This window comes from Rattus norvegicus, chromosome 11, assembly GCF_036323735.1.
Source record: "Rattus norvegicus strain BN/NHsdMcwi chromosome 11, GRCr8, whole genome shotgun sequence".
Lineage (NCBI taxonomy): Eukaryota > Metazoa > Chordata > Mammalia > Rodentia > Muridae > Rattus > Rattus norvegicus.
The window spans coordinates 97655438-97799616 of NC_086029.1; the positions used below are offsets into that span (position 1 = coordinate 97655438).

Consider the following 144179-nt stretch of genomic DNA (forward strand, 5'->3'; position numbering starts at 1 on the left):
TCCATCCATCCATCCATCCATCCATCCATCCATCCACCCATCCATCCATCCATCCATCCATCCATCCATCCATCCATCCACCCACCCATCCATCCATCCATCCATCCATCCATCCATCCATCCACCCACCCATCCATCCATCCATCCATCCATCCATCCATCCATCCATCCAACCAAAAAACCAACTGACAACACATGCTGGCTTAGGTATAGAAAACGGGGACTCCTAATTCACTGTTAATGAGAATATAAATTGGTGCAGACACTGTAAAAACAAGCATGGAGAGTTCTTTAAAAAAAAACTTATTTGTATATAAGTACACTGCAGCTGTCTTCGGACACACCAGAAGAGGGCATCAGATCTCATTACAGATGGTTGTGAGCCACCATGTGGTTGCTGGGATTTGAACTCAGGACCTTTGGAAGAGCAGTCAGTGCTCTTAACCACTGAGCCATCTCTCCAGCTCTGTATTGGAGAGTTCTTAAAAAGCTAAAAATTAACCTACCAAACGACCCAGCTATTCCTCTTCTTGGAGTATGCCTGAAGTACCCAATACAATGTTCCACAGATATCTGCTTAGGTCCAGCATGCTCAACCATGTTCACTGCCACTCTATTCACAATAGCTGGAAAATGGAAGCCACCTAAATGTCCTCCAAGTGATGCGTGGATAATGAAAATGTGGTGTGTACCCAACGGAATGCTCTTCTGCAGGAAAAGAAAACGAAATTATGAAAATTTCAGGTAAATGGATGGAACTAGAACAAATTACACTGAGTTTGATAGGCCAGACCCAAAAAACACTCCAGCCTGTCTCCCATCTGTGGTTTCTAGGTTCATATCTTCAAATACAAGCATATAACCTGAAGTAACGACAGAAACCAGGAAAGTAAAGAGGGATCATGGTTAGGGGACCCTCTAGAGAAGCGAACAGCAGGATGTGGGTGATATGAAGGAGAAATAGGAAAAAGGGGACGGGCTTTAATTGGGAAAGGGGAAGAAGGGAGAAAAGGGAGGGAAGAGAGATCAGTACAGGAAGGATGCTTAAGACAGACACATGGAATTATTATTAGTTTATACTTGTCTACATTTACAGATAACACTTAAAACCATATGTGTATACATGCACATGTAGTTTAAACAAAGTTATGCCACTTGTTCTGATAATACTTTTCCCAAGAGCCATAGGCTAGCTAACAAAACCCTGGTGTCTTAGTCACACTGCTTTGTTGCTGTGAAGAGATACCGTGATCCAAGGGCCACAGATGTGGGGAGGGGACAAGCATGGGTTTTTGAAAACCTTGAAGTCTACTCCCAGTGACACCCTTCCTCTAACAGCATAACTACCCAACAAGGCCACACATCCTCATCCTTGGAATCATGTCAAACAGTTCTACCCCCTAATGACTAAGCCTTCAAATGTGAATCGATTTGGGCCATCTTCATTCAAACCACCACACCTGGTAGAGGCATGAGATGAGAGAAACTCCCTTTAGACTTCTTGGTTAGGTAAGTCTAAAAGACTCCCTAACCGTATAAGCTTTTGCTGTTGCCCTTAGCTACCTCCCAGAGGTTGAATGTAAGTCCATATTGCTTAAGACACCATGTACTTTGGTCACAGGCCTGGGAAGACTCTAGCTAGCTTCATCTGACTTGAAAATCTCCTTTCTGTGAAGTAGCTTACAGCACTATATAAACTAAGGAGGGCAGTAACCAATAGTCTTACCTCACCTTGCCGCCTATTGATCACAACAATGACCAGCATGTGTAAGATATCCCTAAAAGTGCAGTAGTGGCATCCAGACAGCAGTAAGTAACAGCTGTCTAACAGGAAGGAAAGCTTGCTTGGGACTGGAAATCTACCTAGTGAGCTTATGAATCTTACCGGAGAACCCCTTACCACCACTTTACCAAACTAGCATAATTGCCCACTACATTTTAAATAGTTATTCTTTTATTCACGGACAAGTGAAGCTCTCTCTCCTCATTCTAGAAGTTTATTTGCAGTAGTCAGTGAGTATTAAAGAAAACCACGACTGGTCAAAACTCAGAGAAAAACTAGTCACAAGGTGGCCAAACTCTCAATGGCCACATAAGCAACACAATTTCTGCATCCAAGGCTTGGGAAACATAGTGGGACAGGGGCTGGGAATTCTGCAAGAGTCGGAGGACCAAGAAGTCTTCTGTGAGGTCGTGACTTATAGAAATGAATAGGGAAGCTATCCTATGATGCTTCAAAAACATGGCTGCCTAAACAGGACAAATAATAATACCAGTAATACCAAATAATAATAATAATAATAATAATAATGATAATACCAAATAAAAATAGGAACCCTCCTGGAGTTTTACACCTAGACAAAGAACTACAGGCAACTAAGGACTGTTGAGAGTGTACGGTTCGGGGGTTGGGGATTTAGCTCAGTGGTAGAGCGCTTGCCTAGCAAGCGCAAGGCCCTGGGTTCGGTCCCCAGCTCCGGAAAAAAAAAAGAAAAAAGAGAGTGTAGGGTTCATCTTCTCTAGGGATGAGCCTCATAATTGGTTATACAAATCCAAGTAGTCATCCTTGAAATTATATATGTACGAGCAACACTAATTGGCTCAGATGTTACACATGCATGTAACATTAACAAGAAAAAGTGGCCGTTTATTTGGGAAGGAGTGAGATGGGTGCATGGAAGGAATTGGAAGGAGGAAAAGAAATGGAGGAAATGACGGCAGTATGTAGAGACATTGCAGGTGTGGCTGCTGTGCTACATGTGCGCCAGTAGGTGGCAGACAGGAGACAGGCTATGTCTACATTCAAGCATTCTGGCCTGTGAAGGTCTGAATGCTTAGTAGCCTAACATTCTCGGGGGGGGGGGGGGGGGGAAGTGAGCCTGAGATGACCCCTGCCTGGTGCCATAATGCACAAGCAGAGGCCACTCCTGGGATGACTGCAGACACCAGAGACCTCATGTGCGACTAAGAGGAGCAAGTAAGTGGTGGAGAAATGGAGGAAAAGGAGACACAGAAGGATGTGGGCACATAACAAGAGACAGACCTGGAGACTGTGGGGTAGAGAGGCCAGAGATGCCACCAGGGACGTGTTGGGGTCCTGGCCTGTGCTGACACCAGGGGCCACATCTGGGTCTGTGGCCCTGCAGCAGTAGAGGTCTGATACCAGAAAGGGCAGGATGCCACCTGAGGACAGGATAGCTGAGGGCTGTGCAAAACTGGACTCACCGCTGGACCTCACTTTGGTACTGTGGGAAACCTTATCCTAGGATCATGAGAGCAGGAGAGATGGCCCTGCCCCTTGCCAGCTTTATTCAGCATTTAGGAGAGTGGACGCTACACCTCCCCTAGGCAGTCCATTAGAGCTGACCCTGGTGGCAGGGGCACAGGTAAGCCAGCCCTGAGGGTGTGAGCATGGGACAGCTGGCCCTGCACCTTATCTGCCATGCAGCAGTGTGGGAGAGATGCCCTCCCTCACCCCTTGTCATAGCAGGCAGGAGAGCTGTCCCTGTCCCTGACCTGCGGCAGCATTTGAGAGAGTGGGTCCTGCGCTTTGACTGGTCAGCAGGGTAAAACCGGCCCTAGCTGCATGGGCTGCTGATGAGCTGGCCCCAAGAGTATGAGAGCAGAAGAACAGACAGGAGGTAGAGAGCTTAGGAGGTGGAGGTGGAGTGGTCAGAATCTTGGTCAGTGTGAGTGTGGGAGAAACAGCCTTCTCTGGAGACGGTTTTCATTGAGACAGCTCTCTTTATTGTGGGGGAACAAGGTCTATATAAACCTTGGGGAGTTGGTAGGGGTTTTGGGGGTGGATATATATTATTGGTTGGTACTTAGGTGCTGAGGAACGTTCATTTATATGAAGAGGAATTCCAGGTGTTTGCTGGACATATCCTTATAAGGAGAAAAGTTTAACCTGTAACCTGGCCACCAGGCTATGTGACTACCTGAAAGGTGGCAGAGGTGGGGCTCGCAAGGCTATGTGCACCAGGACATACAGGCCCAGAGCAGGGAGGAAGCATTTCTATTTCTGCTGGTCTCAGGACGAGATTTTTGGGGTCGAACATGTCTTGACCTCACTCTTGCTCCAGACCATCTTTCCCTGCCACATGACTTTCCTGCTCCACAGCCACCTGCCTAGGGATGGCACCACCCACTGTGAACTGGGCTTTTCCCCATCAATCATCAATTTAAAAAATGTTCTACAGACTTCCCTACAGACAACCTGATAGAGGCAATTCCAAAATTAAAATTCTGTTTTCTTACTTGAGAGGCGGAGGCAGAGGCGGAGGCGGATTGATCTCCATGAGTTCCAGGCCAGCTTGATCTATAGAGTGAGTTTCAGGTCAACCAGGGCTACACAGAGAAACCCTGTCTCAACATCCCCCACTCAAAGGTTTTGTTTTCCCAACTTGAATCATGTTGACGAAAACAAAACAAACTTACCATCACAGGAGGGATAGTAACACTAATGAATCAATTTACAAGTTTATTAAATTGAATCCAAATTATATTTATAGAATAAAGTAACACATCAAGATTTACCTGTCCACATATAATGTTAACCTACAAGACTTCTGTTTGTTCCAAGTGTTTTGGAAAATATCTTTGTGGTTTATAATTTTAAAAGGCTTTTTTTCCCCTTATTGAAGTTGGAGAGTTAACGAATGTTACATTTTGACTTTGAGCAGATAAGTTATCTTGTAAGCAGAGGATAGAAGTTCTTTCTATATTCTAGCCCTTTAACTGGCTTCTTGAACAGAGCAGGCGTGCATTACCTAGGGAGGTAGAAGAGACAGCATATTCTTACTCTGACAGGAGAACAGTTCTGCTGACAGGCTGGACCCAGATCCTGTGTCTATAGCACCTATACATACAGCACTTATACATATAGCATTTATACATACAGCATCCATTCACCTAGCACCTATACATATAGCACCTATACATAAGTAACTATACACAAAGCATCCATACACATATTATCCATACAATAACACCTATACACACAGCACCTATACACACAGCACCTATACACGCAGCACCTATACACGCAGCACCTATACATGCAGCACCTATACACACAGCACTTATACACAGCACCTATACACACAGCACCTATACACATAGCACTTATACATAGCACCTACGCACACAGCACCTATACACGCAGCACCTATACATGCAGCACCTATACACACAGCACCTATACACGCAGCACCTATACACGCAGCACCTATACATATAGCAGTAAAAGTTGTCAGATAATAATAAATACTGGACTTTGAAGGGCCAGACCTGAGAGCAGTTTACACTTTGCCTGTTTAGTTCTAATGTCTGTGTTGGATCCATCAAGCAAAATCAAACCAAACCAAATCTCTGACCAAATAGTGAGTTCCTGTCAGTCAGCAAAGGGGATGAGGGAGTCCACATTTGGATGATCTCAGTGTATGAGTCAGGGACCTCTAGAGTAACAGAACTTACATGTATGTATGTGTGTATGTATGTATGTATGTATGTATGTATGTATGTATGTATGTATGTATGTCTGTATGTATGTATGAAGTCGAGGAGCTGTTGGCAGTTAATGGCTGCTGGATATGCGTGTGCCAGTTTTCTTTAGAGGTGCTGCCCTTGGTACATTGCTCATTTAATTGGGGCTGGCTTACAGTTTCAGAGGTTCAGTCCATTATCATCATGGTGGGAAGCATGGCGGCATCCAGGCAGACATGGTGCTGCAGAAGGAGCTGAGAGCTCCACATCTTGATCCACAGACAGCAGAAGGAGACTGTATCTCATCCTGGGTGTAGCTTGAGCATTGAGACCTCAAAGCCTGCCCCAACAGTGACACACTTCCTTCAACAAGGCCACACCCACTCCAACAAGGCCACTCCCTGGAGGACAAGCACTAAAATACGTGAGTCTAGGGGACCATTCCTATTCAAATCACCACCATCACCAGTCATGACTCTCAAATGCTAATGTAATGTTTAAATTTGTTTATTAAAGGACTTCAAATCTATATAAGTGGTTAATTTTTGTTTTGAATATGCTTTTATTACTTAAATAATGTTTCTTATATTTCACCATTCTCTGCTTTACCCCAACCACCTGATCTTTGTTCCCAAAGCACTTAACAAATTTGGAGTGATTACAGTCCTTAAAACAGAAGCAGATACGTCTGTTGAATTCATACCAACTGTACTATATGCTTGCAGAATGAACTCACTCCTCTCACTAGACTTCAGACCCGGGGGAGCACAGGCATATTCTCATTAGCAAAGTTGTTGGCACATAGTGATAGTTATGTTCAGACGGTGCAGCACATTTTAAAAATATGAATGTTAATGTCACATCAGCATATATATATATAGAATATATAACTTTTAAAATATAGTGAAAACTGGAAAAATACATGTATGTTACAATTAGTAAAGGCACGAGTAACATGTAAAACCATGATAATGAAGTTTTCTGGACTCACAAAGGACATTTGAAAAGAGAATGGAACAGGCATTAAACTAGCTTTTGGGTCTGTCATGGTGGTACATCCTGGCACTTGGGAGGCAGAGGCAGGTAGATCTCTGTGAGTTTGAGACCAGCCTGGCTTACACATTGAGTTCCAGAACAGTCAGAGCTATTAAAAAGAGAAAACTTGTCTCAAGAAAGAAAACAAACAACCATAACAAAAGCAAGCTTTTTACAAGGGTGATTCAGTATTAGGACACAAAATCTCTTATATGATTTTATCCTCTTTTTCATTGGATATTTTATGTATTTACATTTCTAATGTTATCCCCTTTCCCAGTTCCCCCCTCTCCCATTCTTCCTCCTCCTGCTTCTATGAGGATGATCCCTTTCCCAGCCACCCACTCCAACCTCTACACCCTGGAATTCCTCTACACTGGAGAAATGAGCCTTCACAGGACCAAGGGCTCCTCCTCCTGACAGTGCCATCCTCTGCTACATATGCGACTGGAGCCATGGGTTGCTCTATATGTACTCATTGGTTGGTGGTTTAGTCCCCAGGAGCTCTGGGGTGTCTGATTGGTTGATATTGTTGCAAACCCTATTCAGCTCCTTCAGTCCTTTCTCTGACTCCTCCATTGGGGTCCCTGTGCTCAGTCTGATGGTTAGCTGCAAGTATCCTTATCAGTAAGGCTCTGACAGAGCCTCTCAGGAGACATCCATATCAGGATCCTGTCAGCAAGTACTTCTTGGCATCAGCAATAGTGACTGGGTTTGGTGGCTGCATATGGGATGGATCCCCAGGTAAGGTAGTCTCTAGATAGCCTTTTCTTAAGTCCATGCTCCACTCTTTGTCCTGTATTTCCTCCCGTGAGTATTTTGTTCCCCTTCTAAGAAGGACTGAAACATTCACACTTTAGTCTTCCTTCTTCTTGAGCTTCATGTGGTCTGTGAATTGTATCCTGGGTATGTTGAGCTTTTGGGCTATGATCCACTTATCAGTGAGTGCATACCGTGTGTGTTCTTTTGTGACTGGGTTACAGCCTGTAACCAAGGATGATATTTTCTAGTTCTATCCATTTGCCTAAGAATTTCATGGAGTCATTGTTTTTAATAGCTGAGTAGACTCCATTGTGTAAATGTATCACATTTTCTGTATCCATCCCTCTGTTGAGGGACATCTGGGTTCTTTCCCGCTTCTGGCAATTGTAAATAAGGCCTCTATGAACACAATGGAGCACGTGTCCTTGTTATATATTGGAGCATCATTTGGGTATAGCTGGAATGGAATAGCTGGGTCCCCAGGGAGTACTATGTCCAATATTCTGAGGAATCACAGGACGAGTGGTTGTACCAGCTCACAATCCCACCAACAGTGGAGGAGTGTTCCTCTTTCTCCACATCCTCAATAGCATCTGCTGTCACCTGAGTCTTTGATCTTACCCATTCTCACTGGTGTGAAGTGGGAACTCAGGGTTGTTTTGATTTGCATTTCCCTGATGACTAAGGATATTGAACACATCTTTAGGTGTTTTTCGGCATTCCTTAGTTGAGAATTCTCTGTTTAGCTCTCAGCCCCATTTTTTTTTTTATTATTAACTTGAGTATTTCTTATATACATTTCGAGTGTTATTCCCTTTCCCGGTTTCTGGGCAAACATCCCCCTAATCCCTCCCCCTCCCCTTCGTTATGGGTGTTCCCCTCCCAACCCTCCCCCCATTGCCGCCCTCCCCCCAACAGTCTAGTTCACTGGGGGTTCAGTCTTAGCAGGACCCAGGGCTTCCCCTTCCACTGGTGCTCTTACTAGGATATTCATTGCTATCTATGAGGTCAGAGTCCAGGGTCAGTCCATGTATAGTCTTTAGGTAGTGGCTTAGTCCCTGGAAGCTCTGGTTGCTTGGCATTGTTGTACATATGGGGTCTCGAGCCCCTTCAAGCTCTTCCAGTTCTTTCTCTGATTCCTTCAACGGGGGTCCTATTCTCAGTTCAGTGGTTTGCTGCTGGCATTCGCCTCTGTATTTGCTGTATTCTGGCTGTGTCTCTCAGGAGCGATCTACATCCGGCTCCTGTCGGTCTGCACTTCTTTGCTTCATCCATCTTGTCTAATTGGGTGGCTGTATATGTATGGGCCACATGTGGGGCAGGCTCTGAATGGTAGTTCCTTCAGTCTCTGTTTTAATCTTTGCCTCTCTCTTCCCTGCCAAGGGTATTCTTGTTCCCCTTTTAGAGAAGGAGTGAAGCATTCACATTTTGATCATCCTTCTTGAGTTTCATTTGTTCTAGGCATCTAGGGTAATTCAAGCATTTGGGCTAATAGCCACTTATCAGTGAGTGCATACCATGTATGTCTTTCTGTGTTTGGGTTAGCTCACTCAGGATGATATTTTCCAATTCCAACCATTTGCCTACGAATTTCATAAAGCCGTTGTTTTTGATAGCTGAGTAATATTCCATTGTGTAGATGTACCACATTTTCTGTATCCATTCCTCTGTTGAAGGGCATCTGGGATCTTTCCAGCTTCTGGCTATTATAAATAAGGCTGCGATGAACATAGTGGAGCACGTGTCTTTTTTATATGTTGGGGCATCTTTTGGGTATATGCCCAAGAGAGGTATAGCTGGATCCTCAGGCAGTTCAATGTCCAATTTTCTGAGGAACCTCCAGACTGATTTCCAGAATGGTTGTACCAGTCTGCAATCCCACCAACAATGGAGGAGTGTTCCTCTTTCTCCGCATCCTCGCCAGCATCTGCTGTCACCTGAGTTTTTGATCTTAGCCATTCTCACTGGTGTGAGGTGAAATCTCAGGGTTGTTTTGATTTGCATTTCCCTTATGACTAAAGATGTTGAACATTTCTTTAGGTGTTTCTCAGCCATTCGGCATTCCTCAGCTGTGAATTCTTTGTTTAGCTCTGAACCCCATTTTTTAATAGGGTTATTTGTCTCCCTGCGGTCTAACTTCTTGAGTACTTTGTATATTTTGGATATAAGGCCTCTATCTGTTGTAGGATTGGTAAAGATCTTTTCCCAATCTGTTGGTTGCCGATTTGTCCTAACCACAGTGTCCTTTGCCTTACAGAAGCTTTGCAGTTTTATGAGATCCCATTTGTCGATTCTTGATCTTAGAGCATAAGCCATTGGTGTTTTGTTCAGGAAATTTTTTCCAGTGCCCATGTGTTCCAGATGCTTCCCTAGTTTTTCTTCTATTAGTTTGAGTGTGTCTGGTTTGATGTGGAGGTCCTTGATCCACTTGGACTTAAGCTTTGTACAGGGTGATAAGCATGGATCGATCTGCATTCTTCTACATATTGACCTCCAGTTGAACCAGCACCATTTGCTGAAAATGCTATCTTTTTTCCATTTGATGGTTTTGGCTCCTTTGTCAAAAATCAAGTGACCATAGGTGTGTGGGTTCATTTCTGGGTCTTCAATTCTATTCCATTGGTCTATCTGTCTGTCTCTGTACCAATACCATGGAGTTTTTATCACTATTGCTCTGTAATACTGCTTGAGTTCAGGGATAGTGATTCCCCCTGAAGTCCTTTTATTGTTGAGGATAGTTTTAGCTATCCTGGGTTTTTGGTTATTCCAGATGAATTTGCAAATTGTTCTGTCTAACTCTCTGAAGAATTGGATTGGTATTTTGATGGGGATTGCATTGAATCTGTAGATCGCTTTTGGTAAAATGGCCATTTTTACTATATTAATCCTGCCAATCCATGAGCATGGGAGATCTTTCCATCTTCTGAGGTCTTCTTCAATTTCTTTCTTCAGAGTCTTGAAGTTCTTATTGTACAGATCTTTTACTTGCTTGGTTAAAGTCACACCGAGGTACTTTATATTATTTGGGTTTATTATGAAGGGTGTCGTTTCCCTAACTTCTTTCTCGGCTTGTTTCTCTTTTGTGTAGAGGAAGGCTACTGATTTATTTGAGTCAATTTTATACCCAGCCACTTTGCTGAAGTTGTTTATCAGCTTTAGTAGTTCTCTGGTGGAACTTTTGGGATCACTTAAATAAACTATCATATCATCTGCAAATAGTGATATTTTGACTTCTTCTTTTCCGATTGTATCCCCTTGACCTCCTTTTGTTGTCTGATTGCTCTGGCTAGAACTTCAAGAACTATATTGAATAAGTAGGGAGAGAGTGGGCAGCCTTGTCTAGTCCCTGATTTTAGTGGGATTGCTTCAAGGTTCTCTCCATTTAGTTTAATGTTAGCAACTGGTTTGCTGTATATGGCTTTTACCATGTTCAGGTATGGGCCTTGAATTCCTATTCTTTCCAGGACTTTTATCATGAAGGGGTGTTGAATTTTGTCAAATGCTTTCTCAGCATCTAATGAAATGATCATGTGGTTTTGTTCTTTCAGTTTGTTTATATAATGGATCACGTTGATGGTTTTCCGTATATTAAACCATCCCTGCATGCCTGGGATGAAGCCTACTTGATCATGGTGGATGATTGTTTTGATGTGCTCTTGGATTCGGTTTGCCAGAATTTTATTGAGTATTTTTGCGTCGATATTCATAAGGGAAATTGGTCTGAAGTTCTCGTTCTTTGTTGGGTCTTTGTGTGGTTTAGGTATAAGAGTAATTGTGGCTTCATAGAAGGAATTCGGGAGTGATCCATCTGTTTCAATTTTGTGGAATAGTTTGGATAATATTGGTATGAGGTCTTCTATGAAGGTTTGATAGAATTCTGCACTAAACCCATCTGGACCTGGGCTCTTTTTGGTTGGGAGACCTTTAATGACTGCTTCTATTTCCTTAGGAGATATGGGGTTGTTTAACTGGTTTATCTGTTCCTGATTTAACTTCGGTACCTGATATTTGTCTAGGAAATTGTCCATTTCCTGTAGATTTTCAAGTTTTGTTGAATATAGGCTTTTATAGTAAGATCTGATGATTTTTTGAATTTCCTCTGAATCTGTAGTTATGTCTCCCTTTTCATTTCTGATTTTGTTAATTTGGACACACTCTCTGGGTCCTCTCGTTAGTCTGGCTAAGGGTTATCTATCATGTTGATTTTCTCAAAGAACCAACTTTTGGTTCTGTTGATTCTTTCTATGGTCCTTTTTGTTTCTACTTGGTTGATTTCAGCTCTGAGTTTGATTATTTCCTCCCTTCTACTCCTCCTGGGTGTATTTGCTTCTTTTTGTTCTAGAGCTTTTAGGTGTGCTGTCAAGCTGCGGACATATGCTCTTTCCTGTTTCTTTCTGCAGGCACTCAGCGCTATGAGTTTTCCTCTTAGCACAGCTTTCATTGTGTCCCATAAGTTTGGGTATGTTGTACCTTCATTTTCATTAAATTCTAAAAAGTTTTTAATTTCTTTCTTTATTTCTTCCTTGACTAGGTTATCATTGAGTAGAGCATTGTTCAATTTCCACGTATATGTGGGCATTCTTCCCTTATTGTTATTGAAGACCAGTTTTAGGCCGCGGTGGTCTGATAGCACGCATGGGATTATTTCTATCTTTCTGTACCTGTTGAGGCCCATTTTTTGACCAACTATATGGTCAATTTTGGAGAAAGTACCATGAGGAGCTGAGAAGAAGGTATATTCTTTTGCTTTAGGATAGAATGTTCTATAAATATCTGCTAAGTCCATTTGGCTCATGACTTCTCTTAGTCTGTCTACGTCTCTGTGTAATTTCTGTTTCCATGATCTGTCCATTGATGAGAGTGGGGTGTTGAAATCTCCCACTATTATTGTGTGAGGTGCAATGTGTGTTTTGAGCTTTAGTAAGGTTTCTTTTACGTATGTAGGTGCCCTTGTATTTGGGGCATAGATATTTAGGATTGAGAGTTCATCTTGGTGGATTTTTCCTTTGATGAATATGAAGTGTCCTTCCTTAATTTTTTTGTTGACTTTTAATTGAAAATTGATTTTATTTGATATTAGAATGGCTACTCCAGCTTGCTTCTTCTGACCATTTGCTTGGAAAGTTGTTTTCCAGCCTTTCACTCTGAGGTAGTGTCTGTCTTTGTCTCTGAGGTGTGTTTCCTGTAGGCAGCAGAATGCAGGGTCCTCGTTGCGTATCCAGTTTGTTAATCTATGTCTTTTTATTGGGGAGTTGAGGCCATTGATGTTGAGAGATATTAAGGAATAGTGATTATTGCTTCCTGTTATATTCATATTTGGATGTGGTTATGTTTGTGTGCTTTTCTTCTCTTTGTTTTGTAGCCAACACGATTAGTTTCTTGCTTCTTCTAGGGTATAGCGTGCCTCCTTATGTTGGGCTTTACCCTTTATTATCCTTTGTAGTGCTGGATTTGTAGAAAGATATTGTGTAAATTTGGTTTTGTCACTGAATATCTTGGTTTCTCCATCTATGTTAATTGAGAGTTTTGCAGGATACAGTAACCTAGGCTGGCACTTGTGTTCTCTTAGGGTCTGTATGACATCTGTCCAGGATCTTCTGGCCTTCATAGTTTCTGGCGAAAAGTCTGGTGTGATTCTGATAGGTCTGCCTTTATATGTTACTTGACCTTTTTCCCTTACTGCTTTTAATATTCTTTCTTTATTTTGTGTGTTTGGTGTTTTGACTATTATGTGACAGGAGGTGTTTCTTTTCTGGTCCAATCTATTTGGAGTTCTGTAGGCTTCTTGTATGCCTATGGGTATCTCTTTTTTTTAGGTTAGGGAAGTTTTCTCCTATGATTTTGTTGAAGATATTTACTGGTCCTTTGAGCTGGTAGTCTTCAGTCTCTTCTATACCTATTATCCTTAGGTTTGATCTTCTCATTGAGACCTGGATTTTCTGTATGTTTTGGACCAGTAGCTTTTTCTGCTTTACATTATCTTTGACAGTTGAGTCAATGATTTCTATGGAATCTTCTGCTCCCAAGATTCTCTCTTCCATCTCTTTTATTCTGTTTGTGAGGCTTCTATCTACAGCTCCTTGTCTCTTCTTTTGATTTTCTATATCCAGGGTTGTTTCCATGTGTTCTTTCTTGATTGCTTCTATTTCCATTTTTAATTCCTTCAACTGTTTGATTGTGTTTTCCTGGAATTCTTTCAGGCATTTTTGCGATTCCTTTCTGTAGGCTTCTACTTGTTCTCTAAGGGAGTTCTTCACGTCTTTCTTGAAGTCCTCCAGCATCATGATCAAATATGATTTTGGAACTAGATCTTGCTTTTCTGGTGTGTTTGGATATTCCATGTTTATTTTGGTGGGAGAATTGGGCTCCCATGATGCCATGTAGTCTTGGTTTCTGTTGCTTGGGTTCCTGGGCTTGCCTCCCGCCATCAGATTTTCTCTAGTGTTACTTTGTTCTGCTATTTCTGACAGTGGCTAGACTGTCCTATAAGCCTGTGTGTCAGGAGTGATTTAGACCTGTTTTCCTGTTTTCTTTCAGCCAGTTATGGGGACAGAGTGTTCTGCTTTCGGGCGTGTAGTTTTTCCTCTCTACAGGTCTTCAGCTGTTCCTGTGGGCCTGTGTCTTGAGTTCACCAGGCAGGTCACTTGCAGGGGAAAAGTTGGTCCTACCTGAGGTTCCGAGGCTCAAGTGTGCTCGTGGGGTACTGCCTAAGTCCTCTCCGCGGCGGCAGCAACCGAGGAGATCTGCGCCGCTCTTTCTGGGAGCCTCAGTGCACCAGGGTTCCAGATGGCGTTTGGTGTTTTCCTCTGGCGTCTGGATGTGCGCAGAGTGCAGTCTCTTCTGGTTTCCCAGGTGTGTCTGCCTCTCTGTAGTTTTAGCTCTCCCTCCCACGGGATTTGGGTGCAGAGAACTGTTTATCCGGTCTGTTTCCTTCAGGTTCCGGCGGTGTCTCAGGTGCAGGGGTCCTGCCGCTCCTGGGCCCTCCCCTACGGGAATCCAGAGGCCTTAAACAGTTTCCTCTTGGGCCAGGGATGTGGGCAGGGGTGGGCAGTGTTGGTGGTCTCCTCCGCTCTGCAGCCTCAGGAGTGCCCACCTGACCAGGCGGTGAGGTCTCTCTCCCACAGGGATTGGGAGCAGAGAGCTGCTGCTTTCCCTAATTTCTTTCTCGGCTTGTTTGTCTTTTGTGTAGAGGAAAGCTACTGATTTATTTGAGTTAATTTTATACCCAGCCACTTTGCTGAAGGTGTTTATCAGGTTTAGTAGTTCTCTGGTAGAACTTTTGGGATCACTTAAATATACTATCATATCATCTGCAAATAGTGATATTTTGACTTCTTTTCCAATCTGTATCACCTTGATCTCCTTTTGTTGTCTGATTGCTCTGGCTAGAACTTCAAGAAGTATATTGAATAAGTAGGGAGAGAGTGGGCAGCCTTGTCTAGTCCCTGATTTTAGTGGGATTTCTTCGAGTTTCCCTCCATTTAGTTTAATGTTAGCGAATGGTTTGCTGTATATGGTTTTTACTATGTTTAGGTATGGGCCTTGAATTCCTATTCTTTCCAGGACTTTTATCATGAAGGGGTGTTGAATTTTGTCAAATGCTTTCTCAGCATCTAATGAAATGATCATGTGGTTTTGTTCTATCAGTTTGTTTACATAATGGATCACGTTGATGGTTTTCCGTATATTAAACCATCCGTGCATGCCTGGGATGAAGCCTACTTGATCATGGTGGATGATTGTTTTGATGTGCTCTTGGATTCGGTTTGCCAGAATTTTATTGAGTATTTTTGCGTCGATATTCATAAGGGAAACTAGTCTGAGGTTCTCTTTCTTTGTTGGGTCTTTGTGTGGTTTAGGTATAAGAGTAATTGTGGCTTCATAGAAGGAATTCGGGAGTGCTCCATCTGTTTCAATTTTGTGGAATAGTTTGGATAGTATTGGTATGAGGTCTTCTATAAAGATCTGATAGAATTCTGCACTGAACCTGTCTGGACCTGCCTTCTTTTTGGTTGGAAGACCATTAATGACTGCTTCTATTTCTTTAGGAGGTATGGGGTTGTTTAAATAGTTTATCTGTTCCTGATTTAACTTCAGTACCTGGTATCTGTCTAGGAAATTGTCCATTTCCTGCAGATTTTCAAGTTTTGTTCAATATAGGCTTTTGTAGTAGGATCTGATGATTTTTTGAATTTCGTCTGATTCTGTAGTTATGTCTCCCTTTTCATTTCTGATTTTGTTAATTTGGACACACTCTCTGTGTCCTCTTGTTAGTCTGGCTAAAGGTTTATCTATCTTGTTGATTTTCTCAAAGAACCAACTTTTGGTTCTGTTGATTCTTTCTATGGTCCTTTTTGTTTCTACTTGGTTGATTTCAGCTCTGAGTTTGATTATTTCCTGCCTTCTACTCCTCCTGGGTGTATTTGCTTCTTTTTGTTCTAGAGCTTCTAGGTGTGCTGTCAAGCTGCTGACATATGCTCTCTCCCGTTTCTTTCTGCAGGCACTCAGAGCTATGAATTTTCCTCTTAGCTCAGCTTTCATTGTGTCCCATAAGTTTGGGTATGTTGTACCTTCATTTTCATTAAATTCTAAGAAGTCTTTAATTTCTTTCTTTATTTCTTCCTTGACCAAGTTATTATTGAGTAGAGCATTGTTCAACTTCCATGTATATGTTGGCATTCTTCCCTTATTGTTATTGAAGACTAGCTTTAGCCCGTGGTGGTCTGATAGGAAGCATGGGATTATTTCTATCTTTTTGGATCTGTTGAGCCTTGTTTTATGACCTATTATATGGTCAATTTTGGAGAATGTACCATGAGGTGGTAAAAAGCAGGTATATCCTTTTGTTTTAGGATAGAATGTTCTATAAATATCTGTTAAGTCCATTTGGCTCATGACTTCTCTTAGTCTGTCTATGTCTGTGTTTAATTTCTGTTTCCATGTCCTGTTCATTGATGAGAGTGGGGTGTTGAAATCTCCTACTATTATTGTGTGAGGTGCACTGTGTGTTTTGAGCTTTAGTAAGGTTTCTTTTATGTATGTAGGTGCCCTTTTATTTGTAGCATAGATATTTAGGATTGAGAGTTCATCTTGGTGGATTTTTCCTTTGATGCATATGAAGTGTCCTTCCTTATCTTTTTTGATGACTTTTAGTTGAAAATCAATTTTATTTGATATTAGAATGGCTACTCCAGCTTGCTTCTTCAGACCATTTGCTTGGAAAATTGTTTTCCAACCTTTCACTCTGAGGTAGTGTCTGTCTTTTTCTCTGAGGTGTGTTTCCTTTAAGCAGCAGAATACAGGGTCCTCATTGCGTATCCAGTTTGTTAATCTATGTCTTTTTATTGGGGAGTTCAGATCATTGATATTGAGAGATATTAAGGAACAGTGATTATTGCTTCCTGTTATATTCATATTTGGATGTGAGATTATGTTTGTTTGCTTTTCTTCTTTTTGTTTTGTTGCCAAGACCATTAGTTTCTTGCTTTTTCTAGGGTGTAGCTTGCCTCCTTATGTTGGGCTTTACCATTTATTATCCTTTGTAGGACTGGATTTATAGAAAGATATTGTGTAAATTTGGTTTTGTCATGGAATATCTTGGTTTCTCCATCTATGTTAATTGAGAGTTTGGCAGGATACAGTAATCTGGGCTGGCATTTGTGTTCTCTTAGGGTCTGTGTGACATCTGTCCAGGATCTTCTGGCTTTCATAGTCTCTTGTGAGAAGTCTGGTGTGATTCTGATAGGTCTGCCTTTATATGTTACTTGACCTTTTTCTCTTACTGCTTTTAATATTCTTTCTTTATTTTGTGTATTTGGTGTTTTGACTCTTATGTGACGGGAGGAATTTCTTTTCTGGTCCAATCTATTTGGAGCCTGTATTCTATTCTGTAGGCTTCTTTTATGTTTATGGTCATCTCTTTCTTTAGGTTAGGGAAGTTTTCTTTTATGATTTTGTTGAAGATATTTACTGGTCCTTTGAGCTGGGATTCTTCACTCTCTTCTATACTTATTATCCTTAGGTTTGATCTTCTCATTGAGTCCCGGATTTCCTGTGTGTTTTGGACTAGTAGCTTTTTCTGTTTTACATTATCTTTGAGAGTTGTGTCAACGATTTCTATGGAATCTTCTGCTCCTGAGATTCTCTCTTCTATCTCTTGTATTCTGTTGGTGATGCTTGTATCTACGGCTCCTTGTCTCTTCCTTTGGTTTTCTATATCCAGGGTTGTTTCCCTTTGTGCTTTCTTTATTGCTTCTATTTCCATTTTTAATTCCTTCACCTGTTTGATTGTGTTTTCCTGGAATTCTTTCAGGGATTTTTGTGATTCCTCTCTATAGGCTGCTACTTGTTTATTTATGTTTTCCTGCATTTCTCTAAGGGAGTTCTTCATGTCTTTCTTGATGTCCTCCAGCATCATGATCAAATATGATTTTAAATCTAGATCTTGCTTTTCTGGTGTGTTTGGATATTCAGTGTTTGCTTTGGTGGGAGAATTGGGCGCCAATCATGCCATGTAGTCTTGGTTTCTGTTGCTTGGGTTCTTGAGCTTGCCTCTCGCCATCAGGTTGTCTCTGGTGTTACCTTGTTCTGCTTTTTCTGACTTGGCTAGACCTTCTTATAGGCCTGTGTGTCAGGAGTGCTGTAGACCTGTTTTCCTGTTTTCTTTCAGCCAGTTATGGGAACAGAGTGTTCTGCTTTTGGGCGTGTAGTCTTTCCTGCCTACTGGTCTTCAGCTGTTCCTGTGGGACTGTGTCCTGAGTCCACCAGGCAGGTCGCTTGGAGCAGAAAAGTTGGTCTTACCTGTGGTCCTGTGGCTCAAGTTGCTCATGTGGAGGTTGCTTTTGAGCTCTTCGTAAGGGCGGCAGCCAGGAGGGTATGCGCTGCCTTTTCCCCGAGCCCCCCATGCACCAGGGTCCCAGATGGCATTAGGTGTTTTCCTCTGGAGTCAGAAATGTGGGCAGAGTGTAGTCTCTTCTGGCTTCCCAGGCATGTCTGTTCCTCTGAAGGTTTAGCTCTTCCTCCCATGGGATTTGGGTGCAGAGAACTGTTGATCCATTCCTTCAGGTCTGGGTGGTGTCTGGACCGCTAGGGACCTGCTGCTCCAGTGCCCCTCTTTAGCCCATTTTTAATTGGGTTATTTGTCTTGTTGTTGTCAAATTTCCTGAATTCTTTATATATTTTGGATACAGCTCTCTGTCAGTTGTAGGAATGGTGAAGATCCTTTACCAATTTGTTGACTGTTATTTTGCCATATTGACAGTGTCTACTTTTTTTTTCTCTGAACTTTAAATTGTTCAAATTTAGAAGGACTGGTGAAATGGTTTAGTGGACAAGAGCACCTGCTGCCAAGCTTGAGGGCTTTCATTTGACCTCGAACCCACATGGTGGGAGAGAATGGACTCTGAAACGTTGTTCTCTGACTTCCACATGGGTATGTCTACACACACACACAGACACACACAGACACACATCCAGACACACCCAGACACACATACACAGAGACACACACTCAGACATACCCAGACACACACATACACACACACACCCAGACATACCCAGACACACCCAGACACACACACACACAGACACACTCACACACACACACACACAGACATACAGAGACACAGACACACAGACACACACACACACACACACACACACCCCAGACACATACACACAGACACACACACAGACACACACATACAGACACACATAACCACACACCCAGACAGACACACACACACATACACACAGACACAGTCACACACAGACACACAGAGACACAGACACACAGACACACACACACACATACAGACACAGTCACACATAGTCACACAGAGACACAGACACACAGACACACACACAGACACACACCCACACACACACACACATACACACAGACACACACACAGACACACACATACAGACACACATATACCCAGACACACACCCAGACAGACACACATATACCCAGACACACACCCAGACAGACACACATATACCCAGACACACACCCAGACAGACACACACACACACATACACACAGACACAGTCACACACAGACACACACACTCACACACACAGACACACACAAACCAAGATACACACCCAGACACAGCCAGATACACACTCACAGACACACTCACAGACACACACACACAGACACACACACAGACACACTCACACACAGACACACACACAGACACACAGAGACACAGACACACAGACACATACACACAGACACATACACACAGACACACACACAGACACACACACACAGACACACATATACCCAGACACACACCCAGACACACACACACACATACACACAGACACATTCACACACAGACACACACACTCACACACACACAGACACACACAAACCCAGATACACACCCAGACACACTCACACACAGACACACACACACACAGACACACACAGAGACACACACCCAGACACACACACTAAATAAATGAACAAGTAAATAAATAAATAAATAAATAAATAAATAAATGAATGTACTAAAGTTAGAAAAGAAATCTAGAATAAACAGCAAAAGTTTGATTGTTTTGAGATGGTCTCATCTAGCTCTGGCTAACTTTGAGCTCCCCAAGGGTGATGTTTGATGGTTAGTTTTATGCCATCTTAACATAAACCAGAGACATTGGGCAAAAGAAACTTCAATCAGGAATGTGCCCCCACCAGGCTGGCCTGTGGCATGTTTTCTTGACTGATGGTTGATATGGGAAGGCCCAGGTCATTGCAAGTGGGGCCTCTCTTGGTCTAGTGATCTGGGAGCAGACAGAAAGTGACTAAGCCGCCACCGTGTCAGCTCCTGCCTCCAGGTTTCTGCTCTGTTTGTGATCCTGTCCTGACTTCTCCTGGTGACCGATTGTGACTTGATAGTCAAAATAAAACTCCCTCCCCAAGTTGCTTTTGGTCATGGCGTTTCATCACAGCAACAGAAAACTTGAGTCAAATTTGAACTCAGATTCTGGCAGCTCTACCTCCCTCTGCTGAGAGAATGAACATCTAATTTCTTTAACACATCAAGCTTTTTCAGAAATGAAGTAGGCAACCCAAAACATGTTTTATCAGGAACAATAAATTTAACTGATGGTAATGACATGTTCAGAAATAGCAGGGACAGCAGTTTAGAAGAACAGCTTGTTTAAAGACAGTGTTTCTTTGTGTAACAGCCCTGGCTGTCTTGGAACTCACAGAGAGTCACCTGCCTCTGATTAAAGGCCCAGTTAAGGACATTTAATTTTTAAGTTGATTTTTTTCTCATAATGCAACAGGGAACTGAAAATAAAATTATGAGGACTCATTTGCAATTTTAATTCTTTACTCCTATGTCTCTAAGTGGGGCTATCCAACAACTTTTATTTTAAAGAGTCCAGTGAGGAAATGAGAGATCACTGTGAAATTTATTCCATAGAGTCAAGCAAAGGTCTAGTATCAGCATGCAAACTTCAGAATTGGAAGGTAAGGAGCATTTCTGGAGAGCCCTGGGCAAAAAGGACTAACATACTGCCTTCTCTCTAGTTCCTGACTACTCTGGGAGCTCAGATATGGGTGAGAGCTTAAAAAATTATTGTAGAAGATTCCAAAGATGAGAACCAGATGAGAACATGCCCCAGATGTTCTACTGTGTGAGAACACGTATGCCCCTTCTGTTGGGTTTTCTGTCTTGCTAGCACTCTGTGGGAGTGGGCACTATCTGCCCACTTGACACCTGGTGAAACTGTCAAGTCAGATAGATTTTTAAAGGAGACACACATTACTGAAATATTTGGTAACTTTTGAAAAAGAAGGTAGAAACCAATGTAAGTGTAATGCATAGACTGTTAAAAGTTACTGGAGACTTTCTCAGTTAAGAGTTGTTCTGTTTAGCGAGGGCTGAGGGCAATCAGGAGGTAGAGGCAGGCAAAGTTCAAAGCCCTGAATTTAAAGTCAGCCAGGCTTACATAGTGAATTCCAGGGCATTCGTGGCTATGTAGAGAGAGACTGTTTCAAACACTCATCCACACACCCACACCACCTACCCAACCCTCCCCTGACCCCAGCTGTTCTCCTGTGTGAGAGTGCAAAGAACATCAAACCACCTTTTTGTTTAAAATACCTTTAGCCTAAAATATCTCTGAAATTTGATCTCATTCCTACAAGGCCAGTTAAAAACACAGTGTGTGGGACTCCTGCATATGCCTTAAAAATCGTTGCATTTTGTACTCGTATGAAACTTTCCAAAAATATCATTTTTAGTAATAAGACAAAGAAACTGGTTTTCTTTAAGCTCAAGATACAGTCCCCACCCCATTTTGGAAATGTCACTCAGCCACAAAATGAAGCTCGACTTTAAAACAAAATATCCAAGGAAATGCAGATCACAAAGTTGTTATTAAGAGTAACCCTGGACCATAGGATATTAATATTATTTGTTCTTACCTAGTGAACGTGATTGTTGGGGGGAGGGTGGTAATGGGGGGAGGATGGGGAGGGGAAGCCCATATAGAAGGGGAGAGGGAGGGGTTAGGGGGATGTTGGCCTGGAAACCGAGAAGGGGAATAACAATCGAAATATAAATAAGAAATACTCAAGTTAATAAAGATTAAAAAAAAGTATTATTTGTTGTTCTGCTTTCCCCACTGATTGTCCCAGACTTCTTAGTTGCTGTAGTAAGTGCAATTAAGTATACGGTTATTTGAGTTTTCAGAGATCCAGAAACCAAAAATGTCCTGTGTACTGGGGATACACCAGAAACAAAACAGTGTTAAGGCTGCTTTGACAATACTGTATCGACCAGATTACACGCGGTGGTTACATGTTTGGTTGTTCTGGACTGTGTGTGGTGCCCGCACCTGTAGGCACCACCCCAGCCACTCTGGGTCCGTGTGTAGAGGACCATGTTTTCTGACAGTCGCTGGCCAAGAGACACCCTCACTACCTCAGGCAGGTGCAAGGCGCGCTGTACGCTGATAGAGCTTACTAGCCTTCCGCATCCTGGCCGTGACGTCACGACCTTTGCTGGCGGTTGCGCCCGGTTGCGGTCAGTTGCCCTGGAGACGTATACACAGAGGAACGGATCTCAGTACCGGCCCAGCAGAGGCAGGAGTCCTGGTATCTGCCGACCACCTGCACTTGGTGAAGCGGGGGCGGCGCCATGAGCCAGCGGCAGGTGCTTCAAGGTATGGCAAAGGCGAGCGGGCACTCGGGAGGGTTGGCGCCTCGGGTCGTAGGACACCTCCACCGGGTCTCTCTTCTCAGTGTTCGAGCAGTACCAGAAAGCCCGGACGCAATTCGTGCAGATGGTGGCAGAGCTGGCGACCAGACCCCAAAACATAGAAACGCTACAGAATGCAGGTGAGTCTGCACCCCACGCATTGTCTTCCTTCCTCAGCTGCTGGCTCTGAGGGCCACTAACCTTGCTGTCCCTAATATCCCACACACTCCCCTTCACCTGCCACCCCACCTTAATCTCTTATCCTCTTCCGTTCCCTGACTCCCTGTCCCCCTCTGCTGCTGTCCTCCTGGGTTCCTTACTGCTAAGGTTTTGTTTTGTTTTGTTGTTGAGAGTGTGTGTGCCCGGTGAGTCAGAGAGCTGTCTCCAAGTTCCTCCTGTACAATCTCTCCAGTCCCCTTTTTTTTGGGGGGGGGAGTAGGGGATCTCATGAAATCAGGCAGGTTGTCAGGATAATTCAAAGCAGTATGAATTGCCTGGAAGTCATTTAGCATAGATCTTACTCTTCCTAATCAGATCCATTTTATTCACGATCTCTCCCTCCCTCCCTCCCTGCCCCCCCTCTCTCCATCCCTCCCTCCCTCCGTTCCCCTCCCCCCCTCTCTGTGTGTGTCTGGGTGTGTGTGTGTGTATGACGCCCGCCCGCGTGTCCCTGACAGGTATGTCTTCCTGACACAGGATCTCTCACTGAATCTGAACTCTGTCATTTCTGTAAGACTGGCTGTTAGCAAATGCACTGTGCAGGGGCTGGGGGAGATCAGGCACTTGCCACCATGCCCCCCTTTTTTGTGGGTGCTGGGGAATCCAAACCAGGGCCCTCAGCTTACTCAGCAAGCACTTTACTCATTAGGCCATGTCCTCACTCCCTCTAGCCCACTTTTGACCATCTTAGGCATCCTTACAACAGAAAAATTCAAGACACATCATAGCACTTTTGGTCTTGTGTAGAGAACATGTAATGTTAAGCTCCTAGATTGTAAGTAGGTAAAGACATGGCTTTGTAAAATCCTTAGGATGCTCTAAATCTGTCCCTTGAATTGAGGAGTGGGAAAAGTGGGGAAGAGAAAGAGTAAGATAGGAAGAGAAAGAAGAGAGGGAAGAGAGAAAGAGAGAGAAGCAGGGAGGACAGAGAGAGGAAGAGGGGAACTGGAGAAGGGCGAGGGGGAAGGGGGAAAGGCTCGAGACAAGAGGCAGAGGGAGGAAGGAGGAGGAAGGAGTTTCATTTGCTCAGATCAAGCATGAGCTACTAACTGAACTATGGGATTACTGTCACTATTTTGTCTTAAGAAACCTTTATTTTATAGGATATTTTCTTTTCTCTTTATTTTTTCTTTCCTTTCCTTCCTTCCCTCACTTCCTCTCCCCTCCCCCTTTCTCCCCCCTCCCCCTCCTTCTTTCTTTCTTTTTTTGAGACAACTTTTGTGTAGCCTTGGCTGTCCTGGAACTCATAGCCATCTACATGCCTCTGCCTCCTAACTGTGATGGCTGGGATCAAAGGTGTGTGCCACCACCGTCAGGCACATTATAGGATATCTTCAAAACTAACTCAAACACCTCGTACCTTTTAGTTCTTTGTTTTGTCCTTTGGAGTTCAGTGTTTATTCTTGGATATTTTCTTTATTTTTTAAAAAATTTTATTCTTTTCTCAAACATTTACATCCTGACCTCAGTTTCCCCTCCCTCTGCTCCTCTCAGTCTCCTCTCTTTCTTCTCACTGCTCCCCTATATCCACTATTTCTCTTGTTTCCCTGAAAAAGGAAAAAAAAAACCACTCAGGTCTCCCAGAGATATTAACTGAATTGCATAACAAGTTACAATAAGACACAGACCCTCAGACCAAGACTGGGCAAGGCAATCTAGGAGGAAAAAGTCCTGGCAAAAGTGTCAGAGACTCACCCCTCCCCCCACTGTTAGCAGTCCCACAAGAACACTGAGCTACACAGAGAACACAGTACGCAGAGCCTAGCTCAGACCCATGCAGGGTCTGCGTCCATCCCTTCAGTCTCTATGAGCCCCTGTGCACCCTGCTTAGTTGATTCTGTGGGCTGTTCTGAGACCTGGATCCCTTTGGGCCCTACAACCCTGTAGAAGTGGTAAGGGAGCATTTAGACTTGAGTAAGGTTTTTATCTTTAATTAAAAAAATTGACACCAATCCTACAACAGATAGAGGGCTTATATCCAAAATATACAAAGAACTCAAGAAGTTAGACCGCAGGGAGACAAATAACCCTATTAAAAAATGGAGTTCAGGGGTTGGGGATTTGGCTCAGTGGTAGAGCTCTTGCCTAGCAAGCACAAGGTCCTGGGTTCAGTCCCCAGCTCCAAAAAAAAAAAAAAAAAAAAAAAAAAAAGTAGTTCAGAACTAAACAAAGAATTCACAGCTGAGGAATGCCTAATGGCTGAGAAACACCTAAAGAAATGTTCAACATCTTTAGTTATAAGGGAAATGCAAATCAAAACAACCCTGAGATTTCACCTCACACCAGTGAGAATGGCTAAGATAAAAAACTCAGGTGACAGCAGATACTGGCGAGGATGCGGAGAAAGAGGAACACTCCTCCATTGTTGGTGGGATTGCAGACTGGTACAACCATTCTGGAAATCAGTCCGGAGGTTCCTCAGAAAATTGGACATTGAACTGCCTGAGGACCCAGCTATACCTCTCTTGGGCATATACCCAAGAGATGCCCCAACATATAACAAAGACACATGCTCTACTATGTTCATAGCAGCCTTATTTATAATAGCCAGAAGCTGGAAAGAACCCAGATGCCCTTCAACAGAGGAATGGATACAGAAAATGTGGTACATCTACACAATGGAATATTACTCAGCTATCAAAAACATGACTTTATGAAATTCACAGGCAAATGGATGGAACTGGAAAATATCATCCTGAGTGAGGTAACCCAATCACAGAAAAACACACATGGTATGCACTCATTGATAAGTGGCTATTAGCCCAAATGCTTGAATTACCCTAGATGCACAGAACACATGAAACTCAAGAAGGATGACCAAAATGTGAATGCTTCACTCCTTCTTTAAAAGGGGAACAAGAATACCCTTGGCAGGGAATAGGGAGGCAAAGTTTAAAACAGAGGCTGAAGGAACACCCATTCAGAGCCTGCCCCACATGTGGCCCATACATATACAGCCACCCAACTAGATAAGATGGATGAAGGAAAGAAGTGCAGGTTGACAGGAACTGGATGTAGATCTCTCCTGAGAGACACAGCCAGAATACAGCAAATACATAGGCGAATGCCAGCAGCAAACCACTGAACTGAGAATGGGACCCCCGTTGAAGGAATCAGAGAAAGGACTGGAAGAGCTTGAAGGGGCTCGAGACCCCATATGTACAACAATGTCAACCAACCAGAGCTTCCAGGGACTAAGCCACTACCCAAAGACTATACATGGACTGACCCTGGACTCTGACCTCATAGGTAGCAATGAATATCCTAGTAAGAGCACCAGTGGAAGGGGAAGCCCTGGGTCCTGCTAAGACTGAACCCCCCAGTGAATGTGATTGTTGGGGGAGGGTGGTAATGGGGGGAGGATGGGAAGGGGAACATCCATATAGAAGGGGAAGGGGAGGGGTGAGGGGGATGTTGGCCTGGAAATCGGGAAGGGGAATAACAATCGAAATGTAAATAAATACTCAAGTTAATAAAGATGGAAAAAAATTGAGATAAGTGCCCTTTGCCCTCCATTTAATTCCCTAGTGACATTTCAAAAGTTTATTGTCACTATAGTTATGATGCCAATATTGGCAGAAAGTGATTTATTCCATTCATGTTTCCTCAGTCATGTTGTCTTGTGTGCATTTCACTGTATGTAATCTCAGCTCCTGTGTGCTCACCATCACTATACTCAGGATAGATCACACGTAGGTCACTAGACAGGATCACACCCACTTCCTCTGTACTCCACCCTATCAGCCATAGAACTAGTACTGATTTCTAAGATGTTGTCATTAAAGAATTGGTTGTTTCAGGGGCTGGAGAGAAGGCTCAGCCATTAGGAGCTTGTACTGTTTTTCCTGACAAACTGTGTTTGATTCCCAGCACCCAGGCCAAAATGCTCACAACCACCTGTAAATTCTAGCTCCAGGGGATCCAGTGGCTCTTGTCTCCATGGGCACAGGCACTCACTCACACACACACACACACACACACACACACACACACACTCACATGCACGTACACACAGTTACAGATAAAACTGAATCCAAGAACACATCAAAATGATCATCCATCATGATAAAGTAGGTTTCATCCCAGGGATGCAGGGATGGTTTAATATACGGAAATTCATTGACGTAATCCACTATATAAACAAGCACAAAGATAAAAAGCACATGGTCATTTCATTAGATGCTGAGGGCATTTGACAAAATTCAACACCCCTTCTTGATAAAAGCCCTGGAAAGATCAGGAATTCAAGGCCCATACCTAAACATAGTAAAAGCCATATACAGCAAACCAGTAGCTAACATTAAACTAAATGGAGAGAAACTAAACTAAATGGAGAGAAACGTGAAGCAATCCAACTAAAATCAGGGACTAGACAAGGCTGCTCACTCTCTCCCTACTTATTCAATATAGTACTCGAAGTCCTAGCCAGAGCAACCAGACAATTAAAGGAGGTCAAAGGGATATAAATTGGAAGGGAAGAAGTCAAACTATCACTATTTGCAGATGATATGGTACTATACTTAAGTGACACCAAAAGTTCCACCAGAGAACTATTAAACCTGATAAACAACTTCAGCAAAGTGTTGGGGGTATAAAATTAACTCAAACAAATGAGTAGCTTTCTTCTACTCAAAGGATAAACAGGCTGAGAAAGAAATTAGGGAAGTGACACCCTTCACAATAGTCCCAAATAATATATCTTGGTGTGACTTTAACCAAGCAAGTGAAAGATTTGTATGACACGAACTTCAAGTCTCTGAAGAAAGAAATTGAAGATTTCAGAAGATGGAAAGATCTCCCATAGTCATGGATTGGCAGGATTAATATAGTAAAAATGGTCATTTTGCCAAAAGCAATCTACAGATTCAATGCAATCCCCATTAAAATTCCTACTCAATTCTTTACAGAGATAGAGAAATTTGCAAATTCATTTGAAATAACAAAAACCCCAGGACAGTGAAAACTATACTCATCAATAAATGAACTTCTGGGGGAATCACCATCTCTGACCTCAAGCAGTATTACAGAGCAATAGTTTTAAAAACTGTATTGTATTGGTACAGAGACAGGCAGATAGATCAGTGGAATAGATTTGAAGACCAAGAAGTGAACCTACACACATATGGTCACTTGATATTTGACAAAGGAGCTAAAACCATCTAATGGAAAAAAGATAGCATTTTCAGCAAATGGTGCTGGTTCAACTGGAGGTCAACATGTAGAAGAATGCAGACCGATCCATGCTTATCACCCTGTACAAAGCTTAAGTCCAAGTGGATCAAGGACCTCCACATCAAACCAGATACACTCAAACTAATAGAAGAAAAACTAAGGCAGCATCTCGAACACATGGGCACTGGAGAAAATTTCCTGAACAAAACACCAATGGCTTATGCTCTAAGATCAAGAATCGACAAATGGGATCTCATAAAACTGCAAAGCTTCTGTAAGGCAAAGGACACGGTGGTTAGGACAAAACGGCAACCAACAGATTGGGAAAAGATCTTTACCAATCCTACAACAGATAAAGGGCTTGTATCCAAAATATACAAAGAACTCAAGAAGTAAGACTCCAGAGAATCAAATAACCCTATTTAAAAATGGGGTACAGAGCTAAATAAAAAATTCTCAGCTGAGGAATTTCGAATGGCTGAGAAGCACCTAAAGAAATGTTCAACATCCTTAGTCATTAGGGAAATGCAAATCAAAACACCCCTAATCCACCTCACACCAGTCAGAATGGCTAAGATAAAAAACTCAGGTGACAGCAGATACTGGAGAGGATGTGGAGAAAGAGGAACACTCCTCCATTGTTGGTGGGATTGCAAACTGGTACAACCTTTCTGGAAATCAGTCCGGAGGTTCCTCAGAAAATTGGACATTAAACTACCTGAGGACCCAGGTATATCCCTCCTGGGCATATACCCAAAAGATCCCCCAACATATAAAAAAGACACGTGCTCCACTATGTTCATAGCAGCCTTATTTATAATAGCCAGAAGCTGGAAAGAACCCAGATACTCTTCAAGAGAGGAATGGATACAGAAAATGTGGTACATCTACACAATGGAGTACTACTCAGCTATCAAAAACAATGACTTCATGAAATTCATAGGCAAATGGAATGAATTAGAAAATATCATCCTGAGTGAGGTAACCCAATCACAGAAAAACACACATGGTATGCACTCGTTAATAATTGGATATTAGCTCAAATGCTCAAATTACCCAAGATACAATCCACAGACCACAGGAAGCTCAAGAAGAAGGATGATCAAAATGCAGATGCTTCTATTCCTTCATAAAAGGAGTAGAAATGCTCATAGGAGGGGATACGGAAGTAAAGTTTAGAACAGAGACTGAATGAATGGCCATTCAGAGCCTTCCCTACAGGTGGCCCATACATATACAGCCACCAAAACTAGATAAGATGGATGAAACTAAGAAGTGCATGCTGATAGGAACCAGATCTAGAGCTCCCCTGAGGGACAAAGCCAGAGCATGCCAAATACAGAGGCGAATGCTAGCAGCAAACCACTGAACTGAGAACGGGATCCCCGTTGAAGGAATTAGAGGAATGATTGAAAGAGCTGAAGGGGCTTGGAACCCCACAAGAACAACAATGCCAACCAACTAGAGCTTCCAGGGACTAAACCACTACCCAAAGACTATATATGGATTGACCCATGGCCCCCAACTGCATATGTAGCAGAGAATAGCCTTGTTGGGGCACCAGTGGAAAGGGAAGCCCTTGGTCCTGCCAAGGTTGGACTCCCAGTGCAGGGGAATGTCAGGGGGGTGGTAAGGGGTTTGTATAGGGGAAGGAACACCCTGATGGGGGAGCGGGAGGGGATAGGGGGCTTATGGGTAGGAAACCGGGAAAGGGAATAACATTTGAAATGTAAATAAAGAAATATATCCAATGAACAAAAATCTGTCTTTTATCTCAATGAATGTTAGGGGTCTATTTAAGTTATGAATTTCATCTTGATTTAAACTGGGTAGGTTATATATGTTTAAATATTTATTTCTTTTAGATTTTCCAGTTCGTTGGAATATAGATTTTTAAAGTATGTCATTACGATTTTCTGAATTTGCTCATTATCTGTTGTTATATTTCTGTTTTCATCTCTGATTCTCTTAATTTTGATTCTTTATCTTTTCTTAGGTTAATTTGGCTAAAGTTTTGTTAATCTTTTCACAGCATTAACTACTTTCACTGATTCTTTGTATCTTTTCACTTCTATTTCATGAATTTCAGCTCTGATTTTGATTATCTCTTTCCATCTCTTTTGTTTTTGTTTATCTAAGGCCTTCAGGTATGTCATTAAGTTACTAGTTTGAGGTCTTTCATTTTATTTAGGCACTCAGTATTGAATATTATTTTTAGGACTGCCTTGAGTCCAACAGATTTTGATGTTTTACATTTTTATTTTGATTAAATTCTATGAATTAAAAAATTTCCTCCTGATTTCATTCTTGACCCAGTTTTCATTTAGCAGTACGTTATTTAGCTTCCATGAGTCTGCATATTTTCTGTTAATTACATTGTTATTGACATTTAGCTTTAATCCATGGATGACATTTCAATTTTTCTATATTTGTTGAGGCTTTCTTTTTCTCCTAATATGAAGTCTATTTTGAAGAATGGTCTATGGGCTGCTGAGAAGACCATGTATTCTTTAATATTTGGTTTCTGTAGATGCCTGTTGGTTCTATTAGCTGTATGATGTCATTTAACTTCAAACTTTCTTTATTCCCCCCCCCCCCAATGACCTATGTATTGTTGATAGCAGGGTGTGTGAATCACCCACTATTACTGTGTTACGACTGATCTGTGGTTTTCAACCTAATAGTATTTTCTTTATGAAATTGGGTGCTCCTCTGTTTGATACATAGGTGGTATATTTTTCCTTTAATGAGTATAAAGTGTCCTTCCTTATATTTTTGATTAGTTTGGGTTTGAAGATTACTTTCTCAGAAATTAGAATATCTATGCTTGCTTGTTTCCTAGTTCCATTTTCTTGGACTAACTTTTTCAGTCCTTTACCCTAAGATCATATCTATCATTGATGGTGAAATGTGTTTCTCGGATGCAGCAAAAAGATATATTCTGTTTTCAGATTCAATCTGTTTTCTGTGTCTCTTCATTGGGGTGTTGAGAGCATGAATATTAAGTGTTATTTTTGAATAATGTGTATTAATTTCTGTACCTTTGTTTTTGAGGTATTTTATTATGCTTTTTTAAAATTCAGTGTTCTTTGTACCTTCTTGGGTGTGTTTAATTTCTTCTTCAAACCCAAGTATTCCTTCTAGTATCCTCTGTAAATTTGGCTTTGTGGGCATAATTTCCTTAAGTCTGTTTTTAATCATGGAAAATTTTATTTACCCTTCAGTTATGACAGATGGTTTTGCTGGGTATAGTAGTTTAGCCTAGCATCTTTTCTCTTTTATAACTTTTATAACATTGGTCCAATCTCTTCTGGCTTTCACAGTCTCTGTTGAAAAATTGGCTTTTTATTCTGATGAGCCTGCTTTTATATATGACTTAATCTTTCTCTCTGGCAGCCTTCAATATTCTTTCTTTGTTCTGTGATTTTATTAATTTGATTACTATATGATGTTGGATATTTCTTTTTAGGTCCCATATATTTGGTGTTCTTTATGCCTCTTGGACGTCTTAGATTAGGGAACTTTTCGTTTATGGTTTTGTGTGCCTTTGACTTAGATCTTGTCTCCTTATTTGTTGATTTGGTCTTTTACAGTGTCCTAAATTTCCTGCATGTTCTGTTCTTGGTTCTGTTTTGATTTAATATTTTCTTTGCCTGAATGATCCAATTCTTCTTTCTTGTCTTCAAGTTCTGTTATTCTTTCTTGCACTTGATCCAATCTTATTTTTTATTTGACTTTTTGAATCTTTAATTTCACATTTTATTTCATTTGGACTTTTCTTAAGATTCTCTTAATTTAATTCTATTTTTTTATTTTGAGTTGGTTTAATTATACATTCAACTGTTTGTGTTTTTGTTTGTTTGTTTTTAACACAGAGTTTCTCTAGGTAGCCCTGGTTTGTTGCTCTGCAGACCAGGTGGCCCCAAACTCAGAAAGACTCCTGCTTCTGCCTCCAGAATTCTTGGATTAAAGATGTGCATTATTACCACTCACTGATCTTTGTTGCAGCACTTATTCATATATTTTTGAGTTCCTTCATCATGTTTATTACTGCTACTGAACTCATTGTCTTGTACATCATCCAAGTCATCTTTCAGGAGGACATTATTACGGCGGTACTAATTTTTTGTTGAGACTTGTTGTTTGGTTATTCATATTTGAGTATTTTTATGGGACCTAGGCATTTTGAGTTAGGTCATTGGTAGTATTTATTTGTATGGAAATCTTGCCTCTGCTTTATTGAGAAGGTGTTTCAGACAGTTTGCAACTTTTAAGGTAGTTGATCAACTGAATGGGGCTTAGGATTTAGCCTTTCAGCAATTCAGGGTTGATGCTTGAATGATCAATCTGAACTAGTCTCTGTTACCTTGAGACAATGAAGGTTTCTAAGCTCAGGAGCATCCCTTCTGTAAATAAGATGATTTTTACATGGACTCTGGAGGAAGGTGATCAGGACATCTGTTGCTTAGGCTTGCTCACTGTTGCTGTGAGCCTAGGATTCCACGAGAAGAGGAGAGATACAGGGGAGAACCATCAGGCTAATTGGGAACAGTGGTCCCCAGTCAGGTTGTAGAGAATGGGAAATGGTTGATGTTACCTTTTTGGGTCTACTGACCCCTCCTGGAGAGGGGTGGTCCTCAGCAAGTCATCACTCTGAATATCCAAAAGACTCAATCCTAAACCTCATACAGTTGGTCAACTACTTTAAAAGTTGGAAACAGGTGCACGGGGGCTCCCGGAAAAGGCGGCGCAGGTCCTCCTGGTTGCTGCCCTCGCAGAGAGCTCAAAAGCAACACCCACAAGCAAACTTGAGCCGCGGGACCGCAGGTAAGACCAACTTTTCTGCTCCAAGCGACCTGACTAGTGGTCTCAGGACACACAGAGGCAAAATTCCTATGGGACCGGACACTTCTGGTTTTTAGCTGGATTCCCAACCTTGCTGATCCCCGCCCGCAGCTCACTGCTCCCAAACCCCGTGGGAGAGAGAGCTCACAGCCCGGACAGGTGGGCACTCCTGAGACTGCAGAGCGGAAGTGACCACCAATATTGCCCATCCCTGCCCACATCCCTGGCCCAAGAGGAAACTGTATACGGCCTCTGGGAACTGGAAGACAGGGGCACTGGAGCTGCAGGTCCCCTCACCCCAGACACTGCCGGAACCTGAAGGGAACGGATCAACAGTTCTCTGCACCCAAATCCTGTGGGAGGGAGAGCTAAACCTTCAGAGAGGCAGACACGCCTGGGAAGCCAGAAGAGACTATACTCTGCCCACATTTCTGACTCCAGAGGAAAACACCAAATGCTATCTGGGACCCTGGTGCACGGGGGCTCCCAGAAAAGGCAGCGCAGGTCCTCCTGGTTGTTGCCCTCATGGAGAGCTCATAAGCAACACCCCACAAGCAAACTTGAGCCTCGGGACCACAGGTAAGACCAACTTTTCTGCTCCAAGTGACTTGCCTGGTGAACTCAGGACACAGGCCCGCAGGAACAGCTGAAGACCTGTAGACAGGATAAACTAGACGCCCGAAATCAGAACACTCTGTTCCCATAACTGGCTGAAAGAAAACAGGAAAACAGGTCTACAGAACTTTTTTTTTCTTTTTTCTTTTTTTTTGGAGCTGGGGACCGAACCCAGGGCCTTGCGCTTGCTAGGCAAGCGCTCTACCACTGAGCTAAATCCCCAACCCCCAGAACTTCTGACACATAGGCCTATAGGACAGTCTAGCCACTCTCAGAAATAGCAGAACAAAGTAACACCAGAGATAATCTGATGGCGAGAGGCAAGCGCAGGAACCCAAGCAACAGAAACCAAGACTACATGGCATCATTGGCGCCCAATTCTCCCACCAAAGCAAACACGGAATATCCAAACACACCAGAAAAGCAAGATCTAGATTTAAAATCATATTTGATCATGATGCTGGAGGACATCAAGAAAGACATGAAGAACTCCCTTAGAGAAACACAGGAAAACAAATAAACAAGTAGAAACCTATAGAGAGGAATCACAAAAATCCCTGAAAGAATTCCAGGAAAACACAATCAAACTGGTGAAGGAATTAAAAATGGAAATAGAAGCAATAAAGAAAGCACAAAGGGAAACAACCCTGGATATAGAAAACCAAAGGAAGAGACAAGGAGCTGTAGATACAAGCATCACCAACAGAATAAAAGAGATAGAAGAGAGAATCTCAGGAGCAGAAGATTCCATAGAAATCATCGACTCAACTGTCAAAGATAATGTAAAGCGGAAAAAGCTACTGGTCCAAAACATACAGGAAATCCAGGACTCAATGAGAAGATCAAACCTAAGGATAATAGGTATAGAAGAGAGTGAAGACTCCCAGCTCAAAGGACCAGTAAATATCTTCAACAAATCATAGAAGAAAACTTCCCTAACCTAAAGAAAGAGATGCCCATAAGCATACAAGAAGCCTACAGAACTCCAAATAGATTAGACGAGAAAAGAAACTCTTCCCATCACATAATAGTCAAAACACCAAATGCACAAAATAGAAAGAATATTAAAAGCAGTAAGGGAAAAAGGTCAAGTAACATATGGCAGACCTATCAGAATCACACCAGACTTCTCACAAGAGACTATGAAAGCCAGAAGATCCTGGACAGATGTCATACAGACCCTAAGAGAACACAAATGCCAGCCCAGGTTACTGTATCCTGCAAAACTCTCAATTAACATAGATGGAGAAACCAAGATATTCCATGACAAAACCAAATTTACACAATATCTTTCTACAAATCCAGCACTACAAAGGATAATAAATGGTAAAGCCCAACATAAGGAGGCAAGTTACACCCTAGAAAAAGCAAGAAACTAATCGTCTTGGCAACAAAACAAAGAGAAGAAAAGCAAACAAACATAATCTCACATCCAAATATGAATATAACAGGAAGCAATAATCACTATTCCTTAATATCAATATCAATGATCTCAACTGCCCAATAAAAAGACATAGATTAACAAACTGGATACACAATGAGGACCCTGCATTCTGCTGCTTATAGGAAACATACCTCAGAGAAAAAGACAGACAGTACCTCAGAGTGAAAGGCTGGAAAACAACTTTCCAAGCAAATGGTCAGAAGAAGCAAGCTGGAGTAGCCATTCTAATATCGAATAAAATTGATTTTTAACTAAAAGTCATCAAAAAAGATAAGGAAGGACACTTCACATGCATCAAAGGAAAAATCCACCAAGATGAACTCTCAATCCTAAATATCTATGCTCCAAATACAAGGGCACCTACATATGTCAAAGAAACCTTACTAAAGCTCAAAACACACATTGCACCTCACACAATAATAGTAGTAGATTTCAACACCCCAGTCTCATCAATGGACAGATCATGGAAACAGAAATTAAACAGAGACGTAGACAGACTAAGAGAAGTCATGAGCCAAATGGACTTAGCAGATATTTATTGAACATTCTATCCTAAAGCAAAAGGTTATACCTTCTTCTCAGCTCCTCATGGTACTTTCTCCAAAATTGACCATATAATTGGTCAAAAAACGGGCCTCAACAGGTACAGAAAGATAGAAATAATCCCATGCGTGCTATCAGACCACCACGGCCTAAAACTGGTCTTCAATAACAATAAGGGAAGAATGCCCACATATACGTGGAAATTGAACAATGCTCTACTCAATGATAACCTGGTCAAGGAAGAAATAAAGAAAGAAATTAAAAACTTTTTAGAATTTAATGAAAATGAAGATACAACATACCCAAACTTATGGAACACAATGAAAGCTGTGCTAAGAGGAAAAATAACTCTGAGTGCCTGCAGAAAGAAACAGGAGAGAGCATGTATCAGCAGCTTGACAGCACACCTAAAAGCTCTAGAACAAAAAGAAGCAAATACACCCAGGAGGAGTAGAAGGCAGGAAATAATCAAACTCAGAGCTGAAATCAGCCAAGTAGAAACAAAAAGGACCATAGAAAGAATCAACAGAACCAAAAGTTGGTTCTTTGAGAAAATCAACAAGATAGATAAACCCTTAGCCAGACTAACAAGAGGACAGAGAGAGTGTGTCCAAATTAACAAAATCAGAAATGAAAAGGGAGACATAACTACAGATTCAGACGAAATTCAAAAAATCATCAGATCCTACTACAAAAGCCTATATTCAACAAAACTTGAAAATCTGCAGGAAATGGACAATTTCCTAGACAGACACCAGGTACCAAAGTTAAGACCTCATACCAATACTATCCAAATATTCCACAAAATTGAAATAGATGGAGCACTACCGAACTCCTTCTATGAAGCCACAATTACTCTTATACCTAAACCACACAAAGACCCAACAAAGAAAGAGAACTTCAGACCAATTTCCCTTATGGATATCGACACAAAAAATACTCAATAAAATTCTGGCAAACCGAATCCAAGAGCACATCAAAACAATCATCCACCATGATCAAGTAGGCTTCATCCCAGGCATGCAGGGATGGTTTAATATGCGGAAAACCATCAATGTGATCCATTATATAAACAAACTGAAAGAACAAAACCACATGATCATTTCATTAGATGGTAAAGCATTTGACAAAATTCAACACCCCTTCATGATAAAAGTCTTGGAAAGATCAGGAATTCAAGGCCCATACCTAAACATAGTAAAAGCCATATACAGCAAACCAGTCACTAACATTAAACTAAATGGAGAGAAACTTGAAGCAATGCCACTAAAATCAGGGACTAGACAAGGCTGCCCACTCTCTCCCTACTTATTCAATATAGTTCTTGAAGTTCTAGCCAGAGCAATCAGACAACAAAAGGAGATCAAGGGGATACAGATCGGAAAAGAAGTCGTCAAAATATCACTATTTGCAGATGATATGATAGTATATTTAAGTGATCCCAAAAGTTCCACCAGAGAACTACTAAAGCTGATAAACAACTTCAGCAAAGTGGCTGTGTATAAAATTAACTCAAATAAATCAGTAGCCTTCCTCTACACAAAAGAGAAACAAGCCGAGAAAGAAATTAGGGAAACGACACCCTTCATAATAGACCCAAATAATATAAAGTACCTCAGTGTGACTTTAAGCAAGTAAAAGATCTGTACAATAAGAACTTCAAGACTCTGAAGAAGACCTCAAAAGATGGAAAGGTCTCCCATGCTCATGGATTGGCAGGATTAATATAGTAAAAATGGTCATTTTACCAAAAGCGATCTACAGATTCAATGCAATCCCCATCAAAATACCAATCCAATTCTTCAGAGAGTTAGACAGAACAATTTGCAAATTCATCTGGAATAGCAAAAAACTCGGGATAGCTAAAACTATCCTCAACAATAAAAGGACTTCAGGGGGAATCACTATCCCTGAACTCAAGCAGTATTACAGAGTAATAGTGATAAAGACTGCATGGTATTGGTACAGAGACAGACAGACAGACCAATGGAATAGAATTGAAGACCCAGAAATGAACCCACACACCTATGGTCACTTGATTTTTGACAAAGGAGCCAAAACCATACAATGGAAAAAAGATAGCATTTTCAGCAAATGGTGCTGGTTCAACTGGAGGTCAACATGTAGAAGAATGCAGATCGATCCATGCTTATCACCTTGTACAAAGCTTAAGTCCAAGTGGATCAAGGACCTCCACATTAAACCAGATACACTCAAACTAATAGAAGAAAAACTAGGGCAGCATCTCGAACACATGGGCACTGGAGAAAATTTCCTGAACAAAACACCAATGGCTTATGCTCTAAGATCAAGAATCGACCAATGGGATCTCATAAAACTGCAAAGCTTCTGTAAGGCAAGGACACTGTGGTTAGGACAAAACGGCAACCAACAGATTGGGAAAAGATCTTTACCAACCCTACAACAGATAGAGGCCTTATATCCAAAATATACAAAGAACTCAAGAAGTTAGACCACAGGGAGACAAATAACCCTATTAAAAATTGGTGTTCACAATGGGGGGAGGATGGGGAGGGGAACACCCATAAGGAAGGGAAGGGGTGAGGGGGATGTTTGCCCGGAAACTGTGAAAGGGAATAACACTCAAAATGTATATAAGAAATACTCAAGTTAATAAAAAAAATGGGGTTCATAGCTAAACAAAGAATTCACAGCTGAGGAATGCCTAATGACTGAGAAACACCTAAAGAAATGTTCAACATCTTTAGTCATAAGGGAAATGCAAATCAAAACAACCCTGAGATTTCACCTCACGGCAGTGTGAATGGCTAAGATAAAAAACTCAGGTGACAGCAAATTCTGGCGAGGATGTGGAGAAAGAGGAACACTCCTCCATTGTTGGTGGGATTGCAGACAGGTACACCCATTCTGGAAATCAGTCTGGAGGTTCCTCAGAAAATTGGACATTGAACTACCTGAGGACCCAGCTATACCTCTCTTGGGCCTATACCCAAGAGATGCCCCAACATATAACAAAGACATGTGCTCCACTATGTTCATTGCAGCCTTATTTATAATAGCCAGAAGCTGGAAAGAACCCAAATGCCCTTCAACAGAGGAATGGATACAGAAAATGTGGTACATCTACACAATGGAATATTACTCAGGTATCAAAAACAATGACTTTATGAAATTCATAGGCAAGTGGAGGGAACTGGAAAATATCATCTTGTGTGAGGCAACCCAATCACAGAAAAACACACATAGTGATAAGTGGCTATTAGCCCAAATGCTCAAATTACCCTAGATGCACAGAACACATGAAAGTCAAGACGAATGATCAAAATGCGAATCCTTTACTCCTTCTTTAAAAGGGGAACAAGAATACCCTTGGCAGGAAATAGGGAGGCAAAGATTAAAACAGAGGCAGAAGGAACACCCATTCATTGCCTGCCCCACATGTGGCCCATACATATACTGCCAACCTATTAGACAAGATGGATGAAGAAAAGAAGTGCAGGTCGACAGGAACTGGATGTAGATCTCTTCTGAGAGACACAGCCAGAATACAGTAAATACATAGGCGAATGCCAGCAGCAAACCACTGAACTGAGAATGGGACCCCTGTTGAAGGAATCAGAGAAAGGACTAGAAGAGTTTGAAGGGGCTCGAGACCCCATATGAACAACAATGCCAAGCAACCAGAGCTTCCAGGGACTAAGCCACTACCCAAAGACTATACATGGACTGACCCTGGGCTCCAACCTCATAGGTAGCAATGAATATCCTAGTAAGAGCACCAGTGGAAGGGGAAGCCCTTGGTCCTGCTAAGACTGAACCGACCATGAACGTGATTGTTGGGGGGAGGGCAGTAATGGGGGGAGGGCAGTAATGGGGGGAGGGTGGGGAGGGGAACACCCATATAGAAGGGGAGGGGTAGGGGTTAGGGGATGTTGGCCCGGAAACTGGGAAAGGCAATAACACTGGAAATGTAAATAAGAAATACTCAAGTTAATAAAGGAAAAAAGAAAAAAAAGTTGTAAACAGAATCTGAAACACCTGCTCAACAAAGCAGAGGTAAGATTTGTTGTAAACACTACCAATGATGTAACTTCAAATGCTTAGGTCCCATAACAAATACACAAATATGATATTAGAGGGTTTGGTGGTAGGAGTGTAGGTTCTCTACCTATAGGTGGAAGGATACTAGTGCTCAGCTGGAATGGATATATTTAGCAATGTATTCTGTGTGCCCTTCTTTAATCAGGAATATGGAAGGGGTACAGGAAGTCAGGTGTGGGACACATAGCCCTGAGGCAGGGGTGGGGGTGGTTGTAGTAGCTTGTGTTGGTTTGGTGCCCTTGCCGTAGAGTCAAAGGGATGGGTGAGGTTTGTAGAACAAGCCCCCTGCTTCTGTGTGGAGGAGGAGCTGGGTTTCCAAAGCAGGGATGCGTGTAGTTGGAAAGAGTAAGTAGAGTGGGAGGTGGGAGCCTAGGCTTCCAATATTGATATGGGAAGGGAAAAAGTATGTTGGTAGAAATAGGTAAGTTTAGCAGGAGCGTCTATCTGTAGGGGATTCTGGAAGGAGTGAGGGAAGGCAAGTGGCAGACATTCAATTATGCTGGCTGTATCAAATATTGTGTTAAACACTAAGTCAACTTACAGGATGAAGAACTCTTTTTGGGTTTGTGGTTCCAGAGGACTAAGAGTCTGTCATGGTGAGAGTTAGGACAGCAAGCAGCTGGCATGATGACTGTCTATAACTGGAGCTCACATTTAGAACTACAACCAAGAAGCAGAGAGAAAGAACTGGAAGTGGTGAACGTTTTTGTTTTGTTTTATCCTTAAACCTACTCCAGTGAAGTACTTCCTCAAACAAGGCCAAAACTCCTAAGCCACTTCAAACAGTACCATCAACTGGGAGCTAAGTGCTCAAGGACATGAGCCTCTGGGGATATTGTCACGTACACCATCACTGTGGCACATGCTAGTAGGTATACTGATGATGTGGTAGCAAGAGGGTCATGAATTCATTGATATATTTTATAGAGTTCCATGATTTTGTGTCTTGCCCAATTTGATACCAGTTACATATCTCTACAATCAGCAGGGCCTCCCTTTGCGACCTAGGCTATCTTTGAACTTGTGATTGATTACTCTCTCTTAGCCTCTCAAACACTGAGATTACAGACATACACTGTAGTGTCTGGCTTTCAATTGTTTGGTTTTGCTGGTTTTTTTTACCCTTATTTTTTGTGTATGTGCTATATCATATGGTTTAAAATATGCTTTATTTTATGTATATAAATGTCTTGTCTGTCTGTCTGTCTGTCTGAATGTATGTATACTCTGTGTATACCTGGTTTCTGAGGAGGCTAGAAGAAGGTGTCAGATTTTTTGAAGCTGAAGTCACAGACAGTTGTAAGCTGCCCTATGTTTTTTGGGAACTTAATGCAGGTCCCTTGCAAGAGCAGCAATTACTCTAATTACTGAGCAACTTCTCTATGCTTCCTAATAAGAATTTTGCTGATTTCTGTTTTTCATACCTCAGGTGTAATGTCTTTGCTAAGGCCGCTTCTTCTGGATGTGGTCCCAACAATTCAACAGACTGCTGCTTTGGCTCTGGGGAGACTGGCGAATTACAATGATGACCTGGCAGAAGCAGTTGTGAAGGGCGACATTCTTCCACAGCTTGTTTATTCATTGGCAGAACAAAATGTAAGAATTTTTCAAAAATAATTTATTTTTGATTTTAGGTAAAAATATGGTAACTGTGGCACAGTTGTGGATTTGAAGGTCTTCGAATGATTAGATTCTTTTGGTTTGGACTTGGTAGCAGCCTTTTCCCATCACTGTTAACAGGGATGATGTAAAAGAACATTTGTGACTCATACACAAAGTAGTGTGTATGTCTATGGGAGTTTTGAATATAGGCTCTGCCAGAGAGAAGAGGTTAAAGATTCTAGGCAAATAAACATGTTCTTTCTGCAGCTTTTATATGAAGGTGGCTAGTAGAAAGAATGATTCCTGAAGAGAGTGCCTTTAATGAAGTTTGATAAGTCATTTTTTAACTAAGTAGACAAACATTTCAGAGTGTTCTATCCAATGCAATACAGCATTTTCCTCTACAGTGTTTCCAGTTTTATTTTTATAATAATTTATAAATAATATAAGAATTTAAGCATTGTTAGACTAACCATTAAATTCTATTAGTTTATCCTAACCTGAGTAAGAACCAACTTTTCTTGATATCCTTAAGACTAAATTTCAACTTGCCTAATGAAACACCTCAACTGAAAAGTGGGCAAAGGGTTTAAACAGATATTGTTCCAAAGAAACTCTATAATAGTCAAAAAATTATAAAAAGACTCTCAACAGCATTAGCTATTAAAAGATATAAACCGAACTTCAATGAGATAACACCTCATATCTACTGGGATGATCATAAGAAAAATAAAAAATAAAACAAGTGTTGGTGATGATGAAGTGTTGGCACCCTCATGTGCTGCTGGTAGGTTTGTACAATGGTACAGTTACTGTGACAATTTGGCAAAATGCAGTAAGATCAGTGTATTTACTATCTGATCAAGCAACTCTTCTTCTGATTATACAGCCAAAACCACTTCTGTGGCACACATTCAGACGGCGCTGCTTAGTTGTCTGTGAGTGGAAGCAGATCAAAGGCATCAACAAGTGCCTAGATAAACAAAATACTGAATCTATATAATAGACCACAGCACTAATAAATGTGGTGTTTATGATTATCAAAACCATTTGGGTAATGGCTGAAGAGGTGGCTCAATGGCTAAGACCACACATTCCTCTTACAGAAGACTCAAGCTTGGTTCCTATAATCTTGTCAGGTGCTCATAAACATCTGTAATGCTAGCTCCAGGGGATCTAATAACTCTGTCCTCCACAAGCACCCAGATGCTTGTCCTTTATTGACTGTCCTCCACAGGTACCCACATGTATACCATACGTGTACCTATCTGTGTTCAGACACAGATACATACATAAAGAACTAATAGAAAAAACCCAATCAAACCTTTAAAAAGAAGACATCATTAAAAAAAAAACATGTCAAGTGAAAGATGCCAGACACATAGGCTTGTACTGTATAATCCCATTTATAAAAGATGTCAAGAAAATGTAAATTCATAGAGATAGAAGCATGGTTTCCAGGGTCATGAGAAATGGGGCAGGATAGGAAACAACTGCTTGACTCTCAGTCTTCAAGTTTCTGGTAGAGTAAAGGGGATGGTGGTGTGAACATGAGTGTTGATTTGTACATTTTATCACGAAAAAGGAAAATTTTATGATGCATTTTTGCTAGAGTAAAGCCCATAATTGTGCAAAAAACCATATTCAATATACGAATTTGAAAGTCATTTAACTAATGTCTCTGCAAAGAACCACAACCTTTTATTTTCCTGGGCATGTCCTGTAGCAGCTTGCATAGGTGCCGGGAGCCATCAAGGAGAAGCTAAAAGCTAGCAGGTGATCTTCCTGAGATGGGTCTACCATGGATTAAAGTCTACAATGGATTTGCTCCTTTAGACAAGGCCAAGGAGAATTTCACTTTAGGAAAGATTCCTGCTGTTAATATGCTTTCCCCATTAAATTATATATATAAATGTTGTGTTTTATAAAAAAAAGTAAAATAATCCAGGGATATGCTTGGCAGAGGGGCAGTATGGTGTGGGTGAAGAGGGTGGCTTTGTGGGCCCATGCTGAAGCATCCCTTACCCCTGATGAACCAGCCACATGACAGGTATAGTATAGAATAATTTATTTAGGGCATGGGGAAGGGAGTTGACAGAGTTGAGACAGAGAAAGGCAGAGAGAGAGGAGGGGGTGAGGGAGGGAGGGAGGAGGGAGGGAGGGAGAGAGAGAGAGAGAGAGAGAGAGAGAGAGAGAGAGAGAGAGAGGAGGAGTAGAGGCAGCCATGAGCACATGGAGAGAGAGGTGGGAGGGGAATGAGGAGAGAGGGGATAGAAGGAGAAGATAAGAGAGCAAGGGAAGAGGAACAAGAGAAGAGAGTCAGGAGGGAGCAAGCAGCCCCTTTTATAGTGAGTCAGGCATACTTGGCTGTTGCCAGGTAACTGTGGGGAAGAGCCTTGAAGGAATACCAACATTTCCCCATTTTGGTTTAGTTAATAAAAGAAAAATTAGAAAGAGGTGATGGTGGAGTAGGAATAGGGTTGCTCTCTGGGAAACCTAAGAAAGTGGATATGGGGATGTTGGTCCAGATTTAGGAGAGTTGGAAGTTTCCTGGCTGTCTAGGATCTGTGGCATCATGTGTGGACAGATAGGGAGAGCAGGTCTGTCTGTGAGAACAGATTGGAGCTGAAACACATGTGTGTGCATGTGCCTGCACGTGCATGCACAGGCACACACACACACACACACACACAGACACACAAACACACAGACACACAGACACACAGACACACACACACACATTGTAGAGAATAAAGTACATTTGGGAGAAATTTTTTTCCTTAGGTGTATACTTGAAACCCTTAGGTGTTGGTGGTTGGGGATGAGGGGAGTCCCATTCTCAGGTTACAAGGGAAGAATCCCACCCTCTGGAATAGGTAGCAAATGGGCACTCAGACTATGATTGGCAGGTGTACTTATCTATGTGGTTTACGAGAAGTAGATCTGAGCTGGTTTCCTGTAGCTTCTAAGTTTATAAAAGAGATAAATTTTGTTAAAAACATGAACAGTCTTTTAAGACGAGCTTAGGGAAGACAAGACCTTTGTGGAGCCAAAGGAACAAGAAGAGTTTTTCCTTCTGTCTAAGGGATAGAATTTAACATAATGAGAAACAATTTTAAGTTTCTATTTGAGAGACAAAGGAAGTTCAAAACCTTGACCTTGTGAATACTATAGTTAACCATAAAGTTTTAGCAAGAGAAAAGCCTTAAGTCCATAGTTAGAGACACCAAAGGAAACTTATATTTGAGCACGATAGCTTATAGCATAGATTCAGCATGAGAAAAAAACACCTGAAGTCCATAGGTAGAAGTCAATCAAAGGAAACTTAAAATTTGAACTTGTGATTATGAAAGCGTACCATATAGTAGAATGTATTATTAGGTATAAGAACTCTATTGGTTAATATTAGGACAGTGGCATAGCAAGGAGAGGAAATATGAAGCATTTAGTCACTGGAAACTGAGTTTAGATAAGGAAGTGACAGAAGGTTACGTTTGTGAAAACTTACATCTGACCTTGTGTATCCTTTATCGTGAAGTTTGTGAGGAAGGCAAACCTGTCTTTTTGATAAGAAATCTGGCATTCTTAGCTAGTTAACAACTTGACTAATGAGATAATAAGGTGGCGGATTACCTTGGGTAAGAAGCTAGGTCTGTTTTCTAGCTGTCAAACTGCAGTTAGCTTAGCTGTCAATGTAGTCAGAAACCTGGGAAGAGTTTATATTATAATCTACGAGTCATGTATTAATTAAATTGACTGAGGTTGGTCTATAGTTCATTACATAAACAGTTCCCAGGCCCCTGTGGTCTCCATGGCACCTTGGGAAGAGTCAGTGTGACTGTCAGGCCCAGAAGAAAAAAAGCTTTTTCCTGTGGAGTAGATGTGTGTGAAATGAGAAATGACCCATCTTGGCTTAGGCAATATGAGACATTTAATTCTCTGGGTGTCCTGTTTGTCCACAGTGTAGGCCAAGTCCTGGCAGCAGGCAAGGCAAAGAGGCAGTGTTTCTCAGTGGTTATCATACCACAATCCAAGCAGTCTTGTCGCTGCTCCTATATCTTCTTGGAGACCTTGGAAGGGGGGTGTCCATCAGGCTTTGTCAAAAGCTTAAACATTATTACATTTAGCAGATTTCTGACAAGACTGAGAGCAGGTTTATTAAGCATAATCTGAGTTAGACAATGTTTGTTTAATTACTTGCTTGAGAATGTATCTAGCAAATCACTATAACTTAATGGTAGCAGCAAAAACAAGGCTAAACATATATTTAAGCAGTGATCCCTAACTTTATACTGTTTAGAAATCATTATTTACCAAGGCAAGACAGAACAAAAACCTTGTCTTAATTGCTAAGTGACTTTGACCAGCTGTGCTCCCAAATGTAGCAAACTGCCCATAACAAAGATGGCAGATGATCCTGGTCCTGTCCCCAGCAAAGATGGCGTTGAGGAGGCAGCCACATGTGAGTGCCCTTATCTAAGGTGCTATGGAAGCTACAGCCCTGCCTGGAGGAAAGTCATGCATAAACAGAAGTATTACAGAGACAAACATTTAGTTGTATCTAAGCAGAGCAGTGTGAAGCGCAAGCAGCTCGGCTTGGCGGCTGTGAGCATGTGGCTGAGCAAAGTGTCTGCAACGGGGGGCGGGCGGAGAATAGACAGATGGCAGTGGGGCAGAAGCGTGGTGGGATGAGAGCTCGTGCCTGAACTGTGGACCTATGCTGCAGAAAGTTGGGTTGTGCATAGGGCAGGGCCAGGCTGTTTCCGCAGGGCTGAGCTCCCTCCTCGCAGCTGGAAGCTCTGGGCCAACCAGTCGGAATCCACAGTGAGCAGGGGAGAAGCACCTGAAGTAGCATTCTGTCTCCTAGCAACTCCTCTCAGGTGGTGGGATAGAGCTCTGCACCTATGTCTCCAAACTCCTGACAGTGGAGTTGAGTAGGCAGGGGTAAAAAAGAATGTGGAGAGCTGAGTTGGGAGCTCGGAAAACCATCAACGTGATCCATTATATAAACAAACTGAAAGAACAGAACCACATGATCATTTCATTAGATGCTGAGAAAGCATTTGACAAAATTCAACACCCCTTCATGATAAAAGTCCTGGAAAGAATAGGAATTCAAGGCCCATACCTAAACATAGTAAAAGCCATATACAGCAAACCAGTTGCTAACATTAAACTAAATGGAGAGAAACTTGAAGCAATCCCACTAAAATCAGGGACTAGACAAGGCTGCCCACTCTCTCCCTACTTATTCAATATAGTTCTTGAAGTTCTAGCCAGAGCAATCAGACAACAAAAGGAGATCAAGGGGATACAGATCGGAAAAGAAGAGGTCAAAATATCACTATTTGCAGATGACATGATAGTATATTTAAGTGATCCTAAAAGTTCCACCAGAGAACTACTAAAGCTGATAAACAACTTCAGCAAAGTGGCTGGGTATAAAATTAACTCAAATAAATCAGTTGCCTTCCTCTATACAAAAGAGAAACAAGCCGAGAAAGAAATTAGGGAAACGACACCCTTCATAATAGACCCAAATAATATAAAGTACCTCGGTGTGACTTTAACCAAGCAAGTAAAAGATCTGTACAATAAGAACTTCAAGACACTGAGGAAAGAAATTGAAGAAGACCTCAGAAGATGGAAAGATCTCCCATGCTCATGGATTGGCAGGATTAATATAGTAAAAATGGCCATTTTACCAAAAGCGATCTACAGATTCAATGCAATCCCCATCAAAATACCAATCCAATTCTTCAAAGAGTTAGACAGAACAATTTGCAAATTCATCTGGAATAACAAAAAACCCAGGATAGCTAAAGCTATCCTCAACAATAAAAGGGAGCTGCGGAGCAAGAGCAAGAAATGGAGGAGCGGGGTGGATGTGTGCTCTAATGGCTGGGCCAACAACTCAAAAAGAGGTAATCAGTTCCTGGTACTGGGTTTTTAATTTGCTAGTATGAGGTGTCTAGATGGGGTATTGTCCCTTGCTGTGGTATATTAAAAACGTTTAATATATGTTTATATATAGATGTATATAGGGGTGTGTGTGTGTGTGTGTGTGTGTGTGTATTTTAGGAGGTTACTACAGTAGTGAGTTTTCATATGGACTTTCAAAAGGCCTTTAGTGTTGTCTTTTCCTGTGTTGCCTCCTCTACTCTCCCCTCCACTTTTACCCCAATCTCCTCTTTTCTGTGTCATAATTCCCTTTAAATCCTAACCCTTCACACTAGTGCATTCTATACTTCTTACACCAAGGCCGGTCGTAAATTCCTGACCTCAATAGGTATTCTAAATTAAACCCACATATTTTATTATTCAAAGGTAAGATCAATGAATCAGGAAAAATGTGATATTTGTCTTTCTGAGCATGGATTGCCCCACTCAGGAAAATTGTTTCTAGCTTCATTCTTTTCTATTTGAATTTAATTTTTTCTTAACACCTAAATAATAATTCCATTGTGTATGAATGAACATTTTTATTGTTCATCCATTACTTGATGATATTTAGGGTTTTATTTTCTTGTTATTGTGATCAGAACAATAATGAATGTGGATTAGTAGGTATCTCTGTAATAAGATCTAGAGTTATATGCCCGAGAGTAGTGTAGCTGATCATGTGACAGATCCATTTAAAGCCTTTGAGGAAGCTCCACACGGTCTTCCATAGTTGTTGAACCTCTTTATGCTTCCGTCCTCGGTGAATGTGTGTTCCCTTTGCTGCATATCCATGACAACAGATGTTGTCCTGTTTCCCCGACTTCTAAAGGCATTGAACCTTTAACAAATAGCTGACAACTATTTTTTAAAAAGTCTGTATATCCTAGATATTAACCTCTGAAATGCTGGTGTGTGTCTTCATAACAATAGAATAGTGACTCAGACAGAAGTTGGTAACAAAAGTGAGGTGTTGCAGTGAAAGGCCTGAGTACGCTTTTGCTTGTAGGAATATGGGAGACTTTGGGACTTGGACATGGAAAACAGTTGAACATTTTAAGATGGATTTAATAGGCCATTCTAGTGAGAACATGCAAGACAGTAGGGCCGAGAGTGATGTAAGTTATGACAGCCTGGCTCAAGAGATTTCAGAGGGCACAAATTACAGTAATTGGTTTAGAAGTAATTCTTATAGTATTTTGGCAAACAATGTGACTGCTTTTTACCATTGTTCTAAAAATCTTCTGGGGCTAAATTCAGTATTTTTAGATTAATGGCACTGGCAGATGAGATTTCAAGACAGGCTAGTATTGATGCTGTCATGTGGTTATGAAAAGGAGCAAGCTGGGGAGAAAGAGAAAGACAAAATGTGACATTTGAGGAGGAGTATCAGGAAAAGTGATGTTGGAGTCAAGTTCTGGTTTTAGAGTCAAGGATACAAGAAAGAGATTGTAAAATCTCCCTCCATGAGTAAGGCAAGCCACTGATACTAGTCATATGTCAGGGTTGTCCCTGTGTGGAAGCCAAGAGAAGGATGCAGCTGTGAAGGTGAAGCCTGGATTGTGTTGGAGACCCTAAGACGTTGGTGACACCAGTGTCATGTGGTCTTGCAAGGAAAGTTGCTGACAGGGTGTGGAACCAGCCCAAGAGAGAGAAGTGTGTTGCTGTCAACAAAGCTGAAGGGAATTGATTTGAAGGAAACTTTTGATATCAGACACAGAGATACAGAATTTGTAGTTTGCCCTGCTGGGATTTTGTTTTGCTTTGGTCCAGTGTTTCCCCACTATGCTCTCTTTCCTCCCCTTTGAAATGGTCATGTATGTTCTTTGTCCTTCTATGTTGTAAGTTTGTGATTTTCTTTTTGATTTTAATTTTACAGAGGTTTACAGTTAAAAGATTGCCATGAATCTGAGAAGAGATTTTGAGCTTTGGACTTTAAAAAAAATTGATGTTTATTGCATTTTTGTAATTTGTAAATATACAAAAGATTTTCATAAGAAATTAAAAATTCATAAAATGTTTGATAAAATTCAGCAAATGAAATGAGGCAGATACATACAGATGGTAGTCTGAAAATGTTTTCTTTTTTTCCTCTGTTAAGCTGGAATATTTTGTTACCTTTATTAAAAAAAGATTCTTTTTCATAAATATATCCTGATTACAGTTTCCCTTCCCTCTATTCCTCCAAGTCCCTCCCCGCTTTCCTCCCCTCCAGATCTACTCCCTTTATGTCTCTTATTAGAAAAGAATAGACTTTTAAGAGATAACAACAAAATAAAACATAATAAAGTAAAACATAAACCATCACATCTAAATTAGATAAGGCAAACCACTAGAAGGAAAAGAACCTAAGAGCAGGCACAAGAATCAAAGACTCATTTGTCCACACACTCAGGAGCTCTATAAAAACACTAAACTGGGATCTATATTATATATGCAGAGAGGCATATATTTTTTTCAGTTGATTCAGAGGGCTTTATTTTCCTGGTGTCCTCCATCCCCTCTTGTCCTTACACTTTTTCCATTTCCTCTTCCATGGCTTCCTGAGCCCTGAGGGGAGGGATCTGATGGAGGCATCCATTTAGAGCTGTGTGTTCCAAAGTCTCTGTGTGTAATCTCTGGCTGTGGGTCTCTGCGTCTGTTCTCATTTACTGTGGAAGGAATCTTCTCTGATGATGGCTGAATAGCGCACTGATCTATGAGGACAGCAGATTATGACTCAGGAGCCATTTTGTTTTATTTAAATATTTAAATATTTGGTTTTAGTCCAGGTCTCTGGGTTATTTGGTCTCTGGGTCTTGGTCACTCAAGCCGTGCCAGTTATGGGCTCCATCTCATGGAGTGGGCCTTAACTCAATCAGACATTGGTTGGTCATGCCCACAAGCTTTGCGTCACCATTGCCCAAGGTACCACTAATGCCTTGCAGGCAGGACAAATCATGGAACAAAAGTTTTGTGGGTAGGTTGGTGTTTACATTTCTCTTTTGTTAGCCTGGTATGGTCCTTCCTGTATCAAAGGTGCTAGAACATAGGGGTGAAGGTTATATGTAGGCACCAGCTTGACTTCTCCATGTTCAGTGAGTTCTGTGGGTGGAGCGTGAAATAAGAAAACATCCCATGGTAACACCGGCTATCACCACCAGTCTGTCTCTAGCCCAGCGGACAGGCTAAGACCACATTCTTTTTAGCCAGGTTCTGTCTCACCCAGGCTGGTTCTGTCTCTGGAGCTCCGAGGTTGCTCTCTCCTCTTGTCTCACTGAGTTTCCATAGCTGTTTGTTGCCAAGCACACCCTGTGCTTCCAAATTCCCATGGCTAGCTGTGATGCACTATTGCACACCACGCTCTGCTGCAGTACCTTTCTGTGGAACCCAGTTGAGTCGCCGAGTGAAGGAAAATACCACATAATCTTTGTTTAGAACCAACAGGTAACACAATTGCTGAGTGTAGAAACTAGCATCTTAATTTTACAAACTATTCTATGTTAGAAATTCTCTGGTGGTGGATTCTAACCGACAGCCTATGGCTTCCTACATTCTGTCTGCCTCTCTTGCTCCCACCATCCAAAAATGCCTTTCCTTTCTCCTGTCTCCCTCTTCCCGACCCGGAAGTCCCACCTACTTGCCCAGTGATTGGTTTTCTGTAACGTTTATTTATTGGGGGAAAATCCTACCACATATGGGCATTGTCTTCAGCATTTGGGCCTTGCTATTCATTTGCAGAGAACGACCTATTGTTTTAGCCATCACCTGGGTTGTTTGGGGATTTTCATAGGACCCCTTTGGCCAACAACTCAATAGGATGTAACCCAGTTCTGGTTCTGGAAGCTTTGGTGACAAGAGATGTCCACTTCAGACTCTGTCTCCCTCATTATATGGAGACTTCATTAGGATTGCCTCCATGTATTTTAGGAAGTTTCCACTGCATGGCATTTTCATACCACCTCTCAAATGCCCTCAATTCTAACTATCGTCTCTCCATGCATCCCCTCTCTCAACTCTGTTTTCTTTTCCTCTCCCTGATCCTTCTGTTCCTGCCTTCCCTCATCCGTAGTCCACTCAGAAATTCTGTTCTGTTTTCCTCTCCCATGTGTCCATGCCTAGTCCCTTTCTCTATGTCTTGTCTCTCTGGGAGTATGAATTATAGCTTGGCTATCATTTGTTTAAAGGCTAATGTGCAACATACTTGAATAATACTATTTTTATCTTTCTGGGTTTAACTTTACTCAGGATGATTTTTTTCTAGTTCCATCCATTTAACTGCAAATTTCATAATGCTATTTTTTAAACAGCTGAGCCATACTTCATTATGCAAACATACTTTAATTTTTATTTCCAGTTTCTGGTTATTATGAATAGAGCAACAATGAGCATGGTTGGGAAAGTGTCCTTGTGTAGGATGAAGTACCCTTTGGTATATGCCCAAAAGTGCTATGGCTGGGTCTTGAGGTAGACTGATTCTCAACTTTCTGAGAGAGGTTGTATAAACTTACACTTCCACCAACAATGGGTGAGGTTCTCTTATCGCAAATCCTCATTAACACGAATTGTCAGTTGTGTAATTGATCTTAGCCATTTTGACAGACAAATGTGAGATGGGATCTCAAAGTAGTTTTGATTTACATTATTTATTTACTTATTTATTTGGTTAAGGATGTTTGACATTTTTTTACCTGTTTCTCAACTATTTGAGATTACTATACTGAGAATTTTGTTTAGATCTGTAGCCCATTATTATTTAGATTATTTGGGCTTTTCTGATATGTACTTTCTTTAGTTCTTTATATATATTGCTGACATAAGTCTATCTGATATGGAGTTGGTAAAAATCCTTCCCATTCTGTAGGCTGCTTTGCTGTTGTAATGACTGGCCCATTGCCTTACAGAAGCCTTTCAGTTTCATGAAATCTCATTTGTTAATTGTTGATCTTAGTGCTTGTGCTAACAGTTTTACTTTGGACTTTTAAAAACACTGTTGAGACTATGATAGGCCGTGGAGACTTTTGAAGTGGGGATGAATGTATTTTTGCATTATGCTATGTCTATAAGCCTTTAGGGGGCCAAGGAGTGGAATATGATGGATTGAATGAGAATGGCCCCCCATAAGCACATATATTTGAATGCCTGGTCACCAGGGAGTAGAACTGTTTGAAAACCCATGCTAAGTCCAGTTCTCTTTCTCTCTCTCCCCCTCCCCCTCCCTCTCCTCCCTCTTTCTCTTTCCATTTCTACCTCTCTTTTTGAGTATGGATCAGGATGTAACTCTCAGCTACTTCTCTTAACTTGCTCACATGCTGCCATTTTCATTATATTACCATGATGTCATGGACTAGACCTCTGAAACTGTAAGCAATTAAATGCGTTTTATAATAAGAGTGACTGTGGTCATGGTATCTCTTCACAGCAATAAAACAGTGAGTAAGACAGCTAGTTTTTCCCCATTCTTTACTTGATTGATGATGTCCTTTTCTGTAAGGCTTTTTAGCTTCATGAAGTCCTATTTGTCAGTTGCTAGTTTTAAAGCTTGTGCTATTAGTGTCTTGTTCAGAAAGACCTTTCCTGTTCATGGCAGTACAGTGTATTCTTTATTTTATTATTTTTCAGATTCACGGTATCAGGTCTTTGTTGAGGTTCTTGGTTCACTTAGAGTTGAGAGACATATTCTTTGATATGTAGTTACCCGGTTTGGCCAGCACATTTGCTCATGATTCTGTAGAAATTCATGTTCTACAGGTATGTGGACTATGCTTTGATCCTTAATTCTATTATGTTGGTCAATGAATCAATGAGTCTATTTTTATGTCAGTTTAATGCTGATTTTACTATGATATATAGTGTGCTCTGCCTGATATTATGGTAGGTAGTACGACTTGAGGTCACGGATGGTGGTGGTGATGCCTTCCAGTCGGTCGTTTTGTTTTTAATTGTTCAGGACTGCTTTATCTGTTCAGAATTTTTCTATTTCTAAATGAAATTTAAGATTTTTTCAGGAGAGAGAGACCCAACCGCCTGGTCAGGTGGGCACTCCTGAGGCTGCAGAGCAGAAGAGACCACCAACACTGCTCACCCCTGCCCACATCCCTGGCCCAAGAGGAAACTGTATAAGGCCTCTGGGCTCCCGTGGGGGAGGGCCCAGGAGCAGCAGGACCCCTGCCACAGACACCGCGGGACCCTGAAGGAAACAGACCGGATAAACAGTTCTCTGCACCCAAATCCCGTGGGAGGGAGAACTAAACCTTCAGAGAGGCAGACAGGCCTGGGAAACCAGAAGAGACTGCTCCCTGCACACACATCTCGGACGCCAGAGGAAAAAGCCAAAGACCATCTGGAACCCTGGTGCACTGAAGCTCCCGGAAGGGGCGGCACAGGTCTTCCTGGTTGCTGCCGCTGCAGAGAGCCCCCGGGCAGCACCCCACGAGCGAACTTGAGCCTCGGGACCACAGGTAAGACCAAATTTTCTGCTGCAAGAAAGCTGCCTGGTGAGCTTGGGACACACGGAAGCAGAATTTCTCTAGAACCGGGCACGTTCTGTGTTTACCGGAAGTCCCACACCCGCGGATCCCGGCCCGCAGCAGCTCTCTGCTCCCAGACCCGGTGAGAGAGAGACCCAACCGCCTGGTCAGGTGGGCACTCCTGAGGCTGCAGAGCAGAAGAGACCACCAACACTGCTCACCCCTGCCCACATCCCTGGCCCAAGAGGAAACTATATAAGGCCTCTGGGCTCCCGTGGGGGAGGGCCCAGGAGCGGCAGGACCCCTGCCGGAGACACCGCCGGACCCTGAAGGAAACAGACCGGATAAACAGTTCTCTGCACCCAAATCCCGTGGGAGGGAGAGCTAAACCTTCAGAGAGGCAGACAGGCCTGGGAAACCAGAAGAGACTGCTCCCTGCACACACATCTCGGACGCCAGAGGAAAAAGCCAAAGACCATCTGGAACCCTGGTGCACTGAAGCTCCCGGAAGGGGCGGCACAGGTCTTCCTGGTTGCTGCCGCTGCAGAGAGCCCCTGGACAGCACCCCACGAGCAAACCTGAGCCTCGGGACCACAGGTAAGACCAAATTTTCTGCTGCAAGAAAGCTGCCTGGTGAACTCAAGACACAGGCCCACAGGAACAGCTGAAGACCTGTAGAGAGGAAAAACTACACGCCCGAAAGCAGAACACACTGTCCCCATAACTGACTGAAAGAGAGGAAAACAGGTCTACAGCACTCCTGACACACAGGCTTATAGGACAGTCTAGCCACTGTCAGAAATAGCAGAACAAAGTAACACTAGAGATAATCTGATGGCGAGAGGCAAGCGCAGGAACCCAAGCAACAGAAACCAAGACTACATGCCATCATCGGAGCCCAATTCTCCCACCAAAACAAACATGGAATATCCAAACACACCAGAAAAGCAAGATCTAGTTTCAAAATCATATTTGATCATGATGCTGGAGGACTTCAAGAAAGACCTGAACACACTTAGGGAAGCACAGGAAAACATTAATAAACAAGTAAAAGCCTACAGAGAGGAATCGCAAAAATCCCTGAAAGAATTCCAGGAAAACACAATCAAACAGTTGAAGGAATTAAAAATGGAAATAGAAGCAATCAAGAAAGAACACATGGAAACAACCCTGGATATAGAAAACCAAAAGAAGAGACAAGGAGCTGTAGATACAAGCTTCACCAACAGAATACAAGAGATGGAAGAGAGAATCTCAGGAGCAGAAGATTCCATAGAAATCATTGACTCAACTGTCAAAGATAATGTAAAGCGGAAAAAGCTACTGGTCCAAAACATACAGGAAATCCAGGACTCAATGAGAAGATCAAACCTAAGGATAATAGGTATAGAAGAGAGTGAAGACTCCCAGCTCAAAGGACCAGTAAATATCTTCAACAAAATCATAGAAGAAAACTTCCCTAACATAAAAAAAGAGATACCCATAGACATACAGGAAGCCTACAGAACTCCAAATAGATTGGACCAGAAAAGAAACACCTCCCGTCACATAATTGTCAAAACACCAAACGCACAAAACAAAGAAAGAATATTAAAAGCAGTAAGGGAAAAAGGTCAAGTAACATATAAAGGGAGACCTATCAGAATCACACCAGACTTCTCGCCAGAAACTATGAAGGCCAGAAGATCCTGGACTGATGTTATACAGACCCTAAGAGAACACAAATGCCAGCCCAGATTACTGTATCCAGCAAAACTCTCAATTAACATTGATGGAGAAACCAAGATATTCCATGACAAAACCAAATTTACACAATATCTTTCTACAAATCCAGCACTACAAAGGATAATAAATGGTAAAGCCCAACATAAGGAGGCAAGCTATACCCTAGAAGAAGCAAGAAACTAATCGTCTTGGCAACAAAACAAAGAGAATGAAAGCACACAAACATAACCTCACATCAAATATGAATATAACGGGAAGCAATAATCACTATTCCTTAATATCACTCAATATCAATGGCCTCAACTCCCCAATAAAAAGACATAGATTAACAAACTGGATACGCAACGAGGACCCTGCATTCTGCTGCCTACAGGAAACACACCTCAGAGACAAAGACAGACACTACCTCAGAGTGAAAGGCTGGAAAACAACTTTCCAAGCAAATGGTCAGAAGAAGCAAGCTGGAGTAGCCATTCTAATATCAAATAAAATCAATTTCCAACTAAAAGTCATCAAAAAAGATAAGGAAGGACACTTCATATTCATCAAAGGAAAAATCAACCAAGATGAACTCTCAATCCTAAATATCTATGCCCCAAATACAAGGGCACCTACATATGTAAAAGAAACCTTACTAAAGCTCAAAACACACATTGCACCTCACACAATAATAGTGGGAGATTTCAACACCCCACTCTCATCAATGGACAGATCATGGAAACAGAAATTAAACAGTGATGTAGACAGACTAAGAGAAGTCATGAGCCAAATGGACTTAACGGATATTTATAGAACATTCTATCCTAAAGCAAAAGGATATACCTTCTTCTCAGCTCCTCATGGTACTTTCTCCAAAATTGACCATATAATTGGTCAAAAAAACGGGCCTCAACAGGTACAGAAAGATAGAAATAATCCCATGCGTGCTATCGGACCACCACGGCCTAAAACTGGTCTTCAATAACAATAAGGGAAGAATGCCCACATATACGTGGAAATTGAACAATGCTCTACTCAATGATAACCTGGTCAAGGAAGAAATAAAGAAAGAAATTAAAAACTTTTTAGAATTTAATGAAAATGAAGATACAACATACTCAAACTTATGGGACACAATGAAAGCTGTGCTAAGAGGAAAACTCATAGCGCTGAGTGCCTGCAGAAAGAAACAGGAAAGAGCATATGTCAGCAGCTTGACAGCACACCTAAAAGCTCTAGAACAAAAAGAAGCAAATACACCCAGGAGGAGTAGAAGGCAGGAAATAATCAAACTCAGAGCTGAAATCAACCAAGTAGAAACAAAAAGGACCATAGAAAGAATCAACAGAACCAAAAGTTGGTTCTTTGAGAAAATCAACAAGATAGATAAACCGTTAGCCAGACTAACGAGAGGACACAGAGAGTGTGTCCAAATTAACAAAATCAGAAATGAAAAGGGAGACATAACTACAGATTCGGAGGAAATTCAAAAAATCATCAGATCTTACTATAAAAACCTATATTCAACAAAATTTGAAAATCTTCAGGAAATGGACAATTTCCTAGACAGATACCAGGTATCGAAGTTAAATCAGGAACAGATAAACCAGTTAAACAACCCCATAACTCCTAAGGAAATACAAGCAGTCATTAAAGGTCTCCCAACCAAAAAGAGCCCAGGTCCAGACGGGTTTAGTGCAGAATTCTATCAAACCTTCATAGAAGACCTCATACCAATATTATCCAAACTATTCCACAAAATTGAAACAGATGGAGCCCTACCGAATTCCTTCTATGAAGCCACAATTACTCTTATACCTAAACCACACAAAGACAGAACAAAGAAAGAGAACTTCAGACCAATTTCCCTTATGAATATCGACGCAAAAATACTCAATAAAATTCTGGCAAACCGAATTCAAGAGCACATCAAAACAATCATCCACCATGATCAAGTAGGCTTCATCCCAGGCATGCAGGGATGGTTTAATATACGGAAAACCATCAACGTGATCCATTATATAAACAAACTGAAAGAACAGAACCACATGATCATTTCATTAGATGCTGAGAAAGCATTTGACAAAATTCAACACCCCTTCATGATAAAAGTCCTGGAAAGAATAGGAATTCAAGGCCCATACCTAAACATAGTAAAAGCCATATACAGCAAACCAGTTGCTAACATTAAACTAAATGGAGAGAAACTTGAAGCAATCCCACTAAAATCAGGGACTAGACAAGGCTGCCCACTCTCTCCCTACTTATTCAATATAGTTCTTGAAGTTCTAGCCAGAGCAATCAGACAACAAAAGGAGGTCAAGGGGATACAGATCGGAAAAGAAGAGGTCAAAATATCACTATTTGCAGATGACATGATAGTATATTTAAGTGATCCCAAAAGTTCCACCAGAGAACTACTAAAGCTGATAAACAACTTCAGCAAAGTGGCTGGGTATAAAATTAACTCAAATAAATCAGTTGCCTTCCTCTATACAAAAGAGAAACAAGCCGAGAAAGAAATTAGGGAAACGACACCCTTCATAATAGACCCAAATAATATAAAGTACCTCGGTGTGACTTTAACCAAGCAAGTAAAAGATCTGTACAATAAGAACTTCAAGACACTGAGGAAAGAAATTGAAGAAGACCTCAGAAGATGGAAAGATCTCCCATGCTCATGGATTGGCAGGATTAATATGGTAAAAATGGCCATTTTACCAAAAGCAATCTACAGATTCAATGCAATCCCCATCAAAATACCAATCCAATTCTTCAAAGAGTTAGACAGAACAATTTGCAAATTCATCTGGAATAACAAAAAACCCAGGATAGCTAAAGCTATCCTCAACAATAAAAGGACTTCAGGGGGAATCACTATCCCTGAACTCAAGCAGTATTACAGAGCAATAGTGATAAAAACTGCATGGTATTGGTACAGAGACAGACAGACAGACCAATGGAATAGAATTGAAGACCCAGAAATGAACCCACACACCTATGGTCACTTGATTTTTGACAAAGGAGCCAAAACCATCCAATGGAAAAAAGATAGCATTTTCAGCAAATGGTGCTGGTTCAACTGGAGGGCAACATGTAGAAGAATGTAGATCGATCCATGCTTATCACCCTGTACAAAGCTTAAGTCCAAGTGGATCAAGGACCTCCACATCAAACCAGACACACTCAAACTAATAGAAGAAAAACTAGGGAAGCATCTGGAACACATGGGCACTGGAAAAAATTTCCTGAACAAAACACCAATGGCTTATGCTCTAAGATCAAGAATCGACAAATGGGATCTCATAAAACTGCAAAGCTTCTGTAAGGCAAAGGACACTGTGGTTAGGACAAAACGGCAACCAACAGATTGGGAAAAGATCTTTACCAATCCTACAACAGATAGAGGCCTTATTTCCAAAATATACAAAGAACTCAAGAAGTTAGACCGCAGGGAAACAAATAACCCTATTAAAAAATGGGGTTCAGAGCTAAACAAAGAATTCACAGCTGAGGAATGCCGAATGGCTGAGAAACACCTAAAGAAATGTTCAACATCTTTAGTCATAAGGGAAATGCAAATCAAAACAACCCTGAGATTTCACCTCACACCAGTGCGATTGGCTAAGATCAAAAACTCAGGTGACAGCAGATGCTGGCGAGGATGTGGAGAAAGAGGAACACTCCTCCATTGTTGGTGGGATTGCAGACTGGTAAAACCATTCTGGAAATCAGTCTGGAGGTTCCTCAGAAAATTGGACATTGAACTGCCTGAGGATCCAGCTATACCTCTCTTGGGCATATACCCAAAAGATGCCTCAACATATAAAAGAGACACGTGCTCCACTATGTTCATCGCAGCCTTATTTATAATAGCCAGAAAATGGAAAGAACCCAGATGCCCTTCAACAGAGGAATGGATACAGAAAATGTGGTACATCTACACAATGGAATATTACTCAGCTATCAAAAACAACGAGTTTATGAAATTCGTAGGCAAATGGTTGGAACTGGAAAATATCATCCTGAGTGAGCTAACCCAATCACAGAAAGACATACATGGTATGCACTCATTGATAAGTGGCTATTAGCCCAAATGCTTGAATTACCCTAGATCCCTAGAACAAACGAAACTCAAGACGGATGATCAAAATGTGAATGCTTCACTCCTTCTTTAAATGAGGAAAAAGAATACCCTTGGCAGGGAAGGGAGAGGCAAAGATTAAAACAGAGACTGAAGGAACACCCATTCAGAGCCTGCCCCACATGTGGCCCATACATATACAGCCACCCAATTAGACAAGATGGATGAAGCAAAGAAGTGCAGACCGACAGGAGCCGGATGTAGATCGCTCCTGAGAGACACAGCCAGAATACAGCAAATATAGAGGCGAATGCCAGCAGCAAACCACTGAACTGAGAATAGGTCCCCTATTGAAGGAATCAGAGAAAGAACGGGAAGAGCTTGAAGGGGCTCGAGACCCCAAAAGTACAACAATGCCAAGCAACCAGAGCTTCCAGGGACTAAGCCACTACCTAAAGACTATACATGGACTGACCCTGGACTCTGACCCCATAGGTAGCAATGAATATCCTAGTAAGAGCACCAGTGGAAGGGGAAGCCCTGGGTCCTGCTAAGACTGAACCCCCAGTGAACTAGACTGTTGGGGGGAGGGCGGCAATGGGGGGAGGGTTGGGAGGGGAACACCCATAAGGAAGGGGAGGGGGGAGGGGGATGTTTGCCCGGAAACCGGGAAAGGGAATAACACTCGAAATGTATATAAGAAATACTCAAGTTAATAAAAAAAAAAAATCTTAAACTTTTGCATAATTCCCAAAAGGAAAGATGAACTGCTTCATAACAGTGTAAGATATTCAGCTTAGTGTGGAGTTTTAACTAATTGCATATAAGGCTAGTATTGACTAAAAATAAATAAATAAATAAATAAATAAATAAATAAATAAAAAGATTTTTTCAATTTCTTTAAAGAATTACTTTGGTGTTTTGATGGGGACATATTGAAGGTATAAGTTGCTTTTGGTCAAAGGCTATTTCACAGTGTTTGTCCTATCAGTCCAGGAGTGTGGGAGGCCTTCCATATCTGTTTCTTCTGCTTTTTTATTTTTCATGTCTTAGAATTTTAATTATATCAGTCCTTTATTTCCTTAGATTTAATCTGATGTATCTTTTGAGGCAATTATGAATGAAATCACCTCTCTGCTCTCTATTTTGGTATGTTTGTCAATTGTATAGAGGAGCTACTGATTTTTGTGTGTTAATTTTGTAACCCTTTACTTTGCATAAAGTGTTTATTACCTGCAGGAGTTTGCTGTCTTTTATGTTTAAGATCATATACTGTGCAAATAAATGTAATTTGATCATTTTTCTACTTGTATCCTTTATTTTTTATGGTTCCATGTAGAGAGGTTTAATGAGAGAAGAAGAGTAGAGGAGAGGAAAGGCCGGCCATGAGCACGTGAAAGGAAGGGGGTGATGAGAGGGAAGGGACAGGGACAGAGAGGAAGAGGGCAGAGAAGTGAAGAACAAAGACAGCAAGAGCTACTTGTATCCTTCTTATCTCTCATTCATTTTCCTTATTGCTGAAACCTCAAGTACCATGTTGAACAAGAACGGAGAGATTGGACATATTGTTGTAGTTCTGTTTTGTGAAAATGTTTGAATTTTTCTCCATTTTTATGATGTTGTCTGTGTGCTTGTTGTATATTGCCTTTATTGTGTTGAAATGTATTTTCTGAATCTCTACATCGTTTAAGACTACTATCCTGGAGGGATGTTGGGTTTTGTCAAAGGCATTTTCTGCATCTAATCAGATGACCGTGTGGTTTTGTCTTTTATTTTACTTATGTGGTGGCTTATAATTTTTATGTACATACATTGAACCACACCTTCATCTCTTGGCTAAAGATAACTTGACCATGTGGATAATCTTTTTGATATGTTTTTGAATTCATTTTGCAAGTATTTCACTGAGAATTTTGATATTTATGCTCATAAAGGGTATTCATAATTTTGTTTTTAATTGGGACTTTGGTTTGGTATCAAGGTAATAACAATGCCATTAAAAGTATATTCTGGGTTGTTGGCCTGGAAATTGGGAAAGGGAATAACATTTGAAATGTAAATAAGAAATACACAATTTAATAAAGATGGAAAAAAGTATATTCTGCATCATCTCCTTCCTGAACTGTATTTTTCTACCAATAATTTATGTATTCACTTAACATTCAAATCACAGCCCTCCTCCCCCTTCTCCTCCCTCTTTTCCTCCCCCTTCTCCTCCCAGTCCTATCATTACATATTCCTCCCCCGCATCGTCCCCTCCCCTTATCATCAGAGAAGGAGGAGTCCCCCTTGGGTACCACCCACCCCAGTACATCTAGTTCCAGTAGGACTAGACACATCCTCTTTCACTGAGGCCCAAGCAGGCAGTTCAGATAGGGGAAGAGGATCCAATTACAGGGAACAGAGACTGAGACAGCCCCTGTTCCACTCAGCTGGATTTTTAATTATTTATTTTTATTTTTTGTGCATATGTATTTTGCCTGAATGTATGTCAGTGTGAGGGCGTTGATTTTAGAGTTACAGATGGTTATGACCTGTCATGGTGGTGCTGAGAATTGAACCTAGGTCCTATGGAAGAACAGCCAGTGCTCTTAACCACTGAGCTATATCTCAGTCCATGAAATTTTCTTAGTTTGGTGATTCTTTTTTTTTTCTTCTTTTTTTCGGAGCTTGGGACTGAACCCAGGGCCTTGTGCTTGCTAGGCAAGTGCTCTACCACTGAGCTAAATCCCCAGCCAGTTTGGTGATTCTTAATTACTGCTTCACATTGGCTATTATGGGTCCATTTTAATTATTTAGCTTATTTTGATTTAACTTTGATAGCAGTTATACTGCTCAAAACCTATCCATTTTCTTTTAGATTTTTCACTTTGGTGGAATATGGATTTTTAAAGTATGTCCTTATGATTCTCAGAATTTGCTCAGCATCTGTTGTGATGTTTCCATTTTCATCTCTAATTCTATTACTTTAAATCTTATCTCTCTCTCTCTTTAGTTAATTGGCTAAAGATTTTACTCCATTTTTAATTTTACTAACTTCATTTTTTTTTCTGGAGAACATGGTCAAGAAATCAGAGGGGTGCAGCTTGTACTATAAAAACTATCTGGGCTCAGTGGAGCTGTGTAGTTGAAAATCCACAGATAGAGTTTGCTGGTGGGAGTCCTAACACATTTATCTAGATGTCAAGAGATACACAGCCTCCTGCAGTCTGTTCTTTCTAAGGCTTGGAGAATTTGTTCAGAGGTGAGACAACAGTGGTGTCTATACTGTGTGTGCTTGTTCATGGATCACCACACAGATACTCCCCTTAACTTAGGGATACACTGGGTAGTCTGCTCCTGTCAGAACAGACCTTTAGAGGCACTGGGTGGGTCAGCCATACTTCTCCATTTGTAGTCCCTTGTTGCATCTCTGTTGATTGTGAAACCAGAGCAATATTATTGCCAAGCTAGTGCCGTTCCTGGCACTTATTTCTCTGTGGTAATGCTGGCACAAACAATGATGTCTGGAAGTATTTTTTTTTCTTCTTTTTTTTTTTTTTCGGAGCTGGGGACCGAACCCAGGGCCTTGCGCTTGCTAGGCAAGCGCTCTACCACTGAGCTAAATCCCCAACCCCTGGAAGTCTTATTAATAACTTTATTGCCTTCCTCATCAAATAACAGGGTAGGTCAAGGGAGTTAATGTTAGTTTCCACAGTAACTGCACCACATGGAGCTCATGCGCCCTCTGAGCTCTAGGATAATCATGTTCCTGTGGCACACAATATCAATAAGGTTGGTGCCCACCATGGGCATCATCAGCATAGGCTCCGCAAGCTTGCAATATGCTGAGCTCAGCTACAGCAGATGGTTCACTAGCAGGCTCTTTCCAGCTCCTGCAGCCCCCAGCAGGGACACATCCCTGTATGGTTGGCTGAAGATTTATTTTCTTCTTTTTTTCCTTGGATATCTATTATTTACATTTCAAATATTTTCCCCTTTCCCTCACCCAACCAACAACCCCTTCCCAACTCCCCACCCTGACATTCCCTTACATTGGGGGGTCCAGCCTTGGCAGGGCAAGGTCTTCTCCTCCCATTGGTGCCCAACAAGTCCATCCTCTGCTACATATGCAGCTGGAGCCATGGGTTTGTCTATGTATACTCTTTGGATGGTAGTTTAGTCCCTGGGAGCTCTGGTTGGTTGGTATTGTTGTTTTTATGGAGTTGCAAACCCCTTCAGCTCTTTCAATCCTTATTTGCCTATGTATGCAAATGCCAGCATCCATGGAACCATCCATGTGTTCCAGGCTTTTTCCTACTTTCTCTTCTGTTAGTCTGGGTATATCTGGTTTTATGTGGAGGTCCTTGATCCAATTGGACTTGAGCTTTGTACTCAGGGATAAGAATGGATCAATTTCCATTCTTATACATGCTGAGTGCCAGTTGAACCAGCACCATTTGTTGAAAATGCTATCTTTTTTTCCACTGAATGGTTTTCATTCATTTGTCAAATATCAAGTGACCACAGATGTGTGGGTTTATTTCTGGGTCTTCAATTCTATTCCACTGATCTATCTGCCTGTCTCTGTACCAATACCATACAGTTTTTATCACTACTGCTCTGTAATACGGTCAGGGATGGTGATTCCCCCAGAAGTTCTTTTATTGTTGAGGATAGTTTTCACTATACTGGGGTTTTTGTTATTCCTAAAGAATTTGCAAATTTCTCTTTATAACTCTATGAAGAATTGAGTTGGAATTTTTTCCCCATCTTTATTAAATTGGGTATTTCTTTTTTTTTTATTAACTTGAGTATTTCTTATATACATTTCGAGTGTTATTCCCTTTCCCGGTTTCCGGGCAAACATCCCCCTCCCCCTCCCCTTCCTTATGGGTGTTCCCTTCCCAACCCTCCCCCCATTGCCGCCCTCCCCCCATAGACTAGTTCACTGGGGGTTCAGTCTTAGCAGGACCCAGGGCTTCCCCTTCCACTGGTGCTCTTACTAGGATATTCATTGCTACCTATGGGGTCAGAGTCCAGGGTCAGTCCATGTATAGTCTTTAGGTAGTGGCTTAGTCCCTGGAAGCTCTGGTTGCTTGGCATTGTTGTACTTTTGGGGTCTCGAGCCCCTTCAAGCTCTTCCAGTTCTTTCTCTGATTCCTTCAATAGGGGACCTATTCTCAGTTCAGTGGTTTGCTGCTGGCATTCGCCTCTATATTTGCTGTATTCTGGCTGTGTCTCTCAGGAGCGATCTACATCCGGCTCCTGTCGGTCTGCACTTCTTTGCTTCATCCATCTTGTCTAATTGGGTGGCTGTATATGTATGGGCCACATGTGGGGCAGGCTCTGAATGGGTGTTCCTTCAGTCTCTGTTTTAATCTTTGCCTCTCTCTTCCCTGCCAAGGGTATTCTTTTTCCTCATTTAAAGAAGGAGTGAAGCATTCACATTTTGATCATCCGTCTTGAGTTTCGTTTGTTCTAGGGATCTAGGGTAATTCAAGCATTTGGGCTAATAGCCACTTATCAATGAGTGCATACCATGTATGTCTTTCTGTGATTGGGTTAGCTCACTCAGGATGATATTTTCCAGTTCCAACCATTTGCCTACGAATTTCATAAAGCCGTTGTTTTTGATAGCTGAGTAATATTCCATTGTGTAGATGTACCACATTTTCTGTATCCATTCCTCTGTTGAAGGGCATCTGGGTTCTTTCCATTTTCTGGCTATTATAAATAAGGCTGCGATGAACATAGTGGAGCACGTGTCTCTTTTATATGTTGAGGCATCTTTTGGGTATATGCCCAAGAGAGGTATAGCTGGATCTTCAGGCAGTTCAATGTCCAATTTTCTGAGGAACCTCCAGACTGATTTCCAGAATGGTTTTACCAGTCTGCAATTAAATTGGGTATTTCTTATTTACATTTCAAATGTTATTCCCTTTTCCGGTTTCCAGGCCAACAAACCCCTCCCCCTCCCATTCTATATGGGTGTTTCCCTTCCCATCCTCCCCCAATTACTGCCCTCCCCCCAACAATCACTTTCACTGGGGGTCCAGCCTTGGCAGGACCAAGGGCTTCTCCTTCCACTGGTGCCCAACAAGACCAATCTCTGTTACGTGTGCAGTTGGAGCCCAGGGTCAGTCCATGTCTAGTCTTTGGGTAGTGGCTTAGTCCCTGGAAGCTCTGGTTGGTTGGCATTGTTGTTCATATGGGGTCTCGGGCCCCTTCAAGCTCTTCCAGTCCTTTCTCTAATTCCTTCAAAGGGGGTCCCATTCTCAGTTCAATGGTTTGCTGCTGGCATTTGCCTATGTATTCTGGCTGTGTGTCTCAGGAGAGATCTACATCCGGTTCCTGTCAGCCTGCACTTCTTTGCTTCATCCACCTTATCTAGTTTGGTGACTGTATATGTATGGGCCACATGTGGGGCAGGCTCTGAATGGGCGTTCCTTCAGCCTCTGTTTTAAACTTTGCCTCCCTATCCCCTCCCAAGGGTATTCTTGTTCCCCTTTTAAAGAAGGAGTGAAGCATCCACATTTTGGTCATTCTTCTTGAGTTTCATGTGTTCTGTGCATCTAGGATAATTCAATCATTTGGGCTAATAGCCACTTATCAATGAGTGCATACCTTGTGTGTTTTTCTGTGATTGGGTTACCTCACTCAGGATGATATTTTCCAGTTCCATCCATTTACCTATGAATTTCATAAAGTCATTGTTTTTGGTAGCTAAGTAATTTTCCATTGTGTAGATGTACCACATTTTCTGTATCCATTCCTCTGTTGAAGGGTATCTGGGTTCTTTCCAGCTTCTGGCTATTATAAATAAGGCTGCTATGAACATAGAGCATGTGTCTTTGTTATATGTTGGGGCATCATTTGGGTATATGCCCAAGAGAAGTATAGCTGGGTCCTCAGGTAGTGCAATGTCCAATTTTCTGAGGAACCTCCAGACTGATTCCAGAGTGGTTGTACCAATCTGCAATCCCACCAAAAATGGAGGAGTGTTCCTCTTTCTCCACATCCTCGCCAGCATCTGCTGTCACCTGAGTTTTGATCTTAGCCATTCTGAGTAGTGTGAGGTGGAATCTCAGGGTTGCTTTGATTTGCATTTCCCTTATAATTAAAGATGTTGAAAATTTCTTTAGGTGCTTCTCAGCCATTCAACATTCCTCAGCTGTGAATTCTTTGTTTAGCTCTGTACCCCATTTTTTTTAATAGGGTTATTTTTCTCCCTGCATTCTAACTTCGTGAGTTCTTTGTTTATTTTGGATATAAGCCCTCAGTTGTAGGATTGGTAATGATCTTTTCCCAATCTGTTGGTTGCTGTTTTGTCCTAACAACGGTGTTCTTTGCCATACAGAAGTTTTGTTGTTTTATGAGATCCCATTGGTTGATTCTTGATCTTAGAGCATAAGCCATTGGTATTTTGTTCAGGAAATTTTCTCCAGTGCCCATGTGTTCGAGATGCTTCCCCACTTTTTCTTCTATTAGTTTGAGTGTATCTGGTTTGATATGGAGGTCCTTGATCCACTTGGACTTAAGCTTTGTACAGGGTGGTAAGAATGCATCGATCTGCATTCTTCTACATGTTGACCTCCAGTTGAACCAGCACCATTTGCTGAAAATGCTATCTTTTTTCCATTGGATGGTTTTGGCTCCTTTGTCAAAAATCAAGTGACCATAGGTGTGTGGGTTCATTTCTGGGTCTTCAATTCTATTCCACCAGTCTATCTGCCTGTCTCTGTACCAATACCATACAGTTTTTTATCACTATTGCTCTGTATTACTGCTTGAGTTCAGGGATAGTGATTCCCCCTGAAGTCCTTTTATTGTTGAGGATAGTTTTAGCTATCCTGGGTTTTTTGTTATTCCAGATGAATTTGCAAATTGTTCTGTCTAACTCTCTGAAGAATTGGATTGGAATTTTGATGGGGATTGCATTGAATCTGTAGATCGCTTTTGGTAAAATGGCCATTTTTACTATATTAATCCTGCCAATCCATGAGCATGGGAGATCTTTCCATCTTCTGAGATCTTCTTCAATTTCTTTCTTCAGAGGCTTGAAGTTCTTATGATACAGATCTTTCACTTGCTTGGTTAGAGTCACACCGAGGTACTTTATATTATTTTGGACTATTATGAAGTGTGTCTTTTCCCTAGTTTCTATCTCAGCTTGTTTCTCTTTTGTGTAGAGGAAGGCTACTTATTTATTTGAGTTAATTTTATACACAGCCACTTTGCTGAAGGTTTAGTAGTTCTCTGGTAGAACTTTTGGGATCACTTAAATATACTATCGATAGTATATCATCTGCAAATAGTGATATTTTTGACTTCTTCTTTTCCGATCTGTATCCCCTTGACCTCCTTTTGTTGTCTGATTGCTCTGGCTAGAACTTCAAGAACTATATTGAATAAGTAGGGAGAGAGTGGGCAGCCTTGTCTAGTCCCTGATTTTAGTGGGATTGCTTCAAGTTTCTCTCCATTTAGTTTAATGTTAGCAACTGGTTTGCTGTATATGGCTTTTACTATGTTTAGGTATGGGCCTTGAATTCCTATTCTTTCCAGGACTTTTATCCTGAAGGGGTGTTGAGTTTTGTCAAATGCTTTCTCAGCATCTAATGAAATGATCATGTGGTTTTTATCTTTCAGTTTGTTTATATAGTGGATTACGTTGATGGTTTTCCATACATTAAGCCATCCCTGCATACCTGGGATGAAGCTTACTTGATCATGATGGATGATTGTTTTGATGTGCTCTTGGATTCAGTTTGCAAGAATTTTGTTGAGTATTTTTGCATCGATATTCATAAGGGAAATTGGTCTGAAGTTCTCTTTCTTTGTTGGGTCTTTGTGTGGTTTAGGTATAAGAGTAATTGTGGCTTCATAGAAGGAGTTAGGTAGTGCTCCATCTGTTTCAATTTTGTGGAATAGTTTGGATAATATTGGTATGAGGTCTTCTATGAAAGTTTGATAGAATTCTGCACTGAACCCTTCTGGACCTGGGCTCTTTTTGGTTGGGAGACCTTTAATGACTGCTTCTATTTCCTTAGGAGTTATGATAGGGTTGTTTAAATGGTTTATCTGTTCCTGATTTAACTTCGGTACCTGGTATCTGTCCAGGAAATTGTCCATTTCCTGCAGATTTTCAAGTTTTGTTGAATATATAGGCTTTTGTAGTAGGATCTGATGATTGTTTGAATTTCCTCTGAATCTGTTGTTATGTCTCCCTTTTCATTTCTGATTTTGTTAATTTTCACACACTCTCTGTGTCCTCAGGTTAGTCTGGCTAAGGGTTTATCTATCTTGTTAATTTTTTCAAAGAACCAGCTTTTGGTTCTGTTGATTCTTCGTATAGTCCTTTTTGTTTCTACTTGGTTGATTTCAGCTCTGAGTTTGATTATTCCCTGCCTTCTACTCCTCCTGGGTGTATTTACTTCTTTTTGTTTTAGAGCTGTTAGGTGTGCTGTCAAGCTGCTGATATATGCTCTCTCCTGTTTCTTTCTGCAGGCACTCAGAGTTATGAGTTTTCCTCTTAGCACAGCTTTCATTGTGTCCCATAAGTTTGGGTATGTTGTACCTTCATTTTCATTAAATTCTAAGAACTCTTTAATTTCTTTCTTTCTTTCTTCCTTGATCAGGTTATCTTTGAGTAGAGCATTGTTCAATTTCCATGTATATGTGGGCGTTCTTTCCTTATTGTTATTGAAGACCATCTTTAGCCCGTGATGGTCTGATAGGACTCCTGGGCTTATTTCTATCTTTCTGTACCTGTTGAGGCCCGTTTTTTGACCAATTATATGGTCAAGTTTGGAGAAAGTACCATGAGGTGGTGAGAAGAAGGTATATGCTTTTGTTTTGGGATAGAATGTTCTATAAATATCTGTTAAGTCCATTTGGTTCATAACTTCTGTTAGCCTGTCTATGTCTCTGTTCAATTTCTGTTTCCATGATTTGTCCAGAGTGGGGCATTGAAATCTCCTACTATTATTGTGTGAGGTGCAATGTGTGCTTTGAGCTTTAGTGAGGTTTCTTTTATGTATGTAGGTGCCCTTGTATTTGGAGCATTAATATTTAGGATTGAGAGTTCATCTTGGTGGATTTTTCCTTTGATGAATATGAAGTGTCCTTCCTTATCTTTTTTGATGACTTTTGGTTGAAAAACGATTTTATTTGATATTAGAATGGCTACTCCAACTTGCTTTTTCGGACCATTTACTAGGAAAGTTGTTTTCCAGCCGCTTACTCTGAGGTAGTGTCTGTCTTTCTCTCTGAAGTGTGTTTCCTGTAGGCAGCAGAATGCAGGGTCCTCGTTGTGTATCCAGTTTGTTAATCTGTGTTTTTTTATTGGGGAATCGAGTCCATTGATGTTGAGAGATATTAAGGAATAGTGATTGTTGCTTCCTGTTATCTTCGTATTTGGAGGTGAGATTATGTTTGTGTGCTTGTTTTCTCATTGTTTTGTTGCAAAAACATTAGTTTTTTGCTTTTTCTAGGGTGTAGCTTGCCTCCTTGTTTTGGTGCTTTATCATTTATTATCCTTTGTAGGGCTGGATTTGTAGAAAGATATTGTGTAAATTTGGTTTTGTCATGGAATATCTTGGTTTCTCCATCTATGTTAATTGAGAGTTTTTGCTGGATACAGTAACCTGGGCTGGCATTTGTGTTCTCTTTGTGTCTGTATGACATCTGTCCAGGATCTGGCTTTCATAGTCTCTGGTGAGAAGTCTGGTGTAATTCTGATAGGTCTTCCTTTCTATGTTATTTGATCTTTTCCCCTTACTGCTTTTAATATTCTTTCTTTGTTTAGTGCATTTGGTGTTTTGACTATTTTTTGATGGGAAGAGTTTCTTTTCTGGTCCAATCTATTTGGACTTCTGTAGGCTTCTTGTATGTTTATGGGCATCTCTTTCTTTAGGTTAGGGAAGTTTTCTTCTACGATTTTGTTGAAGATATTTACTTGTCCTTTGAGTTGGGAGTCTTCACTCCTTCTATACCTATTATCCTTTGGTTTGATCTTATTGTGTCCCGGATTTCCTGTATGTTTTGGCTAGTATTTTTTTCCATTTTACATTATCTTTGACCATTGTGTCGATGATTTCTATGGAATCTTCTGCTCCTGAGAGTCTCTCTTCTATCTCCTGCATTCTGTTGGTGATGCTTGTATCGACAGCTCCTTGTCTCTTCCTTTGGTTTTCTATATCCAGGTTTGTCTTCCTTTGTGATTTCTTTATTGCTTCTATTTCCATTTTTAACTCCTTCACCTGTTTGACTGTATTTTCCTTTAATTCTTTCAGGGATTTTTGTGTTTCCTCTCTAAGGGCTTCTACCTGTTTACTTGTGTTTCCCTGCATTTCTCTAAGGAGGTTCTTTATGTCTTTCTCAAAGTCCTCCATCATCATGATTGAATGTGCTTTTAAATCTAGATCTTGCTTTTCTGGTGTGTTTGGATATTCAGTGTTTGCTTTGGTGGAAGAATTGGGCTCCTATGATGCCATGTAGTCTTGGTTTCTGTTGCTTGGGTTCCTGTGCTTGCCTCTCGCCATCAGGTGTTACCTTGTTCTGCTATTTCTGACAGTGGCTAGACTGTACTATAGGCCTGTGCGTCAGGAGTGCTGTGGATCTATTTTCCTGTTCTCTTTCAGCCAGTAATGGGAACAGAGTGTTCTGCTTTCAGGCGTGTAGTCGTTCACATCCACTGGCTTTCAGCTGTTCCTGTGGGCGTGTTTCCCGAATCCATTAGGCAGGTCCCTTGGAGCAGAAAAGTTGGTCTTACCTCTGGTCTCGGTCCTGAAGTCGCTCCTCGGGGTTCTGTTTCAGCTCTCCATGAGGGCAGCAATCAGAACAGCCTGCCCCTACTTCTGGGTTCCTGTGCGGAGGGGACCCTGATGGCGCTAGGTGTTTTCCTCTAGAGTCAGAAATGTGGGCAGAGAGTAGTCTCCTCTGGCTTCCCAGGCATGTCTGCCCCTCTGAAGGTCTAGCTCTCCCTCCCACGGGATTTGGGTGCAGGGAGCTGTTTCACCGGGTCCTTTCAGATCTGGGCACAGTCTGGACTGCAGGGCTCCTGCAGCTTGACTCCCCCTACCTTTCTGTTCCCAGAAGCCCTATACAGTTTCTTTTTTTGGCCAGGTATGTGGGCAAAGGTGGGCAGAAGTGGCAGTCTCTTCTGCCCTGAGGTCTCAGGATTGCCCACACGTCTGGGCGATGAGCTCTTTTTCCCATGGGGTTTGGGAGCAGGGAGCTGTGCGTCAGGATCAGCGAGGTTTGAGTTGGAATTTTGATGGGGATTGCATTGAATCTGTAGATTGCTTTGGGCAAAAAGGCCTTTTTTACTGTATTGATCCTGCCAATCCATGAGCATGGGAGATCTCTCCATCTTCTGAGATTTTCTTCAAATTCTTTCTTCAGAGATTTGAAGTTCTTGACATACATAACCATTGCTTTGTTAGAGTTACACCCAGGTATTTTATATTATTTGTGACTATTGTGAAGGGTGTTATTTCCCTAATTTCTTTCTCATCCTGTTTATCCTTTGAGTAGAGGAAGGCTACTCATTTGTTTGAGTTAATTTTATACCTAGCCAGTTTGCTGAAGTCATTTATAAGGCTTAGTAGTTCTCTGGTGGAACTTTTGTGGACATTTAAGTATACTATCATATCAACTGCAAATAGTGATATTTTGACTTCTTCCCTTCCAATTTGTATGCCTTTGACCTCCTTTTGTTGTCTGTTTGCTCTGGCTAGGACTTCAAGTACTATATTGAATAAGTAGGGAGAGAGTGGTCAGTCTTGTCTAGTGGGATTGCTTCAAGTTTCTCTCCATTTAGTTTAATGTTGGCTACTGTATTGCTGTATATGGCTTTTACTATGTTTAGGTATCAGACTTGAATTCCTGATCTTTCCAAGACTTTTATCATGAAGGGTTGTTGAATTTTGTCAAATGCTTTCTCATCATCTAATGAGATGATCATGTTCTTTTTCTCTTTGAGTTTGTTTACATAGTCGAATATGTTGTTGGATTTCTTTATATTGAACCATTCCTGCATCCCTAGGATGAAGTCTACTAGATCCTTTTTTTTTCCTTTGGAGCTGGGGACCAAACCCAGGGCCTTGCGCTTGCTAGGCAAGTGCTCTACCACTGAGCTAAATCCCCAACCCCTGTCTACTAGATCCTGATGGATGATTGTTTTGATGTGATCTTGGATTTGGTTTGCAAGAATTTTATTGAATATTTTTTCATCGAAATTCATAAGGGAAATCAAAGTTCTCTTTCTTTTTTTGTGTGTGTCTTTGTGTGGTTTAGGTATAAGCGTAATTGTGGATTCATAGAAGGCATTGGGTATTGTTCCTTCTGTTTCTATTTTGTGGGATAGTTTGGATAGTATTGGTATGAGGTTTTCTATGAAGGTCTGATAGAATTCTGCACTAAACACATCTGGTCCTGGGTATTTTTTTGGGAGACTTTTAATAACTGCTTCTATATCTTTAGGAATTATGGGGTTGTCTATATGGTTTATCTGATCCTGATTATTTTGGTACCTGGTATATGTCTAGAAAATTATTCATTTCGTCCAGTTTTCCAGTTTTGTTGAATATAGGCTTTTGTCATTGTATCTGATGATTTTTGAATTTCCTGAGATTCTCTCATGTCTCCCTCTTCATTTCTGATTTCTGTTAATTTGGATATTCTCTCTGTGTCCTCTGGTTAGTCTGGCTAAGGGTTTATCTCCCTTGTTGATTTTCTCAAAGAACCGATTCCTCATTTTGTTGATTCTTTGTGTAGTCCATTTTGTTTCTACTTAGTCGATTTTAGCCCTGAGTTTGATAATTTCCTGCCATGTAATTCTCTTGCATGTATTTGCTTTTTTGTGTTCTAGAACTTTTAGGTGTGCTCTCAACCTGTAATGTATGTTCTTTCCAGTTTCTTTTTGGAGGTACTCAGAACTATGAGTTTTCCTCCTTGTACTGCTTTCATTTTCTCTCATCACATAAGATGTATTGTGCCTTCATTTTACTAAATTTTAAAAAGTCTTTAATTTTTCTTTCTACCTTGACCAAGTTATCATTGAGTAGAACATTGTTCAACTTCCATATGTACATGGACTTTCTGTTGTTTTTGTTGTTATTGAAGACCAGACTTAGTTCATGGTGATCTGATAGGATGCATATGATTCTTTCAATATTCTTGTGTCTGTTAAGGCCTGTTTTGTGACTGATTATATGGCCAATTTTGGAAAAGGTACCATGGGGTTCTGAGAAGAAGGTCTATTCTTTTGTTTTAGGATGAAATGTTCTATAGATATCTGTTAAGTCCATTTGGTTCAAAACTTCTGTTAGTTTCTCTATGTCTCTGTTTAGTTTATATTTCTATGATCTGTCTACTGATGAGAGTGGGGTGTTGAAATCGTCCATTATTATTTTATGTGTTGCAATGTATGCTTTGAGCTTTAGTAAGGTTTCTTTTATGAATGTAGGTGTCCATGCATTTGGAGCATAGATATTCAGGATTGAGGGTTCATCTTGATGGATTTTTCCTTGGATGAATATGAAGTGTCCTTCCTTATCTTTTTTGATATCTTTCTGTTGGTCAAAAATCAATGTTATTCAATATTAGAATGGCTACTCCAGCTTGTTTCTTCTGATCATTTGCTTGGAAAATTATTTTCCAGCCTTTTACCTTGAGATAGTATCTGTCTTTGTCTCTGAGGTGTGTTTCCTGTATGCAGCAAAATGCTGGGTCTTCTTTATGTATCCAGTCTGTTAGTCTATGTCTTTTTATTGGGGCATTGAGTCCATTGATGTTAATATATATATTAAGGAATTGTGATTGTCGTTTCCTGATATTTTTGTTGTTAGAGGTGGAATTATGTTTGTATGACTCTCTTCTTTTGGTTTCGTTACAAGGAGATTACTTTCTTACTATTTCTAGGGTGTAGTTTTTTTTCTTGTGTTGGAGCTTTCCATTTATTATCCTTTGTAGGGCTGGATTTGTGGAAAGATATTGTGTAAATTTGGTTTTGTCATGGAATATCTTGGTTTCTCCATCTATGTTAATTGAGAGTTTTGCTGGATATACTAGCCTTGGCTGGCATTTGTATTCTCCTAGGGTCTGTATGACATCTGCTCAGGATCTTCTGGCTTTCATAGTCTCTGGTGAGAAGTCTGGTATAATTCTGATAGGTCTTCCTTTCTATGTTATTTGACCTTTCCCCCTTACTGCTTTTAATATTCTTTCTTTGTTTTGTGCATTTGGTGTTTTGACTATTTTTTGATGGGAGGAGTTTCTTTTCTGGTCCAATTTATTTGGACTTCTGTAGGCTTCTTGTATATTTATGGGCATCTCTTTCTTTAGTTTAGGGAAGTTTTCTCCTATAATTTTGTTGAAGATATTGACTACCTCTTTTAGTTGGATATTTTCACTCTCCTCTATATCCATTATCCTTAGGTTTGATCTTGTCATTGTGTCCTGGATTTCCTGGATGTTTTGGCTTAGCAGCTTTTTGCATTTTTACATTGTCTTTGACAGTTATGTTGATGTTTTCTATGGTATCTTCTGCCTCTGAGATTCTCTCTTCTCTCTTTTGTATTCAGTTGGTGATCCTTGTGTTTATGACCTTTCCTAGGTTTTCTATCTCCAGGGTTGTGTCCCTTTGTGCTATTTACACTTTTTAGATTCTGGGTGGTTTTGTTCTATTCCTTAACCTGTTCGGTTGTGTTTTCCTGTAATTCTTTAAGGGTTTTTTTTTTTTTTTGGTGTTTCCTCTTAAATGCTTCTACTTGTTTACCTGTGTTGTCCTGTTTTTCTTTACGGGAGTCCTTAAAAAAGAACTGAAAAAAAGTCCTTCTTAAAGTCCTCTATCATCATTATGAGATGTAATTTTAAGTCCAAATCTTGCTTTTCCTGTGTGTTAGAATATCCAGTATTTGTTTTGGTGCGAGAACTTAGCTCTGTTGATGCCAAGTAAGCTTGGTTTCTGTTGCTTAGGTTTCTAAGCTTTCCTTTTGTCATCTGGTTGTCTCTGGTGTTAGCTGGTTTTGCTGTCTTTGTCAGTGGCTTGACCCTCCTGCAAGCCTGTTTGTCAGCACTCCTGGAAAAGGTCTTTCTCACTTCAAGATCTGGGTACAGAGAGCTGTGTCACAGGGTCTGCTCTGGGTGCATGCCGAAAATGGAAGGGTTCTGTCCTAGACTGCTCCTGGGTTTGTGTGTCCTGAGGGCTCCAGGCAGATCCCTCAGAGTAGAAATGATAGTCTCAAGTGTATCAGCACTCCTGGCAACTGACTTTCAACTCTGGGTGCAGGCAGAAACCAGATGGGTCCTGCCTCTGACTGCTCCTAGGTCCCTGTGCCCAGAGGGCACAGAGAGCACTAGGCAGGTTCCTTTTGGGCCAGGAATGTGAGCAGAAGTTGTTGTCTACTCTCAGTTCTCAGGATTGTCTGTACTTCTGAGAATGCAGCTCGCTCCCACAGGATATTTGGGTACAGGGCACTATGGGGCTGGTTCAGCTCTGGGTGCAGGCAGAAACTGGAAGCATCATGCCCTGACTGCTCCTAAGTTCCTGTTTCCAGAGGGCATTATGCAGGTTCCTCTTGGGCCAGGGATGTCAGCAGAAGTAGTCTCCTCTGAGTTCTCAGAATTGTCTGCACTTCTGAGAGTCCAGCTTTTTCCCCCATGGGATTTCGGTATAGAGAGCTGTGGGACTGGTTCAATTCCGGGGGCAGTCAGAAACCAGAAGTGTCCTGTCCCCAGAAAACACATTTCTAAAAGGGTCAATTAACTTATATTCTACTGTTTAGCTTACCTAGAGAAATTTAAAATTTATGACTATTTTACCTTATGTGGTGGCTGCTAAGAACATCTTGAAACCTGGTTGTTATTTCTGGGTAACTCGGAATACTCAAAACATGAATTGAGATCATGAGCATCTTGGCCTCTTAGAGACTGAAGCCAAATAATGGAAATGAGTCAACTGATAGTACAGTGACATATTTGAAAAGTTTAAGTGTTCCCATGAGTTAAACAACACCTTTCAAAATCAAGAACTCTCACCACTTTCAACATTATGGAAAGCATTATGTTTATATTTGATTTTTACAATTTCTAAATGCATACTTAAGTGTAAGATATTTGAACATGTAAATTTAAACATACCTTATTATCAGTTTACCAGAGAGGAGCAATGGGGGATTTTCAAAGTATCAGAGTGATTTCTCAGGCTAAGTTTTTATCTTTTGTATTCCAGATCCATTGAGCTGTCTTTAAAGTAATTTAAAAGCTGCTTTTGGTTTCTTCTTTTCTTTTCCCTGTTAGCGTTTCTACAAAAAGGCAGCTGCCTTTGTGCTGAGAGCAGTTGGTAAACACTCTCCTCAGCTGGCCCAGGCCATAGTTGACTGTGGAGCTCTGGATACACTGGTGATATGCTTGGAGGATTTTGACCCTGGAGTCAAGGAGGCTGCAGCCTGGGCACTTGGATATATTGCAAGACACAATACAGGTAACTGGAAATATTTGGAAACAAGGAAACTCTAGGGTTCGACATTATTCTGTTTTAATAAACAGTAGATTGAGTTTCAGGGTGATTGTATATGTGGTAAGAATCACATTTGAATGATAGTCAGCTACTCTCAGTGGGATTGGTTCTCAAAGGCTTTGGTAGTCAGTAATAATGTTTGTACTTACAGTCCTGGCACACTGGAAGCAGAAGCAGAAAGATTACAAACTCAGGGCCAAACTGAATTAAACCAACCAAAATAAGTATCCCAAATTAGCCAGTCAAATAAAAATATTTTTGAAATTTGTTTGGTAATGAAATTAACATGGATTGTCACCCCATGAAAATACATTCTTTGTTATAAGTTATGTTTTAAATGATAAAATTACATACTGTAGTAAACATTTATTAATAATATATGTAAGTTTTCACATGGATATAAGTTATAAAGAACTACATGTTTGTATTACAGTTAGTAGAGTTGGTATGCCTTTTCAAATTTCCGGATTTTTTCCATTGTGTTTATGTATAAAAGAGTAGCTACTGTGTACTGAATAATTATGTGCCTGGCTCTGCACCTGCATTTCAGCTAGCTTGTTCAATCGCTTGTCTCCCTACTAAACAGTGTAACTTAGAGAGGATGCCTGAGGTTATGTGGATGGTAGCACCAGAATTTGGGTTTAATTCTGATGCCCAAGATTGCATTAATTACTCGATCATATAATTCCACTATGTGCTCCTGACAATACTGTTGACAACCCAGAAACATAGCAATACCATGAGAGACAGGAAAGAAATAGAACATAATAAAATTGAGTTGAGAAAGAATATTATTGTCATGTTTAAAATTAATGTATTTAAAAATTAATGAAGGCTTTAAAATTAATGTATTAAAATTCATTGCATAGCATCTAGAGTTTGGTGTCTAAATAGATTAATTTACTGCCCATTGAGAAAATAGGCATATGGTAATGATATGCAACAATAGACTTCACACACACACACACACACACACACACACACACACACACAGCATTTTGGCTTACCCACCTTGCCTCCTCTAACCCCTATTGCTCCCACTATCCTTTTCCCTTCCCTAACTAGTCCTCTGTCTTCATTGGGATTACTGTGGCTATGATGAAGCCCACGACCAGAGCAGCTTGGGGATGAAAGGGCTTATTTAGCTTCCACATTACAGTTCATCATCAAAGGAAGTCAGGGCAGGAAATCAAACCTGTCAAGAGCCTTAAGGCAGGACCTGATGCAGAGGTCATGGAGGGACACTGCTTGCTTCTTTCTCCCCATGGCTTGCTGAGCCTGCTTTCTTATAGAACTCAGAATCGCCAGTCCAGGGATGGCACCACCACCAAGTGATTCTTTCCCATTAATCACTAATAAAATACCCTACAGGCTTATCTGCAGCCTGATCTTATGGAGATCTTTCCTTAACTCCTTCCTCCCAGATGACTTTAGATTGTGTCAAGTTGACATAAACCTGTCTAGCATATTCACCTTATACTTTATTTTATTTTATTTACCCAATAGGTTTCACTGGGATTCAGAACTTCATCTATGACTGCCCAGTGTTGTGCCATTTCTATCCCCCCTGCTCCTTCTCCATGTCCTCTGATGTTCTCACTCTCACTTCCTCTCAGACTCATGGCCTCTTTTATAACTTGTTTATGTATGTATGATATCTATATATCTCCATATGTCTTCTACTGAGTCCAGTTGGTGTTTCCTGGGTGTGCATATGTTTAGGGCTGACTAATTAGGATTGGGAACTTGTCCTGAAAATAACTGGTTTTCCTTCCTCCACAGACATCAGACAGCCTATAAGTTTTTCATCTAGGGTTGGGGCCTTGTGAACCTGTCCTCTGTCCCTGTTGGCATGTTAACTTTTGTGGCCTTTGCAGGTCTCACTGAGAATTCATGGGCCGCAGTACCCTCTCCTATTCACAAGATACTGTCTTGTAGCAGTCATCTGCTCCTCAGGTTCTTAAAATCTTTTCTCTGTCCACCTGTCATGTTCCTCAAGCCAAAGTTCTAAGAGCTGTGTTATAGATGTGCCATATGGGGCTGGCTACTCCATGGTCACATACTCCCTGCATTATCACCAGTTGTGGATCTAACAGTCTCAGTTCAACTTCAAAAAGAAGCTTCATTGATGAGGACTGCATGCTGCACTGATCCATGTGTATAAAGATAAACATGTATAAAACAAATGGACACTACATTAATTTAGAATATTGTAATAGAAGGCTCTCATTTGGGGTCTATCTCTATTCTTGGGGTTCTTGGCTAGATTTTCAGAACTAGACATTATGTTCCCAATGTCCTACCTTCATGTATCTTTCCTTACTCTTTTAAACCATATGTATTCCTGAAAACATAAATATGCCATTCTCAGTCTATATAACATTATTTGTAGGTATGTTTTGAGATATGACCATTTGGTATTGGACAAGCAATTGGTTGTTCCTCCCTTGGAAAGAGCATTTCTTCTAATCCTAGCATTTCTTAGTTGCCCGTAGTTCTTTGTGTAGGGTTGAGTCCTCATGAGCTTTCCCCTATCCAGTTTAGCATGCTTATTGCTATCTTTCTTTAGACTTGGAAACTCTATGATTTTTGTTAAGGATATTTTCTGTGTTTTTGACCTGGGTATCTTCTTCCTCTATATCCATCATTTGTAGATTTGGCCTTTTCATAGCATCCCAGGTTTCCTCGGTGTTTTGTGTCTAGATTTTTAAAGATTTAACATTCTCTTTGACAAACATATCCATTTCTTCTATCTTGTCTTCATGCCTGACTTTACTTTGTTTAGTCTGTTGGTGAGGTTTTCCTCTAAGCTTTTCATTTGATTTTTGAGCTTTTATTTTTGTGTTTTATTTCAGCATGGTTGACTTTGGTAGTGCTATTACTTTGTTAAATTCTATTTCTGTATTTTGAATTATTCATATTATTTAATTAAAATTTTTGTGTTTACATAGTCTTCATTGAAGCCTTTATTTATATCCTCCTTAGGATTCTTGAACAGATTCATAATTGCTATTTTGAAGCTTTTGTTTTGTGCTTCAGCTAAAGTCCTTTTTATCAAGGACTATTACAGTAGGGATTCTGGTTTCTGGAGATGGAATATTATCTTAGTTGTCCATGTTTGTGTTTTTGAGATCTAGGCCCTTGTGTTGCAATGTTTGTTCTTTGTGTTAATAGCTGGTCTCACCCGTGTTGTGTGTGTGTGTTGAGATCTGTAGTTGGATTACGGCAGTCTGGTAGATTGTGGATTAGAGAAGTGATGTTTGGTTTTCACTCTTGGGGCTACACTGGGTTTTGAGGGTTCAGACTCGAGGCAAGTCCCAGATCATTACAATGGGTGAGGTGACTTCTGTACTAGTAGATGGGAGAAAGGGACTGCCTGGAGGTGTCTTAAGTAGAGTTCAGGCTCTGGCTTCATGGAAATCAGCATTGGCAGAAATATGGGCTGGGACTTCTTGCCTACCTCCCTTCTTCATGTTTGGATTTGGTCTGGCTGGAATTGTACAGGTCTTGTATATATAGACTGTCATAATTGCTGTGAGCCATATGTATAGCTATCCTGCTATATAAAGGATAAGATGTGTGGGAGAAACATAAAGAGAAATAGTTGTTTTGCAGAAGATGATGGATGTTTTTGCTGATGGCTTATTTATTTATTTTTGCTGGGGATGGAGTCCAGAGCCTCAGTCATGCTTGGCAAGTCCCCTGCACTGAACTTCATCTCCAGCCTTAACTGTATTTTCAGAGTTGTAATTTGCTCTTAGAAACCATGTATGAGACTGAAAGCCCCTGAGTAGGATTCTATTTTCATTACACAAATATTAGGCCTATTATATTCTAGTACACACATATTAAAAAGATATTAATTTTATGTCAAATGGAATTTTTTGTTTAATTTAACATTTTTAGTATTTTTTCGAGAATTTCATAGATGAGACTGTATTTTTATCATTTCCATTCCCTCTGTATCTCCTACTACATACTCAAAATTCCTTTCAAATTAATGACCTTTTTTCAATTATTATTATTTGTGTGCATGTTCACGCATGCACATGCACACACACGCACATGCACACACACAACATTGATTTGCTATGTTAGTAGAACAAGATATGATTCAGTGATTGCTCATCACACAAACATGAAAATCTGAGTGTGATCCGCAGTGTGCACATAAAATCCGTGCATGACCGTGTACAACCTGTAGTATGAACTCTGGCTCTTACCCTCTTCCTGCCCCATCTCCAGTGATTTTTGCCTGAGCCCTAGGTGTAGGAGTTGCATGGTGGATATTTCATTTGGGGCTGGGTACCCTACAGTTGGTCAGTTATTCTCTGATTTTGATCAGTCATGGATTTTTGTAAATGTTTCCTCTGGTGAGTACAAGGACAAGTACTTAGAATCCAGTAAGAGATTGCATTGATTTAGGGAAATGGCAGGTCTGGGGTCTATAACTCTCTAGCTGTGGTAGTTGTTTAGGCTTACAGTTCCATCCATGAATTCCATCCTATTGATCAGACCTTAAATTCAATTAGATAGCTGTTAGTCACCCACAAGAGTACACCACTCTTGTACTACCCAGGCTGTCTGTTGGCCGCTCACTATTGTGGCTCTCAAGCTTTACAGCTAGTAGCACCGTTGTTTGCTGTTTTAGTTTGACTGCTTGCATGGCATCTTTTGATATGAGATCTAATCCTCAGGGATAAGACTTTCAGGTCAATTTGGACTCAGTTCTTTTAAGCTCAGCGTTTGAACTGTGTGGTATGAGTTTCTTTTTGAGACGGGGTCTCCTGTATGCTAGGTTAGCCTCAAACTTACTATGTTCTGAGTCTAGCCCTGAACTCCTGATCTTGCCTTACCTTTTAAAGAGGCACTTGCCACCATACCCAGTGGTCAATAATTAGCAGAGATTGTGAATATTATATTAATTATACAAGTCATGCTTGGAATTCTTTTTTTGTTTCCCTCAAGTGTATGTGGTGGGTGAGAGAGAAGCAGTGACAACCCACTCGATCCCCTGTCTTTAAATGTGGTTGTCAATAGAGTAAAATACACCCTCATCCTTTGTACTTCCTGTATCTGTCTATGTGAAAACTGGCTGGCATCAGTTGCCCACATGCACTCACACACTCACTCACTTTTCTTGGCCCGACAGAATTATCTCAAGCTGTGGTGGATGCAGGAGCAATTCCTCTTTTGGTTCTGTGTATCCAGGAGCCAGAAATTGCTTTGAAAAGGATTGCTGCCTCGGCCCTCAGTGATATCTCAAAGCACTCCCCAGAGTTAGCGCAGACAGTGGTGGATGCCGGAGCCATTGCTCACCTAGCCCAGATGATCCTCAACCCTGATGCCAAACTGAAGGTAATGATGACAAGCCAGCGCGTTCACAGTCTAAGAAAATGAAAACATGTACAGGTTAGCATTACGTAGTAGAAAGAAAAACATGCAAATATATTAATTATGCAGTTGGTCTTCTAATATGTGAAAATAATGCTATAAGGGTTAGGCAATAACAATTAAGATATGACTGGGAAAACTGTGTTTTGTTTGCTGATGCTATAAGGAAAACACCATGACCAAAGCAGCTTGGTGGGGAAGATGTGGGAGGGTCCATATCACTAAGGGAAGCCAAGGCTAGAACCTGGAGGCAGGAACTCCTGGCCTCCTCCTCCTCCTCCTCCTCCTCCTCCTCCTCCTCCTCCTCCTCCTCCTCCTCCTCCTCCTTCTCCTCCTCCTCCTTCTTCTTCTTCTCCTCCTCCTCCTTCTTCTTTCTCTTCCTCCTCCTTCTCCTTCTCCTCCTCTTCCTCTTTCTCCTCCTCCTCTTCCTCCTCCTCTTCCTCTTCTTCCTCCTCCTCCTCCTCTTCTTCCTCCTCCTCTTCCTCGTCCTCTTCCTCCTCCTCCTCCTCCTCCTCCTCCTCCTCCTCCTCTTCTTCTTCTTCTTCTTCTTCTTCTTCTTCTTCTTCTTCTTCTTCTTCTTCTTCTTCTTCTTCTTCTTCTTCTTCTTCTTCCTCTTCCTCTTCCTCTTCCTCTTCTTCTTCCTCCTCTTCTTCTAACAACATCAATTAGCAGCAAAGACTCTGGATCACAGATATCCATACACCAATCCAATCTGTTCAATTTTCATTTGATGTTCCCTCTTTCCAGGTGACTGTAGGACTGTCAACCTGACAGCTAAAGTTAACTATGACATTCCATTTTTGTCAACTTTGACATATAATCACATCACTTAAAACTAACCTTTTCTCCTGTTTGTCCCCAAGATCTAATATCAATGTCATAATATAAAGTATACTACAGTTTCAAAAGCCCCATAGTATTCATCAACTCCAGTACTTTAAAACCCCACTGTCTCTTTAAAAATCCAGGCCTCTTAACTCCAGGGCTCTGTTGAAGTATGGGAAAATACGTTTCTTTTTCCAAGACGAAAAACCAGGGTACATCAGATGAAAGCAAAAGCAAGCTCAGCGGGCGCGTCAGTGTTTGACTTCTGGGGCCCACTCTGATCTTCTGGTCTCCAAGGTACCTCTCCAAATCTGCCAGGCTCAGGCGAGCTTCGCTACACACTGTCCCTGTCCTTTGTAACTCCAATATGGTGGTGTTGTCCTTGTATTGAGACTGTACTCTTCACCAGTGGCCTCTCCTGGTCTCCCTGCAGGGAGACTGAAGACCTGCTACACAGCGCCCAGCCTCAGCTGCTCTCCATAATTCTCCCATGCCTTCAAAACCATCACTGCCTGGGGATATTATAAATCTTGTAAAACTACGTCTGAATTATGAGGTGGGCTGTTGGATTCCGTATAATTTTTTCATTTTCTTTCTGCTTGACAGCGCCAGGTACTCTCAGCTCTCAGTCAGATTGCAAAACACTCTGTGGACCTGGCAGAGATGGTCGTTGAAGCAGAAATTTTCCCTGTTGTACTAACCTGCCTGAAGGACAAAGATGAATATGTGAAGAAAAATGCTTGCACCTTAATTAGAGAAATTGCAAAACATACGCCTGAGGTAAAACAGAAACAAAAACAAACAAACAAAACCCAACCAATCAAATGAAAAACCAACTGAGAAGTAAACTTCAAGATGCAAGTCTATTTTATTTTAGTGACTACCACTCCTAGCCCTGAGTGCTGTACCCGGTCCTAAGTGGGACTGACCAGAATGTAGCTCTACATTGCTAAATATTCTGTAGGGCAAAAAATTCCTTTCAGTTGAGAACTATTGCATTGTAATAATTTACTTGGAGTTTAAAATACTGTCTCTAATCACTTATAGCTTTCCATTTCTAGCTGTAGTGGACCTCTGTCATCCTCAACATTTTATATCAGCTAGGAGCAATGAAGTGATATGTTCCACTTCTGGACTGGTTCAGACCACAAAGATCTCCTGTCCCAAGGTCAAGACTGTTGATTTTCTGTGAAGAATCCCCTGCGCCTGCCCCCACAAAGCAAGACTGTGTTCTATCCTTTTTCTGTGCATGCTTTGCTTAACCAGGTTTAATTTTAGTGCACACTAGTCTCTGTGTTATCTTTATTTGTATGGATTGTTTTGGTAATTGAAGTATACTTAACTTGCCAGCAAACAGGCAAGTGGGTTAGACTACTGCAGTGTCTGAGCTTTCCATGATTAATATAAGTTGAATAAGTAGCTCTAGGTGAAGGGTTTTAACATGACATATAACAGGGGCAAGGCTTTTTTCCATTGATGTGGAGAAAGTTGAACTACAGAATAAAGTTCTTCACAGTGAGTGTCCTATAAACGAGAATGTCCCCTCATGTCTCTTTAGAAAGGACAACAGTTTCTATAAGTCATATTTCAATTTTTATCGGTTGTGTTTTTTTCAATCCTAAAGAAAGTGGAGTCAAGCTGTATTTAAAGAACATCTCACGTTGCCTGGGCTCTTGTTCTGTTTCCCTCAGCTCTCCCAGCTGATTGTTAATGCCGGAGGTGTGGCTGCTGTGATTGACTGCATCGGATCCAGCAAAGGGAACATACGGCTCCCTGGCATCATGATGCTGGGCTATGTGGCTGCTCATTCTGAGAACCTGGCCATGGCGGTGATCATCTCCAAGGTGTGCTCACTCACACTTAGTTATGCAGCAGGCTAACCTAGGGTGGAACTGGAAGTTGAATGGGAGGGCGGAAACCAAGCCCCGTGATTCCAGTTGCTCTGCTGTTGACTCAGTGCTTGCCCCTGTTTCCTTAAGTGACCTTTAGAAAGCTGAGATCACAGAAGTGTTTGACTTAGTGTCTTGTTCCAATAATTATCACCACCTTAAAGTATCACCGTTATCTGGAACTTATCTGCTAAGTGTATGTGTACATTAAAGGGTTAATCTGCGTATTTACAAATATGCCAAGCACACCGTGGTCAATGGCACACGCCTTTAATTCTTGTACTTGGGAGCTGGGAGCTCATGAGTCTGTAGTCAGTTGTGTTTTCATTGTAGACCCTGCCTCAAGAACCAAAGCCAAACTGAACGAGATAGACAAGAACCTGCTATAAATGGCTTGACTGTTAGTCATTGTGTCTGTTCTCAGTGGTCTCTATACTCCTCCCCTTCCTGGCACCTGAATATGGAGACAGCTCTCACAAACAGCTTCCTTTCTTGGCTACAGGCTGTAAGCCTGGACACACAGCAGACAGCAGGATTGGGCTCTTATTTCATTGCTCTGGGTGTTATTTTATTTATTTTTTTATTTTGGTTTATATCAATCTATAACTGTATAAACTCACTGTGTAGAGCAGTGTGAGACATAGTAGATGCTCATAAAACATGCAGAAATATCTATGTCTTGATGAGTGCTCCAGAGGCTGTGTGCCCACAACCCAGCGCAGGTGATCTGCTGTTGGCTAAACAGGAAGGTGTGAGCCTATTTCTACTAATCAGGATGAAGGGCGGCCTGGAGTGTTATCTTCCATGTGTCCTACAACGATGCTCTCTGTTCTTTTATCCTGCTATTTTTTGTTCCTCTGTTATTGCAGACCATGACAGTGACTAGAGCACTGGTGTCCGTTTAGATGAGTAGCCGTAAGGCTATGACTAGGGCTTTTGCTCTTTAGCTACCATGTGGGAAGAACGATGCAAGTGCAGGAATCGATTGCCTCCCAGGCATCCAGCTCAAGTAGCAGGGAGGCCTGACCCTCCGCAGTGAAGGGAGCTGACAGTCCTGCCTGTGGTTTTTCCAGTTTCCTGGAGATCAAAGTGGCGGCAGCAGTTTGAGATAAAGCGCAGAGCAATAGCACTCTCTCCTCCTCTTAGTGATAATGCCTTAACACTAAAACAAACAAACCAGTTAATTTTTGAGATTATAATTTTCTCCACTGTACAGTAATTTTCCAATATGAAATTGTCAGCTCTGAAAAGATGTTCATACAAATAAAATTATACCAGCTGGGCAGATTGCATCCATGTATTTAGAAACACACACACATACACGTGCACACTCAACATTAATTTTTATCAATTATAGTAAAGCTAAGAACACTATTATGATAGATTAAAATCACAATAATATGAGCAACTGGAATATATCCTGCAATTTCTTTCTTTAAGTCTCACATGTTTATTAGTTTTGGTCAACCTAAGTCCAGTTTTGCTCATCCTAACATGATTGAATGCTTATGTAGGAATGAAGCCTTTTTTACACTAGTAGCATATGCTTACATTTTTATCTTAAGCATTAATGCTAACTAAATAGTAAAAATATAACCAACTTAAACACCGTAAACATGTCACAGTTTGTGTCCCTAAGGGAAACAAATAAAATTCTTATTCCTGACTCTTGGTAAGCATATTGTTTCTAATTTGATACCAGGTAAAGGTTAAAATGATTAGGCATACTTGCTCCCTCCATCTTACTGGTTCTAATTCGATTTCCTGAAAAGATCTACCACAGTCTCTCATCTGTTCTTTTCCTGCATCCATCCTATCTTCAGAGTGATGTAACGCTCTAAAGAGCCCACGCCCGTAGATGTAACAACACTGAGGGAGAGGAGTGAGTGAGTGTGTGTGTGTGCATGTGTGTGTGTGTGTGTGCATGTGTGTGTGCATGTGTGTGTGCATATGTGTGTGTGCGTGTGTGTGTGTGATATTGAGGAAGATTGAACTCACAGTTGCACGTACCCTAGGCAAGAGCTCAATCTTCAGTCCCTGCTTATCTTTTTGAATAAGGGAATATGAAGGTTTTGTGATCTTAGGACAATTTTCATTGGTCACAGTAGCACTTGGTTTTACCTGGTGTGTGGCATCTGTTGTTCTTTTGAATGTCCCTCAATCTGGGCAGTAAACGTTAATAGAGATACCAGGGTACTCAAGTTAGCTTGTTACAGGTAATTAGTACAATTTGGTTCTAGTTAGTTTGTTATCCTAAATGGCAGAGGATGAAAGCCAAAGTGAGTGCTCTTGATGTCTGAGAGACAGGGAAGAGTCGTTAATTCTACTCTATGTTTATATATAACATCTATTTTTTGGGTCCTTGGCAGGGTGTACCCCAGTTGTCAATCTGCCTGTCAGAGGAACCAGAAGATCATATTAAGGCTGCTGCTGCCTGGGCCCTGGGGCAGCTGGGAAGACACACTCCAGAGCATGCCAGGGCTGTAGCTGTCACAAACACTCTGCCAGTTCTCCTGTCTTTGTACATGTCAGCAGAGAGCTCTGAGGACCTGCAGCTGAAGGTGAGTGCAGTCTTCATGTGTGGGGGGATTAGTTAGATATGGCTAGATTTTAAAATATGTGACTTAACATCTTTTCAAACAAATATTTTGTTATTTACATTGTTGTTCCCCTTCCTGGTCTCCCCTCCACAAAGCCCCATGCTATCCTCCTCACCCCTCCAGGCTCCCCCTTCTCTGGGGCAGCAAGCCTCCACGAGATCAAGCACCTCTCTATCCACTGGTGCCAGTCAGATAAGGCAGCCCTCTGCTACATATATAGCAGGAGCCATGGACCAACTCTTTGGGTGACGGTTTAGTCCCTGGGAACTTTGAGTGGTCTGATCAGTTGATATTGTTCTTCCTATGGGGTTGCAATCCTGTAACTTTAATTTCTCAAGTCCTATTTTTCATGATGGTTCTTAAATGCTTTAACCTTCCTTGTAACCCACCACCCACAAGAAGTAGCTTGAAAGAAAGGATACAGGGTAGGGGGAAGTGGACCTGTTTAGAAAGGTTCTTTGGAGCAATCCCATCTGTGTTGTCTGGAAATCAGCAGTTCAGTTCACAGGTCAGCAGGCAGAGGCAGCTCGATCCACTCACAAACACCTCAGAGATACACCAGCACTCCAGTTTGGTAGAGTTGGGTTAGCCACAGAGGCGACAGAACCTAGCAGAGACAGCCAGGCCTCAGCCTCCGCACGAGTCATCAGGCGGGACCAACAGGAACAGCAGGAGAAGTTCTCAGCTGTGCCTCTCTCAGAGAAGCAAAGATCAGCGAAGACTCGAGACCCACAAGCGTTACACAGATAGCTGTACCAGCTACCAAGCCCTGTCTCCCTCACTCAATGGAGTCCTGTTTATACCCTCCAAACATGACAAGTATTTCATGTGCCTCACCTCAGCAAGTGCATCCAGTCAGCCCTAGTCCAGGGAAGCAGCTACAAGCTGCAGCACACCACCAGAAATTGTTTGGTGCCTTTCTCTCTATGGTGCCCCGACAAATGCAGCTCAACTATGCAGTGCAAGGTGGGCCAATACGTGCGTGCCATTAGCAAAGAACCTTTCACCATCACATACCCCTTTCATGCGCTTGCTTTAGCAGAACATCTTCTCTCCTGTGTCTCCTTTAGCAAAACCTTTCTTCATGAGTCTGCCTTAGTCTTTCACACCTGTGTCCACTTTAACAAAATTTTCCTTCACATATTTGCCCCAGCAAAACAACATTCAACCTACTTTCCAAAGAACTCTTTAATTTCCACCTCACAAGCCCTTTCTGCTCTTTCAGTCCTTACCCTGATTCTTCCATTGGGGTCTCTGGGCTCAGTTCAGTGGTTGGTTGTGAGTGTCTGCATGTGTCTTAGTTATGCACTGGCCAAACCTCTCAGGGACAGCTATACCAGGCTCCTGTCTGCAAACACTTTTTGGTATTAGCAATAGTGTTGGGATTTGGTGTCTGTGGATAGGATGGATGAAAAGGTGGGGTGGTTTTCAGATGGCCTTTCCTTCAGTCTCTGCCCCATTTTTTGTCCCTACATTTTGTTTAGACAGGAACAGTTCTGGGTTAAAGATGTTGAAATGGACAGGTGGACCCATCACTCCACTGGGGGCCATGTCTATCAGTTAATATCATCCCCACTGGGTCCTGGGAGTCTCTAGCATCCCTGGCATCTGGGACTTTCTAGTGGTCTTCCACCCCCCCACGGATACATATTTCTATTCATTCTCTTGGCCCTCTGGCTTCTTTATGTCTCTTCCCATACCTGATCATGCCCCTCCATTTTCCCTCCCCCTCACCTTCCCCACCCAGTTCTCTCCATCTCTCTGACTCCTGTTAATTATTTTGTTCCCCCTTCTAAGTAAAATTGAGGCACCCAAACTTTGACTTTCCTTCTTGTTAAGCTTCATCTGGTCTATGAGTTGTATTGTTGGTATTCTGAGCTTATGGGCTTATCCATTTATCAGTGATTACACACCATGTATATCGTTTAGGGTTTGGGTTACCTCATTCAGGATGATATTTTCTAGTTCCATCCATTTGTCTGTAAAATTTGTGAAGTCATCCTTTTTTTAAAATGATTTTTATTGGATATTTTTATTTACATTTCAATGTTATTTTCTTTCCCAGTTTCCCAGCCATAAGCCCCCTATCCCATCCCCCTCCCTTTCTTCTATAAGGGTGTTCCCCCTCGCCAAACATTCCTCCTTTCTGCCCCCCAATAATCCCCTGCACTGGGGGTCCAGCCTTGGCAGGACCAAGGGCTTCTTCTTCCATTGGTGCCCAACAAAGCTATTCTCTGCTACATATGCAGCTGGAGCTCTGGGTCTGCTCCTTCAATCCTTTCTCTAATTCCTCCAACAGGGACCTCATTCTCAGTTCAATGGTTTGCTGCTAGCGTTCTCCTCTGTATTTGACATGCTCTGGCTGAGTATCTCAGGAGACAGACTCCTATCAGCATGCACTTCTTGACTTCATCAATATTATCTAGTTTTGGTGGCTGTATATATATGGACTATATAACAGGCAAGGTGGGCTCTGAATGGCCATTTGTTCAGTCTCTGCTCCAAGCTTTGTCTCCATATCCCCTCCTATGAATATTTTTGTTCCCCCTTTTAAGAAGGACTGAAGTATCCACATTTTGGTTGTCCTTCTTGAGTTTCTTGTGGTTGGTAGAATGTATCTTGGGTAATTTGAGCTTTTGGGCTAATATCTACTTATCAGTGAGTGCACACCATGCATGTTTTCTTGTGATTGGGTTACCTCACTCAGGATATTTTCTAGTTCCTTCTATTTGCCTATGAATTTTGAAGTCATTGTTTTTGATAGCTGAGTAGTACTCCATTGTGTAGATGTACCACATTTTCTGTGTCTATTCCTCTGTTGAAGGACATCTGGGTTCTTTCCAGCTTCTGGTTATTATAAATAAGGATGATATGAACATAGTAGAGCATGTGTCCTTGTCGTATGTTGGAGCATCATGTGGGTATATGTCCAAGAGAGGTATAGCTGGGTCCTCAGGTAGTGGAATATCCAATTTTCTGAGGAACCTCCAGACTGATTTCCAGAGTGGTTGTACCAGTCTGCAATCCCACCAACAATGGAGGAGTGTTCCTCTTTCTCCACATCCTCACCAGCATTTGCTGTCATCTGAGTTTTTGATCTTAGCCATTCTCACTGGTGTGAGGTGGAATCTCAGGGTTGTTTTGTTTGCATTTCCCTGATGACTAAGGATGTTCAACACTTCTTGATGTACTTCTCATCCATTTGCTATTCCTCCGCTGAGAATTCTTTGTTCAGCCCTGTACCCCATTTTTAATAGGGTTACTTGGCTCTTTGGAGTCTAACTTCTTGAGTTCCTTTTTATATTTTGGATATTAGCACTCTATCAGTGTAGATTGGTAAAGATCTTTTCCCAATTTGTTGGTTGCTGTTTTGTCCTAATGACAGCGTTCTTTGTCTTACAGAAGCCTTGCAATTTTATGAGGTCCCATTTATCGATTCTTGATCTTAGAGCATAAGCCATTGTTGTTCTGTTCTGGAAATTTTCCTCAGTGCCCATGTGTTCAAGGCTCTGTCATGCTTTTTCTTCTATTAGTATATCTGGTTTTATGTGGAGGTCCTTGATCCACTTGGACTTAAGCTTTGTACAGGGTGATAAGCATGGATCGATCTGCATTCTTCTACATGTTGACCTCCAGTTGAACCAGCACACATTTGTTGAAAATGCTATCTTTCTTCCATTGGATGGTTTTAGCTCCTTTGTCAAAGATCAAGTTACCATAGGTCTGTGAGTTCATTTTTGACTCTTCAATTCTATTCTATTGATCTACCTGCCCGTCTCTGTACCAATACCATACCCTTTTTTTTTTTTTAACACTATTGCTCTGTTATACTGCTTGAGGTCAGGGATGGTGATTCCCAGAGAAGTTCTTTTATTGTTGAGGATAGTTTTCACTATCCTGGATTTTTTGTTAATCCAAATGAATTTACAAATTGTTCTGTCTAACTCTCTGAAGAATTGAGTTGGAATCTTGATGGGGGATTGCATCGAATCTGTAAATTGCTTTTGGCAAAATGGCCATTTTTACTATATTAGTCCTGCCAATCCATGAGCATGGGAGGTCTTTCCATCTTCTGAGATCTTCAATTTTTTCTCTAGAGACTTGAACTTCTTGTTCATACAGATCTTTCACTTGCTTTGTTGGAGTCACACTGAGGTATTTTATGTTATTCGTGATTATTGTGAAGGGTGTCATTCCCCTAATTTTTCTTAGCCTGTTTATCCTTTGAGTAGAGGAAGGCTACTGATTTGTTTGAGTTAATTTCATACCCAGCCAGTTTGCTGAAGTTGTTTATCAGGTGTAGGAGTTTTCTGGTAGAATTTTTGGGTGGCTCATGTATACTATCATGTCATCCACAAATAGTTATATCTCGACCTTTTCCTTTTCAATTTGTGTCCCTTTGCCCTTGTTTTGTTGTCTAATTTCTCTGGCTGGAAGTTTGAGTACTATATTGAATAAACAGGGAGAGATTGGGCAGCTTTGTCTTGTGCCTGATTTTAGTGGAATTGCTTCACATTTCTCTCTATTTAACTTGATGTTGGCTGTTGGTTTGCTGTATTTTGCTTCTATTATGTTTTGGTATGTGCCTTGAATTCCTGATCTTTCCAAGAACTTTAACATAAAGGAGTGTTGTATTTTGTCAAAGGCTTTTTCAGCATCTAGTGAGGTGATCCTGTGATTTTTTTTTTTTTGAGTTTGTTGGTATAGTGGATTACATTGATGGATTTATATATACTAAACAATCCCTGCATCTCTGGAATAAAGCCTACTTGATCGTGGTGAATGATCATTTTGATGTGTTCTTGGATTTGGTTTGTGAGAATTTTATTGAGTACTTTTGCATCAATATTCATAAGTGAAACTGGTCTGAAGTTCTCTTTCTTTGTTGTGTCTATGTGTGGCATAGGTATCAGCATAACTGTGGCTTCATAGAATGAATTAGTGTTCTTTCTTTTTCTATTTCGTGGAATAGTTTGAGAAGTATTGGTATTGGTTCTTTTTTTGAAAGGTCTGATAGAATTCTGCACTAAAACCATCTGACCCTGGACTCATTTTCGTTGGGAGATTTTAATGATTACTTCTATTTCCATAGGGGATATTGGATTATTTAGTTTATCTGGTGCTGATTTAACTTTAGAACCTGGTATCTGTTTAGAAAATCATCCACTTTTATCAAATTTTTCAGTCTAGGCTTTTGTAGTAGGATCTGATGATTTTTTTTTAATTTCCTCAATTTTTGTTGTTATATCTCCCTTTTCATTTCTGATTTTGCTAATTTAGATTCAGTCTCTATGCCCTTATTTGTTTGACTAGATGTTTATCTATCTTGTTGATTTTCTTAAAGAACTAGCTCCTAGTTTTATTGATTCTTTGTATAGTTCTCTTTGTTTCTAATTGGTTGATTTCAACCCTGAGTTTTATTATTTCAGACATCTACTCCTCTTGGGTGTATTTGCTTTTTTTTCTAGAGCTTTCAGATATGCTGTTAAGTTTTAGTGTACGATCTTTCCAATTTCTTTATGAAGATAGTCAGTGCTATGAAATTTCCTCTTAGCACTACTTTTATTGTGCTCCATAAGTTTGGGTATTTGTGCCTTCATTTTCATTAAATTCTAAAAAGTCTTTAATTTCTTCCCTTAGCAAGATATCATTGAGTAGAGAGTCATTAAGCTTTCATGTGTATGTCAGTTTTCTGTTGTTTTTGTTGTTACTGAAGACCAGCCTTAGTCTGTGGTGGTGATCTGATACGATGCATAGGATTATTTCAATCTTCTTGTATGTATTGAGACCTGTTTTGTGACTGATTATATGGCTGATATTGAATAAGGTGCCATGAAGTGCTGAGAAGAAGGTCTATTCTTTTGTTTTAGGATGAAATGTTCTGTAAATGTCAGTTATATCCACTTGGTTCATAACTTCTGTTAGTTTCATTGTGTCCTGTTTAGATTCTGTTTCTGTGATCTGTCCATTGGTCAGAGTTGGGTGTTGAAACCTGTCACTGTTATTGTGTGAGTTTCAATTGTTCTTTGAGCTTTATTGAAGTTTCTTTTACAAACGTGGGTATCCTTGCTTTTTGGGCATAGATTTTCAGAATTAAGAGATCATTTTTGGATTTTTTCTTTGATGAGTATGAAGTGAGCTTCCTCATCTCTTTTGATAACCTCTGGTTGAAAGTCAATTTTACTGGACATTGGAATGGCTACTCCAGCTTGTTTCTTGGGAAACATTTGCTTGGAAAAATTTTACTTCGAGGTAGTGTCTGTTTTTGTCACTGAGGTGTGTTTCCTGTATGCAGCAAAATGTTTGGTCTTCTTTATGTACCCAGTCTGTTAGCCTATACCTTTTTATTGGGGAATTGATTCCATTGATGTTGAGAGATATTAAGGACAAATGATTGTTACTTTGTTATTTTTACCGTTAGAGGTGGAGTTATGTTTGTGTGGGTCTCTTCTTTCAGGTTTGTTGTGAGATTAATTTCTTGCTCTTTCTCGTGTGTAGTTTTCCTCCTTGTGTTGGAGTTTTCCTTCTACTATCCTCTGGATTAATGAAAAGATATTGTTTAAATTTGTTTTTTTCATGGAATATCTTGGTTTCTCCATCTCTTTAAATTGAGAGTTTTGCTGGGTATAGTAGTTTGGCTGGCATTTTTGTTCTCTTAGTGTCTGCATGACATCTGTCCAACAGCTTCTAGCTTTTATACTTTCTGTTGAGAAGTCTGGTGTAATTCTGATAGGTCTGCCTTTATACGTTACTTGACCTTTTCCACTTACAGCTTTTAACATTCTTTCTTTGTTCTGTGCACTTTGTGTTTTGATTATTATGTGATGGGAGGAGTTTCTTTTCTGGTCCAATCTATTTGAGTTCTGTAGGCTTCTTGCATGTTTATGGGCATCTCTTTCTTTAGGTTAGGGAAGTTTTCTTTTATAATTTTGTTGAACATGGGAAATCTTTCCATCTTCTGATGCCTTCTACAATCTCTTTCATTAAAGACTTGAAGTTCTTTCATATTTGTCTTTCATTTTCTTGGTTAGGTTTACAACAAGATATGTTTTTAGGGCAATTTTGATTAGTGTCATTTTCTGAATTTTTCTCAACTTGTTTATTTTTTTTTTATAAAGGATGGCTTTTTTTGAGGTAATTTTTTTTATCCAGCCACTTTGCTTAAAGTGTTCGTCAGCTGTAGTAGTTCTCTAGTAGAATTTTTGAGGTCAGTTATGTATATTCCAATATCATATGCAAATAGTGATTCTTTGGCTTCTTCCTTTTCAATATGTTTCTCCATAATCTTCTTTAGTTGTCTTATTGGTATGGCTAAAACTTCAAGCAATATATTCAATAGATACAGAGAGATTGGACAGTCTTGTCTTGTCCCTGATTTTGGTGGAATTACTTTAAATTTCTCTCCATTTAATTTGCTGTTGGCTATCGGGTTGCTATATATTGCCTTTATTCTGTTTTGGTATGTGGCCTGCACCCCTGATCTCTCCAAGACTTTTATCTTAAAGAGTGTTGGATTTTGTCAAAGGCTTTTTCAGCATCTAATGAGATGAGCATGTAGATTTTTTTCCTTCAGATTGTTTTTATGGTGGATTATATTGATGGACTTTTATTTATTGAACCATCCTAACATCCCTGGGATGTAGCCTCTTTGATCACGATGGATGTTTTTGATGTATTCTTGAATTCAGTTTGTGAGATTTTTTTTTTATTAACTTGAGTATTTCTTATTCACATTTCGAGTGTTATTCCCTTTCCCAGTGTCCGGGCAAACATCCCCCTAATCCCTCCCCCTCCCCTTCCGTATGGGTGTTCCCCTCCCCATCCTCCCCGCATTGCTGCCCTCCCCCCAACACTCTAATTCACTGGGGGTTCAGTCTTAGCAGGACCCAGGGCTTCCCCTTCCACTGGTGCTCTTACTAGGATATGCATTGCTACCTATGAGGTCAGAGTCCAGGGTCAGTCCATGTATAGTCTTTAGGTAGTGGCTTAGTCCCTGGAAGCTCTGGTTGCTTGGCATTGTTGTACTTTTGGGGTCTCGAGCCCCTTCAAGCTCTTCCAGTTCTTTCTCTGATTCCTTCAACGGGGGTCCTATTCTCAGTTCAGTGGTTTGCTGCTGGCATTCGCCTCTGTATTTGCTGTATTCTGGCTGTGTCTCTCTGGAGAGACCTACATTCGGCTACTGTCAGCCTGCACTTCTTTTCTTCATCCATCTTGTCTAATTGGGAGGCTGTATATGTATGGGCCACATGTGGGGCAGGCAATGAATGGGTGTTCCTTCTATCTCTGTTTTAATCTTTGCCTCTCTATTCCCTGCCAAGGGTATTCTTGTTCCCCTTTTAGAGAAGGAGTGAAGCATTCACATTTTGATCATCCGTCTTGAGTTTCATTTCTTCTAGGGATCTAGGGTAATTCAAGCATTTGGGCTAATGGCCACTTATCAATGAGTGCATACCATGTGTGTTTTTCTGTGATTGGGTTACCTCACTCAGGATGATATTTTCCAGTTCCAACCATTTGCCTACGAATTTCATAAAGTCATTGTTTTTGATAGCTGAGTAATATTCCATTGTGTAGATGTACCACATTTCCTGTATCCATTCCTTTGTTGAAGGGCATCTGGGTTCTTTCCAGCTTCTGGCTATTATAAATAAGGCTGCGATGAACATAGTGGAGCACTTGTCTTTTTTATATGTTGGGGCATCTTTTGGGCACTAATACGCCCAAGAGAGGTATAGCTGGATCCTCAGGCAGTTCAATGTCCAATTTTCTGAGGAACCTCCAGACTGATTTCCAGAGTGGTTGTACCTGTCTGCAATCCCACCAACAATGGAGGAGTGTTCCTCTTTCTCCGCATCCTCGCCAGCATCTACTGTTTTTTGATCTTAGCCATTCTCACTGGTGTGAGGTGAAATCTCAGGGTTGTTTTGATTTGCATTTCCCTTATGACTAAAGATGTTGAACATTTCTTTAGGTGTTTCTCAGCCATTCGGCATTCCTCAGCTGTGAATTCTTTGTTTAGCTCTGAACCCCATTTTTAATAGGGTTATTTGTCTCCCTGCGGTCAGACTTCCTGAGTTCTTTGTATATTTTGGATATAAGGCCTCTATCTGCTGTAGGATTGGTAAAGATCTTTTCCCAATCTGTTGGTTGCCGTTTTGTCCTAACCACAGTGTCCTTTGCCTTACAGAAGCTTTGCAGTTTTATGAGATTCCATTTGTCTATTCTTTTTTTTTTTTTTTTTGAGCTGGGGATCCAGGGCCTTGCGCTCGCTAGGCAAGCGCTCTACCACTGAGCTAAATACCCAACCCCCATTTGTCAATTCTTGATCTTAGAGCGTAAGCCATTGGTGTTTTGTTCAGGAAATTTTTTCCAGTGCCCATGTGTTCCAGATGCTTCCCTAGTTTTTCTTCTATTAGTTTGAGTGTGTCTGGTTTGATGTGGAGGTCCTTGATCCACTTGGACTTAAGCTTTGTACAGGGTGATAAGCATGGATCGATCTGCATTCTTCTACATGTTGCCCTCCAGTTGAACCAGCACCATTTGCTGAAAATGCTATCTTTTTTCCATTGGATGGTTTTGGCTCCTTTGTCAAAAATCAAGTGACCATATGTGTGTGGGTTCATTTCTGGGTCTTCAATTCTATTCCATTGGTCTATCTGTCTGTCTCTGTACCAATACCATGCAGTTTTTATCACTATTGCTCTGTAATACTGCTTGAGTTCAGGGATAGTGATTCCCCCTGAAGTCCTTTAATTGTTGAGGATAGCTTTAGCTATCCTGGGTTTTTTGTTATTCCAGATGAATTTGCAAATTGTTCTGTCTAACTCTTTGAAGAATTGGATTGGTATTTTGATGGGGATTGCATTGAATCTGTAGATTGCTTTTGGTAAAATGGCCATTTTTACTATATTAATCCTGCCAATCCATGAGCATGGGAGATCTTTCCATCTTCTGAGGTCTTCCTCAATTTCCTTCTTCAGTGTCTTGAAGTTCTTATTGTACAGATCTTTTACTTGCTTTGTTAAAGTCACTCCGAGGTACTTTATATTATTTGGGTCTATTATGAAGGGTGTCGTTTCCCTAATTTCTTTCTCCGCTTGTTTCTCTTTTGTATAGAGGAAGGCAACTGATTTATTTGAGTTAATTTTATACCCAGCCACTTTGCTGAAGTTGTTTATCAGCTTTAGTAGTTCTCTGGTGGAACTTTTGGGATCACTTAAATATACTATCATATCATCTGCAAATAGTGATATTTTGACTTCTTCTTTTCCGATCTGTATCCCCTTGACCTCCTTTTGTTGTCTGATTGCTCTGGCTAGAACTTCAAGAACTATATTGAATAAGTAGGGAGAGAGTGGGCAGCCTTGTCTAGTCCCTAATTTTAGTGGGATTGCTTCAAGTTTCTCTCCATTTAGTTTAATGTTAGCAACTGGTTTGCTGTATATGGCTTTTACCATGTTCAGGTATGGGCCTTGAATTCCTATTCTTTCCAGGACTTTTATCATGAAGGGGTGTTGAATTTTGTCAAATGCTTTCTCAGCATCTAATGAAATGATCATGTGGTTTTGTTCTTTCAGTTTGTTTATATAATGGATCACGTTGATGGTTTTCCGTATATTAAACCATCCCTGCATGCCTGGGATGAAGCCTACTTGATCATGGTGGATGATTGTTTTGATGTGCTCTTGGATTCGGTTTGCCAGAATTTTGTTGAGTATTTTTGCGTCGATATTCATAAGGGAAATTGGTCTGAAGTTCTCTTCCTTTGTTGTGTCTTTGTGTGGTTTAGGTATAAGAGTAATTGTGGCTTCGTAGAAGGTATTCGGTAGTGATCCATGTGTTTCAATTTTGTGGAATAGTTTGGATAATATTGGTATGAGGTCTTCTATGAAGGTTTGATAGAATTCTGCACTAAACCCGTCTGGACCTGGGCTCTTTTTGGTTGGGAGACCTTTAATGACTGCTTGTATTTCCTTAGGAGTTATGGGGTTGTTTAACTGGTTTATCTGTTCCTGATTTAACTTCAGTACCTTGTATCTGTCTAGGAAATTGTCCATTTCCTGAGAATTTTCAAGTTTTGTTGAATATAGGTTTTTGTAGTAAGATCTGATGATTTTTTTAATTTCCTCTGAATCTGTTGTTATGTCTCCCTTTTCATTTCTGATTTTGTTAATTTGGACGCACTCTCTGTGTCCTCTCGTTAGTCTGGCTAAGGGTTTATCTATCTTGTTGATTTTCTCAAAGAACCAACTTTTGGTTCTGTTGATTCTTTCTATGGTCCTTTTTGTTTCTACTTGGTTGATTTCAGCTCTGAGTTTGATTATTTCCTGTCTTCTACTCCTCCTGGGTGTATTTGCTTCTTTTTGTTCTAGAGCTTTTAGGTGTGCTGTCAAGCTGCTGACATATGCTCTTTCCTGTGTCTTTCTGCAGGCACTCAGCGCTATGAGTTTTCCTCTTAGCACAGCTTTCATTGTGTCCCATAAGTTTGGGTATGTTGTATCTTCATTTTCATTAAATTCTAAAAAGTTTTTAATTTCTTTATTTCTTCCTTGACCAGGTTATCATTGAGTAGAGCATTGTTCAATTTCCACGTATATGTGGGCATTCTTCCCTTATTGTTATTGAAGACCAGTTTTAGGCCGTGGTGGTCCGATAGCACGCATGGGATTATTTCTATCTTTCTGTACCTGTTGAGACCCGTTTTTTGACCAATTATATGGTCAATTTTGGAGAAAGTACCATGAGGAGCTGAGAAGAAGGTATATCCTTTTGCTTTAGGATAGAATGTTCTATAAATATCCGTTAAGTCCATTTGCCTCATGACTTCTCTTAGTCTGTCGACATCATTGTTTAATTTCTGTTTCCATGATCTGTCCATTGATGAGAGTGGGGTGTTGAAATCTCCCACTATTATTGTGTGAGGTGCAATGTGTGTTTTGAGCTTTAGTAAGGTTTCTTTTACGTATGTAGGTGCCCTTGTATTTGGGGCATAGATATTTAGGATTGAGAGTTCATCTTGGTGGATTTTTCCTTTGATGAATATGAAGTGTCCTTCCTTATCTTTTTTGATGACTTTTAGTTGAAAATTGATTTTATTTGATATTAGAATGGCTACTCCAGCTTGCTTCTTCTGACCATTTGCTTGGAAAGCTGTTTCCCAGCCTTTCACTCTGAGGTAGTGTCTGTCTTTGTCTCTGAGGTGTGTTTCCTGTAGGCAGCAGAATGCAGGGTCCTCGTTGCGTATCTAGTTTGTTAATCTATTTCTTTTTATTGGGGAGTTGAGGCCATTGATGTTGAGAGATATTAAGGAATAGTGATTATTGCTTCCCATTACATTCATATTTGGATGTGAGGTTATGTTTGTGTGCTTTCACTCTCTTTGTTTTGTTGCCAAGACGATTAGTTTCTTGCTTCTTCTAGGGTATAGCTTGCCTTCTTATGTTGGGCTTTACCATTTATTATCCTTTGTAGTGCTGGATTTGTAGAAAGATATTGTGTAAATTTGGTTTTGTCATGGAATATCTTGGTTTCTCCATCTATGTTAATTGAGAGTTTTGCAGGATACAGTAACCTGGGCTGGCATTTGTGTTCTCTTAGGGTCTGTATGACATCAGTCCAGGATCTTCTGGCCTTCATAGTTTCTGGCGAGAAGTCTGGTGTGATTCTGATAGGTCTCCCTTTATATGTTACTTGACCTTTTTCCCTTACTGCTTTTAATATTCTTTCTTTATTTTGTGCGTTTGATGTTTTGAGTATTATGTGATGGGAGGTGTTTCTTTTCTGGTCCAATCTATTTGGAGTTCTGTAGGCTTCTTGTATGCCTATGGGTATCTCTTTTTTTAGGTTAGGGAAGTTTTCTTCTATGATTTTGTTGAAGATATTTATTGGTCCTTTGAGCTGGGAGTCTTCACTCTCTTCTATACCTATTATCCTTAGGTTTGATCTTCTCATTGAGTCCTGGATTTCCTGTATGTTTTGGACCAGTAGCTTTTTCTGCTTTACATTATCTTTGACAGTTGAGTCAATGATTTCTATGGAATCTTCTGCTCCTGAAATTCTCTCTTCCATCTCTTGTATTCTGTTGGTGAAGCTTGTATCTACAGCTCCTTGTCTCTTCTTTTGGTTTTCTATATCCAGGGTTGTTTCCATGTGTTCTTTCTTGATTGCTTCTATTTCCATTTTTAATTCCTTCAACTGTTTGATTGTGTTTTCCTGGAATTCTTTCAGGGATTTTTGTGTCTCCTCTCTATGGGCTTCTACTTGTTTATTTATGTTTTCCTGGAATTCTTTCAGGGATTTTTGCGATTCTTTCAGGGATTTTTGCGATTCCTCTCTGTAGGCTTCTACTTGTTTAGTAATGTTTTCCTGTGTTTCCCTAAGGGAGTTCTTCACGTCTTTCTTGAAGTCCTCCAGCATCATGATCAAATATGATTTTGAAACTAGATCTTGCTTTTCTGGTGTGTTTGGATATTCCATGTTTGTTTTGGTGGGAGAATTGGGCTCCGATGATTCCATGTAGTCTTGGTTTCTGTTGCTTGGCTTCCTGCGCTTGCCTCTCGCCATCAGATTATCTCTAGTGTTACTTTGTTCTGCTATTTCTGACAGTGGCTAGACTGTCCTATAAGCCTGTGTGTCAGGAGTGCTGTAGTCCTGTTTTCCTCTCTTTCAGTCAGGTATGGGGACAGAGTGTTCTGCTTTCGGGCGTGTAGTTTTTCCTCTCTACAGGTCTTCAGCTGTTCCTGTGGGCCTGTGTCTTTAGTTCACCAGGCAGCTTTCTTGCAGCAGAAAAGTTGATCTTACCTGTGGTCCCGAGGCTCAAGTTCGCTCGCGGGGTGCTGCCCATGGGCTCTTTGCGGTGGCAGCAACCAGGAAGGCCTATGCCACCCCTTCCGGGAGCTTATGCAGCCTCAGGAGTGCCCACCTGATCATGCGGTGAGGTCTCTTTCCCACGGGGTCTGGGAGCAGAGAGAGTCTATGGAATCTTCTGCTCCTGAGATTCTCTCTTCCATCTCTTGTATTCTGTTGGTGAAGCTCGTATCTACGGCTCCTTGTCTCTTCTTTTGGTTTTCTATATCAGGGGTGTTTCCATGTGTTCTTTCTTGATTGCTTCTATTTCCATTTTTAATTCCTTCAACTGTTTGATTGTGTTTTCCTGGAATTCTTTCAGGGATTTTTGTGACTCCTCTCTATGGGCTTCTACTTGTTTATTTATGTTTTCCTGGAATTCTTTCAGGGATTTTTGCGATTCCTCTCTGTAGGCTTCTACTTGTTTAGTAATGTTTTCCTGTGTTTCTCTAAGGGAGTTCTTCACGTCTTTCTTGAAGTCCTCCAGCATCATGATCAAATATGATTTTGAAACTAGATCTTGCTTTTCTGGTGTGTTTGGATATTCCGTGTTTGCTTTGGTGGGAGAATTGGGCTCCGATGATGCCAGGTAGTCTTGGTTTCTGTTGCTTGGCTTCCTGTGCTTGCCTCTCACCATCAGATTATCTCTAGTGTTACTTTGTTCTGCTATTTCTGACAGTGGCTAGACTGCCCTATAAGCCTGTGTGTCAGGAGTGCTGTAGACCTGTTTTCCTGTTTCTTTCAGCCAGTTATGGGGACAGAGTGTTCTGTTTTCGTGCGTGTAGTTTTTCCTATCTACAGGTCTTCAGCTGTTCCTGTGGGCCTGTGTCTTTAGTTCACCAGGCAGGTCACTTGCAGCAGAAAAGTTGGTCTTACCTGTGGTCCCGAGGCTCAAGTTTGCTTGTGGGGTGCTGCCTATGAGCTCTCTGCAGTGGCAGTAACCAGGAATATCTGCCCTGTCCTTTCCGGGAACTTCAGTGCACCAGGGTTCCAGATGGCGTTTGGTGTTTTCCTCTGGCGTCAGAGATGTGGGCAGAGTGCAGTCTCTTCTGGTTTCCCAGGCGTATATGCCTCTCTGAAGGTTTAGCTCTCCCTCCCACGGGATTTGGGTGCATAGAACTGTTTATCCGGTAGGTCCCTTCAGGTTCTGGTGGTGTCTCAGATGCAGCGGACCTGCTGCTCCTGGGCCCTCCTGTACGGGAACCCAGAGGCTGTATACAGTTTCCTCTTGGGCCAGAGATATGAGCAGGGGTGGGCAGTGTTGGTGGTCTGTTCCGCTCTGCAGCCTCAGGAGTGCCCACCTGACCAGGCGTTGAGGTCTCTCTCCCACGGGGTCTGGGAGCAGAGAGCTGCTGCGGGCAGGGATCCGAGGGTTTGGGACTCCCACTAACCACCGAAGTGCCCGGTCCTAGAGGAATTTTGCCTCTGTGTGTCCTGAGTTCACCAGTCAGGTTGCTTGCAGCAGAAAATTTGGTCTTACCTGTGGTCCCGAGGCTCAAGTTTGCTCGTGGGGTGCTGCCTACGAGCGGCAGCAACCAGGAAGATCTGCACCAGTGTTTCTGGGAGCTTCTGTGCACCAGGGTTCCAGATGGCATTTGGTGTTTTCCTCTGGCGTCAGAGATGTGTGCAGAGTGCAGTCTCTTCTGGTTTCCCAGGTGTGTCTGCCTCTCTGAAGGTTTAGCTCTCCCTCCCACGGGATTTGGGTGCAGAGAACTGTTTATCCGGTCGGTCCCTTCAGGTTCTGGCGGGTTTGTGAGATTTTTATTGAGTAATTTTGCATCAATGTTCATAAGCAAAATTGGCCTGAAATTCCTTAGGTATCAGTATGTCTGTGGTCTCACAGAACTAATTAGGCAGAATTCCTTTTGTTTTTGTTTTATGGAATAGTTTGAGGAGTATTGGTGTTAGGGTTTTTTTTGAACGTCTGGTAGAATTCTACACTAAAACCATCTAGCCCTGGGCTATTTTTGGTTGGGACACTTTTAATGACTGCTTCTGTTTTATAGGTGTTAAATGTTTACCTGATCTTGATTTAACTTTGGTAAGTGGTATCTATCTCAAAAATCATCATTTTATTTAGATTTTCCAATTCTGTGGAGTACAGGTTTTTGATGTAAGACCTAATGATTCTTTGGATTTCCTCAGTGTCTGTTGTTATATACGCCTTTAAACGTAGTCCCTCTGCCTTTTATTTAGTTTGAGTAAGTGTTTTTCTATATTATTGAGTTTCTTAAGAACCAACTCTTTGTTTCATTGAGTCTTTGTATTGTTCCCATTGTTTCTAGTTGATTGATTTTAGCCTTGAGTTTGATTATTTACTCTTGTCTACTCTTCTTGGGTATGTTTCAGAACTTTGATGTATGCTCTTAAGTTGCTGGTAAGAGAACTTTCTAATTTCTTTATGATGACACTTAGTACTGTGAACTTTCCTCTTTCAGGCATTGCTTTCTTTGTGTCCCATACGTTTGGGTATATTGTGCATTCATTGTCTTTAAGTTCTAGAAAGTCTTTAATTTCTTTATTTCTTCCCAGACCCAGTGGTCATTGAGTAGAGAGCTGTTCAGTTTCCATGAGTTTGTAGGCTTTCTGGTGTTTCTGTTGTTGAAGTCCAGCTTTAATCTATGATGGCCTGATATGACACTTGTTTCTGCAATTTTCTTGTAGCTGTTGAGGCTTCCTTTTTGGGTGAGCATATGGTCCGTTTTTAGAGAAGGCACAATGGGATTAGATAATTTTCTGTTGCTGTAATAAAACAGTATGACAAAGTAAAATTATAGAAGGAAGGGTATATTTTGGCTTATAGTTCCAGAGGGATGATGAGTTCATCAGGGCAGGGAGGCATGAAAGGGAAAGAGAACTGGAAGTATGGTGAGCCTACAATATCCACACCTGTCCCACTACCAGTCCTGTACTTCCTACAGTAAGGTCACATGTTCTAAGCCTCCCCAAACATCACTACTAACTGGGAAACATGAATCCAAATGCCTGATCCTGTGAGGGATATATCTCATGCAAATGTATTATGACAGTTATATGCTAAGAAGTGTTTAAACATAAGCTTAAATTCATAAATGTGTAGAAGAAAGATTGAATTGAACTTCTTTTTTTTTGAATTGAACTTCTTTAATCTTATTTAATATATGAAATATTATTTGGGGCTAATTGTGTCAAATGAAAAAGGTTATGCACACCTGCTCAGTGTGAGTATCTAAAGAAAATTTTAAATTCAAGAAAATGTTTACTCTACTATGCATAATGATAAAAGTTTTGAAAAATCTACTTACAAAATTTGCAATGTGAAGTGGTCCTTCATTTCAAGACTATTTGTCAACATCCAGTAACAAACTAGAAGGCCCCAGAGAAAGAACACATAAGCAGAAGAGTTCCCTAGGACACACAGATGCAATGCATCATGAGGTATGCAGTTTTCAGGAATCAGCTAAGCACAGCTGGGCAACATTTTACAACGGAAGAGAAACAAAGTCACCAGCTTCAGAACTAGCTGCAGCATGTCACAATCACAACAGGCCCTTTCTGTCACATTGTTGTTAAGGGCAGCACTGTATGGTGTTGCTCTGAAAGCAGGAACAGTGCTGAAGGGAAGGCAACATGGGTCCATGCAAAGCATCCTGGGTTCGGTCAGTGCATGTCCTCCTGCTGGTGGGTGATGCACTCCCTGCTGTTGAGAGTTCAGTAAATCTCTTCAGCTTTGGCTTGAGGAGGACATTCTACCTGCGGCACAGTAGCGTCTCTGTAAACGCACACTGACATATGCACAAAGTAGATGCTTCTGAGTGCACATCTATCTGAAAATGATACTGTATAATAAGTATTTTCTTACATTTATTGGTTAAAAGAAATAGAATGTTTTAGTTGTGTTTTCCTATCTACAAACTTTATACAATATAGTGTGTTGTCTATATAATTATGCAATGTATGATAATTTATAGCCTCTAACTTTACAGTTTATAATTTTAATTTTCTTGCAGATATTTTAAGAACTTAATAATCACTTAATGTTTTAAGGTTTAACAGGAAGCTATTCTATGATAAAAGCCAGTCCAAATAGTTTTTTTTTTATACAACTATTTTTAAAAACGTAACAAATGCAGGTTAGAACAGTGTCCTATTTAGGTAACTCTTATAAGGACCACATGTAATTGGGGCAAGGCATGAGTATGGCGCATCCAAGCATATATAGGGCTGGAGGAGCTGAGAGTTCCACGTCTTGTACTGAAGAGAGCTAACACAAACTGTCTTCCAGCCAGCTAGGATGAAAGTACTAAAGCCCATGTTCACCGTGACACACCTACTCCAACAAGGTTCCACCTCCTAATAGTGCCATTCCCTAGGATGAGCATATACAAACCAAATCTAGGAATAAAGGCTATCAAATTTTAATATCTTATATGAATTTTTCTTTGTATTTCAATAGAGTAAAAAAGCCATAAAGAACATCCTTCAAAAATGTACCTACCTACCAGCCCTCGAGCCATTCTTGTACGATGCACCTCCCAATATCCTGAAACATGTTGTTGGGCAGTTCAGTAAGGTAAGAAAAGTAAATTCACCTGTCCACTTGTTGCTTTCCCATTTACTTCTGAAAGAGGGACTGTGGGCTTTACTGTTTAATTCTCCACTCCAGCCCACACACATTAACACAGACACATAGGTTAAAACCCATAAATAACACTAACTCTTCCTGCTTTTTAAAATTATTCTTAGGAAGTACCTAGTATGCCAACACATAAAGCATTGTAATTGATCCGGCCAGATGGTTCACTAGGTAAAAGCATTTGCTGTACAAGCTTGATAGCCTGAATTACATCCTTGGTACCCATGGTGGAAGGTGAGAACCTGAAAAATTGTTCTGTGACCTCCACATGTGTGCTGTGATCTGCATGTCCTCATTTATGCACAGTAATAATTATAGTGATAATATAACAATGATATAAAAATTTAAAGAGGTGATTCCCCTCCCCACCCCCACCACTGCAACTTTGCATTGATAACTATCTATTCATGCCCCCCCCCCGTGTCCTTTAATCTCAGACATCTAGAGCCACAGGAAAGACCTTTATTAAAAAGAAAGGAGAAAAAAATTCTAATCCCTGAAATATTTTTCAGAAACCATGTACTTTATTACAGACTCTGACAGTCATTTAGTCATGTTCATTTGTTTTAAAATCTTTCAGTTTGTTTTTTTTTATGTATGTGAGCATTTGCTCACATGTGTGTCTAAGCACCATGTAAAGGCCAGAAGAGGGCACAGCTTACTTGGAACTGGAATTATGGATGATTGTGAGCCACCATGTGGATTTGGGAATTGAATCCTTGTCCTCTGCAAGAATCAGTGCTCTTAACTGCTGGGCCATCTCTCTAGTCTTGCAAATTCACAGCATTACTTAAAAATTAAGAAACATGATTTTTTAAAGATAATTTCTCTGATTTCTCTGAGATGACACTACCTATGGACAAGGTTCTGTGTAACCAACACATGTGTGCTCTGTCTTCCTCAGTCCAAGAAAACAGTGGATTGCTCTTTCCCTCTCAGTGATTTGACAGTGACCACATGGTGTAGATATATGTAGAACATTACATTTTACATGGAGAAAGCTGGTCCGTTTTTTTACTTTCATGTGTTTTATATGCTAAATAAGCAGTGGCTGGCTAATTTAGTCACCCAAGAAGGAGCAGTAAGGGACAAGTGGGTCATCCACAGATGTCAGCTCTGGAACAGTCCGTCTACAGTCTAATCTTTAGGTCAATGAGAAAGACATGGTGCTCTTACTGAACTTACTAAACATAGTACTCATTAAACATAGTGTTCATTCAAGTGAACACTGTGAACACTGACCTCCAATGTTGAAGGTTCATGTTAAACAAAAGTCACACACACACACACACACACACACACACACACACACACACACACACATACACGGGGTGGGGGAGAGAGAGAGAGAGAGAGAGAGAGAGAGAGAGAGAGAGAGAGAGAGAGAGAATGTTGGATGGATGGGTTAGGGAGATGGGGAGGATCTGGCAGGAATGTGGAAGAGGAAACATGATCAAATATATGAGAAAATTGAATAGAAAAGTAAAAAATCAATAGAATATGTATGGGTTAGATCACCAAAGTCAAGTGAGTTGAAGATGCTATCTCATAATATAACATCTCTTATATATGTGTCTTTGACAATGTTTGCTGCAAGCAGATGGGATAGCTCCTTAAAGGCTTCTCCCTGTTCCTCCCTCCCTCCTTTCCTCCCGCGCTCCCTGTCTAGGGACTTGCTCTGCCACAGAACTCTATCCCCTAGATCTTGGATTTGTTTTTTGTTTGTTTTTCTTTTTCTTTTTTAAATTGGGAGTCACTGAGTATCCTCAGCTAGCCTCAAATTCCTAGTCATCCTGGCCTGTGCTCCTCTGACCTGTGTGCTGAGATCACATGTGTCTGCTACTTTACCCAGCCAGGATCTCCTTAAAGTTAGGGCTGCAAACAAATGAGAGGGAGCCCCCAGGCCAATGGGGACAGTTCTGAGTGGTGAGAAGGCATTCGAGAGAGGAGCAGAGGGCAGAGACAAGCAGTGTCACACCATTTGGGATCTTCATTACGGAAACACAGCTTTAGCTGAAGATTGGCCTGGCAAGGAGTAAGATATTTAGGTATTTAGGAGACCTTGTTAGGATCTTGCCTTTTAAGGAGCTTGCCTTTTATTTTTTAGAGGGTGGAGAGACCTCAGAGGGGTAGGTGTATGTAGGCTTCACTCAGGGGTAGATAACATTAACTTTGCTCATTCCATTTCTGAATAGTGCCTTATTCCATTTCTGCACCATGAAATGTTAATATACTTTTCAAAAGAGTGCATTTTACTTCCAATTACCAGCAGATTTGGCTGACTATGTTATAGATACCCTGAGAATACATTCTCCACTAAGTTATTTTCAGTAGTAAAACTCTAACTTGGGAAGAAGAGATGATGTTTTGTGCACTTTCTCTTCAAGGTGCTGCCACACGACAGCAAAGCCCGACGGCTTTTTGTGACAAGTGGTGGACTTAAAAAGGTCCAGGAGATAAAAGCAGAGCCAGGCTCTCTCCTGCAGGAATACATCAACAGCATCAACAATTGCTACCCAGAAGAAATAGTAAGGTGAGGAGGATGGACTGAAGAGTTCAATATTACTGTGGTTACAATTTTTAAATACAGCCTATTTTCATTAGTGAACTGCTGTGAACAGACACCATTAACCATGGTACTTTTTATAGTGGACAATATTTAATTGAGGCTGGTTTACAATTAAAGAGATTTAGTTCATTACCATCGTGGCAGGAAGCATGGTGGTGTCCAGGCAGACATGTTGCTGGAGAAGGAGCTCACAGTTCTACATTTTGATCTGTAGACAGCCAGGAAGAGTGTCTCTTCCACACTGGGTAGAGCTTGAGCATAGGACCTTAAAGCCCACCTCCCATAGCGACTCACTTCCTCCAACAAGGCCACACCTCTTGATGATGTCACTTCCCATGGGCCAAGCACATTCAAACCACCACATAGCCTTTTCGTATTGAGTGTGTAAATATGTAGATTTTAAAATTCTACATGAGGCCAATGTATAGATTATTTCTGAAATCTTTTACCTCATGAAAATTAAGCATTTTTGCAATTCAGGAACTGAACCCAGGGTCCTATCCTTGCCAGGCAAGAGCACCACCACTGAACCCTACTTGCAGCTCAGATTAGTATTTTTAAAAGTGAAGTTGATTTGTAGAACATTAAGACTAATCCTCAGATCATATAAACAAAAAAGAGAATGCCCCTTTAAATAAAATAAAGTTATGAAGAAAAAATGGAATAAAACAAATGTCTTGACAAATACTATAAAGCATGAAAAATGCAACATGCTTATATTTTCTAGATCATTTTTAGAAAATACAAATTCTAGATTTAAAAACTTACATGTTATATATAAACTATAGCTGTTATATATTTGCTTTACTATTTAATAATTAACATTTTTCTGGGATTGTTTGTCATTGATTTTTTATTTTTTTCCAGATAGAGTTTGTCTTTGTGTAACATTGGCTGTCCTGGAAATAGCTCTGTAGGCCAGGCTGGCTTTGAACTCACAGAGGTCCACCTGTCTCTGCCTCCTGAGTGCTGGGACTAAAGGTGTGCACAACCACTGCCCAGCTATTTTCTTTTTAATATGTAATAACATTTATTTTATTTTTGTGAACTTAATGATTTTATAAATTGGAATACATTTTTTCTTTCCATAATTATTTTTATTCACATTACATCCCAATCATAGCCTCCTCCCTCCTCTCCTCCAAGTCCCACCCTCCGCTTATAAACCCCTCCCAAAATTATCCTCCTCTTCTCTTGAGAGAAGGGGAAGCCTCCTCGGGTGTCACCCGCCCTGGAACACTCAGTTGTAGCAGGACTAAGCACTTCTCCCACTGAGGCCCAATGAGGCAATCTAGGTAGAGGAAGGTCTTTCAATGGCAGGGAACAGAGTTGAAGACAGCCCCACACCCTGTTTCAATTGTTAGAGGCACGTCTGTTACAAATGGGGGTTGGGACTTGGTCCAGCACCTGCATGCTCTTAGGTTGGTGGTTCAGTTTCTGTGAACCCTATTGGCCTAGGTTAGTTGACTCAGGTCTTCTTGTGGTACCCTGACCCCTCTGTGTCACTCAATTCTATCCCCCACTTTCCTGAGCGCTGTTTGGTGTTTGGTTGTGGGTCTTTGAATCTGCCTCCACTCAGTGCTGGATGAAACATTTCAGGAGACAGTTATGTTCTATTTGCAGGCACAGCAGATCATCATTAATCGTGTCGGGGTTGGCTGTTCCCTCTGCCTCTGTTCTATCCTTACCCCTGCACGTCTTTTAGACTGGAAAGACTTAGGGTGGGTTGGGCCGGTACGCCCCTCTTTCCACTGGTGTCCTGTCTGACTACAGGTGGGAGCCTCTTGAGTCTACATCCTTCACTGGTAGAAATTTCAGCCGGGGCCATCCTCATAGACTCTTCATCCTGTCTCCAGCTACTGATTTCCATTCTTACTCCCAGCCCTCTCTTGCCCACTTCCCCCTCAACTGCTTGCCATCCCCATACTCTTGCTCATACTCTCTCACACCCTGTTCCCTCTCTCCAGCCACCTCTGATGACCATTTTGTTTCCTTTCTGAGTGAGACTCACTCATCTTTCCTTTGGCTCTCCTTATTACTTAGTTTCTTTGGATCTGTGGAGTGTAGCATGGTTGTCCTGCATTTTTGGCTGATGTCCAATTATAAGTGAGTTTATACTACGTAGGTGCCTTTCTGGCTCTGTGTTACCTTACTCAGGATTGATATCTCAAGTTCTATCCATTTGCCTGCAAATTTCACCATCTCTTGTTTTTAATGGCTGAATAGAGCTGTGTAGATGTACCACATTTTTTTTAAATCCATTCTTCAGTTGAGGGACATCTAGGCTGTTCTCAGTTTCCAGCTGTTGAGAATAAAGCTGCTATGACCATAGTTGAGCAGGACTGGTATAGTGAGGCATCTTTTGGGATGCCCAGGAGTGGTATAGCTGGATCTTGAGGTAGAGCTGTTATTCCCAGTTTTTTGAGAAACTGCCAAAGCGCTTTCCAAAGTGATTATACAAGTTTTCACTCCCGTAGACTTTTGAATGAAAACCTACTGATTCTTTGAATTTCCTCATTGTCTATTTTTATGTCTTTCTTTTCATTTCTGATTTTGTTAATTTGCATACAGTTTCTCTGTCTTTTAGTTATCTTGGCTAGGGTTTGTCAATGTTGTTGATTTTCTCAAAGAACCAACTTTTGGTTTCTTCAACTCTTTGTATTGTTCTCTTTGTTTCTAATCTATTGGTTTCAGCCCTGTATTTGACTATTTCCTGCCTTCTACTCCTCTTGGATGTGTTTTTTTCTAGAGCTTTCAGGTGTACTTATATATTGTTAGTATGAGAACTCTGTAATTGTTTTGTGAAGGCACTCAGTGCTATGAACTTTCCTCTTAGTACTGCTTTCATTGTGTCCCATAAATTTGCGCCTTCATTTTCACTGAATCCTAGAAAGTATTTTTTCTTATTTCTTCCCTGACCCAGTGATCATTTACTCAAGAGTTGTTCAGTTTCCATGAGTTTGTAGGCTTTCTGTTGTTCCTGTTGTTGTTGAAGTCTAGCTTTGATTCATGGTGGTTTGATAAAATACAAGGTGTTATTTCAATTTTCTAGTGTCTGTTGAAGCTTTCTTTGTGACTGACAATATGGTCAAATTTGGAGAAGGTTTTATGGTGTGCTGAGAATAAGGTATATTCTTTTGTGTTTGGGTGAAAGGCTCTGTAGATATCTGTTAGGTCCATTTTGCTCATGACCTCAGTTAACTTCATAATTTCTGCTTCCTTCCACCTTGATGACCTGTCGTTGGTGAGAGTGGGGTACTGTGGTCTCCCACTAGTAATGTGTGGGGTTGGATATGTGATGTAAGCTTTAGAACCATTTCTTTTATGAATGTAGTTGGGACATACATGTTTAGAATTGAGATGCCATCTTGGTGGATTTTTCCTGCTACTGGACTTAGAGTAAATCTGGAGAGATCTTAATGGAGGACAGGAAGAATAGTGAAAATTACCTTTGATAGTCTCAGCCTGTTTCTACACACTGGAGATTCATGGTAAGAAAGTATTTCTGAGTATTTATTGGTAACTACGACAAGGAATGGAGGTAAGTTATAAGGGAAGGTTGAGAAGATCTGGGGGGAAAGCCCTAAGCTCAGTTTCATTTTGTATGTATTAGTAAGCATAAACATTCCCCTTTGGTTTTTTCAAAACAGCTTCAGTTTTTTTAAACTTCTCCCTCTTTTGTCCCCTTTACTGGCCTCCCTATTTCCTTCCAAGTTAAATCCCACTGCCCTCATTTTTCCTTTTATGAGGCTTCCTACACCCCTTTCCCAAACTCTTTCTCCCTGCAATAGGAACTTTTCTATTTTCGTGGTTTCTGTGGTTACTTGAAGGTATATTCTTGCATATAAAGGTCTGGAGCTATATATTCCAAAAGACCATTTGATAGGTTATCATAACAATGATTGATAACAAGAGGAGGAAAGGAGTTCTCTGAGATTTATTTTGGTTCTTTGTTAAGAAATATGGCTAAAATCTCTTGTTACATGTCCAAGAAACATGTGTTTCCATTCCACTTACTTCTGTCTCACTTTGGAGATATTTAGTCCCTTAAGCTACAGTCTCTGCAGGTATAAAATTATTACCTATCTCATATCATTAGACTTAAGTGAGAATAATGCTCGTTCAACAGGCTTGTTTTATTTCTTGTCCCTTTTCAGGCACCTCTATAATCTCTTCTTCCTTTTGAGTTTATTATTAGGTAAATTATATTTAATTTTGTAAAAGTATTGGAGATACCATGTAGCCCATCTTGGTTACTCATTTTCACTGTTAATAAGTACAGCAAGCAAATTTTATGTTTCATGTCTATAAATGTGTAAATATCCTGAAATAAGATTATTCCGATGAGATTTAAATTATTTTTAGTTGCTGATATAGAATTCTATACTTCTTTATAATGAGAAGGTAGTTTTTCTTCATTAAGTTATTTATTATTCATTTACATCCCAATCACAGCCCCCTCCTCTCCTCCCAGTCTCACTCTCACAAATCCCTCTCTCCATTATCCCCTCCTTTTCTCCCCAGAGAAGAAGTCTCCCATGGGTACCAATTTGCCCTGGCCCATCAGGTCACAGCAGAAATAAGAGAATCCTCCCTCATCAAGGCCTGACAAGGCAACCCAGCTATGGGAAAGGGGTTCAAAAGCAGGCAACAGAGTCACAGACAACCCTGAACTCCAAGTGTTAGGGAATCCACATGAAGACCAAGCTGCACATTTCCTACAGATGTGTAAGGGACCTAGGTTCAGCCCCTCCATGCACTTTGGTTAGTGCTTCAGTTTCTGTGAGCCATATGGGCCCCGGTTAGTTGACTCTCTAGGTCTTTTTGTGGTGCTCCTTATCATCAGATACAATAGGAAAAGTGAGACTTTCTGATGGTTAGTAGACAACTTGATATATTTATGAGCCAGTACTTTGTGATTAATATGTGGTCTGTATAAACTTATAGGGAACTGAGAATGATATGTATGACTTTGCTGATGAAAGTCAGAGCATATTTTCTTATTTGGGAATGCTGGCATCTTTAAAGTCTTGGAAGAGGAAGTGTAGCATTGTAGGGTAGCATGTAAATAAGCCTGGTGAAACAAAGTCAAGTAGGTTATGTAGCTTGTAAAGGAGCCTGGTGACAACTACAGAAGTATTTGTAGGGTAGTTAATTTAGTGGAGACTTTTTATTTTAAGTTACTGTCTAATAGAAATATAATGTTAACCACATGTATAATTTCAAGTTTTTTTGGTAGCATTTTTAATAAAACAAAACAGTATAAAGAAAATTTAATGTTTTTTTGTTAACTCAAGTATCCAAACATTATAATTTCAATTCATAGTAATATAAAATTGTTAATCAGTTCATATTTTTATAATATTTTATCATTTATATTGCATTTTTAACTCAGAGAGCAGATTCCATTGGAAAATTTGACCTGGATTTAGATTATGAAATTTACAGTTAAAAAAGTGACTCATAGGTTATTCTAAGCCCCACAAGACATTCTGAGAGTAAGAGAGTTTGGAACACTCAGTTGTAAATGGGATGTTCTCCTCAAACCCCTCAGGGCTCAGAGATGTATAAGGAAGAGGATGAGGAACACGCTTATAAGAGCCAACAATGATGGTTAACTCCAAAGACCGTATCTTCCAGACACAACATATTAATCAACCCATGTATGAACTCAACAAAGACCATGGCAGCATGCACAGAGCCTGCCCAGGGTCAAGACAGTACTGTGAGTGGAAGTGCATATGGGCTCCTACTCATAACCAAAAAGCCATATTCAATTTACACTCACTTTCAAAGGAAAAAAAATCAGTGTTTTTCAATGGAATCTCATTGGGTGTATTTACCCCATGGCCCACAGTAGATGGGCAAGACAAAGTGAACTTAATGGTGCTCCTGTAGATGTTTTGTATCTAAATTCTTGTTTGGGCATTTTTTTTGTCTTATTTGTCTTTTACTTGTGTATTATGGTTTCTGATTTTGTTTCCATGGATTTTATCTCTCCCTGTGTGTGTTTCTTGTTATTCTTCTATTTAAAAGTTCTCTTTAATCTGTCTGGTTGTCTTCTTAACAGAGAGAGAGAGAGAGGAAGGATGTGGAGTTGGATGGGTGAGGAAGCAGGAAGCATCTCGAAGGAGGTGGAGGAGGGGAAACTGATCAGAACATATTATATGAGAATTATTTTTCCAGTTAAAATAAGAAAACTGTCATCATAAACACATGTAAATGTTTTTGATAATTGTATTATCAATTTCAAAAGGCAAATACAAAGTAATTTAGTTCTGATATAAAACAGTTGCATGGGGTGTTCTTTAGTTTCCTGTGCCTAATGGTTACTATATTACATGATTTGAAAAAAATCATAAGAAACCTACATCTTGCATTTATATAAAAAGTATGTCTCACAATGGAAACATTTATAAGGGACATAGGAGAGTAAATCAGGTTTTAAAATTTGTACTAACTCACACTAAGAGAGAAATAATTGTGAACCCTTAAGTGCAAGACTACTTGGAAGAAATCTAGCACTGAAAGACATTTTTAGGAGGCTATGATGGTTTGTATGTACTCCACCCAGGGAGTGTCACTATTAGAAGGTGTGACCCTGTTGGAGTAGGTGTGGTACTGTGAGTGTGAGCTTTAAGACCCTCATCCTAGCTGCCTGGAAGCCAGTATTCTGCTAGCAGCCTTCAGATGAAGATGTAGAACTCCCCCTGCCTGGATGCTGCTATGTTCCCACTTGGATGATAATGGACTGAACCTTTGAACCTGTAAGCCAGCCCCAATTAAATGTTGTCCTTTACAAGACTTGTCTTGGTCATGGGGTCTGTTCACAGCAGTAAAACCCTAACTGAGACAAAGGCCTTATGGGAAAAACCTTTAAGAGAGCTTTAGATATGTTGTACGCTCTGTTAAACCTTGGCAATGTATACAGATGCTATTGGAAACAAATACAGCTGGTGATTTTTCACATTTAATTTAACAAATTATGGAGGTGATTAGTATAATATAATTCATAAGTTTTTAAGTAGGCATAGGTATAATTATCTAAAAGAGGACAGAGTAAGACTCTAACATTAGATTTTATCTAGAAACAAACTTTCTAAATTGTTGCAGTAAAAATAAAAAATAGGTGGAACTGGTTCCCACATGTTCTCACTCCATGAGGATCCACTGGAGCCATGTGCTCTGGCTATTTATACTCTGCCAGCCACTTTCACACACTGTCCCCTTGGTGGGTTGTTACCATTCCTGACACACACATCAGGCTGTTTTCTCCGGCTGTTCTAGCATGGCACCATGTCATGTAGCCCCAAGCATTCTATAGCCTAGCATGGCTTCCAGAACTGAGACAGGCTGTCTCTCTGCCTGCCAGGAACTTTGCTCACACCCCCTGTAGCCCAGTAAGATCAAAGATATAGAAACGTGTAGTTTAACAATTAGATTTATATGTTAAATTCTCAATCTATAATACATTCACAGAATAAATTCATTGCTAAACAATTAAGATAGAAACTGCCCACCAAGACAAGATAAAATTGACCTAGACTACCTGGATCAGAATCATCCTCTCTCTCTGTATCCTCCGTCGTCCTCCTCTTCTCCCTCCTCCTCCTCCTCCTCCTCCTCCTCCTCCTCTTTCCTGTCCTCTTCCCCCTCCTCCTCCCCCTCCTCCTCCTCTTTCTTCTCACTTCTCCTCCTCTCTCCTTCCTAGACTTTTCCCTGCCTACCCTTCCTTCTCATCCAATGATAGGCTTCACCTTATCCTGGACTTGCCTTGCTGCATAATTACATCATCCTAGACTAAATTGTAGTTATTTTTGAGTGAATGTTTTTAAAATTTTTAAATTATATTTTTCAGATTTAAAAAAACCTGTTTCTTATATACTAGAATACCTACTAAATATTACTTGATATAGTTTTATGCTTATTTCCATGGTATATCAAGTGATCCTACAACGTATTTTTAATATTTTATGTTTATATTTTATGCTAACTTTTATAAAATGTTTAATTTAGAAATATACATTCATATTATATATAAGAACCAATGAAGGTTACTAATACTCTGTTATAATTTTTATTAAAATTATTAATAAAAATCTCTTAGTTATTCTTTTGAAGTAATATTATGGAGCTGGATTACTGGCTCAGCAGTTCACAGTACTCACTGCTCTTCAAGAGAATCCAGGTTCAATTCTTAACACTCATGTGGTGGCTCACAACCATTTGTAACTCCAATGCCAGGGGATCTGATGTCTTCTTCAGGACTCTGTGGGCACAACACATGACAGTTGTGTACAAACATGTAGGTAAACATATACATAAAATTATAAAAAAAGTAACATTACTTGATAAAAACAGTATCTGAAATGAAATTTCACCCATGGATTGAAGGTTTTGCTTACAAAACATTCTAGTTGTCCTTACACATATTTCTTTTTTTAAAAATTATTTACTTTTATTTTATGTGCATTTGTGTTTTGCCTGCATGTTTGTCTTTGTGAGGGTGTTGGATCCTTGAGTTACAGACAGTTGTGAGCCACCATGTGGTTGCTGGAATTGAACTCAGGACCTCTGAACCATCTTTCTAGTCCTGTTATACATATTCTTAAGTGTTTTCCTTTTTAAGTACAGCATTTTGAGTTGGTATTCTTCATAGTCTCTAACCATATGCATATAACATTACTAGAAGAATGTAGTTATTAAGAGCATACATGAAGTTTCACTTATGTTAGTATTTCTTGTGTAGAATCTCTTGAGTCCACCTTTGACATTTTTCCTACCTAATTAGCAAATTTCTTTTCCAGGTATTATTCGCCTGGATACTCTGAGACACTTCTGCAGAGGGTGGACAGCTACCAGCCACAGTGAACAAAGCATATTTTTATTCTCAGTTTCCCAGGAGAGTGTGAATAATGATTGTTTAAGTTCTCTGAAAGTACATTCTAGTGTTATTCAATGTGAAATACCTTTAGATAAAGTTTTCTAAATGTATGTAATAGTTTAAGGTTAGTAGCCTAGTCATAGTCATTTGCATACATAGGAATTTCTCTAAAGATAGACTTAAAAAGACATTAAAAGGTTTAAAACACTTGCTATTGTCCTGCTGAAAACCACAAACAGGTAGCACAAACACAGCCTCCAATTAGATTAGAGATACTGTTCGGCAACACTCAGGCTATTTTGGCCATTTCCTCATAATAAGCACAGACATTGATAACCTGTCTGTGTTACACAGAAGCATCTGGAAGAAAAGAGCTGAAAAATGAACCTGATGAGAGGGCATGTAACCTTTGTAAGGTTCCGATGCTGGTCACATAAGAGCCCTGAACTAATACAGAAGCTATGATAGACTGTTAGGTTTGATTTTGTAAGAATTTAGGCAGTTCTACTCATTCTTCCTGGTGTCGAAGCTCTTCTCCCTCTCCCTGAAGGGTCCCAAGCATTGCAGTTTGGAATCCATGCTCCCTGTTCGTTTTGAGGTTTCATATCCATGATCTGGCCTCAGAGACATAGCATGGAACCTTTGCCCCAGTGTTCCCCTGGTATAGGCTCACATTACCAAATCCTCTAGTTGTGTTTTCAGACGCTGAAGTCATTTGAGTGGAACACACCAGACTCAGACTTTATTCACATTTTATATTAGATGTAGTAATGGGGTCAAAGAAGATTTCAATAAAATGTTAAAAACAGCATTAGAATGGTCCCTTTTGCTTTTTCTATCTAGTGGCTTTTTGATACAGGGAATCTGTCTTTGAACTTAGGAGCCCTTGACTGCAGGCATCTCTGTGTCTTTGGACTTAAAGGGATATTCCTGAAGGTCTCACCTGAAGGCCTGCAGAGGAGGTGCAGGTCAGTCTACACAGCCTCAGCCACAGTGAAGCCTGGCCTATAAACCTAGTTTCACATTTCCTTCTTGGACTTCGTTTGATTTTTCATCAAAAGGAAAGTCTTCACTTGGTCTGGATATTTTTCTGGCCTCTTCGGTCATTAATTTTTCAACACTGTACATCGTTACTGGAGCGCTTCAGACTTCTTTAAGACCTCCATTCTTCAATCTGTTTCTTTTACTGATGTCAAATTAGAATTGCTAGTCGTCACACAGGTAAATGTATTGTGTCATTCTCCTTTTGAGGTCCACAACAATGTATAACTACTACCCTTTTAGGGACCTATACTGCATCTAAGGCTTCAAGGATTCCTATGACATTTTCCCAGGAATTGATTAGATTCCTTTCTTTATAGAAAGCTTCATATATATGGACACTGGCAAAGCCTATTTAGAGTTCATGCTCCCTAAATAGCTGTCCCTACTCCTAGTTGGAGAACTGTGAGCAGCACCATGTCTTCTGCCTTTTGTGCTGAGCTTCCCTTTGGCAAAGATTTCAACTCAGCAATGAAATTCAGGTTATCGTGATGTACCCAAAAGGCATTCTCGTCCTTTACAAAGCTATCACATCAGAGTAAAAGATTCACATCAGAGTCCTGTTAAGTCTGCTCATCTGGAAAATACCTTATGTCTAACTTTAGTGTAGTCATGGTCTGGCTTACCTGGTCTAACAGGCAGTAGGATCTCCAGGCTTTGTGTGTACACTACTGTAGATGACTGTGTGGGCATTCAATCACTAATATCTGAGGATCTGGCCAGTGTTTCCTCTTAATCCATTAATGTCAACACTGAATGTGACATTAGGACTGTCAATTCTTCTCTGAAAATCAGTTCGTCAGCCTCTAGTACTAAAAGGGATATAATCATACATGCTCATAGACAGGGTGACCAGGTGTGTCACTAGGTCATAACCCCTAACACAGTGCCAGTCTGATCATGCACATAGAAGGACTTGGATATGGATAAGAGTCCCAGACCAGGTGCATTGGTGACTACCTACTTGATTTTTAAAGACCTTTGTGCTCATTTCCATAATGAAGTCCTCTTGCTTCTCCATTTGGGAATAAAGGGGTTTCACCAAGACAGAGAAATCAGATATCTAGAGTATTCAGAAACATGAGGCTCTGAGGAACTCCAGAGCCTGGTGTCAGGCTGACAGAAATGGCCTGTTTCCTCTCTGGGAACAGGTGGGATAGGTGAAGGTAAGGAATTTGACTTTCCTGAAAAATTTGAAACTTTTTTTCCTCAAAACCTTCTATAGAATGGTAAACTGCTGTCATGTTCTTCCACAGATTCCTCCTGTGCTTATTCATCCAGCACTAGGTCATCCATACATTGCCATGTTGGCCCACTGAGAAGGCTACTAAACCAGAAGCCAGTCCAATGTGAAAATGTTGGAGAAATTTTGAATCACCAAGGCATTCTGGTCCAGTTCAGTTGGCCCTTGTCAACATTTTCAGGATTTCCTTCTGGAAAGCAAAGTTTGGTTGACTCTGAAGGACATGGTGGATACAGTAAAAGACATGCTTAAGGCCTAGACATGTGAGGAAGGCAGCTCCAGTAGGGAAGAGGCCTAGGAGAGTATTAGGGACAACTGGCTGCAGTGTAGTGGTGGCCTGGCTTACCAATTATACACCCTGAACTAGCTGATAGGCTTCTGTTCCTGGCTGCTGACTGGCAGATGAGGTACATTCTTAGACAACTGGCATGGGTGGAAGATTTCATAATCCAAAAGTCATTCAGGTGCTCTAGACCCCAATTTGTGCCTTGCAAGGGACGAAATACTGTTTTTTCTTTGTTTTTTTCTTTTATTGGATATTTTTTTAAATTTACATTTCAAACGTTATTCCCTTTCCTGGTTTCCTGGACAGAAACCCCCTATCCCATTCCCCCCTTCTTCTATAAGGGTGTTCCCCTCCCCATCCACTCCCCATCTCCTCCCTACACTGAAGGTCCAACCTTGGCAGGACCAAGGGCTTCTCCTTCCATTGGTGCCCATCAAGGCCACCCTTTGCTACATATGCAGTTGGAGCCATGGGTCAATCCATGTATAGTCTTTGGGTAGTGGTTTAGTCCCTGGAAGCTCTGGTTGGTTGGTATTGTTGTTCTCATGGGGTTGCAAGCCCCTTCAGCTCCTTCATTCCTTTCTCTAATTCCTCCAACAGGGACCCCATTCTCAGTTCAATGGTTTGCTGCTAGCATTCTCCTCTGTACTTGACATGCTCTGGCTGAGTATCTCAGGAGACAGCTATATCAGGCTCCTATCAGCATGCACTTCTTGGTTTCATCAATATTATCTAGTCTTGGTGGCTGTATATATATATGGGCCACATGTGGGGCAGGCTCTGAATGGCCACTCCTTCAGTTTCTTCTGCCTCCATATTCCCTCCTACAGATATTTTTGTTCCCCCTTTTAAGGAGTGAAGCATCTGCAATTTGGTCATCCTTCTTGAGCTTCCTGTGGTCTGTGGATTGCATCTTGGGTAATTCAAGCTTTTGGGCTAATATCCACTTACAATGAGTGCATACCATGTGTGTTTCTCTGTGGTCGTGTTACCTCACTCAGGATGGTATTTTCTAGTTCATTCCATTTGCCGTTGAATTTGATGAAGTCATTGTTTTTGATAGCTGAGTAATATTCCATTGTGTAGATGTACCACATTTTCTGTATCCATTCCTCTGTTGAAGGGCATCTGGGTTCTTTCCAGCTTCTGGCTATTATAAATAAGGCTGCTATGAACATAGCAGAGCATGTGTCCTTTGCCTTACAGAAGCTTTGCACTTTTATAAGGTCCCATTTGTTGATTCTTGATCTTAGAGCATAAGCCATTGGTGTTTTGTTCAAGAAAATTTTTCCCAGTTGGAGTATCTTTTGGGTATATGCCCAGGAGTGTTACAGCTGGGTCCTCAGCTATAACTGAGGAACCTCCAGACTGATTTCCAGAATGGTTGTACCAGTCTGCAATACCAACAACAATGGAGGAGTGTTCTTCTTTTTCCACATCCTCGCCAGCATCTGCTGTCCTCTGAGTTTTCTATCTTAGCCAGTCTGATTGGTGTGAGGTGGAATCTCAGGGTTGCTTTGATTTGCATTTCCCTGATGACTAAGGATATTGAACATTTCTTTAGGTGCTTCTCAGTCATTAGATATTCCTCAGCTGAGAATTCTTTGTTTAGCTCTGTACCCCATTTTTAATAGGGTTATTTGGCTCTCTGGAGTCTAACTTCTTGAGTTCTTTGTATATTTTGGATATTATGTAGGATTTTGTCCTAACCACAGTGTCCTTTGCCTTACAGAAGCTTTGCAGTTTTATAAGGTCCCATTTGTCGATTCTTGATCTTAGAGCATAAGCCATTGGTGTTTTGTTCAGGAAATTTTCCCCAGTGCCCATATGTTTGAGACTTCCCCACTTTTTCTTCTAATAGTTTGAGTGTATCTAGTTTGATGTGGAGGTCCTTGATCCACTTGGATTTAAGCTTTGTACAGGGTGATAAGAATGGATCGATCTGCATTCTTCTACATGCTGACCTCCCGCTGAACCAGCACCATTTGCTGAAAATGCTATCTTTCTTCCATTGGATGGTTTTAGCTCCTTTATCAAACAAAGGTCAAGTGACCATAGGTGTGTGGGTTCATTTCTGGGTCTTCAATTCTGTTCCACTGATCTATCTGCCTGTCTCTGAACCAATAATATACAGTTTTAATGACTATTGCTCTGTAATACTGCTTGAAGTCAGGGATGGTGATTCCCCCAGAAGCTCTTTTATCGTTGAGTATAGTTTTTGCTATCCTGGGTTTTTTGTTATTCCAAATGAATTTACAAATTGCTTTTTCTATCTCTATAAAGAATTGAGTTGGTATTTTGATGGGGATTGCATTGAATCTGTAGATTGCTTTTGGCAAAATGGTCATCTTTACTATATTAACCCTGCCAATCCATGAGCATGGAAGATCTTTCCATCTTCTTCAGTTTCTTTCTTCAGAGACTTGAAGTTCTTGTCATACAGATCTTTCTGTCACACTGAGGTATTTTATATTATTTGGGACTACTATGAAGAGAGTAATTTCCATAATTTCATTCTCAGCCCGTTTATCCTTTGAGTAGAGGAAGGCTACTGATTTGTTTGAATTAATTTTATCCCCAGTCACCTTGTTGAAGTTGTTTATCAGGCTTAGTAGTTCTGTGGTAGAACTTTTGGGGTCACTTAAGTATATATACTATCTTATCATCTGCAAGTAGTGATATTTTGACGCCTTCCTTTCCATTTTGTGACCCTTTAACCTCCTTTCATTGTCTGATTGTTCTGACTAGGACTTTCTACAAAGGAATGATTCACCAGAGGAACCTTTACACAGACCAGCCGACCTGGACCTGCCTCTGTAGACTTGAAGTTCTTGCCATACAGATCTTTCACTTCCTTGGTTAGAGTCACACTAAGAAATTTTATATCACTTGTGGCTATTGTGAAGGGTGTCATTTCCCTAATTTCTTTCTCAGCCTCTTTATTCTTTGAGTAGAGGAAGGTTACTGGTTTGTTTGAGCTAATTTTATATTAAGCCACTTTGCCGAAGGTGTTTATCAGGTTTTGAGGTTCTCTGGTGGAAGTTTTGGGGTCACTTAAGTATACTACCATATCACCTGCAAATAGTAATATTTTGACTTCTTCTTTTCCAATTCGTATCCCTTTGTTCTCCTTTTGTTGTCCGATTGCTGTGGCTAGGACTTTGAGTACCATTTTGTATAGGTAGGAAGAGAGTGGGCAGCCTTGTCTAGTCCCTGATTTTAGTGGGATTGCTTCAAGTTTCTGCATTTAGTTTGATGTTTGCTATTGGTTTGCTATATATGGCTTTTATTATGTTTAGTTGTGGGCCTTGAATTCCTGATCTTTCCACGACTTGTATCATGAAAGAGTGTTGAATTTTATCAAATGCTTTCTTAGTATCTAATGATTTCATGTGGTTTTTTTTCTTTGAGTTTGAATATATAGTGGATTATGTTGATAGATTTCTATATATTGAACCATCCTTGCATTTCTGAGATGAAGCCTACTTGATCATGGTCTATAATCATTTTAATATGTTCATGGATTCGGTTTGTGAGAATTTATTGAGTATTTTTGCATTGATATTCATGAAGGAAATTGGTCTGAAGTTCTCATTCTTTGTAGGATCTTTGTGTGGTTTTTGTTATAAGCATAATTGTGGCTTCAAAGAAGGAATTTGGTAGTGTTCCTTCTGTTTCTGTTTTGTGGAATATTTGAAGAATGTTGGTATTAGGTCTTCTTTTTAAGGTCTGATAGAATTCTGCACTAAAACCATCAGGTCCTAGATTTTTTTTGTTTGGGAGACTTTTAATGACTGCTTCTATTTCTTTAGGGGTTATGGGACTGTTTAGATGGTTCATCTGATCCTGATTTATCTTTGGTACCTGGTATCTGTCTAGAAATTTGTCTGTATCCTCCAGATTTTTCAGGTTTTTTTTTTTGAGTATAGGCTTTTGTAGTGGGATCTAATACTTTTTCAAATTTCCTCAGTTTCTGTTGTTATGTCTCCCTTTTCATTTCCAATTTTGTTAATTTGGATACACCCTCTGTACCCTTTGGTTAGTCTGGCTAAGGGTTTATCTATCTTGTTGAGTTTCTCAAAGAACCTGCTCCTGGTTTTGTTGATTCTTTGTATAGTCCCTTTTGTTTCTACTTGGTTGATTTCAGCTCTGAGTTTGATTATTTCCTGCCATCTCCTCCTCTTGGGTGAATTTGCTTCTTTTTGTTCTAGAGCTTTCAGGTGTGCTGCCAAGCTGTTAGTGTATGCTCTCTCCAATTTTTTTTGGAGGCACTCAGAGTTAAGAATTTTTCTCTTAGCACTGTTTTCATTGTGTCCCATAAATTTGGGTATATTGTGGCTTCATTTTATTTAAATTCTAAAATTTACTTTATTTCCAAGTTGTCAATTATTTCAGTCTTCTTGAATCTATTGAGGCCTGTTTTGAGACCAATTATATGGTCAATTTTTGAGAAGTTACCATGAGGTGCTGAGAAGTAGGTATATTCTTTTGTTTTAGGATGGAATGTTCTATAGATGTCTGTTAAATCTCCTTGGTTCATAACTTCTGTTAGTTTCACTGTGTCTCTGTTAAGTTTCTGTTTTCATGATCTGTCCATTGATGGGAATGGGATGTTGAAGTATCCTATTATTATTGTGTGTGGTGCAATGTATACTTCAGTAAAGTTTCTTTTATGAATGTGGTTGCCCTTGCATTTGGAGCACAGGTGTTCAGAATTGAGAGTTCATCTTGGTAGATTTTTCTTTTGATGAGTATGAATTGTCTTTACTTTCTTTTTTGATAACTTTTGGTTGAAAGTCAATTTTATTTGATATTAGCATGACTATTCCAGCTTGTTTCTTAGGAACATTTGCTTGGAAAAAAATTTCCTAGCCTTTTACTCTTAGGTAGTGTGTGTCTTTGTCACTGAGGTACATTTCCTGTATGCAGCAAAATGCTGGGTCCTGTTTATATATCCAGTCTGATAATCTTAATTGGGAAATTGAGTCCTTTGATATTAAGAGATATTAAGGAGTAATGATTGTTTCATATTAATTTTTTTGTTAGAGTTAGAAGTATATTTGTGTGACTATCTTCTTTTGGGTACTTGAAATTAGATTACTTTCTTTTTCAATGGTGTAGTTTCCCTCCTCGTATTGGAGTTTTCCATCTGTTATCCTTTGTAGGGCTGGATTTGTGGAAAGATCCTGTGTAAGTTTGGTTTTGTCATGGAATACCGTAGTTTCTTTATCTATGTTAATTGAGAATTTTGCTGGGTATAGTAGCCTGGGCTGGCATGTGTATCCTTTTAGGGTCTGTATGACATCTGTCCAGGAACTTCGGGCTTTCATAATCTCTGTTGAGAAGTCTGGTGTAATTCTGATAGGTCTCCCTTTATATGTTACTTGACCTTTATCCCTTACTGCTTTTAATATTCTTTCTTTGTTTTGCATATTTGATGTTTTGACTATTATGTGACAGAAGGCATTTCTTTTTTTTTTTTATATTAACTTGAGTATTTCTTATATACATTTCGAGTGTTATTCCCTTTCCCGGTTTCCAGGCAAACATCCCCCTCCCCCGCTCCCCTTCCTTATGTGTGTTCCCCTCCCAACCCTCCCCCAATTGCCGCCCTCCCCCCAACAGTCTAGTTCACTGGGGGTTCAGTCTTAGCAGGACCCAGGGCTTCCCCTTCCACTGGTGCTCTTACTAGGATATTCATTGCTACCTATGAGGTCAGAGTCCAGGGTCAGTCCATGTATAGTCTTTAGGTAGTGGCTTAGTCCCTGGAAGCTCTGGTTGCTTGGCATTGTTGTACATATGGGGTCTCGAGCCCCTTCAAGCTCTTCCAGTTCTTTCTCTGATTGACAGAAGGCATTTCTTTTCTGGTCCAATCTGTTTGGAGTTCTGTAGGCTTCTTGAATTTTCATGGGCATCTTTTCTTTAGGTTAAGGAAGTTTTCTTCTATAATTTTGTTGAAGATATTGACCTGCCCTTTAAGTTGGGAATCTTCATTCTTTTCTTTACCTCCTCTTCTTAGGTTTGGTCTTTTCATTGTGTCCTGGATTTCCTGGATGTTTTGGGTTATGAGTTTTTTGCCTTTTACATTTTCTTTGACTATTGTGTTAATGTTTTCTGTGGTATCTTCTGCCCCTGAGATTCTCTTTTCAATCTCTTGTATTCTGCTGGTGATGCTTGCTTCTATGATTCCTGATCTCTTTCCTAGGTTTTCTATCTCCAGGATTGTCTCATTTTGTGATTTCTTTATTGTTTCTATTTCCATTTTTAGATCCTGGATGGTTTTGTTCAATTCTTTCACCTGTTTGTGTTTTCCTATAATTCTTTATGGAATTTTTGTGTTTCCTTTCTAAGGACTTCTACTTGTTTACATGTGTTACCTTGTATTTCTTTAAGGTAGTTATTTATGTCCTTCTTAATGTCCTCTATCATCATCAGGAGATGTGATTTTAAATCCCAAATCTTGCATTTCCTTTGTGTTAGGATATCCAGTTTTTGCTGTGGTGGGAGAACTGGGTTCTGATGATGCCAAGTAGACTTGGTTTGTGTTGCTTAGGTTCTTGTGTTTGCCTGTTGTCATGTGGTTATCTCTAATGTTAGTTGGTCTTGCTGTCTCTGGCTGGAGCTTGTCCCTCCTGTAAACTTGTCAGCTAGTGAGCCTGTGATCATTGGTGTGAGAGTGCTTCTGTCAGACCAGCTCTCTGCTGACAGGTTTTGGGTTTGAGACCTGTGGAACATTCCCAGCCCTGTGTGTAGATGGAGACCAGAGGGCCCTATCTCAGGCTCTCTTGCTGCTCCCAAGCCCTGTGCTCCCAAGTCCCGATGGGTCTCTCTTTGGACAGTCAATGGAGAGACTGACTGTAATCCACCTGTGCGTCTTGGACTTATCAGGGAGAGTGCTTCTGGAAGACCAGCTCTCTGCAGGCAGGTTTTGTGTCTGAGGACAGCCTTTAAAGTTTCTTTCTGGTAAAAACATATTGCCCTGTGTTCTGTGAAATGTATTTGTGAAAATTCATGAAGGAAATGACCTACTTTGTCCTTTTCCTAAAATAAAGCAATTCCAAATCAGAACTTAATAAATTCATTAAGAAATTGAAGTAATTTTTGTAAAAATTCATGTTTTCTTCTTAAAACTATATGTTTAACATCTATGTAAAGCTACTGGTATATGGAAACATGAAGGAAAGCACTATTTTGCAAATTATCACAAGTAGCACACAGGCATGCACATTTTACTGTCTGATTTTGGGTAGCATCCTGAATAACATGTTGGCGTGTACTCTGTGAAATGTATCTGTGAAAATTTATGAAGGTAATGAATCATTTTTTACAAAAATAAGGCAAATTCCAAAACAGAACTTACTGAATTCATTGAGAAAGTGATATAATTTTAGTAACAATTCATGTTTTCTTCTTAAAAATGTAAGTTTAATGCCTACATAAAGCTACCTGTATATGGGAACACTAAGGAAAGCTCACTTCTGCTAATTATCACAGAGAATAACACACAGGCATGCACATTTAACTGTCTTTGGGTAGCATCTATTTTAAAGTTATTTTCTTTCAGGTAAAATGTATTGTTTCTTTACTGAATAGAGAGAATTTGCTCAATCCAATCTAAATGAAGGCAACGACCTATTATGTCAAAATCATGAAAAAACAGGATGAAATTAGGACCATACCCTTGATTCTTCCATTGATATTTTGAAAACACAGACTCTGGGTCTTAACATCTATAAAATACAGAAGAACCTAGGAGGAGAAAGGAGGAGAGGGAGAGAAGCTGTGGCAGGACAATATGGCGGGTGATGTTAAGATTCTACGCTGTGAGACACGCCTGGGAAACCAGAAGAGACCGCACTCTGCACACACATCTCGGACGCCAGAGGAAAACACCAAATGCCATCTGGAACCCTGATGCACTGAAGCTCCCAGAAACGGCGGCGCAGATCTTCCTGGTTGCTGCCGCCACAGAGAGCTCGTGGGCAGCACCCCGCGAGCGAACTTGAGCCTCGGGACCACAGGTAAGACCAACTTTTCTGCTGCAAGTGACCTGACTGATGAACTCAAGGCACAGGCCCACAGGAAGAGCTGAAGTCCTGTAGAGAGGAAAAACTACACGCCCGAAAGCAGAACACTCTGTCCCCATAACAGGCTGAAAGAAAACAGGAAAACAGGTCTATAGCACTCCTGACACACAGGCTTATAGGGCAGTCTAGCCACTGTCAGAAATAGCAGAACAAAGTAACACTAGAGATAATCTGATGGTGAGAGGCAAGCTCAGGAACCCAATCAACAGAAACCAAGACTACATGGCACCATCAGAGCCCAATTCTCCCATCAAAACAAACATGGAATATCCAAACACACCAGAAAAGCAAGATCTAGTTTCAAAATCATATTTGATCATGATGCTGGAGGACTTCAAGAAAGACGTGAAGAACTCCCTTAGAGAAACATAGGAAAACATTAAAAAACAAGTAGAAGCCTACAGAGAGGAATCGCAAAAATCCCTGAAAGAATTCCAGGAAAACATAAATAAACAAGTAGAAGCCCATAGAGAGGAGACACAAAAATCCCTGAAAGAATTCCAGGAAAACACAATCAAACAGTTGAAGGAATTAAAAATGGAAATAGAAGCAATCAAGAAAGAACACATGGAAACAACCCTGGATATAAAAAACCAAAAGAAGAGACAAGGAGCCATAGATACGAGCTTCACCAACAGAATACAAGAGATGGAAGAGAGAATCTCAGGAGCAGAAGATTCCATAGAAATCATAGACTCAACAGTCAAAGATAATGTAAAGCGGAAAAAGCTACTGGTCCAAAACATACAGGAAATCCAGGACTCAATGAGAAGATCAAACCTAAGGATAATAGGTATAGAAGAGAGTGAAGACTCCCAGCTCAAAGGACCAGTAAATATCTTCAACAAAATCATAGAAGAAAACTTCCCTAAGCTAAAAAAAAAGATACCCATAGGAATAAAAAAGCCTACAGAACTCCAAATAGATTGGACCAGAAAAGAAATACCTCCCGTCACATAATAGTCAAAACACCAAATGCACAAAATAAAGAAAGAATATTAAAAGCAGTAAGGGAAAAAGGTCAAGTAACATATAAAGGCAGACCTATCAGAATCATACCAGACTTTTCGCCAGAAACTATGAAAGCCAGAAGATCCTGGACAGATGTCATACAGACCCTAAGAGAACACAAATGCCAGCCCAGGTTACTGTATCCTGCAAAACTCTCAATTAACATAGATGGAGAAACCAAGATATTCCATGACAAAACCAAATTTACACAATATCTTTCTACAAATCCAGCACTACAAAGGATAATAAATGGTAAAGCCCAACATAAGGAGGAAGCTATACCCTAGAAGAAGCAAGAAACTAATCGTCTTGGCAACAAAACAAAGAGAAGAAAAGCACACTAACATAACCTCATATCCAAATATGAATATAACAGGAAGCAATAATCACTATTCTTTAATATCTCTCAACATCAATGGCCTCAACTCCCCAATAAAAAGACATAGATAAACAAACTGAATACACAACGAGGACCCTGCATTCTGCTGCCTACAGGAAACACACCTCAGAGACAAAGACAGACACTACCTCAGAGTGAAAGGCTGGGAAACAGCTTTCCAAGCAAATGGTCGGAAGAAGCAAGCTGGAGTAGCCATTCTAATATCAAATAAAATCAATTTTCAACTAAAATTCATCAAAAAAGATAAGGAAGGACACTTCATATTCATCAAAGGAAAAATCCACCAAGATGAACTCTCAATCCTAAATATCTATGCCCCAAATACAAGGGCACCTACATACATAAAAGAAAGCTTACTAAAGTTCAAAACACACATTGCACCTCACACAATAAGAGTAGGAGATTTCAACACCCCACTCTCATCAATGGACAGATCATGGAAACAGAAATTAAACAGAGACGTAGACAGACTAAGAGAAGTCATGAGGCAAATGGACTTAACGGATATTTATAGAACATTCTATCCTAAAGCAAAAGGATATACTTTCTTCTCAGCTCTTCATGGTACTTTCTCCAAAATTGACCATATAATTGGTCAAAAAACGGGCTTCAACAGGTACAGAAAGATAGAAATAATCCCATGCATGCTATCAGACCACCACGGCCTAAAACTGGTCTTCAATAACAATAAGGGAAGAATGCCCACATATACGTGGAAATTGAACAATGCTCTACTCAATGATAACCTGGTCAAGGAACAAATGAAGAAAGAAATTAAAGACTTCTTAGAATTTAATGAAAATGAAGGTACAACATACCCAAACTTATGGGACACAATGAAAGCTGTGCTAAGAGGAAAACTCATAGCGCTGAGTGCCTGCAGAAAGACACAGGAAAGAGCATATGTCAGCAGCTTGACAGCACACCTAAAAGCTCTAGAACAAAAAGAAGCAAATACACCCAGGAGGAGTAGAAGGGAGGGAATAATCAAACTCAGAGCTGAAATCAACCAAGTAGAAACAAAAAGGACCATAGAAAGAATCAACAGAACCAAAAGTTGGTTCTTTGACAAAATCAACAAGATAGATAAACCCTTAGCCAGACTAACGAGAGGACAGAGAGAGTGTGTCCAAATTAACAAAATCAGAAATGAAAAGGGAGACATAAGTACAGAATCAGAGGAAATTCAAAAAATCATCAGATCTTACTATAAAAGCCTATATTCAACAAAACTTGAAAATCTGCAGGAAATGGACAATTTCCTAGACAGATACCAGGTACTGAAGTTAAATCAGGAACAGATAAACCAGTTAAACAACCCCATAACTCCTAAGGAAATAGAAGCACTCATTAAAGGTCTCCCAACCAAAAAGAGCCCAGGTCCAGACGGGTTTAGTGCAGAATTCTATCAGACCTTCATAGAAGACCTCATACCAATATTATCCAAACTATTCCACAAAATTGAAACACATGGATCACTACCGAATACCTTCTACGAAGCCACAATTACTCTTATACCTAAACCACACAAAGACACAACAAAGGAAGAGAACTTCAGACCAATTTCCCTTATGAATATCGACGCAAAAATACTCAACAAAATTCTGGCAAACCGAATCCAAGAGCACATCAAAACAATCATCCACCATGATCAAGTAGGCTTCATCCCAGGCATGCAGGGATGGTTTAATATACGGAAAACCATCAACGTGATCCATTATATAAACAACCGAAAGAACAAAACCACATGATCATTTCATTAGATGCTGAGAAAGCATTTGACAAAATTCAACACCCCTTCATGATAAAAGTCCTGGAAAGAATAGGAATTCAAGGCCCATACCTAAACATAGTAAAAGCCATATACAGCAAACCAGTTGCTAACATTAAACTAAATGGAGAGAAACTTGAAGCAATCCCACTAAAATCAGGGACTAGACAAGGCTGCCCACTCTCTCCCTACTTATTCAATATAGTTCTTGAAGTTCTAGCCAGAGCAATCAGACAACAAAAGGAGGTCAAGGGGATACAGATCGGAAAAGAAGAAGTCGAAATATCACTATTTGCAGATGATATGATAGTATACTTAAGTGATCCCAAAAGTTCCACCAGAGAACTACTAAAGCTGATAAACAACTTCAGCAAAGTGGCTGGGTATAAAATTAACTCAAATAAATCAGTAGCCTGCCTCTACACAAAAGAGAAACAAGCCGAGAAAGAAATTAGGGAAATGACACCCTTCATAATAGACCCAAATAATATAAAGTACCTCGGTGTGACTTTAACCAAGCAAGTAAAAGATCTGAACAATAAGAACTTCAAGACACTGAAGAAAGAAATTGAAGAAGACCTCAGAAGATGGAAAGATCTCCCATGCTCATGGATTGGCAGGATTAATATAGTAAAAATGGCCATTTTACCAAAAGCGATCTACAGATTCAATGCAATCCCCATCAAAATACCAATCGAATTCTTCAAAGAGTTAGAACAATTTGCAAATTCATCTGGAATAACAAAAAACCCAGGATAGCTAAAACTATCCTCAACAATAAAAGGACTTCAGGGGGAATCACTATCCCTGAACTCAAGCAGTATTACAGAGCAATAGAGATAAAAACTGTACTATTGGTACAGAGACACATAGATAGACCAATGGAATAGAATTGAAGAACCAGAAATGAACCCACACACCTATGGTCACTTGATTTTTGACAAAGGAGCCAAAACCATCCAATGGAAAAAAGATAGCATTTTCAGCAAATGGTGCTGGTTCAACTGGAGGTCAACATGTAGAAGAATGCAGATCGATCCATGCTTATCACCCTGTACAAAGCTTAAGTCCAAGTGGATCAAGGACCTCCACATCAAACCAGACACACTCAAACTAATAGAAGAAAAACTAGGGAAGCATCTGGAACACATGGGCACTGGAAAAAATTTCCTGAACAAAACACCAATGGCTTATGCTCTAAGATCAAGAATCGACAAATGGGATCTCATAAAACTGCAAAGCTTCTGTAAGGCAAAGGACACTGTGGTTAGGACAAAACGGCAACCAACAGATTGGGAAAAGATCTTTACCAATCCTACAACAGATAGAGGCCTCATATCCAAATATACAAAGAACTGAAGAAGTTAGACGACAGGGAGACAAATAACCCTATTAAAAATGGGGTTCAGAGGTAAACAAAGCATTCACAGCTGAGGAATGCCGAATGGCGGAGAAACACCTAAAGAAATGTTCAACATCTTTAGTCATAAGGGAAATGCAAATCAAAACAACCCTGAGATTTCACCTCACACCAGTGAGAATGGCTAAGATCAAAAACTCAGGTGACAGCAGATGCTGGCGAGGATGCGGAGAAAGAGGAACACTCCTCCATTGTTGGTGGGATTGCAGACTGGTACAACCATTCTGGAAATCAGTCTGGAGGTTCCTCAGAAAATTGGACATTGAACTGCCTGAGGATCCAGCTATACCTCTCTTGGGCATATACCCAAAAGATGCCCCAACATATAAAAAAGACACGTGCTCCACCATGTTCATCGCAGCCTTATTTATAATAGCCAGAAGCTGGAAAGATCCCAGATGCCCTTCAACAGAGGAATGGATACAGAAAATGTGGTACATGTACACAATGGAATATTACTCAGCTATCAAAAACAACGACTTTATGAAATTCGTAGGCAAATGGTTGGAACTGGAAAATATCATCCTGAGTGAGCTAACTCAATCACAGAAAGACATACATGGTATGCACTCACTGATAAGTGGCTATTAGCCCAAATGCTTGAATTACCCTAGATGCCTAGAACAAATGAAACTCAAGACGGATGATCAAAATGTGAATGCTTTACGCCTTCTTTAAAAGGGGAACAAGAATACCCTTGGCAGGGAAGAGAGAGGCAAAGATTAAAACAGAGACTGAAGGAACACCCATTCAGAGCCTGCCCCACATGTGGCCCATACATATACAGCCACCCAATTAGACAAGATGGATGAAGAAAAGAAGTGCATACCGACAGGACCTGGATGTAGATCGCTCCTGAGAGACACAGCCAGAATACAGCAAATACAGAGGCGAATGCCAGCAGCAAACCACTGAACTGAGAATAGGACCCCCGTTGAAGGAATCAGAGAAAGAACTGGAAGAGCTTGAAGGGGCTCGAGACCCCATATGTACAACAATGCCAAGCAACCAGAGCTTCCAGGGACTAAGCCACTACCTAAAGACTATACTTGGACTGACCCTGGACTCTGACCTTATAGGTAGCAATGAATATCCTAGTAAGAGCAGCAGTGGAAGGGGAAGCCCTGGGTCCTGCTAAGACTGAACCCCCAGTGAACTAGACTGTTGGGGGGAGGGCGGCAATGGGGGGAGGGTGGGGAGGGGAAACCCATAAGGAAGGGGTGGGGGGAGGGGGATGTTTGCCCGGAAACCGGGAAAGGGAATAACACTCGAAATGTATATAAGAAATACTCAAGTTAATAAAAAAAAAAAAAGATTCTACACTGTACCTTTACAGGTTGTTACAAATGTTTTTAAGGGATGGATGGTACTGGGCTTTGTATGTTTAGGTGGGCAATTATAGCTTACCAATTGGGTCAAAGATTATTGTGTTCTGTGTTCTTTTACCTGATGATTTGAGTGTAACAAAGTGTGGGGCGGCAGGAGACACTGGGCCGCCGAGGAGTTGGGATGTGTTTCCGCCAAGATATCTAGCAGATATCTTTGGGCACCTAGGTGCTGGACCTAGTAGGATGAAGACAACCTTACTTTTTTATTTTTTATATTTTTACAACAACAGATGGCGAATTAATGTGATGGGCAAGAATCCACTAGTAATCCTAAGAGTTGAGAGAAAGTTTTTATTTTCTGAGTAAGAGGAGGCCAGCATCATGTTAAGTCATGTGATATCTCAAGTTGGGGAATTTAACAAAGAAACAGGGAAGTAGCCTAGGCTGGCAGGCTGTAGGTCCCAGGCTGTCCGATAAATAATGGCCGCTCAGAGAGTTAGAGATTAAGCTGCTTTTTAAAGAACGTTGTTTAGAAAGTCTTTCAGTACTCATATCCTTTTTAACGTGGGCTCCACGGGAATTTTGGGTTGAAATCCTAGTTAGACAAGCTACTTCTAAATTAAAGGTATTGTTAAAAGGTGATTAAGTTTGTTTTTAGAAAGAATTGAGTAAAGAGATCACTTGAATCAGGTGGGGATTTTCATCCACGGTTCAGAACTTAGGGAAAAATTAGTCACTACCTCCAAGTAGAGAGTTGTGATGAATGTCTGTAATACCAGGGAGAGTGAATACAGACATAGAAATTATTAAGGTTAAAGAAAAAATCTGTGGCTCCGGGTAGAGAGCTTAACAGATGGATATATTTTGGGCTAAAGTCCAGAATTTTAAGTTGCTTATTGGTTTAAGATTTGATAGAATGTGTTTAAGTTTGTTTTAAGGAGAGTAAAGAGATTACCCGAATCATGTGGGGATTTTCATCTATGGTTTGGAACTTAGGGAAAAATTGGTCACTAACTCCAAGTAGAGAGTTGTGATGTCTGTAACACCAGGGAGAGTGAATGCAGACATACATATATTATAGAAGTTATTAAGGTTAAATAAAAATCTGTGGCTCCGGGTAGAGAGATTAACAGATGGATATATTTTGGACTAAAGTCCTGGGTTGATATGTTGCTTATTGATATTGGAATTAATAGAAGATATTTGGCTTGTTTTATGAATTACCCCGCTAAAGGCCATATGGCTCATTGATACCGGCTAGTGAGGGTTTGTGGTTATTTTTTTATATCTACCACAACAAGAAGCTCAGATTCTCTTAACATGGGCTCCGCAGGAATTTCGGGTTAATTTCCTGATATCACAGAGTACAAAAGCCTATCAGGCTCATTGTTTAGCTTACTTCCTTTTTAAAAAATTGTTTAATCTTCATAATGGGTGTGACTTTGAGTTTTATTGGTTATATTATTACTCTGGAAGAGAGTTCAAGATACAAGCTTTTCTGGTTACAGACTAAGGAACACTGTATTTTGGGAGAAAGATTTTGTTTTTGTGTTTTTAAAAAGTATGATTAGGCTCTGGAAACCTCACAGAGTCATACTGATCAGATTTGATAGAGGTAGACCACCTGAAAAATTTATTCAGGAGAATCAAAAAGATATCTCTATTCTAAACTTTTGTCTTGAGAGTTGTATTTTACAGAGTGTGCCTACTTGGATTCCTGGTCTCAACAAATTTCAGCTGGGTCCAGTCAGGACACATCAGCTACAGCATTTGTTTCATTCTTCCTCCCCCCTACCCCCAAGGATATCTCAACGCCCATGTACAGCTTGGAAGTTATAGAGGAGTTGTCGCCCCAGTTCCCTGGACTTTGTGGGGCTGAAAGTGGTTATTCTAAAGTTGTTTTTATGAGGAACTTAGAAATGGTTGTAATTTAACAGGGAGGAATTAGCTAGATTGAGTTATACAGTCGTAATCTCATTTGTTAACTAAGCTAAAATAATATCTTTGCTTTGATATAGAATTTATTTGTTAAAAGTTTAAAAGTACAAGGTTTAGAGCCAGTCCATCTATTGATGTCATTACAAACTTCTGAGTTGATTACACATGTGAGTTAAGGGCCAAATAGCAAACATATTGCTGACTTTGTGAGAGTACTTTCAAGATATTAAGATATAAAGACAATAGTACAGATTGTCTTTATAGATAGATGGTTTTCAAAAATGTCAGAAATCCAGAAAATTTGAGATTTAAAGTTATTTATCTTTTGTTGAGACATATCTGCTTCTACCAGTTACCCTTTGGTGGATTTAACGAAGAATGTGAACATCTCTACCTCCAGGCGAGGTAATACTTTGTGTCTAGGCAGCCACTGGACAAAACTGCCTGTTTCATCTGCAGACTAATACTGTCCAGAAAAGGACAAATTATGCAGAATAGTTGACTAATAAGCTCTGCCAAGACAGGGTGATCAGCCCCTCAAAATCTGCGTTTCAAGAGTCTGTCAGTTGATTTTGGGCCAGAAGGCTGAAGACTTGCGCTCACATGTTGCTAACAGGACTGTGCTAGTGGAGATTTGTTTCTACAACCTCTCAGTTCTGGAAGCTGTGTTAGGCTTCCTATGTGTATAGATATTTGGTCATTCTCAGATTTCTGACGGGGTTGAAGACCTTTTACAGTCTCATAGCCTATCAGGCTATTTAACTCTGAAAATGCATATTTTATTGGATAGTTATCAGACAGCATACAAGCTAGCCAAGATATAATATAGATTTTAAGCCTTTCTTAAGCTGGAATGGATAACTAAATGTTCTGTTTAACTGATATAGTGATGGACTAGGTGTTGAGTATATCATATGTTTTATAAATTGTAGAATGGTAATAATTGTACTCAATTTATATATAAGTGAAAAGGCTTTTTTACTGGACAAAAAGGGGGAAATGTGGTTTGCCCTGGAGTTATCTGTATTTTGATGCTAATTTCACTGCCCCAAGGACAGCTGCCTAGTCCTGTACTCAGGACTCAGGTGACTTCACCAGAAACTTCTCCCCATTGAGTTTGTAAAATACAGGTGAGGGACAGATACAGGATAGAAGGAGGCCTGTCATTGGAGGAGAAGGAAGGATGGGCGGGAGAAAAGTTTGAAGGAAGAGGAGGAGACTGGAATGAAAAGAGGAGACAGGAGGAGAGGGAGAGAAGCTGTGGCAGGACAATATGGCAGGTGACGTTAAGATTCTATGCTGTGCCTTTACAGGTTGTTACAAATGTTCTTAAGGGATGGATGGTACTGGGCTTTGTATGTTTAGGTGGGCAATTATATCTTACCAATTGGGTCAAAAAAAAAAAAAGAAGAAGAACCTATAGAGCAATAGTAATAAGAACTGTATGGAATTTGTATAGCATAAACCTATACTCCTGTGGACACTTGATTTTTGACAAAGAGAAATACCATACACAACAAAGACACCTAGGAAATCCAAAGAATCACTAGGTCTTACTTCAAAAAGCTGTATTCCACAAAATTGAAAATCCAAATGAAATGAATGGTTTTCTTGATAGATATTACCAAATTCAATTCAAGATTAGGTAAACAATTTAAATAGACTAACAAAATAGAGACACTTATTAAGAGTCTCACAACCCCAAAAGTCCAGGGCCAGATGGCTTTAGAGAAGAATTCTACAATACTTTTAAAGAACGAATACCAATATTCCCCAAACTATTCCACAAAATAGAAACAGAAGAAATGTTTTTAAACTCATTCTATAAAGCCACAGTCACCTTGATACTTTGTGCGGTATCACAAAGACTCAGAAAGAAAGATCATTTTAGACCAATTTCTCTTATGAATATTGATTAAGAATCTTTAAAATACTCACAAACTGAATTAAAGAACACATCAAAATCATCATCCACCATGATCAAGTAGCTTTCATCCAAGGATTTAGGCATGGTTCAACATAGGAAATATCCATTAATGTAATCCAACATATAAACAAACTGAAAGGGAAAAAAGCCATATGATCATCTCACTGGATTCTGAAAAAGCTTTTGAAAAAATTCAACACTCCTTCATGATAAAAGTCTTTGAGAGATCAGGGATACAAGACACATGCCTAAGCACAATAAAGGCCAAATATAGCAAGCCAATAGCTAAATCTAATTAAATGGAGAAAAAAATAAAGCAATTCCACTAAAATCAGGGACAAGGCTGTCTGCGCTCTCCATATCTATTCAATATAGTATTTAAACTTTTATAGTAATAAGATCACTAAAAGAGATCAAGGGAATATAAACCAGAAAGGAAGAACTCAAAGAATCGCTACTTGTAGATGTTGTGGCCTGAAAAATTCTATTAGGGGACTCCTACAGTAAGAAATACCTTCAACAATGTGGCTGGATTAACCAAATTAACCAAATTAACTGAGAATATCAGTAGCCCTCCTTTATACAAATGATGAACAGGCTGAGAAAAACATTTTTAAACACACCCTTTATAATAGCCATAAATAATATAAAATATCTTGCTGTAACTAACCAAGCAAAAGACCTTTATGACAAGAACTTCAAGTCTTTGAAGAAAGAAACTGAAGATATCAGAAAATAGGTCTTCCATGCTCATGTATCAGTAGGATCATGTATAATGATCAAATTCAATGCAGTTCCCATCAAAATTCCAACATAATTCTTTGCAGATCTTGAAAGAACACTTTTCAACTTTACATGGAAAACAAAAGCCCAGGATACCTAGAACAGTCCTGTAAATGGAAGAACTTCTGGAGGTGGCACAATCCCTGGTCTCAAGCTGTATTTCAGAGCAATAGTAAATAGTAAAAATCCATATGGTGCTGGCATAAAAACAAGATAGGTTCATCAATTGGCTTGAATCAAAGACCAAGAAGTAAACTCCCATACCCCATGACACTTGATTTTTTTTTTTACAAAGAAGTCAAAACCAAATAATGGGGAGGAGAAATAAAGTATGTTCAACAAATGGTGCTGTTCTAACTGGATATCTGTGTGTAAAGGAAAGCAAATAGATTCATACATATTACCCTGCATAAAACTCAAGTCCAAGTGGATCAACAAGCTCAACATAAACAGGTTACAATAAATCTGATAGAAGAGAAAGTGGCTTTCCCACAGGAGACAACTTTCCAAACACAGCGCCAACAGCTCAGACACGAAGAACGATAAATAGGACCTCATGAAACTGAAAAGTTTCCTGAGGCAAAGGACACTGTCCAAATGACAAAATAGCAGCCTATAGAATAAGAAAAAAATCTTTACCAACCCTACATATGACAGGTGGCTGATATCCAAACTGTATAAACTCGAGAAATTAGATATCAACAAACTAAATAAACCAATTAAGAAATGCGTAAGAGGTAAACAGAATTCTCAACAGAGGAATCTCTAGGGTTGAGAAGCACAAAAATGTCCAACATCCATAGTCATGAGGGAAATGCAAATAAAAATATGGGACTCAAATCTTACATTCATCAGAATGGCTAAGATTAAAAACCTCAGGCACGGGACAGAACATGCTGGCAAAGATGTGGAGCAAAAGCAACACTTCTCCTTTGCTGGTGGTAGTGTACACTTGTACAACTATTTTGTACAACCTCACAGATTCTCAGAAATGTGGGAATAGTTCTACCTCAAGACCCAGCTATACCACTCATGGGTATATGCCCAAAAGATGACTCACTAGACCACAAGAACACTTGCTTAACTACGTTCATAGCAGATTTATTGTTCATACTCAGAAACTGGAAATTAGATGTTCCTGAGCTGAAGAATGGATAAGGAAAATGTGAAACATCTACACAGTGGAATTCTTCTCAGCTTCTGAAAACAAGAATATCATGAAATTTGAGGCAAATCCGATGGAACTAGAAAAGATGATCCTGAGTGAGGTAACCCATGCCCAGAAAGACACTTATAAGTGGGTATTAGTCATAAAGGACATGATAACCCTGCTACAATTCACCGACCCAAAACGCTAAGTGAAAAGGAAGGCCCAAGTAGGCCTTGAATCACACTGAGTAAGGGGAATAGAATAGACATCAGGGGTGGAAGAGGGAGGGAAGTGGGGATGGGAACAGGAGTGATGTAGTGGGGTGAGAAGGGAGAGAATGCTGGGAGAGAGAGCTAGAGTCATTTGAGAGGCATCGAGGACAAGCTAGAAGCCTAGGAAAATTGAAACTCCCAGGAATCAATGAGTATGACTAGCAAGAGTCCTAGAAATGGGTGACATGGAACTTAAAATGGCCAACTCAGTGGAGGGAATGAGACACCAACACAGCCATAAAACCTTTGAACTACCATTTGTCCTGCCTACAAGAGTTACAGGGGAAAGATGGGGCAGAAATTGACTAGGCAAAGACTGGCCCATCTTGAGACTCACATAAGAGCCAGTCACCCCTGACACAATATTTGCTGTACTTGAAGACAGGTGCCTAGTAAAATTGGAGTCTGAGAAGACTGACCCAGCACCTGATAAAGAACACTTGCAGAGACCCAGCCAAACATTAGACAGAACTTCGTGAATCCTGTCAAAGGTGAAGAGGCAGGATTGAAAGTACCACAGAGGAAAGGGAACCTCAACTGACAGATTGTCTCTTTAAGTTCAGTCTGTAGGGAAACCTATAGGGCACCGTTTTTTTTTTTAAATTGGATTTTTTTTAAATTTACATTTCAAATGTTATCCCATCCATAAACCCCCTGTCTCCTCTCCCTCCCCCTTCTATGAGGGTTTTCCCCATCTCCAATCACCCATCCTTTTCTGCCTCCCTGCCCTGACATTCCCCACTGGAAGTCCAACCTTGGCAGGACCAAGGGCTTCTCCTCCCATTGGCGATAGGGCACCTTCTTAATTAGTGATTGGTGGAGTATGGCCCAGTCCATTGTGGGAGTTGCAATTCCTGCCCTGGTGGCCCAGGGTTCTTTTAGAAAGCAGGCGGAAGAAACCATGAGGACCAAACCAGTAAGCAGCTCCCCTTCATGCCCTTCCCATCAGAATCTAACTCCAGATTCATAACCGTTCTGAATTCCTGCCTTGGATTCCCTCAATAGACTATATGACTCAGAATAAGAAATGGAAAATCAAAAATGAAAGCAAAACCAAAAACCAACCCCTTCCTCATCAATTTGCTTTTCTCCATGTTTTATCACAGAAGCAGTAGTGACTCTAACTAGGACTGCAGGCTTAAGACAAGGCCACTAACTGAGGACTGAGAGAGAAACTTTGAGAGATGAGAAAACTTTTGACCTGGATGGTCCCTACTCACAACATACCGTAAGATTTTGTTTTTTGTTTTTTTTTTTTAAATTTATGGCCTTTGTTTATTGAATGGAAAGAATATGTGAAATCCAATTTAAATGAAGGGAATGACATTGTTGGGTCAAAGTCATGAAAAAGCAGAATGGAAGAATCCCCTCGATTATTCCACTGACATATTTTAGAAACACTGACCCTTGGTTTTTACACTTACAAAATAAAGGAAAGCCAACATTATTCCACATTAATTCTCAGTTGGAATCTCAGCCCATGCGTTCAGAAATGAATTGCTTTTCTTTCCTGTGCTGCAGCACTACCTGTGGATGTGCAACTGACCAGAGCAGGGAGAGCAGAGGTTGCTGGATGATGAGATCCTTAGTTTGGTTTATTTGTAAAGTCCATCTTAAGTCTCTAAGTGGGACACTTTGTAATCCTCAAATTAATTTCTCTTCTTACTTTTCTTCAACAATGGTGACATAAGCTTCATGAAAATGAAAGGGATGACAGCGGCTGGATTCATTGCAGTTCTACGGTTTTTTAAGATGAATTATTTTATGTATATGAATACATTGCCATGATCTTCAGACACACCAGAAGAGGGCACTGGATCCCATTACAGATGTTTGTGAGCCACCATGTGGTTGCCTGGAATTGAATGCAGGATCTCTCGATGAGCCATCAGTGCTTTTTAACTACTGAACCATATCTCCACACAATGTTTTATGTTTTATTAAGCAATATTATAAGGGATATGTACATATTTCAATAAAATATATAAGATCTATTTTAAAAAATCAAGTGAGCATTTAATAACATAAAGGAATTTACATGTTAGGCCCAAGAAATCTTGTCTAAACTATGGAGATTATAACCCTGCACCAGTTTCTTCAAATCTCTTGAATTTTCACATCAAGGCATAAATGAACACACAAAACAGCACTGAGGCATTGTGGGCAAGCCTCATAAAACAAGCTAAGAGCTGGTGTCCTATGGTACCCCTAAGCCAGGCAACTGGAAAGGGTGTGTTCTGCTGTTCTTCATAGATTTCAGCCAATGCATGCTCTGTGGAAGACACACCTGATGAGACAAAAATCAAGTTAAACACAAGTATGCATGAGCCTTTCACTTGAATGCTTCTGGGTGAAAATAATAGCAGGTGGAGAAACACATCTGACACATAAGGACCATGAGTGTGAAAGATGAAGTCCTCATAGATGGTTTTCTCTATTTCCCCTTCTTCATACCTCTTGTGTTGTGTGTATTTGTCTAGGTACAATTGCATTATTTCATATGTGTGTCTGGAGCACTTGAATGTGTTGGCTCATGTCTGAGTAGTTAGGGGTCTCAAGTGTTACCCTGACCTTGTTTTCTGAGACACTTAACCTTGAAACTGTAGGTGAGAATTATGACTGGATCATCTGCATTGGGCTACTAAAGGGTCTGTCTCCTATCACCATAGATGTTATTATAGGTCACATCGCTATGCAATGCTTTTATTTGTTCACTAGATCTGAGCTCATCTCCATTTTTTCAGAACTAGTACGGAAACTAGTGAGCTCTCAACCCTGCCACAAGAAAGGAAGTTTTGATGGATAGTTTTTATCTCATGATAACATTCATGAGCATATTATAGTCCACAGAGCATATGGAAGTTTGTGTGTGTGGGGGTCAATTCTTGGTTGAAATTCTGTTAAAGAAGCATATGCAGCTGAAGAATGAGTATATTTTCTGATTTGTGGAAAACTACAAACTGGAGAGACCATTGGGTATTATCAATTTCCTGTGGTGATGAGCATTTTGTGGAACTTGGAACTTTAGCTTAAAAAGACATATTGTGGCTTCCGTTAAGATCTAAAGTATGGATTTGCTGACTCAAAGGGCAACACAAGTGACCAAGTTCTTTGATGAGCCTAGTCTCCAAGGCAGAGCAGGCCTGGTATTTTAGAGTTGCTGAAAGGAGCTAGTTTCGTCTCTTGTTTGGTGTCCCTGAAGGATTCTGTTATTTTGCCTCTCAGAAACACATTTCTGTCATTGCCTCATGGTTCCCACTCATTGCCTTGAGGGGAGACAGGCAGACATATGCCTCAGGTTCTTTGCTTCCAGAAATCTCAGTCTGAGTATCCAGTACCAAAGCTATTTCACAATGACAGAGAAAATATAATGAGGTAACAAATTTCAGAGACTTGCCGTTTCTACCATTTCTAAGACCTCATAAGGAAAGCCATGAAATTCCTTAATTGCTTTCTTAGAAGAATTTCCCAATCCAAGAAGCTCATAGAAAGGATACTCCCTAAACACCATGGAACTCCACACTGGACCACAACTTCTATTTACATTGTTATAATATGTCTTGGATGCTTAGTGGCTGGGAGACATTGATACTGCATGCTCCCCCCCCCCCACCGCCCTGTTTGAGCCAGGTGCCACAGGGGCCACAGCATGGGAAGAACATGAGTCAGGTGGGAAATGTAATTCTTTCACCTGGACTGCAAAGGGAGGGTAGCTGTCTCTTCATAGGAGGTTGGTTATGTGTATGACTTCTCTGTCTAAGCAACAATGATGTCAAAGAGTGGGGAGCTAATTACTCACATTCTGTAGGAGATGGGATTACAGAGGTTGTGGCCTGGTTGGTGGAGGTGTCTGACAGGTAAAATAGGTTGTGTACACTGCCTCTTCTGGCCTGGCTCCCTCCTGTGGCAGTTCTGCTGCACCAGGCCAAGCACAGGCCTGTGGTTTAGGAACCACGGGCCTGGGCCCAATGATCAATCCTTGAAAGAAGACACAAGCAAAATGACATTGACACTGAAGGATTTAGCATAGAGCTGCTGTGTGGTACCATAGGTCTCCACAGGATTCTTCCCTTCCTAACCTGTGCTCCTTTTCACCACTCTTTCTTCCTCTTTCCCTCCATCCTCTGCCCTTGGTCACATCCTCTGCTGTCTGCTTCTGACTCAACTTCCTCAGATATACATAAGCAGTA

General features: G+C 40.6%; 2 protein-coding genes, 1 long non-coding RNA gene and 1 other non-coding gene across 4 annotated transcripts in view; 3 read left to right on the forward strand and 1 right to left on the reverse strand.

Moving 5' to 3' along the window:
- Window positions 1–2717: 2717 nt before the first annotated feature.
- LOC120095750 (small nucleolar RNA SNORA17) lies at window positions 2718–2850 on the forward strand. Its single transcript, XR_005491542.1, has one exon. It is a non-coding gene; the product is annotated as a small nucleolar RNA SNORA17 (small nucleolar RNA).
- A 19552-nt stretch (window positions 2851–22402) lies between these two features.
- On the forward strand, window positions 22403–118143 carry Spag6l (sperm associated antigen 6-like). Its single transcript, NM_001034960.1, has 11 exons — window positions 22403–22473; window positions 22553–22648; window positions 40859–41025; window positions 76492–76675; window positions 81864–82069; window positions 83537–83710; window positions 84622–84774; window positions 87189–87380; window positions 105700–105816; window positions 108267–108412; window positions 117256–118143. The coding sequence occupies exons 1-11, from the start codon at window positions 22449–22451 to the stop codon at window positions 117317–117319; spliced, it is 1524 nt and encodes a 507-aa protein (NP_001030132.1). The 5' UTR covers window positions 22403–22448; the 3' UTR covers window positions 117320–118143.
- A 15697-nt stretch (window positions 118144–133840) lies between these two features.
- Window positions 133841–141964, forward strand: LOC134481104 (uncharacterized). Its single transcript, XR_010056336.1, has 2 exons — window positions 133841–141217; window positions 141681–141964. It is a non-coding gene; the product is annotated as an uncharacterized LOC134481104 (long non-coding RNA).
- A 19-nt stretch (window positions 141965–141983) lies between these two features.
- Window positions 141984–144179, reverse strand: part of LOC102546862 (uncharacterized) — a 6402-nt gene continuing 4206 nt past the window's right edge. The window contains exons 4-5 of the mRNA XM_063270950.1: window positions 143789–143967; window positions 141984–142276 (exon numbers count right to left, since the gene is read on the reverse strand). Of these exons, the coding sequence (XP_063127020.1) occupies window positions 143934–143967 (34 nt within the window). The 3' untranslated portion in view covers window positions 141984–142276; window positions 143789–143933. The remainder of the gene's footprint in view (window positions 142277–143788; window positions 143968–144179) is intronic.

Coding starts and splice junctions, on each gene's coding strand:
- Spag6l (NM_001034960.1), top strand. CDS start 22,449: ATGAGCCAGCGGCAGGTGCTTCAAG. Junction 82,070..83,536: donor ACCCTGATGCCAAACTGAAG/GTAATGATGACA, acceptor TCTGCTTGACAG/CGCCAGGTACTCTCAGCTCT. Junction 108,413..117,255: donor TACCCAGAAGAAATAGTAAG/GTGAGGAGGATG, acceptor TTTCTTTTCCAG/GTATTATTCGCCTGGATACT.